The sequence below is a fragment of the Schistocerca nitens genome, chromosome 10, assembly GCF_023898315.1.
Source record: "Schistocerca nitens isolate TAMUIC-IGC-003100 chromosome 10, iqSchNite1.1, whole genome shotgun sequence".
Taxonomy (NCBI): domain Eukaryota; kingdom Metazoa; phylum Arthropoda; class Insecta; order Orthoptera; family Acrididae; genus Schistocerca; species Schistocerca nitens.
The window spans coordinates 198,929,748-199,073,926 of record NC_064623.1 but is presented as its reverse complement, the minus strand read 5'-3'; positions in this window follow the sequence as shown (position 1 = coordinate 199,073,926).

Here is a 144,179-nt window from a genome sequence, read left to right as displayed (position 1 = left end):
GTATGGTGCGGCGGTGGAATGTTGTGTGCTGCAGGGAATGGTAATCCTGGATTGACCAACTGGATTGTGAGGAAGGCAAACCTCTATAAAAACCCCTCAATCTTATGGTGTGTTCCACACCTGTAACATGCATGGCTGTTGGGCTGGAACAGTAGCAAGTGGGAAACGTCTGGGGCACCTGCCGCACCCCAGTTTTATAAGGCTTACTCAGGCACGCGGGGCTCTGTCTGAGTGGACCTTTAGTTCCCTAGCTGCTTGTGGGACTGCAATGGACCCCCTTGACCTCTACATTTCCCCCTACCAGTGGATTGGATGGGCCACTGGTAGGAAAACACACCCCATCAAAAAAGCGACTTAGTGCTACGAGTCCTCCAGCGCCTGGTGTGCTAGAGATTCATCAGACTGTCGTAACAGAGCACATGCTGATAATCAGAATGTGTTTTTGATTATTAAATGGAAGGAGGGTAGCTTTGAGAGGGTTTCTCTCTTTTACATCCACAAGGGTCTTGAGGGAATTGCAGGAACACTGAAATCTGTGAAGCGACTGTGCAGTGGGACTCTGTAAGTTGAGACTTCTAGTTTCTGTCAAGTCACTTCTCTTCGGAAAGCAACCGGTCTCGGAGAGTATGCTATCGAGACCGAGCTCCACTCCACTTTGAATTATAGTAAGGGTGTTATGACATGCGGGGACTTTGTGGATATTCCCACAGACGAGTTAAAATTTGAGTGGGCTGACGACGGTATTGTTGATGTGCAGCATATTATGAAAAGAGTCGATGGGGACCTCGTCAAATCCGACTTGTTTATTCTCACGTTCAGTTGCCCGAGACTCCCAGAGCATGTTAAAGTGGGGTTCTTACATTTGCCAGTACAACCATATTTCCCCAACCCAATGCGCTGTTTTAAATGTCAGTGCTTTGGGCATACTACGTTGGGGTGCAATGGGATAGCCACTTGTGGTAAATGTGGTCAGCCTGCCCATGAAGGAGCCGATTGTTCATCGCCTGTGAAGTGCATGAATTGCTCTGGGAGTCACCCTGTCTGGAGCTGGGTCTGCCCCATCTATCTTGAAGAGCAGAAGATACAGGAGATTAAAACATCTAAGCGCATCCCCTATGGTGAGGCCAAGAAGCTCTTTAAGGCCATGCAACCTCCTGTGTTTACAACATCTTTCGCTTCCGCTCTGAAAAAACCGGTACAAATGGCCACTGTTGCTATGCAAACAGAGTTTGCTAGTGTTAGTACTAATATGTGCATTTGCCAGTGCACTTGTGCTGCTGCGGTTGTTTTGAAACCTGTGGCTCTCCCCGCAATGTCGGACAAGGCCGTGGTTGCTGACATTGGGGTACTTCCTGCCTCTCCCATGTGGCGCCCTCTGCCCAGGCGAGTACAGCTCCAACTGTTGACATGGCTCTGCATTCTAAGCCCCCCAAGACAAAGATGCCGAAGGTGAAGGTTTTGTCACCTGAGGATACTAGTCAGGGTAGGTCTGATGACGAGGCCATCATACTGACTATCTCCCGTGGGTCGTCATCGGAGCTGATGGACATTGATCTCGACCGGGGGGTGATCTTCTCGCCCCAGGAATAAATCTCTGGCCAGTACGGGCTCTCCTCCAAAGCACAGAGGCAGGGTGAAAGTTCAGCGACCCTGATCACTGGCTCCAATATTACAGTGGAACCTGAATGGGTTCAGGACGCATGTGGCCGAATTACAACTCCTTGTACGAGAGTGCCCTTTGTGCTTATGTCTCCAAGAGACACATTTTCGGGCCACTGCTGCTCCTTTTTTACAGGGCTATACCGTATATCGAAAAGATGCTCTGACAACAAAGGGCAAAGGGTGGTGGTGTGGTTTTTGTCCGTGACATGCACCACTCATCTGAACTCCCTCTCATTACAGACTTGCAAACAGTTGCAGTTGATCTTCTTGTGGGTCGGAGGCTCACAGTCTGTTCAGTTTATTTACCGCCTCAGGATGCAATAGACTCGGATGCTCTCACTGACCTTATTAGCCAACTCCCCCGCCCATTTCTTCTTCTTCTTCTTCTTCTTCTGGGGGACTTCAATGCTCATAATGTCTTATGGGGATCTTCGACTACTTGCCCCAGGGGTCGCATTCTGGAAAGCCTCATGATGTCTGAAGAAATGTGCATCCTCAACTCTGGTGCTCCCACTCTTTTCTGTACTGTTTCCAGATCGTCATCAGCTATTGACCTTTCCTTTTGCTCTCCAGCACTCGTGGATTCTGCTCTGTGGGAGGTTGCTGCTGACCTCCATTCTAGTGACCACTTCCGCCTTTGGATTTGCCTCCTGGATGAGGCTGTGGCATTACCACTGCCACCCCAGTGGCACCTCTGCAGAGCTGACTGGACACTTTTCAGCCAACTGGCTGTTTTGGAACACCGTGCCAGTGTCCACGAATGGGTAGATCATGTTACAGCTGTGATCTCCCATGCTGCTGAATTGTCAATCCCACGCTCATCCGGTCATCCCAAGAGGCGTCCTGTCCCTTGGTGGACCACTGAGTGCCTCTCAGCCATCCGAGCCCGCCGTGCCACTCTGCGCTGCTTCAAGTGCCGTCCCTCAGCTGACAATCTTGTGACCTTTCGGGTGGCAAGGGCCAAAGCGCGCAAGTGATTAAAGAGAGCAAATGATGGTCATGGCAATCGTTCTTGAACTCCATCTCCCGCTCCACTAGTTCTACGAAAGTATGGGAATCCATCAGGAGGATTTCCGGGAAGCTCGGCCAGCTACCTGTCACGGCATTGCTGCATCAAAGATGTCTCCTCACGGCGCCAAGAGACATTGCCCAGACACTGGCCATGCGTTTTGCAGAATCTATTAACTGTGATCCAGATTTCTGCCGCTACTGCACTGCCATCAAGAGGGGTCACTTGGACTTGGCTCATGATACTGCGTCTGGTCATGATCAAATCCGGTACAGCATGCTGGAGCACTTGTTGCTGCCATCCAAGGAAGTTCTCCTGAATTGTTTTAATATGATTTGGTTATCCGGCACATACCCTGACTCGTGGAGGGAGGCGATTTTGATTCCCCTCCTCAAACCGGGGAAGGAACGAATGCATCCCAGTAATGATCAAAGTATTGCTTTGACGAGCTGTGTCAGGAAGATGTTGGAACACATGGTCAATCATCGCCTGGTTTGGCTGCTCGAGACCAGGCAGCTCCTTAGCCCCTCTCAGTGTGGCTTTCGGAGATGTCGTTCCACTATAGACAACTTGACACTGCTTGAGGCGGCCATACAGCAGGCCTTCCTGTGTAACCAGCATTGTCTAGGTGTATTCTTTGACATTAATAAGGTGTATGACACTACCTGGCGCCGCCTTATCCTCAATCAACGTCATCAGTGGGGCTTTCGTGGCCGTTTCCCCATCTTCATTCTTTCCTTTCTTTCCCACCGCCTCTTTCGATATCAGGTTGGCAATGTGCTATCTGATTTGTACGTGCAGGAGAATGGTGTTCCTCAAGGAAGTGTTTTAAGTGTCACCCTCTTTGCTGTTGCCCTTAACAGTATCACGTCCACTATCCGGAGTCCTGCCCAATGCTCCTTGTTTGTGGACGATTTTGCTGTTTTCTGTTCTTCCTCCAGTCTTGTCACTGCTAGTCAGCAGTTGCAGCTTACGATAAAGCGATTAGAGGCATGGACTGCGAAGATGGGTTTTACCTTTTCTGCAGACGTACGTGTGTGTGTGTGTGTGTGTGTGTGTGTGTGTGTGTGTGTGTGTGTGTGTGTGTGTGTGTGTGTGTGTGTGTGTTCATTTTAATCGTTCTCGACGTCTTTTTACCTCCCCTGAATTGTGTCTGAGGGCCACCATTCTTCCTTTTAGAGACACTGTGAAGTTCCTGGGCCTCACTTTTGATTCCAAGTTGTCATGGTTGCCTCACTTTAAAGACCTCAAGGTGCGGGCCCTGAAGGCACTGAATATTTTGAAGTGTCTGAGCCATCGGTTCTGGGGAACGGATCGGCCGCGTCTGCTGTAGTTTTATAGGGCTTTCGTCCTATCGTGTCTTGACTATGGTTGCACCATGTATGGGTCAGCAAGGCCTTCATATCTGAAGATCCTTGACGCAGTACACCATGAGGGTATCAGGCTGGCCACTGGTGCCTTCCGTACCAGTCCCATCCCCAGCCTGTATTCTGAGGCAGGGGAACCGCAGCTCGCCATCTGGCGGAAACTCCTCATGGTGTGACAGGTGTGTCAATTCCTTGCCTGTCTTACCTCCCCTGCGTACCCTACCATTGCCTGACCGCGTATGGAACGTCTCTTCTACAGTTGTCCCAGGGCAACGAGACCATTTGGGATTCGTGCCAAGCATTTGCTTGAGTACCTTGGTGTGGAGCGTGTGCCCCCCTCCCCCCCACTCCAGGTGGAACAAAAAGAGTGTGTGCATAAGAGAAGAAACTTGAGGATTATGTTATAGAAAGAGAGAAGAAAGGAGGTGAACATGATATGAGGGATATGCGGAAGCTAGAAGAATTTGACAAGGCACTGAAAGACCTAATTGGAAACAAAGTTCATGGAGTAGATGAGTCAACCCAAATAATTGAGACCCATAGGAGAGCTAGCTAGGTGCTTACAGATGTCAATAATACTGAACCATCACTCTAAGTCACAGTACAGAAGAATCAAAAGCTGATAGAACATTATCTCTGGGAGGGATCACTTTGTTACTGAATAAATGTCAGTGCTGGCCTTAAAACTTGCCCAAAAAGTAACTTGAAGGAAGACAAACCTACATTTTTATCATTAATAGATTTAGAGGAAGCTTTAAAAAAGTTGATGGCACTAGACTCCTTGAAATTTGGAAGGTATCAGGGATAAAATACAGCAAGCAAAAACTGATTTGCAACTTCAGAAACAAACTGTAGTTATGAGAGAAGGAGATAAAGAGGGGCATTGTACATCATAAGAGAGCCCACTCCCAATGTTGTTCAGTATACATCCACAGTTATTCTTTCTGCAAAAATCTGGGTAGTGCATGGTGGAAGGTACTTTCCATGATACCAGGTTTATGGCTTTTGCCTGTTCCATTCATGTATAGATCTTGGGAACAATGATTGCTTAAATCATATGCATCTATTTTAACTTGTCTAACTTTGTCTTCATGATTCCTATGGTAGTGATATGTAAGAGGTTGTAACATTTTTCTAGCAACATTTTAAGAGGGTTTTTATGAGGTAGTCCTTAAATGTCTTCAAGCATCAGCCAGTTCAATTCTTTCAGCATCTTTGTGACACTCTTCAGTGGGTTGAACAAACCTGTGATTATTTGTGCTACCCTTCTTCATATCCATTCAATATCTTACGGTAGTCATATTTACTGTTCATCCTATGCATTTGAGGAATAATCTAAGATGGGCTACATGAGTTTCCTGTATGCAGTCTCTTTCCTGCACTGATTTAATTTCCTCCGTTATTCTACCAATGAACTGCATTATGCCACATGCTTTACCTCTGACAGGTTCTGTTTCATATCCCTTCAGATTGTTTCACCCAGGTGTCTGGAAGAGTTGACAGATCCCAACTGAGTCATTGATATTACAGAATACCATGTTTTTCCTACTTGTTCAGTGCACAATTTTACATTACTGAACATTCAAAGTATGTACCAAAGGTTTCATGATTTTGAAAAGATTTCAGCATATGACTGAATACTTCTACAGCTTCTTTCAGACTACTTAACTATAGATAAATGCACAATCTGAGGTTAATACTGATAACACGTGACAGTTCATTAGAATACAACATTAACAGCGAGCTAACTTCCTGTGTTGTACCTACCATAAAATCCCTAAACCAGTCATAAATTTTGCTCAGTTCCTCACATGTTCATGCTTTGATATTAAGCTTAGATGTGGTATCGAGTCAATAACTTCTCAGAAATTCTGCATCTACCTGACTTTCTTGATCCTTGGCTTGCAGTATGTTGGTTGCATTAAGTGTGAGTTGGGTTTCATACGGTCACTGTTTCTGGAATCTGTGTTGATTTTCATGGAGGAGATAAGTCTATTAGAGATAATTTTTATGTAAGTCAGAACATGTTATAAGATTGACAAATGGCTGTACATTGAGCAAATTGTGAAGGAAACGAACAAGATATTTGAAGGAAAAAAAAAAAAAATTGAAGTTCAGAGACAAGAAATAAAAATTTGGAGGTTTGCATGTGACGCGGTCATTGTGTCGGAGATAGCAAAGAATTTAGAGATGATGTTGAATGGAATATTAAGGTCCTTGAAAAGAGATTGAAAGTTGAACATCCACAAAAGTTAAACAAGGGAAATGAGGTGATGTAGAGTGAGTGAGATTAGTGAATTTTTCCTAAACGTATGAATTTGTTTTGCTATTTTGACACAAAAATAAATGACCACAATAGAGAGGATATAAGATGCAGACTGGCAATAGCAAGATAAGCATTTGTGATCCCCCAGGGGTCCACAACTCTTTTGTGGACACGTGCGTAGCGAGCACGGACCCCGAGCTAATGTGGCCCTCCTTCCTTTCCGGGCTGCATACCTTCCCTTTCCTCATCCTTCCCCATCCCCCATCTTCGCCCCCCCCCCCCTCACCTCTGGCTCTTTCCTTCCCTTTCTCCCCCTCTGGGAGTATGGTTTGTGCCTACGTCCGGAGACGGACGCTCGAAACTGTTACAAATTGCTTGCTTTCAACACTTGCAAGTCTTCGTCCTTCCTCTGTACTTCTCTTTTCATTCCCTCTTCTCTTTGACCTTTTCACCGCTGCAGCGTTTGAGACCCCCTCTACTTTCCTTTCCCTCCCTGTGCGTGTCTGAAGGCCGACCCACGCACTTCCATGCGTAGCCGGTGACGGGGTAACGCGTAATTCCCCACCCCAGGTAGACAGGTAGGACACGTACATACCCCCTGGTAATGGCCAGGCCCAGGGGGGGGTGATTACCCGAGCTGATACCTTTTGAAAGTGCCGATTGGTCCCTCCGTCTGTTTGTCGGGAGGTGTGACCTGAGGTGTGAACAATCACCTAAGGCGGGAGTGCCCTCAGTGAGGGCCCCCACAAGGGAGGAGTGCGCCATCGGAGACGCCGATAAACATGGGGGATTCTTCCGCAATGGCTTCCTCACCTTCCACTATGTCTGCTCACAAACGTAAGTTCACTGAGTCTAAGCCACAGACAGTTCTTCCATCGTTGCCACAGTTCCTTGTTGTTTCTCGGTCTGACGAAGGTCATGACTTCTCCACGGTCAACCCTTTCATTATTCAGAAAGGTGTCGACGCAGTTGCAGGTCCTGTAAAGTCTTGCTCCAGATTACGGAATGGCACCCTGTTGTTAGAAACAGTCAGTGCCCTCCAGGCACAAAAATTGCTGCGTACTTCTCTGCTCCACACCTTCCCTGTCCGGGTGGAACCACACCGTACCTTAAATTCCTCGCGTGGAGTCATTTACACATGCTCCCTCGATGGATTGTCTGACAACGAAATTCAGCACTACCTGTCTGACCAGGGCGTAACGGCTGTTCATAGGGTTATGAAAAGGGTTGACACGAACATCATTCCAACCTGCACTGTCTTCTTGACATTTGACAAAGTTCAACTCCCATCGAAAATCAAAGCAGGCTATGAGATAATTTCCGTTCGCCCTTATGTCCCAAACCCTACGCGTTGCTATCGATGTCAGCGGTTCAATCACACCAGCCAGTCCTGTTCCAATCCCGCCAAATGTGTTACGTGTGGCAAGGATGCCCATGAGGGTGCTTGTCCACCTCCATCCACTCGCTGCATCAACTGTATGGGTGACCACGCTGTTTCCTCTCGAGATTGCCCCGTTTTTAAGGACGAAAAGCTCATCCAGGAAATAAGAATGAAGGAAAAGGTGTCGACCTTTGCTGCTCGAAAATTATTCGCCAGTCGACAGCCCACCGTGCCTCAGACAGGAAAAAACAGCACTGTCCTTGCTTCTCCTCGGACAACAAAGGAGGCGGCCACGCAGACTTGCGACCTCACCTTTAGTGCCACGGTCGGCAGATTGGCCAGCGCAAAGGTCGCCCGTTCCACCTCACCACTTTCGCCTGCCCACTCTATGGCTCACACTTCGTCGGGTTCTGCTAAATCTCGAGCACAAAAGTCAGACACCAAGACTTCCTAAAAAGAGCATACTCGTGAAGAGTTTTTACGTACCGCAGCTTCACAACCATCGGTTCCTCCTTCATCTAAACATCATACTTCCAAGAAGGTTACAAAGAAACCCAGTTCCTCTCCTTCTCCGCCAAGGCGTGTCCTATCTACAGCACCACCTGGCGGAAATCGCCCTCGGCCGTCTTCTGTGTCGCCGAGGCGCACTGCTGGTGGCCAGTCAACTAGCCGATCGCTGGTGGCAGGAGCTGCTTCTGACCAACCTATGGATCAGGATCTTCTGCCTTCGGCTGAATGCCATTCCATGCTGTCGGTCGCAAGCTCTGAGCAGTCGTTGAGTTGACAGCAACCTTGGTCACATTCCTCCATTTTCTGTTCACCCTATGTCCATTATCCACTGGAATATCCACGGCATTCGAGCCAATAGGGATGAATTGTCGATCCTCTTACGATCCTACTCGCTGGTCATCTTGTGTCTTCAGGAAACAAAGCTGCGTCCTTATGACCGCTTTGTTCTCCCTCATTTTCAGTCCGTCCAATATGATCTCCCCTCTGTTGAAGGCACTCCAGCACATGGAGGACTCATTATTCTTCTCCATGAAACTCTCCATCATTATGCAATCCATTTAAACACTTCTTCCAAGCTGTCGCCGTCCGTCTTTCCCTTTCCGGATACACGTTCTCTCTTTGTACTGTATACATTCCATCGTCCACACCAATGGCACGGGCTGATCTCCTTCATCTTCTTGGTCAGCTTCCACCCCCCTATTTGCTGGTTGGGGACTTCAATGCCCACCACCCGCTTTGGGGATCTCCACATCCTTGTCCACGTGGCTCACTATTACTAGACGTCTTCCACCAAGCGGATCTAGTTTGCCTCAACACTGGGGTCCCTACATTTTTATCTGCCTCCACGACAAATTTATCTTATTTTGACCTTGTGGTTGGTACTGTTCCGCTAGCTCGGCGCTTCGAATGGTTCGCCCTTGATGATACACACTCGAGTGACCACCTTCCATGTGTCCTTAGACTGCAGCCTCAACTGCCATACATGCGCCCGCGACGCTGGAAGTTTGCCCAAGCTGATTGGACACTTTCTTCGTCTCTAGCGACATTCGATGACCGTCACTTTCCCAGCGTCGACGATGACGTCACCCATATTATCGACGTTATTCTTACGGCTGCGGAACGTTCAATACCATGCACCTCCGAATTGCCCCGGCGCCCCCCACTTCCTTGGTGGAACGAGGCATGCCGTGATGAATACGTAAGCGGCGACGTGCTCTCCGCGTTTTCCGCCACCATCCTACTTTGGCCAACTGTATCCGCTATAAGCAGTTCCGTGCGCGATGCTGTCGCGTCATCCGCGATAGCAAGAAGGCAAGCTGGAAATTCTTTATTAGCTCATTTAACACCTTCACTCCCTCCTCGGAAGTTTGGAGTCGGCTTCGACGGTTCTCAGGCGCGCCTAGTTTCTCCCCAGTCTCTGGGCTCACTGTCGCGCATGATACATTCGTGGACCCCGTCGCAATTTCTAACTCGTTGGGTCAGCACTTTGCTGAGATTTCGAGCTCTTAAAATTACCCGCCTGCGTATCTCCCGAAGAAACGTGCAGCGGAAGTGCGACCTCTTGCTTTCTCCTCTCAAAATCGCGAAAGCTATAATACTGTTTTCTCCATGCGGGACCTCCAACATGCACTCTCTTCTTCTCGCTCCTCCGCCCCAGGACCGGATGGTATCCACGTTCAAATGTTGCTGCATTTATCAACCCATAGTCTGCATTACCTCCTTCGCCTTTATAATCGAATTTGGACCGACAGTACTTTTCCCAGACGATGGCGGGAAGCTATCGTCGTTCCTGTTCCAAAACTTGGAAAGGACAAACATCTCCCCTCTAGCTATCGCCCCATTTCTCTCACGAGTAGTGTCTGTAAGGTTTTGGAGCGTATGGTGAATCACCGTCTAGCGTGGTGGCTGGAATCCCGCAGTCTTTTAACACCTGCCCAATGCGGATTCTGAAAGAATCGTTCTGCAGTTGACCATCTTGTTGCTCTCTCCACTTACATCACGAACAATTTTTTCCGGAAACGCCAAACGGTAGCAATATTTTTTGATCTGGACAGAGCGTACGATACCTGTTGGAGGACAGGCATCCTCCGCACACTGTTCTCTTGGGGCTTTCGAGGTCGGCTACCCCTTTTTCTTCGCGAATTTATGGCAGAGCGCACATTTAGGGTGCGGGTGAACACTACTCTCTCCCGTACTTTCTCCCAAGAAAACGGGGTACCCCAGGGCTCCGTGCTGAGTGTTGTACTGTTTGCCATTGCCATAAATCCAATTATGGATTGTCTCCTTCCTGATGTCTCGGGCTCCCTCTTTGTGGACGATTTTGCGATCTACTACAGCTCTCAACGGACCAGCCTTCTTGAACGACGTCTTCAAGGATGTCTCGATCGCCTCCACTCTTAGAGCGTCGAAACCGGCTTCCGTTTCTCACCCAGTAAGACCGTTTGTGTTAATTTTTGGCGACGTAAGGAGTTTCTTCCGCCCTCCTTACATCTAGGTCCTGTCAACCTTCCGTTTTCAGACGTCGCTAAATTCTTGGGTCTTATGTTTGACAGAAAACTGTGCTGGTCCTCCCACTTTTCCTATCTTTCGGCTCGCTGTCTGCGATCCCTTAACACCCTCCATGTCCTGAATGGTACCTCCTGGAGAGCGGACCGAGTGGTCCTTCTCCGCCTCTATCGCGCCTTAGTGCGCTCGAAATTGGATTATGGAAGCTTAGTCTACTCCTCTGCTCGGCCGTCTATTCTTCGACGTCTCGACTCTATCCACCACCGTGGATTACGTTTAGTGTCTGGAGCTTTTTACACTAACCCTGTGGAAAGCCTTTATGCTGAGACTGCTGTACCTCCGCTGTCCAATCGGCGAGCACTCCTTCTGAGGCATTATGCTAGCCATCTGTCTTCCATGCCTGCTAATCCAGCCCATGACCTTTTTTTCGACGCCTCCTTTGATGTAGGGTATGCAGGTCGCTCCTCCTCCCTACTACCCCCGGGAGTCTGCTTCCATCAACTGTTCCATTCTCTTTCCTTCCAATTTCCTAAAACGTTCATGACAACTTGGGGTACAGCACCGCTTTGGCTCCGTACCTGGATCTGCCTGCTCCCGTGACCTTTGTCGATTTCCCAAGGATGGTAACCCTACACTTGTTTATCGTCAGGCATTTGCTGCTCTATGTGCACAAATGACGGACACCACATTTATTTACACCAACGGCTCGAAAACATCGTTAGGTGTAGGGAGTGCCTATATTGTTGGCGACACCCCAAATCACTTTCGGCTTCCCGACCAGTGTTCGGTTTATACTGCGGAGCTTTACGCTGTTCTCCATGCTGTCCACTACATCCGCCGCCATCAGCGGATACAGTACGTTATCTGCTCAGATTCTCTCAGCTCTCTCCTCAGTCTCCAAGCTCTTTATCCTGTGCACCTTCTGGTCCACCGGATTCAGGACTGTCTGCACTTGCTCCACCTGGGGGGCATCTCGGTGGCGTTCCTCTGGCTCCCGGGACACGTTGGTATCTGTGGAAATGAGGTGGCCGATATTGCAGCCAAGGCTGCAGTCTCTCTTCATCGGCCAGCTACTCCATCGATTCCTTTCGCCGATCTACGGAGCGTTTTATGTCGTCGTGTTGTTCATTTATGGCACGCGCATTGGTCAACACTTCCCCATAATAAATTGTGGGAAGTTAAAGCTCTTCCTTGTGCTTGGACCTCTTCCTCCAGAACGCGTCATCGGGAGGAGGTGATTTTATCTATACTCCGGATAGGGCACTGTCTTTTTAGTCATTGACATCTTTTAAGCGGCGATCCTCCCGCACTCTGTCCCCACTGCTCTCAGCTGTGGACGGTAAGACACCTTTTAATTGAGTGCCCCTATTTTAATCCGTTACGCTCCCGTCTACAGCTATCGCCTGATCTATCGTCGATTTTAGCAGATGACACGCGCTCAGCCGACCGCGTTCTCCAGTTTATTAGTGCCAGTGAAATGACGTCAGTCATTTGAAGCTTTTTTTGGGGACAACCAACCCCCTTTCTGTAGTGGATTTAATGCCTTCCTTCTGCTTTTAGTTTCTCCAATTTTATGACTTTGTTCCCATTGCTGCTGGTTTTCAATTTCGGTTTTTTACTGTTTCCTAAGTCACGGGCTGGGCGCTAATGACCATAGCAGTTTTGCGCCCTAAAACCAAAACAAAAAAAAGGCATTTGTGAAAAAGAGGACTTTATTCACATCTGATGTGAGCTTCACTGTTAGGGACTTCCATGCAGATATTATTCTGGAGTAAATGGAAATGAGGATGATAGGCAGTTAAGACAAGAAGTGAACAGAAGGTTGTTAAATGTGGTGCTACAAAAGCATGCTAAAAATTAGATGGATAGATCGAATAACAAATGAAGCATTGAATTGCATTGAGGAAATGAAACTTATGGTATAATTTGACTAAAACAGTTCAATGTTATCAAAACCGCTCTTTGGGAGACACTGATGCAAAGGAACCTATTCTAACAGAAAGAGAATGTGTCATATAATACTAACATTTAAATTTGCTAAAGAGCGAGATATCTTGAAAAGAGCTTATGAAGTTGGTCAATAATAAATATTTGCCAAAGTGTTGTAAGCATTGTAACAGTGGTTTGAGTTATACAGATACAGTGACAAGTTTGAAAATTATTTTTTATTCACTATTACTACAGTGATAGTGTCTTCTACTATTGACACTTTGTACAGTACCTACATTGAAACTAGTCTCTGTGATTACAAGGCAGTAGTACAAACAATGGTCAGCAAACTACAAAGGGCAACAAAAATAGGTAGAAAACTTTTTTCAGACAATGGTAATCCAGGACTGGGTAACAACTATGTTATGAAAAGGATGGGTTGCTACTCACCATGCAATTGAGGTGCTGAATCACAGATATGCACAAGAAAAAGACTACTAAACACACAAGCTTCAACCAGAAGGCCTTCTTGTGAAGTAGACCACATGCATAAGCATGCATGTATCTGTTTCTGCAAATGCTGGTCACACCCGTCTCTGGCTGCTGAACCATACTGCGAGTAACTGCTTGTGATTGGTGAATCAGTCTGGGTGGTGGGCATGAGGAGGAGGCTGGGGCAGGTAGGGCAAGAGGGAGAGCAGAGTACAGGTGTTGGATGGTAAAGTGCTATTTGTAGGAGCATACAAAACATACAAAAATAAGGTGATGAGGGGGTTGGGCAGTTAGGTGCAGTAGGAAGTTTAGCTGGTGGGTGGGAGGGGGTGCGGGGAAGGAGAGAAGGCAAGATACTTTGGGTGCTCTTGAGAAATAGAAGGTTGTGTGGAGATGGAGTGGGAACAGGGGAGCAGTTAAGTGTGTGAAGGACAACGACCAATGAATGAAGGTTGATTGCAGGAGAGTTACGGAAACATAGGCTATAGTGGAGGGAGGGTTCCCACATGTAAAATTCAAAAAACTGGTGTCGGTCTGGTGTCCTGGTCTAAAAGTTTGGACAGCCTTCCAGACGACAGTTGCGAGGCAGTGCCCTTACAAAGTGCAAGCTTGGCTGTAACCACCAAAGCACTGCATGCTGGCTGTACCTCCTGCACCAGCCTGTCTGCACTGTCCACTGATCGATGCTGTTCAACCACCACTGTTGAGTCAAACTCTTCAGCCTTCTTCTTGATGACGGTGTTGTGATTGGTCACTTTCAGGTGCATCAGTGACACCTGAGCGGCCAGTCTTGCCACGTCAGTGCAACCAGCAGGTCTGCCTTCTTGCACTTCCTGTTTTGTGTAGCACCAATGGGCAAGCTACCCTGATCATTCTGCACACTGAACACCTTATGGTAAGGATGGACATCACTGAACTGTTTGCCATTGGCCTTCAGATCCGACTAACCCTACTCCTAACTTGCAACACATTACAGTGCATGAGCTTTGGGCCATGGTTCACCAGGGATTTCCTTGCACCCCCAAGTTTCTTATTGATCTCAGGATTGCCTTTCAGGGCATTGATTTCAAAGTCTACATGGGTATTTATATGATCAATCTCACAATGTACTCATCTGGGCTACCAGGCTTTGCCCCTACCCTTTTGCAAGTTGGTTGTGTATGGTGACAGTTGTATGCCCCTCAGATGGTCAATTCATCACTACAGCCACAAATAAGATGGTTACATGGCTGCCAATGCTGTAAGTTGTCAAAGTTCATTCCAATGGCAACATTTTTAGCCTGGATGCTTTTTCAGTGTACAGGTTCTCCATCACAGATAAAGTACACATCATCTTTGACATTGTTCCCTTCCAGGAACTTAGTGACTTTTGTGCTGCTTTTGCACATGTTTGAGCCTGGTTTTGGGTGCGCCACACATTTCTTTACATCCAGATGCAGTGCCCTCATCCTGTCATGTCCATCCTCTTTGTCTCCTTATGGACGGCCGTTAAGCTAGAGCTTCATTGCCCTAAAGATGATGGGGTCATATAATTGGTCAAAACCAGTGCTTTGCCCACACATCTGGCTGTAGTCCAGTAACCAAATGGTTCCCTCTGCCTTTGTGGAGATTTTACGTTGGCAATCAATGCGCAAGCTCTCGTGGAAACCTGCACCATACTCCGTCAACAGAACATCTTCTCTCAGCTTGTTGGAGGTGAATGTTTTTCTACAATAAACCTCACTGATCCTTGCTTACATATTCAACTCGATGAGGAATTGCAATACATTGCCATCAATAAGCCTTTTGACTTATACAAGTGTTCACCTATTGGAATCTCTTCTGCTTGAGTGCTCTTTCAGAGATACCTGGTACAGTTAACTATGTCCATCCCAGCTTGTTAAAAATACCTGGATGACTTAACTGTTATGGGTGCTATGCACCAAGACCAACTCCATAGCCTCCATACCCTCTTTACTACACTGCGTGATGAAGAGCTAAAGTACCATTTGCACAAATTACAGTTTTTCCAGGACTACCTGGGACATTTTCTCACCAAAGAAAGGGTTCAGCCCACTGATGGTAATGTTTCTGCTGCTAATTATCTCCTGAATCCAAAAAACCTCCAGCAGTTGCAGGCTTTTTTGGGGAAAGTGAATTATTATTCAAAGTTCCTTCTACAAGCAGCACATATGAGGCACACTCTCGACCAGTTGTGGAAGAAAGGCATTCTGTTTCACTGTCAGCATCCTGTGAGCAGGCCTTCACACAGCTGAAGCATATGTTAAGTTCCACATCCTGCCTTTTTCTCTGTTGTGCCCCCTTGTTTTGGCTTTGTATGTTCCTCACTATGGCATTGGTGCGGTGCCGTTTTGATGATTGTATGGAGCAATCCATCACCTATGTATCCAAAACACTGATGCTTGTGTAACGCAATAATTGCCAGATAGAGAAAGAGGCACTGGCAATCAACTTAATTGTGAAGAAATTCCACGTGTGTGTATTTGTGTCCATGGTTACACTCATTGCAGACCATAATCCACTCTTAGCGCTCTCTGGGCCTTGCTCTTGGCTTCCCAAGTGGATGGCCCAGAGGCTTCAGTGTTGGGCTTTTTTCCTTGCCTCCTAAAACTAAACTATCAGCTACAAGCACACAGAACAACTTGCAAATGCAGATGCCCTCTACAATTGCCCTCAGGACGAGACCCGGCGTTTGACCAACTGGTACTCTCCTGTTTTCACATCAACATGGATCAACAACATAACTTGGGAGAGTTCCCCATTGCCACTACTCATGTGGTGGCAAATACATGCCACAACCCTATCTTGCAGTTTTTTGTACACTATGTCCTGCATGGGTAGCCAACTTATTTTTCAAAGTCTGCTGCTCACTAGCTCTGGGGAGGGCTCGCCTCTCTCACAGCTTTCCCATCTTCTCTGATGGCCTCCAGCTGGATGCAGGGACAGGTATCCCTCATGCTGTCATCCTGACTACCTTACATACTCACGTCTTCGACCTCCTCCATCGTGGACACTGGGGTATGTCCCAGATGAAAGCCTGTGCCAGGTGACATGACCACCGTCCTAGTCTGACAAAGGATGTGGAGGCTATGGTGAGCTACTGTTCTGTCTGTGCTAAGCATAGGCTGCTCCACTCCAGTCTTTAGCCTCTGGCTGAATCCCAGTGGCCCTTGGGATTGCATTAATTTAAATTTTGCTGGCCTCTTCCTTGGCGAGATGTGACTTATTGTTGTAGATGCTTATTGAAACTACCCTACACGGTCAGCACGGTGGCCACCACCACCACTGCGGCCACACTCAATGCCGTTCCACAGATTCTCACCATTGAAGGGCTTCCCTGCACCATCGTTGCAGACAATGGGCCCCAGTTTTACATCTACAGCATGGGAACAGTTCTGCACTGCTAATTGCATCAAACACCTGTGAAGCCCTCCATTTCACCCCTTCTCGAATGGCAAAGCAGAGTGGCTGACGCACACACTTACGCAACAAATGTTGAAGGCCATGGGTGCATATAACAAGGCAGCAGCTCTCACAATGTTCCCAAGCCACCTACAGGTCCACTCCTATCCATGACCACAGCGCAGCAGAACTCCTTCACAGTTGACAGATGTGTACACTCCTCCATCTCATAGCGCTCCAAATCGAGGAACCCCAAACCTGACATACTGGATGACATCCTCTTGGTTCATCTGCTAAGGCATGTTTGTATGGGACAAATACCTCATGGATGCCAGCTACTGTGGTGGTGACTCACGTGCAATGATTGATACCCCGAGAGGTTTGGTGAGTCGGCACATGGACCATCTTTGCCCTGCCTCCAGCCTACACCTTCAACAGAGGATAATTTTGAGTTGGTCTCCCTGCCCTCACACGTCCCTTCTCCTCATGAGTACTATTTGCACTCCAGAACAGTGTTAGCAGCTCCCGTAGGCATGAGTATGGAGGTTGAAACATCACCACTGCATCACTCTGCACCTCGGTCACCAACCACACTGCAACACCCCAGCTCAGTGCTTAATGTCTAGTGTTCCTTCTCCCAGCTGGTGGCTTCCACTGATGGGAGACCAACTGTTGACCTCCAAAAGTATTCACTGGGGCCGTTTGGGCCCTATGCACCCATTTTGAGAGGGGGGCCTATGGTGTCCTGTTTAGACAATTTGGACAGTCTGTCAGAAGGCAAGGACATAAATGATAGCCACTAGGGGCCACCTTCATAACCAGTGAGTGCTTCTGTCACCGCCACAATGCTGTGTGCGAGCCACGGCTTCCGTGCCGGCCTATTGGTACTTGCAGCGGCTCTGTAATGCTGGCAATGCAGTGGCTCTGTTAGTTGAGTTCTGACTGAGATCTCGTCTTGTATACCTTACGCACTGTTGTTTGTTCTCGAACCTCACCGTGTTTCGGTTATCGATCTGGTTTACTCTATAGACTTGTCTACTGCCATGTGCATTCATGGTGGTTGTTGTTATCATTTGCCATTTCTGTCTGTGGTTGCTGTCATTGTCCTGGTTGTCATCCATATCTATCTTAATATGGGTTTGTGGCACTCACTGTCTGCACCCTTGGCCAGTCAGCCTGTGGCTTCTGATATGATCGCCATTCCTAGAGTTGGTAGGAAGCACATGTCAAATGCTATGATGCAGTCCTTAAAATAAATAACACATTGTTGGGCAGCATGCTCAACAACTGTGTGATCCAGTTTTTTTTTGGCACAGTTGGTCATCCGTCAGACAGCTTGTTGGTTGTCATGCTCAAGTAGAACACAGCACATTTCTTGCAGTTTAGCTTGTATATCACAGTACTTGGTTCACAGGTCGCCTTGCCTGTGATGCTTCTGCCAGGACTGGAATAGGTGGTGGTGGGAAGATGTATGGCACACATCTAGCATCCAGTTACATTATAGGTATATGGGCCATTAGACAAGGGTTTGGGAGCAGGGGTTGCATAGGGATGGATGGAGGTATTTTGTAGGTTTGGTGGGCGGCAGAATACTGCTGTTAGAGGTCTGGGAAGAATAGTGGGTAGGACATAGCTCATTTCAAGCCATGGTGAAAGGTCATGTTGGAGGATGTGACTCAGTTGCTTTGGTCCTGTGTGGTACTGAGTAACAAGGGGAATGCTCCTGAGACTCAGAGGTGGTGGGTGACTGAAGAGATGTAGTAAAGATGTCTCCAGTCGCTCACCAGTTCCCAAACTCCCACTGTACAGCCACAGAGGAGCATTCCCCTCATGTCTCAGTACCACCGAGAACTGGAACGCCCCCCTGCAGGTTCAGGGTTAGAATAGGCCCGCATTATTCCTGCCTGTTGTAAGAGGTGACTAAAAGGAGACTCAAATGTTTTGGGCTATATGTGATGGTCCGCTCTCGGGTTTGACCCCCATTTTTCCAAGTACTTCCAAAGAGCGAGCCAATTGGCAAGGGGCACCTTTCATGATGCGTTGTGTCCATCGTGCATTGAGGCCTTTAGCCAGCTTTCTCGTCATCTCATTGTAGTCCCGCTCATTCACCATCTCTTGGGCAAGGATGCATTCCTGGATGCGATTTTCACCATGCGCTGTGCAGTGTTGCTTGCAGAGATGACGATCATGGACTCCCTAGCACCTAATATCCAGCATGGTAGCCAGTCAGTTGTGGTGGGACCACAATGTGCCCTGTTGGTTGTAGCCCACTGATAACACAGGGATTAATCTGCTGATGCTGGTGCTGTTAACTCCCAACATATGCCAAGGAGTAGATGCCTGTCTCCTTGGGGCATCCGGACACTTGGCAACGGCCATCCTGCCAGGTGGCCCTTGCTCAGGCTGGGTGGCACCCATGGGGAGGGCCCTTGTTCAGAGTGGGTTGCATCACGGCGGATGAACTGCAATGAAGGGTGGTATATCATCTCTTGCTGGTGGCCAGCTACCAGCAGTCTCTAAGCATCCTCGAGCTCAATTCAATGTTCAGAAATATGATCCCAAATCGTTCCCTTCTCTGACCACACCGTGGGAGGAGCGTAAGGCTCAGGATTGCAGTGACACTTATTCGCCCAGGCTCCTAGTTTGTACAAGAGCTGATGGGGAGTCTTTCATGTCAACAAAGCTTAAATTCTTCATAGAGCATTTAGAGGACAAGTTTGGGGAGGTGGAGGGCTTGTCCAAAATGCGCTCTTGATCAGTATTGATAAAAACAGCATCCTCTGCCCAGTCATGAAGGTTACTTAGTTGTGACAAGTTGGGGATGTTTGTTACCATCACAACCCATAAGAGTTTAAATATGGTGCAGGGTATTATTTTCCATAGGGACTTTCTTTTGCAGTCTGATGAAGAGATAAGAGACAGTTTAGAGCATCAGGGTGTTCCTTTCGTCGGACGCTTTCCTTGGGGTCCAAAGGATAATCAGATTGCTAGCAGTGCCTTCAGCTTGGCATTCAAGGGTGATACATTACCAGAGAAGGTCAAGGTGATAGTCTGCCACTGTGATGTCAAGCCCTATATCCCTCCTGTGATGCAGTGCTTGAAGTGCTGGAACTTCTGCCATATGTCTTCCTGCTGTACTTCCAGTCTCACATGTCGAGATTGCGGATGCCCATCACATCCCAATACTCCATGTGCCCTGCCTCCCATCTGTGTCAACTGCCAAGAACCTCATTCACCTTGCTCACCAGACTGCAGGATCTTACAGAAAGAGCAAAAAATCATGGAATATAAGACCCTGGACCGACTGACCAATGCTAAGGCTAAGGAGGGGACCGTTGGGTCCCTCCCTTGCCAAGTTCCACAAGTGGGTAGGATGATGCCCGGCAGTGTCATAAGAGCCCACAAGCATCTGGTCGTGGGTGCTTCACGATCCTCCTCTGTCTCAGACAGAATCGGTGAAGTCCTCCAAGCCAATGAAACCCAAGGAGCAGTGAGAAAAGACCAAGAATAAGACCTCTAAGGAAGGAATTTTCAGAGGCACCCACTCCACTGCAACATAAAAGCTCTGCATCTGAGGGCGAGGTAGGGATTCTGGCATCAGACGCAATGGCTGTCACTCACACAGATACTCAAACAGTGGCAGCAGGTGACCCAGCGGCGTAATCTGCTCCTCGGTCCTTCATGCCTTTCTCGGCCATGGACAATGTCATCCTCCAGTGGAACTGCAGCAATTTTTTCCGCCATCTTGCTGAGCTCCGACAACTTCTCAGCCTTCACCCTTTCCTCAGCATTGCTCTTCAGGAAACTTGGTTTCTGGTGACGTGAACCCCTGCCCTCCGTGGCTATCGGGATTATTACAGGAACGGGGCAACTTATGAGAGGGTAACTGGTGGCGTCTGCATCTGTTTCCATCACTCCCTTCACAGCAAGTCTGCCCCTCTACAACCACCTTTAGAGGCTGTCGGTGTTTGGGTGTGGATGACTCAGGCCGTTAGTGTCTGCAGTCTCTATCTTCCACCAGAAGGTGATGTCCCACAACATGTCCTAGATGCACTGATAGCCCAATTGTCACCACCTTTTAAGTTACTGGGCAACTTCAACGCCCATAACCCTATGTAGGGTGGGTCAGTGGCAACAGGCCAAGGCAGCATTGCTGACCAAGTATTGGCACAGCTAGACCTTTCTCTCTTAAATAATGGTGCTGTCACACATTTCAGTGGGGTGCATGGCACGTCCTCAGCCATCGAACTTCCGATCTGCAGCCCTAGCCTATTACTGCCTGTCCTATGGGGTGTGCATGATGACTTGTGTGGTAGTGACCACTTTCCTATCCTTCTGTCACTGCCACAGCATCACTCTTCTGGGCACCCCTGCAGATGGGCTATGAAAAAGGCTGACTGGGACTTGTTCACATCCATTGCCACTATTGAGCCTCTTTCCGATGATGCCATTAATGGGGTGGTTCACTCGGTCACCACCGGCATCGTTTCTGCCCCGCCCTACGGGTCGGGGGGTTAGAATAGGCCCGAGGTATTACTGCCTGTCGTAAGAGGTGACTAAAAGGAGTCCCTCCCCCTCAAGGGGGTAGTTTGCGCCTGCGTCTGGAGACGGACGGTTCCACGACTTATATTTGTGGTCATTTTGGTTTTTCACTTATTCTGGTTTCTACCTTCCTTTGTTTGGTTCCTTTCTTTGTCCTTCTCCCTCTCACTGTATTCCTTAATTTTTCCCTTGCCTTCTTCTCCTTGCCTTCTTCTCCTTGCCTTCTTATCCACCCTCTGGTCTCCGCCTCGGCGTTTGAGACAGTCTGTCCTTTCTCTCCATCTCTCCCTTCGTTTTTCCTCTTCTTCTTTCCTCCCTGTGCGTGCCTCACGGCCGACCCACATGTTGGCACGTGTAGCCGGTGATGGGGTAACGCGTAATTCCCTGCCCTGGGTGGACAAGTAAAACACGCACGTACCCCCTGGTAAAGGCCAGGCCCAGGGAGGGGTGATTGCCTGAGCTGATACCTTCTGAACATGCCGATTGGTCCCTCCGTCTGTTTCTCGGGAGGTGTGACCTGAGGTGTCAACATTCACCTAAGGCGGGAGTGCCCTCTGAGAGGGTCCTCACAAGGAAGGAGTGCGCCATCGGAGATGCTGTCAATCATGGGGGATTCCTCCGCAATGGATTTCTCTCCATCTCTCTCGACTTACGCCCAAAACCGAAACTTGACCAGCCACCAGTGACAAAAGTACTACCGCCTGCCCCACCGTTCCTCGTCGTTTCTCTATCTGAGGACGGAAAGGATTTCTCCTCTGTCAACCCTATCGTTATCCAGAAGGGCGTAGATGCCATAGCCGGATCTGTCAAGTCATGTACCAGGTTGCGTAACGGTACCTTGTTACTAGAAACTGAGAGCGCCTTTCAGGCACAGAAACTGCTTTGAGCCACACTCCTGTACACGTTCCCTGTCCGGGTGGAGGCTCACCACACTTTGAATTCGTCTCGTGGTGTGGTATATACTAGATCACTCGACGGATTGACTGACGAGGAGATTCAGTCTTTCCTCACTGAGCAGGGCGTGACGGCTGTCCATAGGGTCATGAAAAAGGTCAACAATGACCTTGTACCAACCCGGACACTTTTCTTGACCTTTGACAGTGTTCAGCTGCCGTCACGTATCAAAGTGGGCTACGAGGTTATTTCTGTTCGCCACTATGTCCCGACACCTACGCGCTGCTACCAGTGTCAGCATTTTAAACACACTCGCTAGTTTTGTTCCAATCCGGCTAAATGTGTCACTTGTGACAGGGATGCCCATGAGGGTGACTGTCCACCTCCGTCTCCTCATTGTGTGAACTGTCGGGGTGACCATGCAGCGTCCTCCCGTGACTGTCCCATCTACAAGGAAGAACGCTGTATCCAAGAAATTCGGCTCAAAGAGAAAGTGTCCATCTCGGCTGCTCGCAAGCTATTTGCTAGTAGAAAGCCTGCGCTGCTCCCAGCGGGAAAGTACAGTACTGTCCTCACCTCTCCTCGGACTACCAGGGAGGTGGCGACGCAGACATGCGATCTGACCTTCGGCACCACGGTCGTCCGTTCGGCCAGTGCTAAGATCGCGCGGTCGACGTCTCCTCTTCCTCCCGTCACCCCTCCAACACAAGCACCTTCATCAGCTTCTGCTAAGAAGAAGATCCAGAAATCAGATGCACAGGCCTTCAAGAAGGAACCGTCCCGTGAAGACTTCCTACGTACCTCACACTCCCAGCCGTCGACCAGTACTTCCACTAACAGACCTTCCAAGAGGGCTCATAGGAAGCACAGTTCTCCTTCTCCTCCATGGCGCATTTCTTCTCCTGTGCCACCCAGCGGTTGCCGTCCCAGGCTGTCATCCGTTTCGCCTGGCCGCACCGCTGGTAGCCGAACATTTGGCTGTCCATCGGCGGAGGAAGCTCCCCCTCCCGGCCATCTTCCCACGATGGCCGATGAACCTATAGACCCAATGGACGATGACTGTCCGCCTACTGATAGCGTCGGCAGTGCTCGCTCGAAGCCAGGCCCTCGGCGGCCTTTGAGGTGACCCCTTCTTTCATCTTCCTTTTTTTCTCACGATGGCACTTATTCACCGGAATATTCGCAGCATTCACTCCAACCGAGAGGACTTGAAGTTGCTGCTCCGCTTGCACCGTCCGCTCGTCGTAGCCCTCCAGGAAACAAAGCTCCGCCCATGCGATCACATTGCCTTGGCACACTACACCTCTGTGCATTTTGACCTACCCCCTGTGGTAGCTATTCTGGCTCATGGAGGGGTTATGTTGCTGGTCCGGGATGATATTTACTATGATCCCATCACATTGCACACCGGCCTGCAGGCAGTTGCCATCAGAATTACTCTTCCCACTTTTACATTTTCTATTTGTACCGTTTACACTCCATCGTCGTCTGCCGTTACCAGGGCAGACATGATTCAACTTATTGCTCAGCTGCCTGCACCATTTTTGTTAACTGGAGACTTCAATGCCCACCATCCCCTTTGGGGCTCTCCAGCATCCTGCCCAGGGGCTCCCTGTTAGCAGACCTTTTCAACCACCTCAATCTTGTCTGCCTCAATACTGGCACCCCTACTTTTCTTTCGGACACAACTCACACCTATTCCCATTTAGACCTCTCTATATGTACTACCCAAATTGCACGCCGGTTTGAGTGGTATGCCCTTTCTGATACATATTTGAGCGACCACTTCCCGTGTGTTATCCATCTCCTGCATCATACCCCCTCTCTGTGCTCAGCTAGTTGGAAAATCTCCAAAGCCGACTGGGGGCTCTTGTCTTCCGGGGCGACCTTTCAGGATCAAACCTTCACAAGCTGCGATAGTCAGGTCGCACACCTCACGGAAGTCATTCTCACTGCTGCTGAATATTTCATCCCTCACACCACTTCTTCTCCAAGTCACGTACCGGTCCCCTGGTGGACCGCAGCATGTAGAGACGGTTTACGTGCTCGTCGACGTGCTTTACGCACCTTTAAACGCCACCCTACAGTGGCGCATTGTATCACTTATAAACGATTACGTGCGCAGTGCCGTCGTATTATTAAAGAAAGTAAGAAAACCAGCTGGGCTGCTTTCACAAGCACCTTCAACAGTTTTACTCCTTCTGTTATCTGGGGTAGCCTGCGCCGTCTGTTACTAAGGTCCACTCACAAGTTTCTGGCTTGAGGATATCTCCAATGCCTTCGGCCGCTTTTTCGCAGAGGTTTCGAGCTCCACTCATTACCACACTGCCTTTCTCCCCCGAAAACAGTCAGAGGAGGCTAGGCCACCTAACTTCCGCTACTCGAATCGTGAAAGTTATAATGCCCCTTTCACCATGCGGGAACTCGAAAATGCACTTGCCCGGTCACGGTCTTCCACTCCAGGGTTTGATTCTATTCATATTCAGATGCTGAAGAACCTTTCTCCTGTGGGTAAAGGTTTCCTTCTTCGTACTTATAATCGCATCTGGATTGAGGGATATGTTCCCGCATGCTGGCGGGAATCTGTTGTTGTACCAATTCCTAAGCCGGGAAAGGAAAAGCACTTGCCTTCCAGTTATCGACCCATCTCGCTTACCAGCTGTGTCTGTAAGGTGATGGAGTGAATGGTTAACTCTCGTTTGGTTTGGCTGCTCGAATCTCGGCGCCTACTTACCAATGTACAATGTGGATTTCGTAGGTGCCGCTCTGCTGTTGACCATCTGGTTACCCTGTAAACCTTCATTATGAATAACTTCTTGCGGAAGCGCCTGACCGTGGCTGTGTTCTTTGATTTGGAGAAGGATTACGACACCTGTTGGAGGGCGGGCATTCTCCGCACCATGCATACATGGGGCCTTCGCGATCGCCTCCCTCTTTTTATTCGTTGCTTTTTAATGGATCGACAGTTCAGGGTACGTGTGGGTTCTGTCCTGTCTGACACCTTTCGCCAGAAGAATGGGGTGCCACAGGGCCAGTTTTGAGCGTCGCTCTCTTCACCATAGCAATCAATCCAATAATGGATTGCCTCTCAGCTGATGTATCAGGCTCCCTTTTCGTGGACGATTTTACCATCTATTGCAGTGCGCAGCGTACATGTTTCCTGGAGCGCTGTTTTCAGCGTTCTCTTGACCATCTTTACACCTGGAGTGTCGCCAATCGCTTCCGTTTTTCTGCCGAGAAGATGGTCTGTGTTAACTTTGGGTGCTACAAAGAGTTTCTCCCACCGTCCTTACGACTCAGTCCCATTGCTATCCCATTCGTGGAGACAACAAAATTTTTAGGTCTTACATTTGACAGGAAACTTAGCTGGTCTCCACATGTCATTTTTGGCTGCCCGTTGTACCCGTTCACTAAATGTCCTCCGTGTTCTCAGTGGTATGTCGTGGGGAGCGGATTGAACCATCCTACTTCACCTATATCGGTCGATCGTCCGCTCAAAGCTGGATTATGGGAGCTTTGTATACTCCTCTGCACGGCCGTCCATCTGACACTGCCTCAACTCCATACAACATTGGGGTTTACGTCTTGCGATCGGAGCATTTTATACTAGTCCCATCGAGAGTCTTCATGCTGAAGCCGGTGAATTGCCACTGCCCTACCGGCATGATATACTGCTTTGTCGGTATGCTTGTCGGCTACTGTCAATGCCTGACCACCCGTCATATCGTTCCTTTTGTGACGACTCCCTCGATCGTCAATACGGGTTGTATGTCTCTGCCCTGCTACCCCCTGGAGTTCGCTTCCGTCGTCTCCTTCAACACCTTAATTTTTCACTCCCTGCAACCCTTAGAGTGCGAGAGAGCCACATGCCACCTTGGCTCCAGGCTCAGGTTCGCATTCACCTTGACCTCAGCTCGCTCCCAAGGGAGGTTACCCCCGGTTCGGTATACCGCTCCCGTTTTGTCGAACTTCGTTCGAAGTTCATTAATATGACCTTCATTTATACAGATGGCTCTAAGACCAATGACGGGGTCGGTTGTTCTTTTATTGTCGGGGCACAAAGTTTCAAATACCGGCTCCATGGCCATTGTTCGGTCTTCACAGCTGAGCTCTTTGCCCTCTACCAGGCTGTTCTTTACATCTGCCGCCACCGACATTCTGCTTATGTCATCTGCTCTGATTCCCTGAGCGCCATCCAGAGCCTCAGTGATCCGTATCCAGTTCACCCTTTCGTGCACTGGATCCAACACTCTCTTCAGCAGCTGGTGGACGACGGTTCTCCGGTTAGTTTTATGTGGGTTCCTGGCCATGTCGGTATCCCTGGGAACGAAGCTGCAGATGCCGTGGCCAAGGCTGCGGTCCTCCAGCCTCAGACAGCGTTTTGTTGTGTCCCTTCATCAGATTGTAGCAGGGTCATTTGTCGGTGCATTTTATCGCTGTGGCATGCCGATTGGGCTGCACTTACGGACAACAAGCTTCGGGCCTTGAAACCTCTTCCCGCGGCTTGGACGTCCTCCTCACGTTCCTCTCGGCGGGAGGAGGTAGTTTTGGCCTGGTTACGAATTGGACACTGCTGGTTCAGCCATCGCCATCTGCTGACAGCTGCGCCAGCGCCGTTCTGCCCATGTGGGCACTTGCTGACAGTCCACCACATTTTAACGTCCTGTCCGGATTTTACTACACTGCGTCTTGACCTTGGCCTGCCATGTACTCTCGATGCCATTTTAGCAGATGACCCAGGAGCAGCTGCTCGTGTTCTTCGTTTTATCAAATTGACCAACCTGTCTAAGGACATTTAATTATGCTGCTTTTTTTTTTTTTAATCGTATGCCTGTTGATCTTTTATCGTGTTTTCCCTTTTAGTTGCTGTTTTAAACTTGTGCCTCGCGGTGCATACCTAATGTAGTCTGGGCGCTAATGACCATTGAAGTTGTGCGCCATAAAACCACAAAAAAAAAAAAAAAAAAAAAAAAAAGAAAAAACTGTCTTGATAGAAAGTGAAGAAACAGAAACAATTCCTGATAGTCACTGGTACATTAGATAGGCTAGAGTCATGGTTCCATTTAAATGGTCTGAAGCTTAACGTATCAAAAACAAACTTGATTCAATTCAGAACCAAACAGTTGAAATACCAGGAAATTAGTATAAATCATAAAAGTGAAGAGTTAACAGAAGTGCATTCCACCAAATTTCTAGGTCTACACCTCAATAAGAATTTAAACTGGAACACACACATTGAGTACCTGTGCAGCAAACTGGGTAGCTTTGCATGTGCCATGCATGTATTTTCAAGTGCTACTAACATGTCCACTCACAAAGTAGCATATCTAAGTTACTTTGAATCAGTAATAAGATATGGCATTATTTTCTGGGGGAGCTCCAATAATATATCTCATGTACTGAAGCTCTAGAAGAAAATTATCAGATATATGTGCACTGCACAGCAAAGAGGGTCATGTCGTCCATTATAACAGAAAGTAAAAATTTTGACTGTCCCCTCCCTATACATATACCAGCTAATGATATTTTTACACAACAAACCAGAATTGTTCTTTAAAAACCAATTTGATCATCCATACAGTACAAGGAATAAAGATATTTTATGCTTCCTGCCCATAGGTTGAAATTATATGCTCAGACCCCATGATATAAGGGCACGAAAGTCTACAACGAACTTAAAGGCAAAAACATTCTAAACATGGAACTAGGAATACTAAAAAATAAGTTACATGAAATTCTTTTACACAAATGATATTACTCATTAGAAGAATTCATGGAAGATGAACTGATAATTTGAGGAGAATCCAACCACAAATTAGCATTATATAGTGGGGAAAAAAAAACTGTCCATTATCAAGAAAGATATTTACCCAAGCTGGAAAATAAGAAAACATAGATACTGCTACATAGACTAAATATAGTTTTAAAAATTAATATTAGATTCTAGTTTGTTATTTTTGACATGTTTCCTGTACCATAATCACATGATTTGTAAGTGTATGTTATGAGACTAATAAATCGCAATTCACAATAGTTTGGTTTATGTTGTTCCATGTCTTGGGGACTGATGACCTCAGATATTAAGTCCCACAGTGGTCAGAGCCATTTGAACCATTTTTAAGGAAATAAGTTCTGGCTTACATGAAGGGAATGTGTTAGGATCCTCAGATTTTATGGTAATGAGGAGAGAAACAAAATTAATAGATATTGTCTTTTCACTGGTGAGTTATCTGTGATACTGCATAAATATTGTCAGGTGTTAGTAAACTTTTGAAGTGATGCAATGGTTGTCAAATTGCTTTGAATGTGACATAGTATAATATTAAGTAATTTTTGTAAGTTTTCAAATATTTTTCATATAACTTATATAGAACCAATTTGTTTCAGAGATACGAAATCCTCCTCCAGGATTGGTGCCCAGTTCTAATAGAGGGACAACTGCATTTGGAAGGAATCAGGTATAGTTAAAGGACACTACATCTGATAATGACCATTCTTCATTTATTATTTTTTTTAAATTTGTTTTTCCCCTTAGATTCAGATGTGTATTTAGAAATGCTTGCTGTTTTTCTTCTTACCTCCAGTCCATTTTGCTGATTAGATTCCATGTTCAAAAAGATCACAAATAACTGTGATGCTGTGTGGACAAAAATAAAATTGAGTTGATCAGAATCTTAATCTCTCTTCAAAAGGAGCCTCACACGTTGTTGGGGTTCCATGATGAATACTGATGCCACCTATTAAAAAAGTAATTCACATACCAAAATGAATATTTTTGAATAATTAGTTGTGGATATTCAGGTCAAAACATGGGAAAAAAAGGAAAAATATTTCTAATTTTCTGGAATATTGTGACTTTTCTAACACTTACTTACAGCAAGGAGAAGAGTCTGTTGATATGGAATTCCACTGTACCCATTTGTCTGTTTACATCCAAACTGATAATAAAAATACAGGTGTGATTTTACAGTGTTTGGCAATATCTTAGATTTTACAATAACTGCCAGTACTTGACTACAAAGGGAAATTATCATTTGTTCATCACTGAAATAGAACAAGGAGACCGATGGTGTGTATGCAAGTGTTAAGGTACGCATTGGATCTCTTGCATCTGGATCTTATCAAATATACCTTCTTTGTGTGTAATATCTTTGCCTATTAGTATAGTGCATACATATGAGGCACTCTCCATTTTGGAAGCTAACTCAGTAGTCCTTTGATTACTGAAGAACACGCTCTTGTAGCAGCAGTCTTCCTTTATCAACAGCCATGTGATAATATTTTTGGGATAGAGAAAGGAGTGAGCATGATCAGTATTAGTTCTTGTTTCTGTTAAGACCTACATTAGAAATTGACAAATCAGGGTAAAAAATCTACAATCAGGAACAAAAAGAAACCACTGCAGCAAAAACATTTCACCATTACATACTGCTTCTGGATGCTGTTCTTGCAATATGTGTTAAATTCACTGTACAGATATAATGGTATATAATTGATAATTTGTCAACATATATCATATCATAGCACACAATAATGTAAAAATTTAGCTATGTTAGATTCACTTGAATGGTATAGTTCCTAAATGAACCAGCTGGTAACTTTTATGTTATATTTTACTCAATCTTATTTTTTTGTGAAAAGCTTATTACATTGGATAAACACAAAGACTGGTTGTGGGTAATAGATGTGGTAGTGAATGAGAATTTCCAGGTTTAATTTAAGAATGATTTGTTCATGGCACAATTTCACAATGAAATTTTGTTTGGATAGCCAGTGAAAGATCATTCATGATCACTTGAGAGTGATACGAATCCTGAGGGAAGCCTCATCCTGAGTCACTGTTAGGTGAGGTGTCCACGGGGTGGGGCAGGGGGCAGTGGGCAGGGGTGCTGGAGCACACTGTGTGGTTTACTGTGAAGTAGTGTGGTGGTGGTGCAGTGTAAAATGGAGCATCCGGGCTGGTCGCTGGCAGTTGAGATTGATGGTTATGAGGCATAGCCTGTTCATGGCCTGGCACTGAGGAAACAACTGAATACTGTCACAGGAGCTTGCACTTCACCTTAAGTATCCATCAGGTGGAAGTGTGTACATTACAAAGTCACATGCAGAAGGTGTGTGCTTCCTCAATAGCAGTACCACCCGTTTCCTGAAGCCTGTGCTACTCGGAAACCTGACCGGTGCAACCAGGGAGCGCCTGTATCTACTAGCATATCAACAAACTGTTTGTACTGTATCATGTCCACAACATACGATGCCTTTGAGGTATTTATAAGTATTTACTGGTGGAGATATGCCTTTGGGGTGAGGGTAGGCAAACTGTTTTTGGGGAGACATAGTGCTGGAACCATAATGTAGTCAGCTTGCAGCTGATATACAATTGTTGTAAAGAAGGTGATGAGATATATGATTAAAAGTAATAAACATTGTCCAGTTTGGAACCACACAAAAATCTATACATATGATTGGTGAGGATGAAATTAAACATCACCAGAAATGAGAATCTATTGTGGCTTATAACACAACCTTTAGTGCACTCATAAATGAACACATGTTAAAATTACAGCTAACCCTATGCCCTACTTAAATGTCATTGAAAAGCACTGTACATTATTGTTCAAAGTCATCAGTCTTCAAAAAGAACTCGGGCTGAGCACTTCTGTGTAACGTATTTTCCATGTCAATCAATGATTTGACTCGAGTAGTGGCAAGTTGTACATAAACAAGTAGTATACCTTTGCTTCATTGGATGTGAAGGATTAAGACAAATGTGAAAACAGATTTGAGCAAGTCCAGTAATCAATACATAGTTATGAAATATATTTGATAGAAGATAAAGAGAAGTAATAACCAAATAGTTTTCTGTAAATCAAAGTAGTTAAAAGGAGTCTGTCCCCTCTAATGTGTCCACAGTATGCTGACCATTTACAGCCCTGTAGTACAGCATATGAACAATGACTCTAAAATACCTAACAAGCAGAAACTTGAGGTGTGTATCATGCCTTGTCAGTGATATTTTATTTCAAACTTGACAGGAGTAGCTGCTCCTAGTAAATGACATTCCACATACGGGCAGTTTTTTCTGCTTTTTAAACCCACCACTGGGGCACAATTTTTGTAGATTGCAACAGACCTCTAGTGACTTCTGTATTTTTCCTGCTGTATTTTCCATAGCGGTGTGGCAACTTCCATTATTAAAGAGCACGTGTGTGCGTGTGTGCGTGGGGGAGAGAAATAATGTAGAATCAATTTAACTGAAACAGATTTCATGTGCTGCTATGGTACATCCTACCGTTACAGATCAGCACCATTACTGCTATGAAAGGGGGATCAGTATGGCACCCCTCAGTGTCCAGAAGAGTCAGAAAGCACAGGATTGTATTCTGCACAGCAGAACAAAGCATGTTCTTAGGTATACTCGCTACCTGTCTCAATGTGCTGTGCTTCAGATCAGCACATGTGTAAACCCTGTCCTTCAGGTAGTCCCACAACCATAAATCACAGGGAGTGAGAGCAGCTGATCATGCCGACAAAGCATTTGGAAACAATTGGTGATAATTTGATCATTTCAAATGCGTTTTGTAGAAGCAGATGAACTTCATGAGGCATGTGCAGTGGGGCCACATCTTGTATTAAAACTGTTGATTTCAGTATGTCTCTCCTGCAGGACAGGTATGATGTTCTGGCAAAGCATACAGCATCTGGCAACGCAAGGATACAGCATGTAGGGTGCTAATGCGACTGGTTATAAAGTGCTGCTAGTGTTCAGGATCTGCACCAGGTCAAACTATAGGAAGTAACATCAAAGTAGTTTAGAGGCAGGCTGCCAGATATCTTACCAGTAGACTCAAACACATGCAAGTGTACGTGTTACAGACATGGTTTGGTAACCCAAATGAGAATTCCTGGAGGGAAGGACCATGAAGATAACATAACATATGAGAAACTAGGCATCCTATGAAGGCATATAGAGAGTAATTCTTCCCCCCCTCTAACTGTCTGTGAGTGGAACAGGAATCGAAACAACTAGTAGTGACACAGGGTACACTCTTCCATGCACAGTAGGGTGGCTTATGGAGTATGTTTGTTGATGTGGATGTAAATGTAGAACCTGTCTCACTCCCTGCTCAACCATTGATTTTGTAACTGCCATTTTGATTCTGCACAGATTTTAAATAAGCTTTTTGCTCTTTGTGGCCGGCCGAAGTGGCCGTGCGGTTAAAGGCGCTGCAGTCTGGAACCGCAAGACCGCTACGGTCGCAGGTTCGAATCCTGCCTCGGGCATGGATGTTTGTGATGTCCTTAGGTTAGTTAGGTTTAACTAGTTCTAAGTTCTAGGGGACTGATGACCTCAGCAGTTGAGTCCCATAGTGCTCAGAGCCATTTGAACCATTTTGCTCTTTGTGTTTTACCCCCTACTACCTTAAGAATTTCAAAGTATTCCAGTCAACATTGTAAAAAAAAAAAAAAACCCTTTTTCCAAGTCTAGAAATGCTGTAAATGTAGGTGTGCATTTCATTAACCTCTCTACCAGGAGAAGTTGTAGCGTCAGTATAGCCTTGCATGTCAGTGTATTCATCTGGAATCCAAACTGATGTTGTCCATGGATGGCTTCTACCAAGTTTTCCATTATTTCATAAATTGTTAGTTTAGTATTTAGTAACTAAACTGACAGTTCAGGAATACTCACAACTGTCAGCACCTGCTTTCATTGGGATTGAAAGTATTGCATTTTTCTTGAAGTCTGAGGGTATTTCACGAGTACCATAAATCCTGCACAACCGATGGAGTAGTTAAGTCGTAGATGGCTCTCCAAAGGCTATCAGCTCCTGAAAGTTTGTGGCCTCAATCTGTGATAATCTACTGTACTCAAACCTTCCATCCAACAGTTTCCATCTCCTCTATCATATTATTTCCTCGCAATTATCTCCCGCCCTCTCATGTGCTACTGTCTGCTAGTGCACCTGCTGTCTTTCGGCTTCCCTGCTCCACTCCATTCTTGCTCATTTCTGCCCCCTCCCTCCCTGCCCCACAAGCTAAAAGCTCCCAACACTGTGCCTGGTACCTGCACACTCTGCCAGACAGTGCTCTTGTCTCCTCACCCATGCACTACTTCTCCCTTCAACCCCACCCCCCACTTGTCCCCCCCCCTCCCACAACTGGCACGCCCCACCCCTGTCGGCAGCCCCACTCCCACCCCAGTATTACTTCTATGACATGGTCAGACATTGCTTTGTTATAATTAATGCCATCATACTGAGGACATGAGAGAATGCATCAAGCATAGGAATGTCATGTCCAGAGTGTGACTTCAGGCAACATGAATGCACACAAAACAGATAAACAGATGTGGGTGTATGCTGGCAAGATGAGGCATGTAATGTTGCTAGAAGTGTAATAGTGACTCCTACATGGCTAGTGGAATGGGAATACAGCTGGCAGTAAGAGAATGAAGTTTCACATGAGGGGAAATGTGGGTGATGGTAGCCACTGTGTGGTGCGGGTGGCACTGAGGGAGGTGACAGGGTGGAGAGGAAGTGGCCTGGACAAGTGCAAGGCACATGACTTGAAGCTATTAGTAATAACAGGAATTTGACTGTTGAATGAGGTCACAAAGTCAGTGTTCAACAGGCCTCAAAGTGAATAGGATAGTCATTTAGGAGCGAAGTTGCAATTAGCTATTGGGTTTGAAAATCACAATTGGTCTCCATAAACAAAGTGCCATCACACAAACAAGAGCAGGATTTTACAGTGCCTGCAATTGCATCAACACATTTCTGAATAATAAATGGATTAACTGTAGCATAGGACTGACCTCCTCCAGTATGTGATCCATTAGCAAATGAGGTGCATCTGGGAGATTCCAAGAATCTTAGCCTTATTCTGTTTACTTTTACAAGACGTAGACTGAGATGTAAACATTTTCCTTTTTCACTGTTGTATCTGTTGAAATGGTGACCAGACAGTCTCATTCTGAGAATGTCTGATGTACCTCAATGAACAGGCCATGCAAGAGATCTGGGTGAAGGGGGAAAGTGCCTTACCTCATCATTCGTGAGTTGTTGGTTAGTCAAAAACCATATGTTTTACCACCTGGGGCTAACCACCTTACCATTCTTTCTGTGCTCCCTGAAGGACATGGCCATGCAAACTTGTGACCTCAAATTCAGCACCACAGTTGTAAAATTGTATTGTATCGAAGTACCATCCCCGTCTCCTTTTCTTCCTCCTCCTCCTCTTCCTCCTCCTCCTCTTCCTCCTACTCCTACTCCTACTCCTGCTGTGCAACAAGCCACCAAATCCTCACTCAGCGGTAAAATGACCTGATACACAACTGAACAGCCAGAGAAGACATAAGGAATACCCCCTATGAAGACTTGTTTGTTGCTCGAGGCAACAAACACCTGAGTTTTTATCTGCCAACTACAAAGGCTCCAAGAAATCAAACAAACGGTCCACACCTTCCCCAACTTGGAGATCCTCTTCCACTGTATTGCCACATGACACCTTCACATGGACAACCTCAGTTTTGTCACATGATACCCTCATCCAGCCAAGCTCAATTTTGCTGGTGTGCATCGCCTACCAGTTCTGTCCTCAAATCCTCAGACTGGGCCAATGAGAATACTGACACCTCTGTAGATCTCATGGAGCAGGATCTCCCAGTAGCAATAAGTCTTTAAGGCAGCCGTCAAGGTGACTAGCCTTCCTTTGTTCCCTCTCCCCAATCCCCATTATGATTCTTCTAAAATGGAATGTTGTTGTTGTTGTTGTTGTTGTTGTCTTCAGTCCTGAGACTGGTTTGATACAGCTCTCCATGCTACTCTATCCTGTGCAAGCTTCTTCATCTCCCAGTACCTACTGCAACCTACATCCTTTTGAATCTGCTTAGTGTATTTATCTCTTGGTCTCCCTCTATGATTTTTACCCTCCACGCTGCCCTCCAATGTTCAATTGGTCATCCCTTGATGCCTCAGAACATGTCCAACCAACCAGTTCCTTCTTCTTGTCAATTTGTCCCACAAACTCCTCTTCTCCCCAATTCTATTCAATAGTTCCTCATTAGTTATGTGATCTACCCATCTAATCTTCAGCATTCTTCTGTAGCACCACATTTCTAAAGCTTCTATTCTCTTCTTGTCCAAACTATTTATTGTCCATGTTTCACTTCCATACATGGTTACACTCCATACAAATACTTTCAGAAACGACTTCCTGACACTTAAATCTATACTTGATGTTAACAAATTTCTCTTCTTCAGAAACACTTTCTTTGCCATTGCCAGTCTGCATTTTATATCCTCTCTACTTCGACCCTCATCAGTTATTTTACTCCCTAAATAGCATAACTCCTTTACTACTTTAAGTGTCTCATTTCCTAATCTAATTCCCTCAGCATCACTCGAGTTAATTCGACTACATTCCATTATCCTTGTTTTGGTTTTGTTGATGTTCATCTTATATCCTCCTTTCAAGACACTGTCCATTCCGTTCAACTGCTGTTCCAAGTCCTTTCTTGTCTCTGACAGAATTACAATGTCATCGGCAAACCTCAAAGTTTTTATTTCTTCTCCATGGATTTTAATACCTACTTCGAATTTTTCTTTAGTTTCCTTTCCTGCTTGCTCAATATACAGATTGAACAACATTGGGGAGAGCCTACAACCCTGTCTCACTTCCTTCCCAACCACTGCTTCCCTTTCATGCCCCCCTCGACTCTTATAGCTGCCATCTGGTTTCTGTACAAATTGTAAATAGCCTTTTTCTCACTGTATTTTACCTCTGCCACCTTTAGAATTTGAAAGAGAATATTCCAGTCAACATTGTCAAAAGCTTTCTCTAAGTTTACAAATGCTAAAAACGTAGGTTTGCCTTTCCTTAATCTTTCTTCTAAGATAAGTCGTAAGGTCAATATTGCCTCACGTGTTCCAACATTTCTATGGAATCCAAACTGATCTTCCCTAAGGTTGGCTTCTATCAGTTTTTCCATTCATCTGTAAATAATTCGCGTTAGTATTTTGCAGCTGTGACTTATGAAACTGACAGTTCGGTAATTTTCACATGTGTCAACACCTGCTTTCTTTGGGATTGGAATTATTATATTCTTGAAGTCTGAGGGTATTTCACCTGTCTCATACATCTTGCTCACCAGATGGTAGAGTTTTGTCAGGACTGGCTCTCCAAAGGCCGTCAGTAGTTCTAATGGAATGTTGTCTACTCCCGGGGCCTTGTTTCGACTCAGGAATGTATGCAGCATTAAATCCAAAAAGAAGGAATTAAGTCTGCCCTTGGAATTGCAGTGTCCACCTGTTCTTTACCTCCAAGATACAAAATTGTATCCTTGTGACCACTTCGGCTATGTGCCTCCATATGAAACGTGTTTTCTTGTACCTTATCTTTGTAGTCCTGACGTGAAATATATGTTGGCAGCAGTGGGATCATTCTGGAGTCAGTTTCAGATGCTGGTTCTGGAAACTTTCACAGTAGTGTTCTTTGAAATGAACGGCTTCTTCTCTAAAGGTATTCTCACTTGAGCTCTAAAAGCAGATCCATAACACTTGCATGCTGATTGAACCTATCAGTAACAAATCTAGCAGCGCCCATCTGAATTGCTTCACCTTCCAATCCAGCCTGGTGCAGATCCAGAACACTCAAGCAATACTCAAGAATAGGACACACAAGCATCCTATATGCAGTCTCCTTTACAGATGAACTATGCTTTTCTAAAATCCTCCCAGTAAACTGAAGTTGACCATTCGTCTCCCCTACCATATACCTCTCTCTCTCATGCTCATTCCATTTCATACTGGTTCACAACATTGTGCCCAGATATTCAGATGATGTGACTGTGTCAAACACAACACTATTAAATATAATAGAGGGAAACATTCCATGTGGGAAAAATATATCTAAAATAAAGATGATCTGACTTAGCAAACGAAAGCGCTGGCAGGTCGATAGACACACAAACACAAACATACACACAAAATTCAAGCTTTCACAACCAATGGTTGCTTCATCGGGAAAGAGGGAAGGAGAGGGAAAGCCGAAAGGATGTGGGTTTTAAGGGAGAGGGTAAGGAGTCATTCCAATCCCGGGAGCGGAAAGACTTACCTTAGGGGGGAAAAAGGGGAAAAAAGGGGGCACACACACACACACACACACACACACACACACACACACACACACACACAAGCAGACATTTGTAAAGGCAAAGAGTTTGGGCAGAGATGTCAGTCGAGGCGGAAGTACTGAGGCAAAGATGTTGTTGAAAAACAGGTTGTATTTCAACAACACCTTTGCCTCTGTACTTCCGCCTTGACTGACGTCTCTGCCCAAACTCTTTGCCTTTACAAATGTCTGCTTGTGTCTGTGTATGTGCGGATGGATATATGTGTGTTTGCGCGAGTGTATACCTGTCCTTTTTTCCTCCTAAGGTAAGTCTTTCCACTCCCGGGATTGGAATGACTCCTTACCCTCTCCCTTAAAACCCACATCCTTTCATCTTTCCCTCTCCTTCCCTCTTTCTTGATGAAGCAACCATTGGTTGCAAAAGCTTGAATTTTGTGTGTATGTTTGTGTGTCTATCGACCTGCCAGTGCTTTCGCTTGGCAGGTCAGAACAACACTATTAAAGTCATATATGAACATTATGGGTATGTTTTTCCTTCTCATCTGCATTAACTTATATTGTTCAACATTGGGAGCCAGCTGCTATTCATCACACCAGCTAGAAATTTTGTATAGGTCGTCCTGTATGAAGCTACAGTCACTTATCTTTGACACCTTCCCGTACATCACAGCATCATCAGTGAAAAATCACAGTTTGCTTCCAACCCTGTCTGCTGGATCATTGATGTATATAGAAAATAGCAACAGTTCTGTCACTGTTCCCTGCATCACTCCTATGTTACCACAGTCTCCGATCAGGACTTGCCATTGAGAAAATCTTACTCAGTGCTAGTACTTAAGAAACCTTTGAGCTACTCGTATATCTGGAAGCCTATTCCATATTCATGTACCTTTGTTAAGTCTGCAGTGGGGTACATGTCGAATGCTCTTTGGAAATGCAGAAATACAGAGTCTGCCTGTTGGTCTTCATCCATAATTTGCAGAATATCGTGCAAGGAAAGGGCAAGCTCAGTTCTGCACGAGCAATGCTTTCTAAACCCAAGCTGATTTGCAAATACGAACTTTACAGTCTCCAGGAAATTTATTATTTTTGAACACAGAATGTGCTCTAGAATTTTGCAGTAACTGATGTTAAGGTTATTGTTCTATAATTTTGTGGATCTGTTATTTTACCCTTCTTACATACAGGAGTCAACTGTGCTTCTTTGCTATCACTTGGCACTTTCCTCTAGTCAAGAGATTGGTGATAAATGTAGACTAAGGGGCCAATGACACAGAGTACTCTTGATAAAAACGAAGAGGGATTCCATCTGGACCTGGTGAATTATTTGTTTCCAACGCTTTTTGTAGTTTCTCTATGCCAGGGATGCTTACTACTGTCATCCATACAGGATTATGTGCAGTGGTCAAACAATAGTACATCTGTTAATATTATACTGTGTGAAAGATTTCTTAAATGTGGCATTTAAATCTTTTGGCTTCCTTTTGCTGTCTTCTAGTGTCAAACCAAACTGGTCAACAAGTGACTGAATGGAAACATCCACTTAGAGATTTTACGTATGAGCAGAATTTGTTCCCCACCAGATCTTTAGCCAAGGTATGATGGTGATACACTACGCGCATAGAGGTTTTCATAATGTACGTGTCCTAAGTGGTACTTCCTGGGGAGTGGATTGGACTACCCTCCTCCATTTGGACTTATCCATTGTCCGTTCAGAACTGGACTATGGTTGATTCTGCAGATCCCTCCATCTTATGCTGTCTTAATGTAGTCCACCATCATGGAATCCTTTTGGCCATTGTCACCTTTTAAACTAGCCTAGTTGAGTCTCCATGCAGAAACTGCTGAACTCCTGCTGTCGTACTGGTGTGACGACGTCCTCTGCGGGTGTGTGTGTGTGTGTGTGTGTGTGTGTGTGTGTGTGTGTGTGTGTGTGTGCCATTTACCTGCCATGCTTGGCTACCCATCCTATACCTTGTTCTTAAATGATTCCCCTGACCGCCAGTATGGGGGTGCGTCTTCCTCCTGTTACCTCTCGGTGATTGGTTTTGGCTATTGCTCTGGCAGCTTAACTTCATACTACCTGCCACTTTCCCAATGAAGTGAACCCTTCACCAGCTTGGCTTCATGCGGCAGCCTATGTACGTCTTGAAATTGATTCACTTCCTAAGGAAACTACTCTGCATTTGATCTATTGTTGTAAGTTTCTTAACCTTCACACAGAACTTAGTGATAGTACCTTCATGTATCCTGATGGCTCTAAGACGGACAATGGTGCTGGATGTCCCATCTTAATTGCCACCAATTTTTGGTATTGGACTCCAGAACATTGCTCAAAATTTATAGCAGAGCTCTTTGCCCTCTATCAGTCCACCCTGCACATCTGACGAGACAGGCTTTCTAATTGTCATATGCTTATATTATTTCAGTGCCTCTGTGCACTGTACACAGTGCATCCCTTACTGCAACAGGTCCAGGAAAACTTCCTTCGCCACCCTGATGTTTGTGGGTTCCTCATCAAGTCAGTCTGATGGGAAAAGGATGCTGGTGACAGAGCTGCCAGGTCTACTGTCCTCCTACCTCGGTTGTTGCCATCTGCTAGCAGGTGGTACACTTTGGCACCACCACTGGTCTTCTCTTCATGAAAACTAGCTCCAGGAATCAAACTCCACCCAGCAGCTAGGCTGACTTTATCTTGGCCATCTCATCATGAGGAGATCACTTTAGCTGAGCATTGTTGTTTTAGGGAATTGGAGATCACTTTAGCTGAGCATTATTGTTTTAGGGAATTGGAAAAAAATAGGCTACTTGACATGCAAAGTGCCTTTTCAACCATCTTAGATTTTGCTGAAATTTATATGTAGAGTACCACATGTCCCATACTAATGCTGGTGAAGTTCCTGATTCTCCAGTGGACAAATTTGAATAAGTTGCAGAAGTTTCCAATGTGCAGTACGAGTTTTCTTGGCATTGTGCCGCCATGTTTGTTCAGATGCGTACTATTTTGACTTCGGGTGTTCTGTGGAGTCTATTGTTGTATTTGGTGCATTCTGTGGTGATGGTTGACAACATTTCCTGAATCTATCACAAATTCTGAATGTACACATAGTACACAGATTTTCAGATTCACACTGGTATTAATTTTTTGATTCGCTTAAATCAAATTGGATGTAAGTGAAACAATTGATAATGATTATTCTATAGTCAAATGCAGTGTTGTTCACAAACTGTTGTCAAGATGCCACCATGTCTCAATTTATTCGAACAAAATTGGGCTCATTTCTGTAAGCAGCCTGTCAGAAAATAAAAAATTACTTACTATTTGTTGATCAGAAGTTTAGCTTCTGGACAATGACCAGATCTGCTTGCATCACCAAGGAAATCACTGCCAAAAATACAAAATGAGACAAAAGTCATGTAGCATTCCATTTGAAAAGCAGAATCCCATTGTTGAAGCTGGTTTGTTAAAAGTTACTTTACCCATATCCAAGTAATTGAATAAGGTGACCAAATGAATGTAAAGCCAGGTCAGAAAATTTAAATAAAGTGCAAAGCAAAATACATTTCTATGGCTGAGGCCCCATCAACTTTATCTTCAGATGATTTTGATCCAAATACTTTAGTTAGTTTGGATGAAAGGTTGGGTGTTTTAGACACTTATCCATTGATAATTCAAAGAGTAAGCAGCACAGACAAAACTGGTTACTTGAAACGAAAGGTTGAATGTGTGCATAATAGAATAGCAGAAAAAAGTCTCTCTCTGGAATGACTGAAAACAGTGCACAACGAATCACTGAGCTGAATGCAGTCTGTGTAATGATTACAGTGATCTTATTAAAGGAATGAGAGCAACAATTGAAATATCCAGTAGATCAACAGAAGTTCAATTACTATGGCCTTGAAATAAGGAAAGGAAATGCACATTTGGCATTTCTTAATGCAGGGTCAAAACAGCGTGGGAAGTTATGGCAGAAAAAGGTATTGGTGCATTACTTGATGCAAAGGTTGTCAAACCATTGCCAAACAAAGTCTCTGATAGATTCAACAATTTATGAGAAGCTGACAAATACAATGTGTATGTCCTGGCAAAAAGACAGTTTCCATTCAGTTTGGTGGTATTAAACTACAAAAACATACCTGCTGTGCAAACTAGAAGAGCTTTATGTTGCATATTACAAAAAATATGGAGCTGAAATTAGTTTCTCCAAATTCTTAGATCTCAAGCCAAAGTGGGGTGCAACTGTTGGTGTTTCAGGCATGCGTTGCATTTGTGCGTTCACCGTACATCAAAATGTTAAGCTCGTACCGCAAAGTGCTAATATGAAGGATGACTATAAGATGCTAATAGAAATGCAGTGTTTGATCTGTGTGCCAAGGACTGTATTCTGCATCATTATAAAAGCTACCCTGGTGAACATGTAGTTAAACTTTACTTACTGGGATGCAAAGGAATTAACTGAGTTCAAACAGTGGAGTCAGTGACTGTGAAGCACTAGAAACTAAAGTCTCAGCAGGGAGAACTTTATTGAAAAACTCGCAGGCATGTTTTGTAAGCTGACAGGCCAGCATTTTGCTGGAAAACACCAGAATGTGTACTTGAGTCACTGAAGATGACTTAAAAGAAACAGATTTGATTGTTCTGATGGACTTTGCCAAAAACAACTCATTTGTAGCCAAAGATGCTGCCCAGGGCTACTATTCGGATAATTCACAGGCACAGTACATACATTTGTTGCTTATGATGTCACTAACATTGGCACCTTGCAAGTTGTTAACTGTTGCATGGTTTCTGATAAACTGAATCACGATAGTGTACTACATGTGTTGAATAAATGTGTTGAATTTTGAATTTTTGGTGACTCGAACAAATGTTACCAAATTTCAGTGGTGGCTCAGCAGCACAATATAAAAGCTACAAGAATTTTGTGAATCTATGCAACCATAAAACTAATTTCAATATTGAGGCTGAATGGAACTTCTTTGGAAATCTGGAATTTGGAAACAGGAAATCTCCCTGTGATGGAGTTGGTGGTACAACTAAATGGTTGACTGCATGGAAAACTTCCAAAGACCTTCATCTACCGTATTTACTTGAATTTAAGCCGCACTTTTTTTCCAGTTTTTGTAATCTAAAAAACCGCCTGCGGCTTAGAATCGAGTGCAAAGCAAGCGGAAGTTCTGAAAAATGTTGATGAATGCCGCCACAACTAACTTCTGCGTCGAATATATGTATCGCTACACAGGCATGCTTTGTAGGCACTAAGATAAATACTGGCACCAAAACCTCTGCGTCAGTAAATAAATTTAAAGGTGAAAGACGAGCTTTTTTCTCCGCCCTGAATTTCGACCACTGCATTTTCATACATTATCCAACAAAGTAAATACAGGTTCCGTATTGTTCATCTTCGAATGTGGCAGTATTTCAATGTACTATGAAAATCTGACAGGCAAGACTGTTTGGGATGTTTGTCAATATGGCCAACTCTACGTTCTGAATTTTTTCCAACCTGTGAGAAGAGATGGTTGCTAATAGGAACTTTTATGAATTGTGAATCACATGCAGTATTCTCTTCACCATAAGAATAATACAAGTATCAACAATTTGCATTGTTTTGTTTCGTGTTTGCTGCTATCTCATTTAAATCATGCCTGCCTAATAAACTATGAAACTAGAGTGAGACAACAGCAAATGCGGAAGAATATACATATCATGTCATGTTTATATTCGTATTATTCTTATGCCTAATAGTGATACAGTCAGGAATGAAGCACGGAAATTGACTAGATTTTTAAATCTAAGATGACTCTAAATTCTGTGCAGAATGTAATGTACTAAAGAGGGGCCTGCAAAGATTTTCAAACGGAGAAAAATTTTCGCCAAACTCTCGCTCAGAACATCTTCTATCATACGCAGTCTATTATTTGGTTCTTGTTGATCATTATCAAAGAAAGCAGCAGTGTAAGTAACAACAAATAGCAGTCTCTTGCCATTGTTTCGCTAATGAGACGATTCCCCTTTTTTTTTTTTTTTTTAATTGTAAGCGGCGGTAGCACGCACAAAAGCAAGCCATGCCACTAGCGGTGACAGGCCGTAAACATGCACTATCAGAATGCGACAAACAATGCATGACACAGTACAGTAATGCAGTTTTAACTTAGAGTGACGTAAACACCTATAACAAAGAAAACGGCGCTTATCAGATCAAAGAAAAATAAGCAATCAATTCAAACCAGACGAAGCACGTGAAAAAGGAAGGGTACCCGTATAAATACGGACGGAGCGCCTGACTCATAGCAAGGGCTACCTGGTAAAGCTTAACTGCTAAGCTTACGATTCGAACTAAACTACTGTAGCTGTATCGGCATTCATTCGTTCTAAATTGTGTCTCATATTACAATGGACCAACTTTGTTTCGATTTGGAGATGCGGCCAAAAACTTTTATCTCCCCTTGAATTTCATGTCTCAAATTTCAGGTGCAGCTTAGATTCGGGAAAATTTTTTTTCCTTAATTTCGAGCCTCACTTTTCAGGTGCGGCTTAGATTTGAGTGCGGTTTAGATTCGAGTAAATACGGTTACCAAATATTAACCCCACAGGATCTCTTTGACTTTTTTGATCAAAATATAAATGGAATGAAATATAATTTTGCCACAAAAACTGAAATTGAAGAGAGCAGAAAGTTTCAAGAAGAAAGATGGTGAGAAAGCAACACAGTAGCTGATATGAGAGAGCATAACCAACTTGTGCCAGTAAACGCAAACTCAATTTGTGTCTGCAAAATTTCTGATACAATATATCTACTTGACAGAATTTCTGATACCACTATTATGTATTTGAAACTACCTGAGCTTCCCCTCGGTCGATACATTGCCTGTATTTGTGTCAATGAATGGATTGGCAGTGTTATTGAAGTTCCAGTTGAAGGAAATGATGCACTGATAAAATTTATCCATCCACCAGGTCCTGTTCATTTATTTATTGGCCATAAATGTAATACATACGTTGGATTCTGGAGCAACAGCTCTTTGTCACATTGTCTGGCCAGCAATTTCAGTATCCAAAAATTGTACTGAAGGAAGTAGCTTGTAAATGTAACAAAATGGGAAGATATATTACTGTCGATTAAAATCGGGCTGTGGACATCAGCGCAGGAACAATGAGAGATATAAAGTTTAGTATTGACAATGTAGGAGATGATGTTTAATCATTGGCTTTGGAAACAGGTAGACACTCACTGAAGGCCTTGGAATCTCCAGTAAGAAACCTAATTACAGGCTTGGGAACCTGGACTAAGAAATCCACCTGTGGCTGGTATCACACGGCTATTGGCCTAGGGGTTGACAGTTAAATTTCTTGAACTGGTAGCAATGATGTCAATATGGAACAACACAATAGAATACTGATAATTTCTCAATAAAAAGCTTTAAAAGAAGTATGAAGCAAAAAAGACAGAATTCGAAGATTAAAATAAAAGCTGTTATACTGAAATGCTCCTTACTTTGATCTTTCATTAGGGCACTGGATGCCAGTGTTCTTCAATCAAATCAACTCTTGTAGGAGATTCAGAAGTGCTCTACCTCATGAGAGTGGTTCTAGAATGTTTCTAGAAGATACGTTTTGCAACATGGGATTGGAAAAACCTATTTTTAACCTTTTTACAATAATTGTAAATGTTACTCTAAATTCTTAAAGTAACAATAAATTATATAAGAATAACTTCCTGAGATACTGTGCATAAAATTGGACATCTATTACTTAATTATTTAATTAGTTACATGCAACTTTGAACTTTCAAAATGTTAGAGTGACAATTTTATGGACGACTTTGATACAATTTATCTACTTCTGGTGAACGTTGAAATAATAATTACTATTATTACCATTAAATAGAGCACAGATGTTGTATGAACCAACTAAGTTTCAAAAAAAAAAAAAAAAAAAAAAGAAAATGAGATATTAGGTCTCAATGTTGGTGAAATCTGTGTCATACTGTATGTGGTCAGGGTACAGGGTCAAACAAAAAGCTGTATCTTGGCAAGTATTCCACTGGTGAATCAAAAACTTAATCAAAGTCAGTTTGAATCATGTGGTACTCTACATACAAAGTTTCAGCAAAATCAGAGATGGTTGAGCAGGGAGCCCTAGACCACTCGACACAGAACAATCCTTTATCCATTGCCTTTTGATAAGTCATTGTTGACAACCTCCAACAGTTTGCCATTTCGGGACTGAAGGCCCTTTTTTTTTTTTTTTTTTTTTAAACGCTTAAGTTACATGTAATTTTACCTTCAGAACTATCAGTCATTTTAGTGAACAGTGCATGGTCTGTTGACTGTGTTTTCCTTTTTATCCATCATAGCATTATGGAGAAGGACATTTAATCTTTTTTTTTTTTTTTTGGGACCTTTGCTGTCTGTACTGCATATTTTATGGACTTCTCTCCATGAAGCAGTCCCAATTAGTAGCTCACTTTCCTCCTTTCAATTGGACTTAACTTACTCATTTTAAGGTTCTTTCAGTTCTCAGTGATCTAAGGTTATATCATGGGTGCATGTGACATTAGTTTGTTTTGTGTCCTAAAACAAACAAAACAAACATTGTCATGCAAGAGTGTAATGCCTCTCGTCAACATCCCATGTGTTTCGCTCTGGATCACTGTCTTCAGATTTTTGTACATTTGACAATACAAGTCAGCATTTACAGTCTCCCCTCATGGTAAAAACTCCTACAGGAGGAAACCATGTCAATCCCAGAAGGCATTGAACACCTGTTTTTGACACTGTGTCTGCTTAAAATTGGGTTTTACATGTGAACCACTAAGCTGCCAATGTGTGGATTGTTGTATTGTTTGCGGTGTGCCATTAGACACACATTTCATCTGTAGTGACAATACGGTCAAGAAATTTGTCATCTCTTTCTGCATACCACTACATTGCCTCGGCACCCATCCTGCACTCACTATAAGAAAACCAAGCCACCAGGAGACAATTTCACATGATGATGAGCGAGACATTTTGGGAATTGGTGAGAGTCCTGAAACAGTGAAGCATCAGTTCCACAAAATTTCCTATCACACTTTCTACCTGTTCTTGTGTCACTGTGGATGGCTGACCACTACAGTCTCTACTATGAATATCAGTTCACCCTCCAGTGAACTGCCCATACCACCATCTGACTGTACTGTCACTATCTGACTGTACTGTCACTCATAATGTCCATAAATGTGGCACAGTCAGTAATTTCTGCCAGAGGCTTCTTCTGAGCATGCAAATATTGGATAACTACACAAACATCACAGCTGGCAGGAGGTAATGTTGAGCAGTCATTTTATCCTAGGGCTGTGCAGTAAACACTGCTGTCACAAGGCTGAAAATGCACTGCATTATTCCCCCATACTTCCTCTCTACTCCTGTGCATGTGCATTCCTATCAGACTGTTTGCACCATGTTTGGACATAATCGGAACATACTTTCTGGATGCACCTTGTTTGTTGTTAATCCTTATAATATTCAGCTTGAATATGTGTGGTTCTGACATTAATAATCACTTTCACCCCCATCATAACGTGCCAGGAAATACTCAAATATCCTTGGCTGCTCTCTGCAGATAACAGCCAAAATACATCTGCATTGACGTAGAAGCATCAGTGAAGGTAGGTCACTGGATTGTGTTTGTGCACTTCCTCGGCAAACTGAAGATGGAGCCAGTGATTCCCACTCGATCTACCCCACTATGTCACAAGAAGCAACTATGGGGCATTCCATGAAGTTATACTGACCCTCCCAATGCACCTTATGAATCTCTAGCATCACAGTGCACAAACATGTCTAAGGAATGTCTATTGCTCAAAAAATGTGTTGATACTACATTGATAGGGAGCTATCAGTTCCTAGTAATACTAACATAAGAAACACACACAGATACAATCTGTGTAAATATCTGCACAATGTTCTATAGTACTAGATCAGAAATTGAGTTTTAGCCATCCGTTATGGCAGCTCAGTGTTTTCTCCAGGAAGGCAACTTCCACCACTACAAGGGGGTGCTAAACTGGCAGTTCACAAACTACATCTCCTTGAATGAGTATTTATTCTACATCTGTATTTACATATGTACTCCGCAAGCCACCATATGGTGTGTGGCAAAGGTCTTACTTGTGCCCCTGTTCCACTAACAAATTGTGAAGAAAAAATGACCACCTGGATACCTGTGTATGACCCCTTACTTCACATACCTTCACAGTCCTTACACAAAATGTACATTGGTGGCAGTAGAATCTCTCTATAGTCAGCTTCAAATGCTGATTCCCTAAATTTTTTCAGTACCATTCCTTGAAAAGCATGTCCCTTCTCTCTAGGAATCCCCATTTGAGTTCCCAAAGCATCTCTGTAATACTTGTGTGCTGTTTGGATGTAATGGTAACAAATCTAGCAGTACACCTCTAAATTGCTTTGATGTTGTTCTTGAATCTGAACTCCAGCAAATCCCAAACACATAAGCAGTCTCAAAAGCAGTTTGCACTGGTGTCCTTTAGGCCTTTCATTTATAACTGAATCACATTTTCCTAAAATTCACCCAGTAAACTAAAGTCAGTCATTCAGTTTCCCTATTACAATCTTTCCATGCTCATTCCATTTCATATAACTTTGTAACATTACACCCAAATACTTAACCAACTTGACTGTGTCAAATAGCACACTATTACTATTGTATTTGAATAATACGAGGGACTTCTTCATACTCATCTGCATTGGTTTACATTTTCTACTTTTAGAGCCAGCTGACATTAATCACACCAGCACTTCATCTTGTGTTCTCCTACAGTCACCCAGTGATGACATTTTCCCATACCCCACAGCATAATCAGTGAACAGCCTGAGATTTGATAGGACCATTATAATTTTCTATATATGTAAATGACCTTTTGGACACGGTGAGCACCACTTCCACGGGCCACATTTCGCTACACTGTTGTCTCTAACGAACACTCACCATTGAGGACAATTAACTGGGTTCTGTTATTCAAGAAGTCTTCTAGCCACGCACATATATGGAAACCTACTCTGTATACTCCCATCTTCAACAGTCTGCAGTTGGCCACAGTGTCAAATACTTTTCAGAAATCTGGGAATAAGAAATCTATAACCCTTCATCCACTGTCCACAGGATATCGTGTGAGAAAAGGGCAAGCTTTGTTTCACATGAGTGAAGCTTTATACACTCCTGGAAATGGAAAAAAGAACACATTGACACCAGTGTGTCAGACCCACCATACTTGCTCCGGATACTGCGAGAGGGCTGTACAAGCAATGATCACACGCACGGCACAGCGGACGCACCAGGAACCGCGGTGTTGGCCGTCGAATGGCGCTAGCTGCGCAGCATTTGTGCACCGCCGCCGTCAGTGTCAGCCAGTTTGCCGTGGCATACGGAGCTCCATCGCAGTCTTTAACACTGGTAGCATGCCACGACAGCGTGGACGTGAACCGTATGTGCAGTTGACGGACTTTGAGCGAGGGCGTATAGTGGGCATGCAGGAGGCCGGGTGGACATACCGCCGAATTGCTCAACACATGGGGCATGAGGTCTCCACAGTACATCGATGTTGTCGCCAGTGGTCGGCAGAAGGTGCACGTGCCCGTCGACCTGGGACCGGACCGCAGCGACGCACAGATGCACGCCAAGACCGTAGGATCCTACGCAGTGCCTTAGGGGACCGCACCACCACTTCCCAGCAAATTAGGGACACTGTTGCTCCTGGGGTATCGGCGAGGACCATTCGCAACCATCTCCATGAAGCTGGGCTACGGTCCTGCACACCGTTAGGCTGTCTTCCGCTCACGCCCCAACATCGTGCAGCCCGCCTCCAGTGGTGTCGCGACAGGCGTGAATGGAGGGACGAATGGAGACGTGTCGTCTTCAGCGATGAGAGTCGCTTCTGCCTTGGTGCCAATGATGGTCGTATGCGTGTTTGGCGCCGTGCAGGTGAGCGCCACAATCAGGACTACATACGACCGAGGCACACAGGGCCAACACCCGGCATCATGGTGTGGGGAGCGATCTCCTACACTGGCCGTACACCACTGGTGATCGTCGAGGGGACACTGAATAGTGCACGGTACATCCAAACCGTCATCGAACCCATCGTTCTACCATTCCTAGACCGGCAAGGGAACTTGCTGTTCCAACAGGACAATGCACGTCCGCATGTATCCCGTGCCACCCAACGTGCTCTAGAAGGTGTAAGTCAACTACCCTGGCCAGCAAGATCTCCGGATCTGTCCCCCATTGAGCATGTTTGGGACTGGATGAAGCGTCGTCTCACGCGGTCTGCACGTCCAGCACGAACGCTGGTCCAACTGAGGTGCTAGGTGGAAATGGCATGGCAAGCCGTTCCACAGGACTACATCCAGCATCTCTACGATCGTCTCCATGGGAGAATAGCAGCCTGCATTGCTGCGAAAGGTGGATATACACTGTACTAGTGCCGACATTGTGCATGCTCTGTTGCCTGTGTCTATGTGCCTGTGGTTCTGTCAGTGTGATCATGTGATGTATCTGACCCCAGGAATGTGTCAATAAAGTTTCCCCTTCCTGGGACAATGAATTCACGGTGATCTTATTTCAATTTCCAGGAGTGTAATACAGTACTGATTTGTGAACAGAACTTTTTCCATCTTGAAGAAATTTGTGTTAATATTATGAAAAGGACAGTTGCTACTCACTGTATACTGGAGATACGGAGTTGCAGATAGGCACAACAAAAAGTTTCTTTCTTGTGCCTATCTGCAGTTCTGAATCTCCACTACATGGCTAGTACCAACCATCCTTTTCATTATATTTTCATTATTCCATCCTGGATTTTCCATTGTTCAAAGAGACTTATTATATTCGACTTGAAAATATATTCAAGAACTTTGTACCAAAGCAATGTTATGGACATTGACCTCTAACTTTGCAGCTCTGTTCTTCTACCCTCCTTCTATACAAGTGCCAACAGTGCATTTTTTCTGTTGGTTGGGAGTTTGTGGTGGGCAAGAGATTTGCTATAAATGCAAGCTCAGTAAGGGACCAATGTCGTAGAGTACTTCTTGTAAAACGAAATAGAGATTCGAGGCAGTTCTGGTGACATATTCCTTTTAAATTCTTTCCATTGTTTCTCTATGCCAGGATGCCTATTACTATGTGTTCATTGTGGGAGTCTGTGCGAAGGCCAAACAAAGTTACTGGTATGTTTAAACAATACTTAAGCATGAACAATTTCTTACATATGAAATTTAAAATGGTGTGGAGGTGGGGGCAGACAATTGTCCTCGTGATAATTCCTACTGCAAGTAGCATATTTGGCCATGTTTTGATAGGACGTGAGGGTGTGGTTGTAACACTGATGCTGGTAGCAAAGCATCTTGTTCGGAATGTATGGTCAAACCATGACGACTTGATAGCCTGCTTTGATCTTCAATGGAAGCACTACACGATCGAACATAATTTGGTCTAAGCATACACTTAGAAAATCACAATATTCACACGAATGTGTACCAAATGTGAATGGAATGAGACTAATGATACAAAGACCCTCCCAGCAGCACCACTGTTCATGGTTTCATGTATGAAGATGGTCAGTCCTTCACTATGTTAAATCCATTTGTTCTTCAGAAAGGTGTTCATGCAATGCCTCAGCTCATGAAATCCTGCACTTGTTTACATAATGGCACTTTGCTTTTGGAGGCTACTCCTGATTCTTGACCACAACTACCACTTGCAGCTTCACTCCTCCACAGTTACCCTGTTCCTGTCATGTCCCATAGAATGCTGAATTCTTCCTGTGGTGTTATTTACATTAAGCTGCTAGATGGTCTGACTGAGGAATAAACACAAAGGTACCTCTGGTCAGGGTGTATTTGAAATCCAACAGTACTGTGTATTCATGACTGCTTTCAGGCTTTGCATTTCTTCCCAGTCTGCCTTGACCTTCTCCCAGAGGACAGCATTCCATCTCATGAAGAAGTCCTCTGGGATGATGTCCACAGTCAACACACCTCCTGACTATCCAGCTTAAAGCTGTTGCACTCCACATTTTCCTTCCTCACTTTACCTTTTCCCTTTTGTTCTTTTCCCTTTGCACTGTTTACATCCCTCCATCATTCAGTGTCACCAGTGCACACTTCCCCAAGCTTACTGGGCAACTCTCTCACCCATTTCAGCTCCCTGATGACTTTAATGGCACCATCTACTTTGTGGCTTGCTCAGAACCTATCAGAAAGGTGCCCTGTTTGCTGACTTTCTCAATCAACTGAACCTCATCCACCTCACCATGGGAGCAACCATACTACTTTCAGCCACCACTCACACCTACTCTCATTTGGATCTCTCATTCTGCACTGCCCAGCTTTCCCATCATCTTGAGGGGTCCATTCTCTCTAACACATACTTGAGCAACAATTTCCTATGTGCTATTAGATTGCTAAGTCCTATCACACCTATGTGCACACCAAAATTTTAGCTTTCTAAGGCTGACTGGAGGCTTCTCTCCTCCCAGGCAACCGTAGACAAACATTTCACCAGTTTTGTTGACCAGATAGAATATCTTAAACATGTTACCCTTATCACCACAGAACGTTCCATTCCTCGTGCTTAATCTTTACTGTGCTGTTTTCCGGTCCCTTGGTAGACTGAGATGTGCCACGATGTAATTTGCATGTGAAGACATGCTTCCCACATTTTGAATCATCCTACAATGGCCAACTGCATTCATTACAAACAGTTGCTTGTACATTGTTGTCGTGTTCTTTGAGATAGCAAAAAAGATAGCTGCACATGCTTTACTAGTTCTTTCAACACTTTCATGCCATCTTTAGTTGTGTGGGCCAAGCTCTATGCCTCTCTGGGACCAAGGTCCATTCCTGACTTTCTGGCTTGACAGTAGCAGAATTTGTCATTGTGGACCCTACTGCTATCTCAAACACCTTGGACCTCTATTTGTTGAAGATTTTGAGCTCCACCCATTATCTACCTACCTGCCTTCCTACATTGGAAGCGCATGGAGGAGGTTCAGACAATACCCTTTTCTTCATAGAATCATGAAAGCTACAACACCGCCTTTACTGTGAAGGAGCTAGATCATGCTCTCACTTGATCCTGATCCTCCAACATGGGGCCAGATGTTTTCCACATTCAGATGTTGCAGAACCTTTCTCTTGTGAGCAAGCACTATCACCTTCATAGGTACAATCGCATCTGGGCAGAGGGCATGTTTCCCAGTCACTGAGGTGCTGCCAGTGTCATATACATACCTAGGCCCAGTAGGGACAAACTCCTTCCTTATAACTACTGCCCCATTTCTCTCACCAGCTGTGTTTGCAAGTTGATGAAACATATGCTTCATGCCCAGCTGGTACGGTGGCTTGAGTCTCACAATTTACTAACCACTGCACAGTGTTGATTTTGAGTGCACTGTTCTGAAGTTGACCAACTCATCACTTTGTCCACGCATGACATGAATGGTTGCCTGTGGAAATACCTGGCTGTGCCATGTTCTTAGATTTGGAGAAAACCTACGCTACCTACTGGAGGACAGGTATCCTCCATACTCTCTACGCATGCGGCTTCTGTGGCCACCTGTCCCATTTCCTTCAGGAGTTTTGTAAATATGTAGTTTCCAAGGTATGTGTGGGTTCTGCCTTGCAGACAGCTGTGTTCAGGAAAATGGTCTGCCTGAGGATCCCATTCTGAGTGTCATCCCGTTTGTTATCGCCATTAACCCTATTATAGCCTGCCTCTCACCGGCCATCTACAGCTCTATATTCGTTGACAATTTTACCATCTATTGCAGTTTTCCATGAACTTGTCTCCTTGAGTGGCATCTTAGATGATGTCTTGATCTTACTTACTCATGTATCATTGACAATAGCTTTCGCTTTTCCACTGACAAAACTGTTGTAAGACTTTCTGGTGGCTCTATGGGTTTCTTACACCGTCTTTACATCTTGGGCCTGTTGCTCTTCTGTTTGTTTGAAAATGCAAAATTCCTGATGCTCATGCATGATGGGAAACTTTCTTGGCACTCCCACATGTCTGACCTGGCTGTCCACCATCAGTGTCATACATACCAGAATGAGATTTTCACTCTGCAGCGGAGTGTACGCTGATATGAAACTTCCTGGCAGATTAAAACTGTGTGCCCGACAGAGACTCTAACTCGGGACCTTTGCCTTTCACGGGCAAGTGCTGTACCATCTGAGCTACCGAAGCAAGACTCATGTCCGGTCCTCACAGCTTTACTTGTGCCAGTATCTCATCTCCTACCTTCCACACTTTACAGAAGCTCTCCTGCGAACCATGCAGAACAAGCACTCCTGAAAGAAAGGATACTGTGGAGACATGGCTTAGCCACAGCCTGGTAGAGCACTTGCCTGCGAAAGGCAAAGGTCCCGAGTTCGAGTCTCGGTCAGGCACACAGTTTTAATCTGCCAGGACGTTTCAGTGTCATACATGTTCTCAGTGGTACTTCCTGGGAAGTGGACCAGACCACCCTACTAAATTTGTATCAGTCCCTTGTCCAATTACAACTAGCCTGTGTGTTTCGTTTGTGGATCTGCATGTTTGCCCCTCTTATACTGTCTGAATAGGGTCCACCATCATGGCATCTATCTGGTCATCGGCAACGTTCACACTAGCCTTGTTGAGTCTGTATGCACTGTCATACTACCACAACTTTATCCTCGGCTGATATGCATGCCACTCGTCTGCCATGCCTGGCCACCCATCCTAAGCCTCCTTCTTTGATGACTTTTTTGGTAGCCAGTATGGGACACGTCCCTCCTCTTTGTTACTTCCTGGATTCAACTTCTGGGTCTTGCTCCAGCAGCCCGAGGTTACCTGCTACTTCACTGACGGGCGTGAACCCTTCACCACCTTGGCTTCATGTGGCAGCCAGAGTTCACCTCGGCCTTCTTTCACTTCCTAAAGATACTACTCCAGCTTCACTCTATCACCATAAGTCACAAACTTCACAGGAACTTCTTGATAATACTTTTGTGTGCAATGTCTTTTGTGTCTGACTGTGATGTCAATGTGCCTGTATCATTGGCACTGATGATTTTTGGTATCAGCTTCCAGAACACTGCTCATTATTTATGGCAGAGCTATTTGCTCTGTATCAGGCCTCAGAGTACATCCAGTGACACAGGCTTTTCAATTAGGTCATCTGCTCCAACACTCTGTGCCCTTTGGAAGCTCAGTGTGCTTCACACTGTCCATCCACTGGTGCTGTGGGTACAGGAAGGATGTCACTTGCTCATTCTTGATGGAGTTACTGTGGTATTTATGAGGGTTTCTTCTCACCTCAGTGTGATGGGGAACCAATTCTCAAGACGCTGCTGTCAAGGCTGCAGTCCCCATACCTTGGCCCACTAGTTATTCCACTACCTCTGATGATCTCTGTGTTGCTGTCTGTCAGCAGGCGGCATCACATTGGTATAACCACTGGTCCTTTCTTCATAGGGATAAGCTCCATGTAATCAAGCCTCTCCCATAGGCTTGGATAACCACCTCTTGGTCCCTCTCCATGTGAGGAGATTATTTTTGCTAGGTTGCATATTGGGCATTTTCTTTTTAGCAATCACCATTTGTTAAGTGGTGCTCTCCCGCCACTATGTGCTCATTTCCCTCAACCTCTTACGGTTCATCATTTCCCAGCAAACAGGTTGGGAGTCATGCTTGGGTAGCTCAGTCAGTAGAGCACTTGCCCGGGAAAGGCAAAGGTCCGAAGTTCGAGTCTCGGTCTGGCACACAGTTTTAATCTGCCAGGAAGTTTCATATCAGTGCACACTCTACTGAAGAGTGAAAATCTCATTCTGCACACATTTTGCTAACTGTCTAAACCATGAATGCTAGGCAGATGTACAGTCTGAACCAATTGCAAATAATGAGTGTAATATCTGTTCTTCTACATACATGTCACAATCTGAAATGTTTCCCTAAGAAATTAGTGATGTCTAAGTTTTAAGAACAAAAAATACATAAACACTGGGTAAATACAGGTATTAGGATTTCCAGTGTAACCATGAGAAGACCAAATCAACTCTGATAACAAATCAACAACTATATGGGAAATTACATGAACTGAAACTGCTTTAATTTGAAAAAGGATGAAATGACACTCAAAATAATGAAAATCATAATACTAAAAAGAAGGAAATGATACTACAGTAATAACTACTTTTGAATAAATGGCATTCACTAAACTTAAAATTTATCTCATAGGGTTGCCTGCAACATAAACATTACTTCAAAAAATGGATAGGAAGTAATTAGGGTGACTAGGAGCTTACAACCAAAAATGTCATCAGGTGTATATGAAGTCCCATTTTAGTCATCATGAAGACTACAGTCAAGATCGCAATGCCTTTAGCAGACATTGCAATGCCACCCATTAGTAAAGATGTGCATCCAGAGCAGCTAAAGGTCTCAAAAGTCAGACCACTATTTAGAAATGGGGGCACACATAAAATAAACAAAAACTGTAGCATACCACTTCTTTCTCCTTCCTCCAAAATACAAGCAAAACTAATGAAATTTAGTCACTGTTTAGCTAGACAATAGTGAAATTAGAAATTCCAGTCAGCAAGGTTTTTGTAAAAAAAAAAAAAAAAAAACACTGCACAGAAATTGCAGTCTTACACTATGCCCAAGAAATATTTAAAATTTTCAAGACAAAGTAAAATGTAGTAGGCATCAGTTTAGATCTGTCTGAAGCTTTTGATTCCATCTTCTTCCTTGATTAGCAGGAATCAATTAGGTATGAGAGGAAGAGCTAAAATGTGGTTTGCCATATCTAAAGAAACAGATTTCAGGTTGTAGGTCTCACCATTGACAATCCAAATAAAACGAATGTCTGCTTCAAAAACAAAGAAGTTCTCTTAGGAGTATCCCAGTCCACCATCTTACGACCACTACTGTTTCCCATACATGTGTATGATTTGCTGCTATAATATAATACAATCAAAATTGTAAATAAACTTTTACTGAATTCAAGGAAAACAAATTTCATAGTGTTTCGTAAAATGTTTCAAGATGGAGAAATTAATCTAGAACTAGATGATATATATGAGTTGGCAAAACTGTTACAAATGTGTATGTGTATAGATAAAGGTATGAACTGGAAATGTCATGTCAGATTCCTTACACACCGTTAGCTCAGCCTGCTTTGTGCTTAAGATTTACCACAACTGTTTGTGCTTTAAAAGATATGAAAATGGCATGATTTGGATATTTTTGTTCTGTTGCCTCATGTGGAATGACATTGTGGAACAGCTCAAAATCAAATTAAAAAAAAAGGTAGAAATACAGGCTATTCAAATAATTACCCACAGCCCTAAACAAGCTCGCACGGACCTCTTTTTCCAGGAATTAGGAATACTTAAGCTGCCAAAGCTTTAGATTTGCTTTAGTTAAGAGTACACATTTAAATATATAAACAATTTCCACACAAATGCTTACTGCCCAACTATAACACTAGGAAAAGGAATGATCTCTACATAAAACAAATAAACAGAGCATGAACTTGGAAGCATGTAAGCTATATGGGTATTAAGCTCTACAATGTATTGCCTCAGTACATTAAAATGTTACTTGTCAGTACATAAATACATAAAAGATAACAAAAATGATGTTATAAACTAATCTGTGACAAAGGTAGTGCTGTTGTGTGATAAATCATGTGAGGCGGTACTATTTTTGTGTTTCAGTTCATGCTACACTTCTAGATTACTTCACTGTCTACACTACTATTTATTCTACATGTAGTTACTACTAAAAAACAAATTCTTTTACGTCTTTCACATGAAATTAAATTTTAAATTTACTTTTATGTTCTAGGAAAATTCATTCTGTACACTAAATATTTTTAATTTCTATATAAGACAAGTCCACTATAAGCAGGAAATCAGGGTGCGATTCTTGCCATTGGTAAAAATTTTCATTCACTGCTTCAATGTAGATACATAATATTATATCTTTATGATACCAGTAAGGTCCTGCCCCCCATGAACCATGGACCTTGCCGTTGGTGTGGAGGCTTGCGTGCCTCAGCGATACAGATGTGCGTACCGTAGGTGCAACCACAATGGAGGGGTATCTGTTGAGAGGCCAGACACATGTGGTTCCTGAAAAGGGGCAGCAGCCTTTCCAGAAGTTGCAGGGGCAACAGTCTGGATGATTGACTGATCTGGCTTTGTAACATAAAACCAAAACGGTCTTGCTGTGCTGGTACTGCGAACGGCTGAAAGCAAGGGGAAACTACAGTCATAATTATTTCCCAAGGGTGTGCAGCCTTACTGTGTGGATAAATGATGATGGCTTCCTCTTGGGTAAAATATTTCGAAGGTAAAATAGTCCCCAATCGGATCTCCGGGCAGAGACTAGTCAAGAGGACGACGTAATCAGGAGAAAGAAAACTGGCATTCTACGGATCGGAGTGTGGAATGTCAGAGCCCTTAATCAAGTTAGAAAATCTAGAAAGGGAAATGGGTAGGTTAAAGTTAGATATAGTGGGAATTAGTGAAATTCAGTGGCAGGAGGAACAAGACTTTTGGTCAGGTGAGTACCGGGTTGTAAGTACAAAATCAAATAGGGGTAATGCAGGAGTTGTTGTTGTTGTTGTTGTTGTTGTTGTTGTTGTTGTTGTTGTCTTCAGTCCTGAGACTGGTTTGGTACAGCTCTCCATGCTACTGTATCCTGTGCAAGCTTCTTCATCTCCCAGTACCTTCTGCAGCCTACATCCTTCTGAATCTGCTTAGTGTATTCATATCTTGGTCTCCCTCTACAATTTCTTACCCTCCACGCTGCCCTCCAGTACTAAAGCTTCTATTCTCTTCTTGTCCAAACTATTTGTTGTCCATGTTTCACTTCCATAGATGGCTACACTCCATACAAATACTTTCAGAAACAACTTCCTGACACTTAAATCTATACTCGATGTTAACAAATTTCTCTTCTTCAGAAACACTTTCCTTGCCATTTCCAGTCTACGTTTTATATCCTCTCCACTTCAACCATCATCAGTTATTTTGCTCCCCAAATAGCAAAACTCCTTTACTACTTTAAGTGTCTCATTTCCTAATCTAATTCCCTCAGCATCACACGACGTAATTCGACTACATTCCATTATCCTCGTTTTGCTTTTGTTGATGTTCATCTTATACTCTCCTTTCAAGACACTGTCCATTCTGTTCAACTGCTCTTCCAAGTCCTTTCCTGTCTCTGACAGAATTACAATGTCATCAGCAAACCTCAAAGTTTTAATTTCTTCTCCATGGATTTCAATACCTACTCAGAACTTTTCTTTTGTTTCTTTTACTGCTTGCTTAATATACAGATTGAGTAACATCGGGGAGAGGCTACAATCCTGTCTCACTCCCTTCCCAACCACTGCTTCCCTTTCATGCCCCTTGACTCTTATAACTGCCATCTGATTTCTTTACAAATTGTAAATAGCCTTTTGCTCCCTGTATTTTACCTCTGCCACCTTTAGAATTTGAAAGAGAATATTCCAGTCAACATTGTCAAAAGCTTTCTCTAAGTTTACAAATGCTAAAAACGTAGGTTTGCCTTTCCTTAATCTTTCTTCCAAGATAAGTCATAGGGTCAGTATTGCCTCATGTGTTCCAATATTTCTACGGAATCCAAACTGATCTTCCCCGAGGTCGACTTCTACCAGTTTTTCCATTCGTCTGTAAAGAATACTCTTTAGTATTTTGCAGCTGTGACTTATTAAACTGATTGTTCAGTAATTCTCACATCTGTCAACACCTGCTTTCTTTGCGATTGGAAGTATTATATTCTTCTTGAAGTCTGATGGTATTTCACCTGTCTCATACATCTTGCTCACCAGATGGTAGAGTTTTGTCAGGACTGGCTCTCCCAAGGCTGCCAGTAGTTCTAATGGAATGTTGTCTACTCCCGGGGCCTTGCTTCGACTTAGGTCTTTCAGTGCTCTGTCAAACTCTTCCCGCAGTATCATATCTCCTATTTCATCTTCATCTACATTCCTTCCATTTCCACAATATTGTCCTGAAGTACGTTGCCCTTGTATAGACCCTCTATGTACTCCTTCCACCTTTCTGCCTTCCCTTCTTTGCTTAGAACTGGGTTTCCATCTGAGCGCTTGATATTCATGCAAGTGGTTCTCTTTTCTCCAAATGTCTCTTTAATTTTCCTGTAGGCAGTATCTGTCTTACCCCTCATGAGATAAGCCCCTACATCCTGACATTTGTCCTCTAGCCATCCCTGCTTAGCCATTTTGCACTTCTTGTCGAGCTCATTTTTGAGAGGTAGATGAAGATGAAATAGGAGATATGATACAGCATGAACAGTTTGACAGAGCACTGAAAGACTTAAGTTGAAACAAGGCCCCGGGAGTAGACAACATTCCATTAGAATTACTGATAGCCTTGGGAGAGCCAGTCCTGACAAAACTCTACCATCTTGTGACCAAGATGTATGAGACAGGCGAAATACCCTCAGACTTCAAGAAGAAAATAATATTTCCAATCCCAAAGAAAGCAGGTGTTGACAGATATGTAAATTAGTGAACTATCAGTTTAATAAGCCATGGTGGTGTCTGGTGGTGACACCACATCTTCCATTCATTGAGATAATTTTGTGGAAGTGTGAATCATCTGTAAAAGAGACTTCTTGGGGGTGTTCAAAAAGTCTTCCCCACAGTGCCTTATGATTGTTAACCATGCGTACCGTATGTCTCGGTGAATATACTGAAATGAAACTTGGTGAAATATAAGTTATTAATTTATTGAATATTCATTATTTTTTACTTTCAACATCTAATGTGAAAATTTGTAAGTGTCCCCCACTTGAAGGGAAGTAACCCAGGCAGGTGAACAATCAAATGGCATGTGCAGCTGACAATCACACGGCACTGCGGAGAGACTTTTTGAATACCCTGTAGAACACTACTGTGATCCATTCTTGAGTACTGATTAAGTGTTTGGGTTCCCCATCAAGTCAGATTAAAGGACAATCTGAAGCATTTGTTACCTGGCTGTTCAGTCAACACACAAGTAATACAGAGATCGTTCATGAACACAAATTGGAATACCTGGAGGGAAGACAATTTTTATTTCATAAAACACTATGAAGAAAGTCTAGAAGCAGAGTTTGAATCTGACTGCAGAACAATTCTGCTGCTGTCAACATAAATATCATTTAAGGACCACAAAGATAGAAATAAGCCCTTGTATGAAGGTATATAGATCATCGCTTTCCCCTCACTCTATTTGCATGGGGCCCACAAAATAATAAACTGGCTGTGGTAGAAGGTACCCCCTGCCACACACTGTTTGTTGGCTTCAGGAGCATGGATGTAGACATAGACTTTAATGACAGTGAACTATGGGTTAAAGCTAACCAGTTTTATTTTTTTCAGAGTTGTATCAACAGGACTTCTGGTAGTGAATGAAATTTACTTTAATAATCAATACAGGTTTCTGGGTCAGTTATGAGCATAGTTCATTTTCAACATAGGAAGCAGTATATTACCTGCTGTCGCCTTGAAAGATGCCTTAAGAGGACTGCCACTCCCTTCATCTTACAGATCTATTTATGTAAATGAATAGGTAAAGAATCTACTCAGAAAGTGGCAGAAGGGGAACAGGAACACAGAAAGGTTTAACTTTTACAAGCTTCCAGAGGCAGTGGCTGCTTCTTCTAGCAGAAGAATTTAAGGGGAAGGAAGAGGGGTGAAGGAAAAGGGCTGGAGAGGTTTGCGGAAAGGGGTACAGTTCAGATAAGTCACCCAGAGCCCCAGGTCAGGGGACACTTAACGGATAGGATGAGAAGGAAAGAAAGACTGTTAATGACTGTGCTGGATGAGATTTGAAAACTTGAGAGCTTGAAGGTGGAAGAGGGTAAAATAAAAGACAGAACTTACTACTAAAAGAGCATGCACAATTTAATAAGTGTGGAAAGCTCAGTACACTGTGTATGACAAAGGTGGGAAGGGGAACAGTAATAAATAGCAATAGACAGCTCATAAAAAGAAAGATGTAGAAAACGAACAGGGTGAAGAAAGTAGTAGTTACTGTGTAGAAATGCTGAGACAGAAGGAATTAATGCACATAAATGCCATGAGGGTGGCAAGAAACAAGGACATGTTGTAGTACTTGTTCCCACCTGCAGAGTTCTGAGAAACTGATGTCTGGGGGAGAATCCAGTTGATGTGTGTGGTTAAACAGGCATCAAGATCAGACTGTCAAGTTGTACAGCTTGCTCTGCAACATGATATTGTGTTTTGCCTGTATTCATCCTCTGGCTATGTCCATTCACCCTAACTGATAATATGGTAGTAGTCGTGCCAATGTAAAAGGCCAAAGAGTGTTCAAGTAGAGGCCGGTATATAACATGTATTGTCTCACATATGGCTCTCCCTTTGATAGTACATGTTTTGCCAGTTACAGGGCTGGAATAGGTGATGGCAGAATAGTGCATAGTGCTAGGACGGTCACTGGGATAGGAGCCATAGGGCAGGCAGATGGGTGCAGAATGAGCATAGAGTCTGATAAGGATATTGTGGAGATCAGGAGTGTAATGAAAAGCTATTGTAAGTGTGGTGGGCAAAATTTAAGACTGAATGGATCTTACTTCAGCCCGTGTTCAGTATTTTTACACTGGCACTCAGTTATGTCAGGATGAATGGGCATAGACAGAGGGTGGATGTGGGCAACACACAATATCCTGTTGCAGAGCATGCTGTACAACTTGTCATGAGCTCAGTGCCCGTTTCACCACACACTCTGCATTGGTTGTTCTCCCAGGCACCAGTTTCTCAGAACTCTGCAGGTGGGAACTAGTACACAACATGTCCTTGGTTCTTGCCACCAACATGGTGTTAATTCCTTCTGTCTCAGCATTTCTTCACTCCATTTTAGTTTTCTGCCTCTCTCATTTTCTGCCCTGTCTATTTCTTGCTGACCTCCCTCCCACCTTCATTACATACACAACTGGCCATTAAAATTGCTACAACTAGAAATGCAGTTGACAAACGGGTATTCATTGGACAAATATAATATACTAGAACTGACATGTGATTACATTTTCACGCAGTTTGGGTGCATAGATCCTGAGAAATCAGTACCCAGAACAACCACCTCTGGCCATAATAATGATCTTGATACATCTGGGCATTGAGTCAAACAGAGCTTGGCTGGCGTGTACAGGTTCAGCTGCCCATGCAACTTCAACACGATACCACAGTTCATCAACTGGCATATTGTGACAAGCCAGTTGCTCGGCCACCATATGCAGATGTTTTCAATTGGTGAGAGATCTTGAGAATGAGCTGGCCAGGGCAGCAGTCGAACATTTTCTGTGTCCAGAATGGCCCGTACAGGACCTGCAACATGCAGTCATGCATTATCCTGCTGAAATGTAGGGTTTTGCAGGGATGGAATGAAGGATAGAGCCACGGGTCGTAACACATCTGAAATGTAATGTCAACTGTTCAAAGTGCTGTCAGTGTGAAAAAGAGGTGACCAAGACATGTAACCAACGGCACCCCATACCATCACGCCGGGTAATACGCCAGTGTGTCGATGATGAACACACACTTCCAATGTGCGTTCACCGCGATGTTGCCAAACATGGATGCGACCATCATGATGCTGTAAACAGAAACTGGATTCATCCGAAAAAATGATGTTTTGTAATTCGTGCACCCAGGTTCGTCGTTGGTACACCATCGCAGGCGCTCCTCTCTGTGATGCGGCATCAAGGGTAACCTCAGCCATGGTCTCCGAGCTGATAGTCCATGCTGCTGCAAATGTCATCGAACTGCTTGTGCAGATGGTTGTTGTCCTGCAAACATCCCCATCTGCTGACTCAGGGATTGAGACGTGGCTGCACGATCCATTACAGCCATGTGGATAAGATGACTGTCATCTCAATTGCTGGTAATACGAGGCCATTGGGATCCAGCACGGTGTTCCATATTACCCTCCTGGACCCATGAATTCCATATTCGGCTAACAGTCATTGGATCTCAATCAACATGAGCAGCAATGTCGTGATACGATAAACTGCAATCATGATAGGCTACAATTTGACCATTATCAAAGTCAGAAACTTGATGGTACACATTTCTCCTCCTTACATGAGGCATCATGACATCGTTTCACCAGGCAATGCCGATCAACTGCTGTTTGTATATGGGAAATCGGTTGGAAACTTTCCTCATGTCAGCACATTGTAGGTGTCGCCACCGGCGCCAACCTCGTTTGAATACTCCGAAAAGCTAATCATTTGCATGTGCCAGCATCTTCTTCCTGTCAGTTAAAGTTTGCATCTGTAGCAAATCATCTTCATGGTGTAGTAATTTTAATGCTCAGTCGTATAAAATGCACTTAGCTTTTCACTCATATTAAATCATGCACAATATTTTAGTAATAATCTCTGTTTCGCATATTGCCCTGTTTTCCACCTTGAAGCTCTTAGGTTTCCAAATCTCATCTGGTGCAGTCACTAAAAATCAGTCATTTGTTCTCATCCCATCCATTAAGTTTCCCCTTGCCCAGGGTTCTGGGCGACCTCCTGGAACTGTACCTCTTTTCCTAAACCACTCCAGTTAATTTCCCTTAATCCTTATTCGTTCCCCTTCAAATATTCTGCCAGGAGGAGGAGCCACTGGCTCCAGAAGCTTGTAAAAGTTAAACCCTTTTGTGTACTTGTACCATTTCCACCACTTCGTGAGTAGATATTTTATTTATCCATTTACATTATATTGCCAATAATTGATTATTTTCATTGACATAGATAAATTTGTGTGTAAATCACCACAGGTCATATACATTGAAATTATTTACAGGCCCAAGGCACAAACATGCAGATTTACTGCTCATCACTCATGGCAATAAGCAGCATTACTCTGGGATAAAGTACATTTCTTGGCCTATTTCATCCCAATTAAGTAAACACCATGGTGGGCAACATTTGTTGTAGATGCTTGAATAAATTTTACATGTAAATATGTGATTCACATGGCAAACTGTGGCATGCAATTAGAAGTGAATGCATAAAATCGGCAGTCCATATAATTATATTAACCCTTTTTTTATATAAAAATTTGCTTTTCCACTAGTTAGTATAGTTTTTAGTATTTGCTGACTGCTGACCCACAAGAATTGGGGACGCTTGATAAATATGTTACTTGTAACCCACGTTACATTGCACCCTCGTGATGACAATTCTACTCCCACTCCACACTTGGCACACTAGTGAGTAACAAGGATGTCACTGTGTAAGATGTATTCAAGTATCTACTTTAACCCAGAGTAATCCTGCTTAACACCACGAGTGACAAGCAGTAATTCTGCATGTTTCTGCCTTGGATCCGCAAATAATTTGCAGAAGTGAATAGGAGCTATAATTTAATGTGCTGTTATTTTATCACTCATGTTCTGTGCAAAATAAATCTATATACATTAAAAAACAAAGATGCTGTGACTTAACAAACGAGAAAGTGCTGGTAGATACACAATAAAAAACACACACACAAATTTCAGGCAACCCATGGTTGCTTCATCAGGAAAGAGGGAAGGAGAGGGAAAGACGAAAGGATGTTGGTTTCAAGGGAGAGGGTAAGGAGTCATTCCAACCCGGGAGCGGAAAGACTTACCTTAGGGGGAAAAAGGTACACGCACACGCACATGCACACGCAAATGCACATATACAGTCACAGGCACACATACGTAAAGGCAAAGAGTTTGGGCAGAGATGTCAGTCGAGGCGGAAGTACAGAGGCAAAAATGTTGCTGAGTGACAGGTGACATATGAGGGGTGGCAATTTGAGATTAGCGGAGGTTGAGGCCTGGTGGGTAATGGGAAAAGAGTATATATTGATGGGCAAGTTCCCATCTCCAGAGTTCTGACAGGTTGGTATCAATGGGAAGTATCCAGATAACCCAGACGGTGTAACATTGTGCCAAGATGTGCTGACCGTGCACCAAGGCATGTTTAGCCACAGGTTGATCCTCATTTCCAACAAACACTGTCTGCCTGTGTCCTATGTGGGAATGACCAGCAACAAACTGTCCATTCACATGAATGAAACCTTCACAGTGTAGGCAGGTCAGTTGGTAAATCACGTGGGTGCTTTCACACATGGCTCTGCCTTTGATCGTGTACACCTTCCGGGTTACAGGACTGGAGTAGGTGGGGGTGGGAGGGTGCATGGGACAGGTTTTACACCAGGAGCGGTTACAGGGGTAGGAGCCAGAGGGTAGGGAAGGTGGTTTGGGGATTTCATAGGGATGAAGCAAGAGGTTATGAATATATAATATGTATGTATGTATGTATGTATGTACGTACGTATGTATATGTGTGTGTGTATATATATGTGTGTGTTTGTGTTTTTAAACACTGAAACATTGTTTGTGTGATATTTCTCATGGCACTTTGCATGTTCCTTGAAATTATTCTTGCGTGATTTAAGAGACTCTGTTCAGGAAAATTTATATTCATTTTGAACGTTAATAACGGAATGTTTTAATGCAACACCTCTCAGGAATTTGCTATGTGGAGATCCTCCACTACGAGGATTGGAGATGTATGTGAACATGTGAAAGTGCAGCATTTAACTTAATATTTAAGTTGACTCTCTCACCTCAAACTCTGTTAACCTCAACTGTAAACAGTTATAAATAAATTTCTTGTACCAACAAGTGAGTGAAGTGGTTGGAAATATGACATTGTTTCTACTCCATAAATGTATGACAGTTAGGTCACTAGCAGCACACATTCTTGTATTTGCAAACTTGCTGCCCAGCATTACTTTAAATTTAATGGAGGGCTATTGAGGATTCCCTCATTCACTCATTACAAAACATACATTTACAAATATAAGAGTATCACACTAACTGGCCTTATTCCCCCCCCAGGGGGTCTTTTGTGGATACGTGTGTAGCGAGCACGGGACCCCGAGCTAATGTGGCCTTCCTTCCTTTCCGGGCTGCATACCTTCCCATTCCGCATCGTTCCCCATCCCCCACCTTCGCACCCCCCCCCCCTCCCCCACCTCTGGCTCTTTCCTTCCCTTTCTCCCCCTCTGGGAGTATGGTTTGTGCCTACGTCAGGAGACGGACGCTCGTAAATGTACCGCATTCTTTGCCTTCCTTGCTTGTATGTCTTCATCCTTCCTTTGTCCTTCTCTTTTCCTTACCACTTCTCTTTACCCTTTTCTCTGCTGTGGCGTTTGAAACCTCTCTTCTTCCCTTTCCCTTTCTCTTTCTTCTTCCCTGTGCATGTCTGAAGGCCGACCCACGCCTTTTTGTGCGTAGCCGGTGACGGGGTAACGCGTAATTCCCTGCCCCGGGTAGACATGTAGGGCACGTACGTACCTCCTGGTAACGGACAGGCCCAGGGAGGGGTGATTACCCGAGCTGATACCTTCCGAAAGTGCCGATTGGTCCCTCCGCCTGTTTGTCGGGAGGTGTGACCTGAGGTGTGAACAATCACCTAAGGCGGGAGTGCCCTCAGAGAGGGCCCCCAAAAGGGCTGAGCGCGCCATCGGAGACGCCGGTAATCATGGGGGATTCTTCCGCAATGGTTTCCTCACCTTCCACTATGTCTGCTCACAAACGTAAGTTCACTGAGTCTCAGCCACAGTCAGTTCTTCCATCGTTGCCACAGTTCCTTGTTGTTTCTCGGTCTGACAAAGGTCACGACTTCTCCACGGTCAACCCTTTCATTATTCAGAAAGGTGTCGACGCAATTGCAGGTCCTGTAAAGTCTTGTTCCAGATTACGGAATGGCACCTTGTTGTTAGAAACAGTCAGTGCCCTCCAGGCACAAAAATTGCTGCGTACTTCACTGCTCCACACCTTCCCAGTCCGGGTTGAAGCGCACCGCACTATAAATTCCTCGCGTGGAGTCGTTTATACACGATCTCTCAATGGATTGTCCTTATGAAAAAATTCAGCACTACCTGTCTGACCAGGGCTTAACGGCTGTTCATAGAGTTACGAAAAGGGTTGACACGAACATCATTCCAACCCGCACTGTCTTCTTGACATTTGACAAAGTTCAACTGCCGTCGAAAATCAAAGCCGGCTATGAGATAATTTCCGTTCGCCCTTACGTCCCGAACCCCATGCGTTGCTATTGGTGTCTGCGGGTCGATCACACTAGCCAGTCCTGTTCCAATTCGGCCAAATGAGTTGTGTGTGGCAAGGATGCCCATGAGGGTGCTTGTCCACCTCCATCCCCTTGCTGCATCAACTGTATGGGTTACCACGCTGCTTCCTCTCGAGATTGCCTTGTTTTTAAGGACGAAAAGCTCATCCAGGAAATCAGAGTGAAGGAAAAGGTGTCGACCTTTGCTGCTCGAAAATTAATCGCCAGTCGACAGCCCACTGTGCCTCAGACAGGAAAATACAGCACTGTCCTTGCCTCTCCTCTGCCAACAAAGGAGGCGGCCACGCAGACTTGTGACCTCACCTTTAGTACCATGGTCGTCAGATTGGCCAGCGCGAAGATCGCCCGTTCAACATCACCACTTTCGCCTGCCCAGTCTATGGCTCACCCTTCATTGGGTTCTGCTAAATCTCGAGCCCAAAAGTTAGACACCAAGACTTCGAAAAAAGAGCACACTCGTGAAGATTTTTTACGTACCCCAATTTCACAACCATCAGTTCCTCCTTCTTCTAAACATCATAATTCCAAGAAGGCTACAAAGAAACCCAGTTCATCTCCTTCTCTGCCAAGGCGTGTCCCATCTACAGCACCTCCTGGCGGAAATCACCCTCGGCCGTCTTCTATGTCGCCGAGGTGCACTGCTGGCGGCCGATCAACCGGCCGATCGCTGGTGGCAGGAGCTGCTCCTGAACAACCTATGGATCAGGATCTTCTGCCTTCGTCTGAATGCCACTCCATGCTGTCGGTCGCAAGCTCTGAGCAATCGTTGAGTTGACAGAAACTTTGGTCACATTCCTCCATTTTCTGTTCACCCTATGTCCATTATCCACTGGAATATCGGCAGCATTCGAGCCAATCGGGATGAATTGTTGATGCTCTTACGATCCTACTCGCCGGTCATCTTCTGTCTTCAGGAAACAAAGCTGCGTCCCCATGACCACTTTGTTCTCCCTCATTTTAGTCCGTCCGATATGATCTCCCCTCTGTTGAAGGCACTCCAGCCCATGGAGGACTCACGATTCTTCTCCATGATACTCTCCATTATCACCCAATCCATTTAAACACTTCCTTCCAAGCTGTCACCGTCCGTCTTTCCCTTTCTGGATACACGTTCTCTCTTTGTACTGTATGCATTCCATCGTCCACACCAATGGCACGAGCTGATCTCCTTCATCATCTTGGTCAGCTTCCACCACTCTATTTGCTGGTTGGGGACTTCAATGCCCACCACCCGCTTTGGGGATCTCCACATCCTTGTCCACGTGGCTCACTATTGCTAGACGTCTTCCACCAAGCGGAACTAGTTTGCCTCAACACTGGGGTCCCCACATTTTTGTCTGCCTCCACGACAAATTTATCTCATTTGGACTTTGCGGTCGGTACTGTTCCGCTAGCTCGGCGCTTCGAATGGTTTGCCCTTGATGATACACACTCGAGTGACCACTTTCCATGTGTCCTTAGACTGCAGCCTCAACTTCCATATATGCGTTCGCAACACTGGAAGTTTGCCCAAGCCGATTGGACACTTTTTTCGTCTCTAGCGACATTTGATGACAGTCGCTTTCCCAGCGCCGATGATGAGGTCACACATCTTACCAACGTTATTCTTACAACTGCGGAATGTTCAATACCACGCACCTCCGAATTGCAAGGGGGCACCCCAGTTCCTTGGTGGAACGAGGCATGCCGTGACGCAATACATGAGCGGCGACGTGCTCTTCGCATTTTCCGCCACCATCCTACTTTGGCCAACTGTATCCGCTATAAGCAGTTCTGTGCGCAGTGTCGTTGCGTCATCCGCGATAGCAACAAGGCAATCTTGAAATTCTATATTAGCTCATTTAACACCTTCACTCCCTCCTCGGAAGTTTGGAGTCGGCTTCGACGGTTCTCATGCGCGCCTAGTTTCTCCCCGGTCTCTGGGCTCACTGTAGCGCATGACACATTAGTGGACCCCGTCGCAATTTCTAACGCATTGGGTCAACACTTTGCTGAGACTTTGAGCTCTTCAAATTACTCACCAGCGTTTCTCCCGAAGAAACGTGCAGCGGAAGTGCGACCTCTTGCTTTCTCCTCTCAAAATCGTGAAAGCTACAATACTGTTTTCTCCATGCGGGAACTCCAACATGCACTCTCTTCTTCTCGCTCCTCTGCCCTAGGACTGGATGGTATCCACATCCAAATGTTGCTGCATTTATCATACCATAGTCTGCGTTACCTTCTTTGCCTTTATAATCGAATTTGGTCTGACAGTACTTCTACCAGACGATGGCGGGAAGCTATCGTCGTTCCTGTTCCGAAACCTGGAAAGGGCAAACATCTCCCCTCTGGCGATCGCCCCATTTCTCTCACGAGTAGTGTATGTAAGGTTTTGGAGTGTATGGTGAATTGCTGTTTAGCTTGGTGGCTGGAGTCCCGCAGTCTTCAAACACCTGCCCAATGCGGTTTCCGAAAGCATCTTTCTGCAGTTGCTCTCTCCACTTACATCATGAAGAATTTTCTCCAGAAACGCCAAACAGTACCAATATTTTTTGATCTGGAGAGATCATACGATACCTGTTGGAGGACAGGCATCCTCCACACACTGTTCTCTTGGGGCTTTCACGGTCAGTTGCCCCTTTTTCTTCGCGAAATTATGGCAGAGCGCACATTTAAAGTGCGGGTGAACACTACTCTCTCCCAACTTTCTCCCAAGAAAACGGGGAACCCCAGCACTCTGTGCTAAGTGTTGTACTGTTTGCCATTGCCATAAATCCAATTATGGATTGTTTCCTTCCTGATGTCTCGGGCTTCCTCTTTGTGGACGATTTTGCAATCTACTACAGCTCTCAATGGACCAGCCTTCTTGAACGACGTCTTCAAGGATGTCTCGTTCACCTCCACTCTTCGAGCATCGAAACAGGCTTCCATTTTTGTCATAGTAAGACCATTTGTGTTTATTTTTGGTATCGTATGGAGTTTCTTCCACTCTCCTTACATCTAGGACCTATCAACCTTCAGTTTTCGGACGTCGCAAAATTCTTGGGTCTTATGTTTGACAGAAAACTGTGCTGGTCCTCCCACGTATCCTATCTTTCGGCTCGCTGTCTGCGATCCCTCAACACCCTCCATGTCCTGAATGGCACCTCCAGGGGAGCGGACAGAGTGGTCCTTCTCCGTCTCTATCGCGCCTTAGTGCACTCGAAATTGGACTATGGAAGCATAGTCTACTCCTCTGCTCGGACGTCTATTCTTCGGCGTCTCAATCCACCACCGTGGATTATGTTTAGTGTCTGGAGCTTTTTACACCAGCCCTGTGGAAAGCCTCTATGCTGAGACTGCTGAACCCTCGCTGTCCAATCGGCGAGCTGTCCTTCTGAGTCATTATGCTAGCCATCTGTCTTCCATGCCTGCTAATCTGGCCCATGACATTTTTCTTGACGCCTCCTTGGATTTAGGGTATGCAGGCCACACTTCCTCCCTACTACCACCGGGAATTCGCTTCCATCAACTGCTCCATTCTCTTTCCTTCCGCTTTCCTAAAACTTTCTTGACAACTTTGGGTACAGCACCGCCTTGGCTCCATCCCCAGGACCTGCCTGCTCAGTTACCTTTGTCAGTTTCCCAAGGATGGTACCCCTTCACTTGTTTATCGTTGGGCATTTTCTGCTCTATGTGCACAAATGAAGGAAGCTACATTTATTTACACTGACGGCTCAAAAACATCGTTTGTTGTAGGGAGTGCCTATATTGTTGGCGACACCCCAAATCCATTTCGGCTTCCCGACCAGTGTTCGGTTTATACTGCGGAGCTTCACGCTGTTTTCCAGGCTGTCTAATACATCCATCGCCATCAGCGGATACAGTACGTTATCTGCTCAGATTCTCTCAGCTCTATACTCAGCCTCCAAGCTCTCTACCCTGTCCACCCTCTGGTCCACCAGATTCAGGACTGCCTCCACTTGCTCCACTTGGGGGGCGTCTCGGAGACGTTACTCTGGATCATAGGACACGTCGGTATCTGTGGAAATGAGGCAGCCGATATAGTGGCCTAGGCTGCAGTTTCTCTTCTTTGGTCTGCTATTCGCACGATTCCCTTCACCGATCTACAGAGTGTTTTATGTCATAGTGTTGTTCTTTTATGGCACGCGCATTGGTCGACACTTCCCCATAATAAATTGCGATGTGTGAAAGCTCTTCCCTGTGCTTGGACCTCTTCCTCCCGAACGCGTCATCTGGAGGAGGTAATTTTAACTAGACTCTGGATAGGGCACTGTCTTTTTGCCATTGACATCTTTTATGCGGCGATCCTCCCCCACTTTGTCCCCACTGCTCTCAGCTGTGGACGGTAAGACACCTTTTACTTGAAAGCCCCTATTTTACTCCGTTATGCGCCCATCTACAGCTGTGGCCTGAAATATTGTACATTTCAGCAGATGACACGCACTCAGCAGATCACGTTCTCGAGTTTATTAGTGCCAGTGAGATGACGTCAGTCATTTGAAGCTCTTTTTGGGGACAACCAACCCCTTTCTGTAGTGGTTTTTTAAGCTTTCCATCTGCTTCTAGTTTCTCCAATTTTTTGAGTTTCGTTCCCATTGCTGCTAGTTTCCATTTTCGTTTTTTACCTTTTCACAAGTCCCAAACCGTGTGCTAAGACCATAGAAGTTTTGCGCCCTAAAACCAAAACAAAAAACATCCAGAATCAGTGCAGAGTGGCTCCAGGAACACTATTCAGAGTTTAAACACTTGGACATCATTGAGCATATCTGTGATACCTTGCAACACGCTGTTCAGAAGAAATCTCCACCCTCTCATACTGTTATGGATTTATGGACAGCTCTGCAGGGTTCATGGTGTCGAATCCCTCCAGCACTACTTCAGACATTGGTAGAGTCCATGCCACATCATGTTGCAGCACTTCTCCATGCTCGTGGGGGGAGGACTTACACAATATGGGGCAGGTATACTGGTTTCTTTGGCTGTTCAGTGTAGATTAAGCTTTGTAGCTTGACATGTCTATAAATCAAGAGCATGAATAAATAAATAATGATCATGAATATGACAGTGAGTCGAGGGATTTGCCTTCATTGTCACTTCATGACGGGAAATGGTAACATCACTGCCATTGGGTAGTCTTCTGCACTTATCATTGCAGGCCAAAAAAATTCCAGCTATGGAGAGGGAGGAAATCCCTTGCAAGAAGTTCTGTAAAAAAAAAAAAAAAAGTAGTATACAGATATCTGAGTATATGTACTGTACTTAGAAGAACCTAATGTGTGTGTAGAATTACTTGTGATCTACATTCATTGCAGAGTTTATGTCCTTTTTTTTTCTTGCAATTAGCATTTGATGCTGCAGCAGTGGTGAGTATTAACACAAGCTATTCAACTTTGAATAACTCGCATACAAAGTGCCAATGTTCCACAATAATATTTATTGGTTTGTTAGGAATCAGCTTTCAGATTCTTAGACCATTGTCAGATATTTTAACATTAAATGGAAAGTCCACACAACTTCAGCAAGAATTTATAGCTGTACAAAGTCATGTGGTAATTTGAGTGTATCAATAGAGAATGACAAGTATGTTGCAACTACTAAAGAGACTGAACAAATAAACCCTACATTACAGAATATTCACATATTAAAACAGTGTGAATGTTATTGTTGTTGTTGTGGTCGTCTTCAGTCCTGAGACTGGTTTGATGCAGCTCTCCATGCTACTCTATCCTGTGCAGGCTTCTTCATCTCCCAGTACCTACTGCAACCTACATCCTTCTGAATCTGCTTAGTGTATTCATCTCTTGGTCTCACTCTACGATTTTTACCCTCCACGCTGCCCTCCAATGCTAAATTTGTGATCTCCTGATGCATCAGAATGTGTCCTGCTAACTGATCCCTCCTTCTAGTCAAGCTGTGCCACAAACTCCTCTTCTCCCCAATTCTGTTCAATACCTTCTCATTAGTTATGTGATCTACCCATCTAATCTTCAGCATTCTTCTGTAGCACCACATTTTGAAAGCTTCTATTCTCTTCTTGTCCAAACCATTTATAATCCATGTTTCACTTCCATACATGGCTACACTCCATACATATACTTTCAGAAAGGACTTCCTGACAGTTAAATCTATACCCGATGTTAACAAATTTCTCTTCTTCAGAAACGCTTTCCTTGCCATTGCCAGTCTACATTTTATATCCTCTCTACTTCGACCATAATTAGTTATTTTGCTCCCCAAATAGCAAAACTCCTTTACTGCTTTAAGTGTCTCACTTCCTAATCTAATTCCCTCAGCATCACCCGACTTAATTCAACTACATTCCATTACTCTCGTTTTGCTTTTATTGATGTTCATCTTATATCCTCCATTCAAGACAATGTCCATTCCATTCAACTGCTCTTCCAAGTCCTTTGCTCTGACACAATTACAATGTCATTGGCGAACCTCAGAGTTTTTATTTCTTCTCCATGGATTTTAATACCTACTCCGAATTTTTCTTTTGTTCCCTTTACTGCTGGCACAATATACAGATTTAATAGCATCAGGGATAGGCTACAACCCTGTCTCACTCCCTTCCCAACCAATGCTTCCCTTTCATGCCCCCTCGACTCTTATAACTGCCGTCTGACTTATGTACAGTTTGTAAATAGCCTTTTGCTCCCTGTATTTTACCTCTGCCACCTTTAGAATGTGAAAGAGAGTATTCCAGTCAACATTGTCAAAAGCTTGCTCTAAGTCTACAAATGCTAGAAATGTAGGTTTGCCTTTTCTTAATCTAGCTTCTAAAATAAGTCGTAGGGTCAGTATTGCCTCACGTGTCCCCATATTTCTATGGAATCCAAACTGATCTTCCCCAAGGTCAGCTTCTACCAGTTTTTCCATTCATCTGTAAAGAATTTGCGTTAGTATTTTGCAGCCGTGACTTATTAAACTGATAGTTCGGTAATTTTCACATCTGTCAACACCTGCATTCTTTGGGATTGGAATTATTGTATTCTTCTTGATGTCTGAGGGTATTTCGCCTGCCTCATACATTTTTCTCACCAGATGGTAGAGTTTTGTCAGGACTGGCTCTCCCAAGGCTGTCAGTAGTTCTAAAAGAATGTTGTCTACTCCCGGGGCTTTGTTTCAACTCAGGTCTTTCAGTGCTCTGTCAAACTCTCCACGCAGTATCGTATCTCCCATTTCATCTTCATCTACATCCTCTTCCATTTCTATAATATTGGCCTCAAGTACATCGCCCTTGTATAGACCCTCTATATACTCTTTCCACCTTTCTGCTTTCCCTTCTTTGCTTAGTACTGGGTTTCCATCTGAGCTCTTGATATTCATACAAGTTGTTCTCTTTTCTCCAAAGGTCTCTTTAATTTTCCTGTAGGCAGTATCTATCTTACCTCTAGTGAGATAAGCCTCTACAACCTTAAATTTGTCCTCTAGCTATTCCTGTTTAGCCATTTTGCACTTCCTGTCGATCTCATTTGTGAGGCATTTGAATTCCTTTTTGCCTGCTTCATTTACTGCATTTTTATATTTTCTCCTTTTGTCAATTAAATTCAATATTTCTTCTGTCACCCTAGGATTTATATTAGCCCTCGTCTTTTTACCTACTTGATCCTCTGCTGCCTTCACTACTTCATCCCTCAAAGCTACCCATTCTTCTTCTACTGTATTTCTTTCCCTCATTCTTGTCAATTGTTCCCTTATGCCCTCCCTGAAACTCTGTACAACCTCTGGTTTAGTCAGTTTATCCAGGTCCCATCTCCTTAAATTCCCACCTTTTTGCAGTTTCTTCAGTTTTAATCTACAGTTCATAACCAATAGATTGTGGTTAGGATCCACTTCTGCCTCTGGAAATGTCTTACAATTTAAAACCTGGTTCCTTAATCTCTGTTTTACCTTTATATAATCTGTCTGATACCTTTTAGTATCTCCAGGGTTCTTCCATGTATACAACCTTCTTTGATGATTCTTGAATCAAGTGTTAGCTATGATTCAGTTATGCTCTGTGCAAAATTCTACCAGGTGGCTTCCTCTTTCAGTTCTTACTTCCAATCCGTATTCACCTACTACGTTTCCTTCTCTCCCTTTTCCTGCTACCAAACTCCAGTTGCACATGAGTATTAAATTTTCGTCTCCCTTCACTATCTGAATAGTTCCTTTTATCTAATCATACATTTTTTCAATTTCTTCGTCATCTGCAGAGCTAGTTGGCGTATAGACTTGTACTACTGTCGTAGGCGTGGGCTTCGTGTCTATCTTGGCCACAACAATGCGTTCACTGTGTTGTTTGTAGTAGCTTACCCGCATTCCTATTGTTTTATTCATTATTAAACCTACTCCTGCATTACCCCTATTTGATTTTGTATTTATAACCCTGTATTCACCTGACCAAAAGTCTTGTTTCTCCTGCCACTGAAATTCACTAATTCCCACTGTATCCTACTTTAACCTATCCATTTCCCTTTTTAAATTTTCTAACCTACCTGCGCGATTAAGGGATCTGACATTCCACGCTCCGATCCATAGAACGCCAGTTTTCTTTCTCCTGATAACGACGTCCTCCTGAGTAGTCCCCGCCCGGAGTTCCGAATGGGGGACTATTTTACCTCCAGAATATTTTACCCAAGAGGACACCATCATTTATTCATACAGTAAAGCTGCATGCCCTCGGGAAAAATTACAGCCATAGTTTCCCCTCTCTTTCAGCTGTTCGCAGTACCAGCACAGCAAGGCCGTTTTGGTTAGTGTTACAAGGCCAGATCAGTCAATCATCCAGACTGTTGCCCCTGCAACTACTGAAAATGCTGCTGCCCCTCTTCAGGAACCACACGTTTGTCTGGCCTTTCAACAGATACCCATCCATTGTGGTTGCACCTACGGTATGTCTATCTGTATCGCTGAGGCACACAAGCCTCCCCACCGATGACAAGGTCTATGGTGCATGAGGGGATGGGGGGAATGTGACTGTACAACACAGAAATGAGGAGTGGCAGAAGCCACCCTGTCATATGGACAAACTGATGAATGTGATAGAGAGACCAAATAAAGGGAGGTGGAGAAAGAATTTTGTGGTATATGGATGTGGAACAAATATAACACTTTTATTATCTAATGGTAAGAGGAGTAACAAGTGGCTGCTACCTTGATAAGAGTGAGTGATGCAACTGTTTTAGGTAATTAAGGACCAGGTCAAGATTCTTTGATTGGTGTTTATTAATGACTGGAATTTCAAGTAATGTAGTAAATTAGATAATAAGATTGTTACAACTATTCCTTTCCCACATTCCATGGATGTCTTTCTCCCCGTCCCTTTATTTTCTCTGTTGATCACATTCACCAGTTTGTCAGTATGACGTGGTGGCCTGTGCCGCTGCTCACTTGTCAAACATTTCTGTGTTGTACATTCACATAGTATTATTATTTGAATATACTGTAATGTAGGGATTATTTGTTCAGTCTCTCTAGGTGCTGCATCATGGTTGTGTTTTGTGTCAATATACTCATAAATTACCACATCTTTCTACAGCTATGAGTTTTTGCACAACTTACGTGGACTATCTGTTTAGTGTTAAATTAAAAATCTGGAGATGACGTGAGAAGCTGAAAGCTGGCTCATAACAAACTATTAAATATTATTGGGGGACATTAGTACCCTGTATTAAAGTTATTAATGTGTCTACATTCCTCCAAGAACAGACTGAATATTACAGAAGAGTTAAATTTTTTAAAAACTTTCTTGCTGTTCTGGAAAAGCATTCACAGTTGCTTCAGAAAAGGTTTAAGCCTTGTTAAGTGTACTGGGAGCGAAAAGTGGGTCACATTTTTCCAGTCACTTGCTTACAGGCTTGAACAGCCTGTATGAGCATGTTGTGTAAAACAGTTTTAAACAAAAAAAAAATTTTTTTTCTGGTCATTTTAGCAGTGTTGTACATTACTATATGCATTCTTAAATTTCACTTAAAGATGTCAAACTGTGTAGTGTCAAACATCCTTCATCTTTTATGTCGCACACTTCAGCTCACTGAAACATAGTAGCCCATGACCAACAAGCTTTTTGCCTCCTTTTACACAGAAAATACTATTTGAATGATCATAGGTTTTGAACATGGATACCATTGGTGTCCCATTCAAGTCTATGGAAATTGTCTGCGTGTCAGTGAGCTGTGTGTCATCTGTTTGCACACTTGATTACACTAAATGGTATTCATCTGTTAAGACTGTGTTGTATGTTGGGATAATACATCTCTCCTCTCCAAGCTCCATGAAAGAAACACTTCTAAGGCTAAAACCTCACATTTTCACTAACGGAACTTTGTACTAATGTATTTAGCTAGTGCTAACTGAATAAACACTCAAGTATAATTAAAGCTTATATTGATGTTTTTGAAGAAAAGTGTTTATTAGCTTCAAACAAAATTATTACTTCAGTAACATAGTTTTTAAAGATTTGTTCTGTTTGGAGCAATCAAATACAACACTAGGTGCTGCATTCCTTAACCCTCTAATGTTTGACATTGTAATCTTACTCTCCCACACATCACCATTTAATTCTTCTTAGTGTCTTCATTAGTTTCAAAAGCTTTGAGAGGTTTAAGACATACAAAAGAGAAACTTTTTACTTACCTTCATTTTCTCTTCTTGTTGGATGCAGTACTCACATCTAGGGGTACATTCTTGAGGCTATAATTTTTTTGTAACATTATGCGGTCCTGTTGAACTGAACAGTTGATGAAATTCTTTCTGTTGCTATGACTATTTTACCCCATCCTTCTATGTCACACTGACCCCACAATTCCCATTTAAAAAAAATCAAAGATTACATTGTTGTTCACAAAAATGAAAAATAAATGCATTTCCATCAGAGGCATGCCCACTACTACTCACTCATTCTGAGGTACTTACAGTACTCAAGACAGTTTACAAGTTTACAAAGCAAAAGAATTTACAAAATTTCTTGACAAAAGTAGTATTTCACAAAGTTAAATCATTATTTTATAAATGGTTCCAGAAATAAACTTAGTAATTAGTGTTAGAATGAGCAATGAATAATATGAATTTTAAGTATGCCAGACATTCCGTAGTTTCAAATATTTCTAAAAGGAGTAATTTTAACTGTACATATTTATTCTAACAATTAATTTCTTTTTATACATTTTAGCCTGAAATATAATACATCATACAAAAATTGTATGAAATTCTTTTAGTGAAACAGCTGAGATAATTGTAACCTATGTAAGATTTACAATACCTTTTGGTATCACCTATTTATACAAAGATGGTTGTTAGAAAATAGTGTCCTTTTAGAACACACATCAACCATCTTTAGCACTTTCATAATACAAATTAGGAAATTTTGCATACATGTTGTATATCTGAGTGTAAATGTCTCTCTATAATCATGTTGAAGGTTAACAGATGGTTAGAAAGCATTGTTCGAAAACATCTTTGCATCCATTCACTTGCAGTGATCAAATTTACCAGAATTATTTGCGGGATTCATTTTGCAGCTTGTCTGATATATCAAGGTGATATATGAGTATGATATATCAAGGTGATTAAAACTGCAACACTGCTTTTAAAGTCCATACATAATTTGAAGAAGGCAGTAGTGGTACATGTTTGAGCAAATCCCATGAAATAAAGGTTAATGGTAATGCAACCCATCTGTTGATAATGTTTAATAATTTCAGACATTCTTGATCATTTACAGAAATGGGTGGGACCTTCCATATTGATTTGTGAGTTAAAAGATTGTGTGTTTCATCAGTGCCTTGGATGTAAAAGTTACTCCCTGTAGCATTTTCTGTGAGAATTAATTCTTGTTTCATGTTAAGAGGAACTTTCTGCATACCTTCAAAGTATCCCATTAAAATTTCAGCACATTAAAGTCATATGTGGATGCTGAAACGTAGGTCTTGGGAGTTGACGTCACAACCACAGGAAAAAAAAAAAAATCGATCTATCTCCACCATGTTTGGTTCCTTCAAAAAGAAATACAAAAGTATTATGTATTAGATCCGATGTTTTTGTATCAGATCCATCCATGTGTATGATTTCCTTTTGATCTATAAATAGAATAGAATATTCATGCTAGATTGTTATTCTTATCCTATCAAAATTACTAAACATTCTTGATGTATAAGGTTCGTGTGAAACATACTCGTACCACATAACTAACTCATTCATCATATTCTGTGGGCAGTGCCATAGAAAATAATACATTTTTCAGACTTAATGATTTAAGGTACCACTTGTAGTTTACCTGTGCTAATACAATCTGTGTACATCTACATCCATACTTAGCAAGCCACCTGACAGTGTGTGGCAGAGTGTACCTTGAGTATCAGTTCTCCCCTCTATTCCAGTCTCGTATTGTGCGTGGAAAGGAGGATTGTCGGTATGCTTCTGTGTGGGCTCTAATCTCTGATTTTATCCTCATGGTCTCTTTGCGAGATATACGTAGGAGGGAGCAATATACTGCTTGACTCCTTGGTGAAGGTATGTTCTCGAAACTTCAACAAAAGCCCGTACCGAGCTACTGAGTCTCTCTCCTGCAGAGTCTTCCACTGGAGTTTATCTATCATCTCTGTAACGCTTTTGTGATTACTAAATGATCCTGTAATGGAGCGCGCTGCTCTCCGTTGGATCTTCTCTATATCTTCTATCAAACCTATCTGGTACGGGTCCCACACTGCTGAGCAGTATTCAAGCAGTGGACAAACAAACGTGCTGTAACCTACTTCCTTTGTTTTCGGATTGCATTTCCTTAGGATTCTTCCAATGAATCTGTCTGGCATCTGCTTTACCAACGGTCAACTTTATATGATCATCCCATTTTAAATCACTCCTAATGCGTACTCCCAGATAATTTATGGAATTAACTGCTTCCAGTTGCTGACCTGCTATTTTGTAGCTAAATGATAAGGGATCTTTCTTTCTATGTATTCGCAGCAAATTACACTTGTCTACATTGAGATTCAATTGCCATTCCCTGCACCATGTGTCAATTCGCTGCAGATCCTCGTGCATTTCAGTCCAATTTTCCATTGTTACAACCTCTCAATATAACACAACATCATCCGCAAAAAGCCTCAGTGAACTTCCAATGTCATCCACAAGGTCATTTATGTATATTGTGAATAGCAATGGTCCTATGACACTCCCCTGCGGCACACCTGAAATCACTCTTACTTCGGAAGACTTCTCTCCATTGAGAATGACATGCTGCATTCTGTTATCTAGGAACTCTTCAATCCAATCACACAATTGGTCTGATAGTCCATATGCTCTTACTTTGTTCATTAAATGGCTATGGGGAACTGTATCGAATGCCTTGCGGAAGTCAAGAAACACGGCATCTACCTGTGAACCCATGTCTATGGCTCTCTGAGTCTCGTGGATGAATAGCGCAAGCTGGGTTTCACACGACCGTCTTTATCGAAACCCATGCTGATTCCTACAGAGTAGATTTCTAGACTCCAGAAAAGTCGTTATACTCTAACATAATACGCGTTCCAAACTTCTACAACTGATAGACGTTAGAGATATAGGTCTATAGTTCTGCACATCTGTTCGACATCCCTTCTTGAAAACGGGGATGACCTGTGTCCTTTTCCAATCCTTTGGATCGCTACGCCCTTCTAGAGACCTACAGTACACCGCTGCAAGAAGGGGGGCAAGTTCCTTTGTGTACTTTGAGTAAAATTGAACTAGTATCCCGTCAGGTCCAGTGGCCTTTCCTCTTTTGAGCGATTTTAATTGTTTCTCTATCCCTCTGTCATTTATTTCGATATCTACCATTTTGTCCTCTGTGAAACTATCTCGAAAAGGAACTACAGTGCAGTCTTCCTCTGTGAAACAGCTTTGAAAAAAGACATTTAGTATTTTGGCCTTTAGTCTGTCATCCTCTGTTTCAGTACCATTTTGATTAGTGTGTCTGGACATTTTGTTTTGATCCACCTACCACTTTGACATAAGACCAAAATTTCTTAGGATTTTCTGCCAAGTCAGTCCACAGAACTTTACTTTCAAATTCATTGAGCACCTATCACATAGCCCTCCTCACACTACATTTCGCTTTGTGTAATTTTTGTTTGTCTGCAAGGCTTTGGCTATGTTTATGTTCACTGTGAAGTTCCCTTTGCTTCCGCAACAGTTTCCTAACTCTGTAGTTGTACCACGGTGGCTCTTTTCCATCTCTTATGATCTTGCTTGGCACATACTCACCTATTGCATATTGTACAATGGTTTTTGAACTTTGTCCACTGATCCTCAACACTATCTGTACTCGAGACAAAACTTTTGTGTTGAGCCGTCAGGTACTCTGTAATCTGCTTTTTGTCAATTTTGCTAAACAGAAAAATCTTCCTACCTTTTTTAATATTTCTATTTATGGCTGAAATCGTCAATGCAGTAACCACTTTTTGATTGCTGATTCCCTGTTCTGTGTTAGCTGTTTCAGATAGTTCTGGTCTGTTTGTCACCAGAAGGTCTAATATGTTATTGCCACGAGTTGGTTCTATGTTTAACTGCTCAAGGTAATTTTCAGATAAAGCACTTTAAAAAATTTCACAGGATTCTTTGTCCCTGCCACCCGTACAAATGTTTGAGACTCCCAGTCTATATCCGGCAAATTAAAATCTCCACCCAGAACTATAACATGGTGGGGAAATCTACTCGAAATATTTTCCAAATTATCTTTCAGGTGCTCAGCCACAACAGCTGCTGAGCCAGGGGGCCTATAGAGACATCCAATTACCATGTCTTAGCCTGCTTTAACCATGACCTTCACCCAACACAGAAGTGTTGCCCTGTTGGGTCCATATACTGCCTTTGTCGTACCCTCATTCTCTCTCTCTCTCTCTCTCTCTCTCTCTCTCTCTCTCTCTCTTAAAAAAAGGAAGTAATCATACAGTTATTCCTGTAATCGTACAGTTGGCCATCAACAACATTCAGCTCAAGTTTATCCTATGCTACTGCAGGATGGAAAGAAACGTAAATTGTATTTAACATCATTTGTGTTTGTGTGTTTGTGTGTTTGTGTGTTTGTGTGTTTGTGTGTTTGTGTGTTTGTGTGTTTGTGTGTTTGTGTGTTTGTGTGTTTGTGTGTTTGTGTGTTTGTGTGTTTGTGTGTTTGTGTGTTTGTGTGTTTGTGTGTTTGTGTGTTTGTGTGTTTGTGTGTTTGTGTGTTTGTGTGTTTGTGTGTTTGTGTGTTTGTGTGTTTGTGTGTTTGTGTGTTTGTGTGTTTGTGTGTTTGTGTGTTTGTGTGTTTGTGTGTTTGTGTGTTTGTGTGTTTGTGTGTTTGTGTGTTTGTGTGTTTGTGTGTTTGTGTGTTTGTGTGTTTGTGTGTTTGTGTGTTTGTGTGTTTGTGTGTTTGTGTGTTTGTGTGTTTGTGTGTTTGTGTGTTTGTGTGTTTGTGTGTTTGTGTGTTTGTGTGTTTGTGTGTTTGTGTGTTTGTGTGTTTGTGTGTTTGTGTGTTTGTGTGTTTGTGTGTTTGTGTGTTTGTGTGTTTGTGTGTTTGTGTGTTTGTGTGTTTGTGTGTTTGTGTGTTTGTGTGTTTGTGTGTTTGTGTGTTTGTGTGTTTGTGTGTTTGTGTGTTTGTGTGTTTGTGTGTTTGTGTGTTTGTGTGTTTGTGTGTTTGTGTGTTTGTGTGTTTGTGTGTTTGTGTGTTTGTGTGTTTGTGTGTTTGTGTGTTTGTGTGTTTGTGTGTTTGTGTGTTTGTGTGTTTGTGTGTTTGTGTGTTTGTGTGTTTGTGTGTTTGTGTGTTTGTGTGTTTGTTAGTAATATATGTATAGGCAGTTCAACTCATTCACCTTCTCAGCACTCACTGCTAGATAACCTATTGAACCTTCCTTTGTAAAGTCAGTACCTTGTACAGCTGCTCATATCTCTGCTTTAAATGTATTGGTGTTAGGACATAATTTGAAGACTTATATTTTCTGTTTTGAGTATGTGTTTAAATCATCATCATCATACATAACACATGGAATTTGAACATCACCACTTGTTAAATGTAGTTTACAGTTTGATGATGTGATATTTGGAATAGTTATATGCTTCAAAAGTTCTCGATACAGTATTAAATATTTCTTCGCTCAGGTCTAATGGAGAATGAACTTCCTTTTAATATTCATTCATTTCAATCCAGTTATCATGTGATGATGGGAATCTGAACCACTGAACCAGTTTTCCATTTCATACTCACCTAACAACTCTTTCAATGAGAAACACACCTATTTCATTTATTTCCTGTGTTTACTCCATGTAGAAACTTCTCCACTATTTCAGGACATTTTCTGTCTATCAGATTAGAAGTCTGGGGGTTTCTTCACTGTACTTTCAAAACTGTAAATATCTCAGTCAATGAGTGTGGTAAATATGATTCATCAAATGGTGTCCTTAATGAGGACATTCAGATGAAATTGCTGACATTAAATCTCTGATTGTGTAAATCAGCCATTATAATATGACTGTATACTGTATTTAGAAGTGTATTAGCATGAGTATGAAATGATTTCACACACCCATATGATGTATGGTGAGGTTAAGCTGTAGAGATAAGTGAGGAGGTATATTAGTCCATTTCTACTATCAATGTAAATTTAGTTGTTGCCACATAATGGCATTTTATAGTTCTATTCAATTGCTCCATGGGGGATACTTTCTGTGTGAAAACATTGAATTGTAGGATATTCCATAGTATTTCATCACAGTTGCAAAGCAGTGATTGTAAAATCCTCCACTGTGATCTTTCTGAAGATCTTTGGAACTATATTGGTTCCAGTGTGCTATAGTTGTTCCATTATCCATGCAGCTAAATTTCTTGTCTTTCTTTTTACAAGTACAGCCCATGTAAATTTAAAGTATGTTTCAATGATCATAAGAATATATTTGAAACAGCTTTTTTTAAATTTGTTTCCTATGTACAAGATCTGCCTGCCATAAATTGTCCAATTGCTGTATTACAGGACTTCATGAAAAGTTTTTCAATGCCAGTCGGTGAAGTTTGTTAGTTATAATGTCCATATTTATTCAATAATGTTTAGTTCTCATAGTTTGGAAATATCTTAAATGTTGTACGAACTTATTGGGCTTGTAGTAATATATGAACTGTGCAGGGAAAGTATTCAGTTTCTTATGCTGAGTGTCAATAACTGTACCACCACCACCACCACCAAGACCAACATACTGTTCAATGCAGGATTAATAACGTTTTTATATTTGTTGCTACACTTACTTTTTATTTCATTCTTGTCTTCCCATGTACTTTTTCCATGTGTAGTATTCTGGCAAACATTTTTACCTATTCTAGTGTGTAGCTATTGAGTTCTGATAACTTCTTTAAGAGTATCAGGATAAGTAAACCAGGTTTAGATACAAACTCGGTCTCCATTATATATTGATTTCCTGCCTAATTTTATTGGACATTTGTCATGTCTGTCTGGTCTTTCAATGCCTGCACTATATGTGCAAATTAAATCTGCAGCTCTATGCTGTTTATTATATTGACTGATCATTTCACCATCCTCATGATTAGTTGTTATTAAGTGACATGTTCAGTGCTTTCGGTTACAGGTTTAAATTTTTCTTTGAGGTACTCATCTCCAGTCTGCTGTTCATGTGTTAACAACCATGATTTTTTTTGTATGATATGTGACAAGAATTTTCTATTATGTTGACATGCTGACACATACTAAATTATTACAGCATGTCATCAATTGTTTAGGTATTTTGAATGTCTCAGAATACAAAATACAGCTGTCTCTCAAAGTGGGAATAATTTTTAATCTGATTATGTTTCTTGCGTGGAACATAGTTACACACAGACTGAGTTTGGTTCCACCTTATCAGGTAGTGGTGCTGCTGTGTTATCATGTTATAATTCAAATGTTGCTACTTTACTTCCTGTCCCAATTTCTTTTAATAGCTGATACTAGGTCTGTAAAAAATATTCTGGAACTTTGTCCACAATTTTTTTTCTACACTTACCCTTTAGTTATAGTGCATGGACACCCTTGATGTACTCTCCTCCACGGTTGATACACCACTCCCAATGCTGTTAACACTTCCAGAACCAGTCTCGGTGCACCTCTTGATGGATCACATGAAGTGCCATCTGGAAACTTTTTTATCTCATCTATTGTTGCAAAGCTTTATCCTTTCATAGAGGTGTTCTTGTACCAAGATGTGTAACGGTACCTTGTTGTTAGAAACTGAGAGAGCCTTTCAGGCACAAAAACAGCTTCGAGCCACACTCCTATACACATTCCCTGTCTGGGTGGAGGCTCACCGCACTTTGAATTCGTCGCGTGGTGTGGTATATATTAGATCCCTCGACGGATTGACTGACGAGGAGATTCAGTCTTTCCTGGCTGAGCAGGACGAGACGGTTGTCCATAGTGTCATGAAAAAGGTCAACAATGACCTTGTACCCAACCGGACACATTTCTTGACCTTTGACAGTGTTCAGCTGCCGTCACGCATCAAAGCTGGCTACGAGATTATTTCTGTTTGCCCCTGTGTCCCGACACCTACGCACTACTGACAGAGTCAGCATTTTAATCACACTCGCCAGTCTTGTTCTAATGCGGCTAAATGAGTCACTTGCGGCAGGTTACGCCCATGAGGGTGACTGTCCACCTCCATCTCCTCGTGTGAACTGTCAGGGTGACCACGCAGCATCCTCCCGCGACTGTCCCATCTAAAAGGATGAATGCAGTATACAGGAAATTTGGGTCAAAGAGAAAGTGTCCATCTCGGCTGCTCACAAGCTATTTGCTAGTAGGAAGCCCATTCGGCTCCCAGCGGGGAAATAAAGAACTGTCCTTGCCTCTCCTCGCACTACCAGGGAGGTGGCGACGCAGACGTGCGATCTGACCTTAAGCACTACAGTCGTCAGTTCGGCCAGTGCTAAGATCGCCCGGTCAACATCTCCTCTTCCTCCCGTCACCCCCAAGACACTAGCACCTTCATCATCTTCTGCCAAGACGAAGATCCAGAAGTCAGATGCACGGGCCTTCAAGGAGAAACCGTCCCGTACAGACTTCCTACGCACCTCGAACTCCCAGACATCGACCAGTACTTCCACTAAATGATGTTCCAAGAAGGCTAATAGGAAGCACAGTTCTCCTTCTCCGCCACGGCGCATTTCTTCTCCTGTGCCACCCAGTGGTTGCCGCCCCAGTCCGTCATCCGTTTTGCCTGGCCGCACCACTGGTAGGCGAACATCTGGCCGTTCACTGGCAGAGGAAGCTCCCCCTCCCGGCCATCTTAACAAGATGGCCGACGAACCTATTGAACCAATTAATGATGACTCTCCACCTGTTGATAGCAGTGGCAGTGCTCGCTTGAAGCCAGGCCCTCAGTGGCCTTCGAGGTGGCCCCTTCTTGCTTCTCCTTCTCCGTTTTCTTTTTCTTCTCATGATGGCACTTCTTCATTGGAATATTCATGACATTTGCTCCAACCAAGAGGACTTAAAGTTGCTGCTATGCTTGCACTGTCTACCCATCACAACTCTCCAGGAAACGAAGCTACGCCCATGTGATCAAATTGACTTGGCACACTATGCCTCTGTGCGTTTTGACCTACCCCCTGTGGCAGGTGTTCTGGCTCATGGAGGGGTTATGTTGCTGGTCCAGGATGATTTTTATTATGATCCCATCACATTGCACACTGGTCCACAGGCAGTTGCCATCCGATTTACTCTCCCCACTTTTACATTTTCCATTTGTACTGTTTATACTCCATCGTCGCCTGCCGTCACAAGGGCAGACATGATGCAACTTATTGCTCAGCTACCTGCACGATTTTAGTTTACTGGAGACTTCAATGCCCACCATCCCCTTTGGGGCGCTCCAGCATCCTGTCCAAGAGGCTCCCTGTTAGCAGACCTTTTCAACCACCTCAATCTTGTCTGCCTCAATACTGGAACCCCTACTTTTCTTTCGGACACAACTCGCACCTATTCCTATTCAGACCTCTCTATATGTGCTACCCAACTTGCACGTCAGTTTGAGAGGTACACTCTTTCTGATACGTATTAGAGTGACCACTTCCCTTGTGTTATCCATCTCCTGCATAATACCCACTCTCTGTGCTCAACTAGTTGGAACATCTCCAAAGCAGACTGGGGGCTCTTCTCTTCCAGGGCGACCTTTCAGGATCAAACCTTCGCCAGATGCGATAGGTCGCACACCTCACAGAAGTCATTCTCACTGTTGCTGAATATTCCATCCCTCACACTACTTCTTCTCCACATTACGTACCAATCCCCTGGTGGATCACGGCATGTAGAGACACTTCATGTGTTCGTCAAAATGCTTTATGCACCTTTAAACACCACCCTTCGATGGCGAATTGTATCAATTATAAACGATTATGTGTGCAGTGTCGTCGTGTTATTAAAGAAAGCAAGAAAGCCTGCTGGGCTGCTTTCACAAGCACCTTCAACAGTTTTACTTCTTCTGTTGTCTGGGGTAGCCTGCGCCAGTTATCTGGCACTAAGGTCCACTCACCAGTTTCTGGCTTGACGGTCGCGAATGATGTCCTTGTGGCCCCTGAGGATGTCTCCAATGCCTTCGGCCGCTTTTTCGCAGAGGTTTCGAGCTCCATTCATTACCACCCTGCCTTCCTCCCCCGAAAACAGTCAGAAGAGGCTAGGCCACCTAACTTCCGCTCCTCAAATCGTGAAAGTTATAATGCCCCATTCACCATGGGGGAACTTGAAAATGCACTTGCCCGGTCACGGTCTGCCACTCCAGGGCCTGATTCTATTCATATTCAGATGCCTGAAGAACCTTTCTCCTGTGGGTATAGGTTTCCTTCTTCGTACTTATAATCGCATCTGGATTGAGGGGCATGTTCCCGCATGCTGGCGTGAGTCTATTGTTGTCCCGATTCCTAAGCCGGGGAAGGACAAGCACTTGCCTTCCAGTTATCAACCCATCTCGCTTACCAGCTGTGTCTGTAAGGTGATGGAGCGAATGGTTAACTCTCGTTTGGTTTGGCTGCTCGAATCTCGGCGCATACTTACCAATGTACAATGTGGATTTCGTAGGCGCCGCTCTGCTGTTGACCATCTGGTTACCTTGTCGACCTTCATTATGAATAACTTCTTGCAGAAGCACTCGACCGCGGCTGTATTCTTTGATTTGGAGAAGGCTTAAGACAACTGTTGGAGGGCGGACATTCTCCGCACCATGCATACATGGGGCCTTCGCGGTCGCCTCCCTCTTTTTATTCTTGCCTTTTTAATGGATCGACAGTTCAGAGTACGTGTGGGTTCTGTCCTGTCCAATGCCTTTTGCCAGGAGAATGGGGTGCCACAGGGCTCACTTTTGAGGGTCGCTCTTTTCGCCATAGCGATCAATCCAATAATGGATTGCCTCCCAGTTGATGTATCAGGCTCCCTTTCGTGGACGATTTTACCATCTATTGTAGTGCACAGCGTACATGTTTCCTGGAGCACTGTCTTCAGCTTTGTCCTGACCATCTTTACTCCTGGAGTGTCGCCAATGGCTTCCGTTTTTCTGCCGAGTAGACGGTCTATATTAACTTCTGGCCTACAAAGAGTTTCTCCCACCATCCTTATGACTCGGTCCCATTGCTCTCCCATTCATGGAGACAACAAAATTTTTAGGTCTTACATTTGACAGGAAACTTAGCTGGTCTCCACATGTCATATTTCGCTGCCCGTTGTACCTCTTCTCTAAATTTCCTCCGTGTTCTCAGCGGTACGTCGTGGGGAGCGGATAGAACCATCCTACTTCACCTATATCGGTCGATCATCCGCTCAAAGCTGGATTATGGGATCTTCATATACTCCTCTGCATGGCCGTCCATTTTACACCGCCTCAACTCTATACAATATCGGGGTTTACGTCTTGCGATCGGAGCATTCTATACTAGTCCCATCGAGAGTCTTCATGCTGAAGCCAGTGAATTGCCACTAACCTACCGGCGCAATATACTGCTTTGTCGGTTTGCCTGTCGGCTATTGTCAATGCCCGAACACCCGTCTTACCGTTCCTTTTTTGACGACTCTCTCGACTGTCAATACGGGTTGTATGTCTCTGTCCTGCTACCCCCTGGAGTTCGCTTTTGTCGCCTCCTTCGGCACCTTGATTTTTTACTCCCTGCAACCTTTAGAGTCGGCGAGAGCCAAACGCCACCTTGGTTCCAGGCTCAGGTTCGCATTCACCTTGACCTCAGCTTGCTCCCAAAGGAGGGTACCCCAGCTTCGGTATACTACTCCCATTTTGTTGAACATCATTCAAAGTTCATTAATATGATCTTAATTTATACAGATGGCTCTAAGACCAATGACGGTGTCAGGTGTTCTTTTATTGTCGGGACACACAGTTTCAAATACCGGCTCCATGGCCATTGTTCGGTCTTCACAGCTGAGCTATTTGCCCTCTACCAGGCTGTTCGTTACATCTGCCACCACTGACATTCTACTTACGTCATCTGCTCAGATTCCCTGAGTGCCATCCAGAGCCTCAGTGGTTCGTATCCAGTCCACCTTTTTGTTCACCGGATCCAACGCTCACTTCAGTAGCTGGTGGATGATGGTTCTCCAGTTACCTTTATGTGGGTTTCTGGCCATGTCGGTATCCCTGGGAACGAAGCTGCAGATGCCGCGGCCAAGGCTGTGGTCCTCCAGCCTCAGACAGCTTCTTGTTGTGTCCCTTCATCAGATTGTAGGAGGGTCATTTGTCAGTGCATTTTATCGCTGTGGCATGCTGATTGGGCTACACTTACGGACAACAAGCTTTGGGCCTTAAAACGTCTTCCCATGGCTTGGACAACCTCTTCACACCCTTCTGGGTGGGAGGAGGTCGTTTTGGCCTGGTTACGAATTGGACACTGCCAGTTCAGCCATCGCCATCTGCTGACGGCTGCGTCAGAGTCGTTCTGCCCATGTGGGCAATTGCAGACGGTATGCCACGTTTTAACGTCCTGTCTGAATTTTAATACACTGCGCATTGATCTTGGCCTGCCATGTACTCTGGATGCCACTTTAGCAGACGACACAGGAGCAGCTGCTCGCGTTCTTCGTTTTATACACTTGACAAACCTGTCTAAGGACATTTGATTATGGTGTTCTTTTAATCCTTTGCCTGTTAATGTCTTTCATAGTGTTGCCTCTTTTAGTTGCTGTTTTAACCTTGTACCTCGTGGTGCATTCCTCACTTAGTCTGGGCGCTAATGACCATTGTAGTTGTGTGCCCTAAAACCACAACAAAAAAAAGTAGAGGTGTTCAGCTTTGAAAATAAAGTATTCTGCAGGGACTAGTTCTGGAGAGTATGGAGAATGATGCAGCACAGGGACTTTGTCTTTTGTGTAATAGTCACACACCGATGGGAATGAGTGTACATGTGAGGTATCGTGATGCAAGAGTCGGGAATTATCTGACCACATTTCAGCCTGTTTCCTTGTCACATTTTCTCACGGTCATTGCAATGTGCCCCAGTAGCATAGTTGATTAATAGTTTATTCCTGTGGCACAAATTCATTATGAACTAATCCTTCAAAGACAAAGAAATCTCTTTCCTGACCCATTGTGAAGATTGAACCTTGGTCTCAACATCATTACAGTAGAGCCACATGTCATCACCACTTACACTTCTCTTAAGGAATGTCTCGTTCTCATTTGCACAATCCAAAAGCTCTTCACTGATGGTGAGGTGACGGTCTTTCTGTTCTTGACTCGTGAGCCATGGGATGAAATTGAAAGTGACAAAATTATGCATTCCAAGATGCTGCTGAAATGTTACTCTTTGGCAGTCTCTTGGACAGCCAGTCTTTAGTTGGCACACAAATTTTTATTGATGTTCCTGACACAGGCACCATCAGTGGGTGTCAAAGGGCGTAATGAATGAGGCTCATCTTTAACTTCCAGCAGGTCATTTTTAAACTGTGTGAACTATTTGTAATGCCAAGTATGGTCTAAGCACTTACCACTGCAAGCTTTCTCCACCCTTTTGTGTAGCTCTGTAAAGATTTTCTTGAGTTCCATGCAAAATTTAATGCAGATATGTTGCTCCTCTAACTCTGACATGTTAGCATTCTCAAACTGTGTGACAGTGCTCTCCTCAATAGAGCACTGAACAGCAACAATCAGACATACGACAATGAAACTTGTGGCAGTTACAGGCATGTGCAGGAATGCTGACCACATCTCATTTCAACACACCATTGCTGCAAAATTGCAAATGTTCTGGAATTTTTTGAACAGGCCTCTCATGAAGATGTGGAAAAGTTTTTTAAAGAAAATATATATGTATGTTCAAAACAAAGTTGATATGAGTGAGTTGATAATGTCAGGACATTTTCTTTGCTATAGTCAGCCAGGCCTAATATGACTGAGCATATATTATTAGGTAGAAAGGGATCATTTCTATTCAAATTCTTTTCCCCAGTACTGACCAGTCAGTTACAATAAGTTTTTATTTTCTTTTGTGAGTTTATGTAGAAGACACTGCAATTTCTGTAAAAATTAGTCACATCACTGCATGCAATCGTGTATACCGAGACAATAATAATATTACGTTGTTGTAGCTATACACAGCAATTTATTTATATATTTATTTATTTATTTATTCATTCATTCCATGTGATCTGATGGTACACAGTGTGTTGCAGATGTCGGAAAATATCAGTTAACATTGTTGACATATATTGACATAAAGTATCCTAATGTATTATATTGCAAAGATTGGTTAAGTTTACTTCACTCAAATTGTGCAATTTCTTCAATATAACACAGATCGCAAGATTGCTGTTTTAAGTATTCATTTATAGAGTAAAAACAGTGACACAACAAATGTGACATCACAGCTTTGCTAAATTTTATGTTGTCTTCAGTGGACTCAATACTAGTGGGAAGATTGTTGAAGAGTTCGAAGCCCATATGGAAAGATCCCTTCTTTCACAGTTGAGTGTTTCTCATTAAAACATGCAGATTTGTGTTTTTCATGGTGTTGTGGTTATGTATTTCATTATTCTTTGACTCTGGAGTCAGTTGGCACTATGTGGTTTCTGAAAAATTTGAGAGTCTCAAGAATGTGTAGGAAAGGCAGTGAGAGTATTTCCAACTTTTTGAAGATGGATTTGCAGGAGTCACTGGGTTTGCTCCCAGTAATAATCCTCATTGCTCTCTTCTGGATTTTGAATGTGCTCGGAGCAGTTGAAGAATTTCCCCAGAATATCAAATCGTATTTTAGATGGGCATGTATGTAAGCATAGTACGCACTGGGTAATGTTTTCAGGCTAGCACACGATTTCAGTACACTCAATGCATAACAGCCAGTACTAATTCTGGTATTTACCTTTCTTGTATGTGTGTTCCATTTCAGGTTATCTTGACCCACAGATCCAGGAATTTGAAAACAGTGTCAGTATCTTTTGGCTGGTTATTTACAGTGATAAGTGGCTGAGAGGAATTAGCATTTTGTGTTGTGTGAAAGTTCATGGAAGCTGTCTTTTTGGTGTTGATAGTTAATCTGTTGATTTTAGCCCAGTTGCTGAGTTGTTCAGGGGCCAAGTTCACTGCTTTTTGCACAGCCTCTGTATTATCCCCTTTGGAGAGTACAGTTGTGTAATCAGCAAATATTATTGTTATGTGTGCATCTTCATTCAGGCTCAAGTCATTGATATACAGGAGGAAAAGTAGGGGTCCCAATACTGAGCCTTGTGGTATACCTTGCCTTACAGTTTTATTACTTGATAGGATTTCGGGTATTGAGTTGGTTTTTTCTATTAGTGTATTTCATGCTGACTCTCTGCATCCAATTGGTTAGGAATGAAGCAATCCAATTGTTTGCAATTCTTCTGATACCATATTGTTCTATTTCTTCCAGCAATATTTTGTGGTCAACAGTGTCAAACACCTTGGACAGATCCAGAAATATGCCTGTTAAGGGTTGTTTTCTATCTAACAAATCTAATAGCATATTAATGCAATCATATACTGCAGTTTCAATAGATTTTTTGCTTCTGAACCCATGTTGAGCTAAACTTAGTAAATCTTTTTTTTTTTTATAATGAAGTCCATTAGTTTGTTTGTATATTATTCTTTCAAAAACTTCAGAAAAGCAGGATGAGATTGAGATAGGCCTGTAGTTATTCATATCATTATTATCACCTTTTTTGAAGATAGGAATTACTTTAGAAAGCTTCAGAGCTTCAGGGAAAGTACCTGCCAGGAAAGAACAGTCACAGAGGTTAGTTAATGGTTCAGCAATTGTGTGTACACAATTTTTGATTACAGTTGCTGGGATACCATCAGTTCCAGCTGAATATGAATTTCTTAACTCTCTCAGGGCTTTGGCAACATAATTTTCAGTGACTTTGGTAATGAAAATTGACTTTGCACGTGTGATATTTTTGGTCTGCTGGTTGGTAGTTTGTGTTAGGATTATTTTTGACCAATTTTTCAGCTATGCTCATAAAGAAATTGTTGAAAGAGTTCACCACAACTTCCAGATTAGATACAGATTCATGGTTGAGTTTGATTTCTATGTTTGTGTGTGTAGCTTTAATTTCCCCTCTTTCCCTTTTTATGATATTCCACGTTGCTTTTACTTTATTGCTGGATTTGTCAATGTACACATCATTTTGCATTCTTTTGGCTTGTCTTACCACTCTTCTTAGGACACATGTGTAGTTTTTATAGTATTCTGTTAGTTGGGGGGTCATTACTTTGTTTACATAACATGTGGAGTATTCTTTTATGTTTGTAAGAGATTTTTATAGCTGATGTAATCCAAGTCTTGTTTCTCTTATTATTATTTATTCTTACTGGTTTTTGTGGAAAAGCCTCTTCCATGTGGTGAATTATTTTGTCAAGAAATATGTTGAATTTCATGTTGACAGCATTGGCTGTGTACATCTCTGCCCACTTTTCTTTACTGAGGAGCTTTTTCAAGTTATGTTGAGTGAAAAACCTTCATAAGGTTTTAGGTGGCACTGGGTTTGAGGTATCTTTGTGAACATCAACCTTTAGAATGACAGCTTGTTGGTCACTGAATCCTGCATTGTATACTTCAAGAGTTGGGTTAAGTTTATTTCTATTTGCAAAAATTTGATCTAGAGCTGTCTTGGATGTGGGTGTTATTCTAGTGGGCTCGTTTACAAGGCCATGCAGATTATAAGTTTTTGCAATGTTAATCAATGTCTCCCTGTTTCGTTTGTGGATGGGAGAGTCTATATTAAAGTCACCATATATTATCACATCCTGTTTGCACTGACTTACTTTGGGTAGAAACAAGTCCATTTGTAACAGAAAATTGTTAATACTACTGGAGAGGGAGGGTAAATTGTAGCTACAATTAGATTTCGATCTGTAAGCTTTATGGCTGCACATTAAATGAAGTAGTCTGTTGTTGTTTCCTTTAAGATAGGAAGTGGTCTATATTCTATGTGTTCTTTTAAGAAGATGGCAACCCCACCATGTCCATCATTTGATCTGGAGTAGTGTTCACACAATTTGAAATTTAGTAGTGAGGTTAACTTAACTAAGTGCAGAGCCAGTGCTCTGCTAGCCATACTACTGAGATACCACTGAATCACTGGTCAGCAAAATGCTTAAGTCATCAGTTTTGTTGCTCAAGGACATTGTGATAACAGATTTGCAGGTCTGAGTGGGGTTTACTCAGGGGGCTCAAAGCCATATTTACTGTGGCACTGACCTTGAGTTTAAATTGTGCTGTATATGAGGTATGTTGAAATCTTGTCATGAACTGATGGACTGTTTATGCAGCTTATCTCAGATAGTAGTTCATTATAGATAACTGTCGTCTGGAAAAAATCTGATTTTACTATTAATACTGTCTGCAAGGTATTTAATATACAACATGAATGGCAGGAGTCCCAAAACAGTTCTCTGGGGCACACCTGAAGTTGCTTCTTCGACTGATGATGACTTTCCATCCAGGGCAACATTCTGTGTCCTCACTACCAAAAAGTTCTCAGTCCACTCACAAATGCCACTTGATACGACATAGGATTGTACATGTGTGGTACTGAGACAAATGCTTCTTTGAAATCAAGAAACACTGCATCCACCTCGTTGTCTTTACCCAAAGCTTTCAGTACATCATGTGCGAAAAGTGCGAATTGGGTTTCACCTGATCAATATTTTCAAAAACTGTGCTGGTTTTTACTGGGGAGGTCATTGTGTTAAAGATACCTCATTATGTTTGACCCATAGTATGTTCGAATTTTCAACAATAAATCAATGTGAAGGATATGTGACAGTAGCTTCTTTGTGGGTGACTTTTACTACCCTTCTTGTAGATGGGTGTGACTGGTGCCTTTTTCCAAGAACTGGGCACTATTTTTTTGTTCAAAGGATCTATGATAGACTATAGTGAAAACAAGTCCTAACTCAATCACAAAGTCAGTATAGAATCTTGCAGGAATTCCATTGGAGCTTTGTTCAGTTGTAATGGTGTCAGCTGTTCCTCAACCCCACTGACATGAATAATTATTTCATTCTTGTTTTCAGTGGTATGATGATTAAATTGGACAGTTCTCATTGGTTTTCCTTTGTAAAGGAACAGTTGAAAATGTAGTTCAGCATTTCAGCTTCTGCTTTGCTAACCTGAATTTCAGTTCTTGGCTCATTTGCTAGATACTGGACACTAGCTTTGATACTAGCAACTGCCTTTACATACGACCAGAATTATTTTGGGCATTTTGTGACATATCATTTGATAATATTCTTATATGGAAGTCATCGAAGACATATTGCATTGCTATCTTGACTGTCAAATGTCCATTCATCATCTCTCTACCTATAGTCCATTGCTTTGTTTTACTTCTATTATGCGGTCATCTCTGTTTCTTTCGAAGTTTCTTTGCAGTGGACTGTATGCCATGGAAGCTCTCTCCCATTATGCACTGTTCTATTAGGTACATACCCATCTAGTGTGTGGCCAACAATTCTTTCAAACTTGAGCAATAGTTTATCTACATCTTCCTGACCTGTGCTGAAAGTTAAAGTTCCTCATTTAGCTGAAACATTACTGATTTTTTTTTCCAATTTACTTAACATATGTATCTTTCTGTTAGTTAGAGTGGTCCTTTGTACTTTCGTAATAATTGTAGTCACAACTGCATCATGCTCACTGATATCAGTTCTGATGTGACCATTCTCAAAGAGGAAGCATCTCATAGATGAAATATGTGTGTGAGATTACAGCTCTCAGCAACCTTTGGAACATGAACTATAAACTGCCGGAGATCTCCTTTACACACAAACTGTTAGCCTCTATTTTCTTGCCAAAACTGAATGCTTTGGGAGAAAATTAAACTATTTGTGCATGGTGACATAGCTTTATGGTCAAACACTATGGGTCTATGGGCCCCCAAGTAGGCAACACATACCCCAAATGGGGATAAATATATCACAGTGTTTTACACATGAAAGAGACAATTAAAATGTTTTTACTTGATACCAAATTTTTGTATTAATTAATTAATTAATTAATCAAGTAACACAAAAGAAATGCAAATTTTTGATTAAATTACATGATAATTAAGATAAGACCACATGCTGGAGCTCAAACCTGGAACGTTGAGGCTCAAGAGCTTAGAATTAGTTTGTGGTATTATATGCACTTGAGCACTTGAACTATAAGATTGCATAACATTTCTTATGACTGTGCGGGTCAGTTGCATGGATATGAAAGTAGGTCAGGCCAGATGTGGAGGCAAATTGCCCAGATGTGACAGCAGTTCAGGCCAAAATGTCCTGTCAAACTCCTAGTGATATGTGCATCTCATTCCATTCACACACATCATGAATCCCAGTAAACCAGATAGTGGACCAATGAGATTCATCTGACTCTCATTATGTTAATAGCTTGTTTATTGTGAAGCAGATAAACATGTACTGTCTAAGTTGTGTATGCTTTTTCAGCCATACATGATGAATAGCAGTCATCATAGAACAGTCATAAGCTATTAATTCATAAATTCCAGAAGGTTTCATAAATGTGCAAAATTGCATGAGAATTTCAAATGGAATAAAGATGCACTTGAAAAGTCAAGTAATTTGGTAAACATTGTGACAAACCAAATGAAAAGTGTAGATAACTCATAAATCAGCATCTTGTGAAATTATTACACACTAATCAAATGATTCTTGCATTTTGTTTTGTATGTTAAATCACTTGCCTTTACCAGGAAAAACATACTGAAATGCTATTTTTGATGACTGATCACAGTTTAGAGGAAGGGCAAATATTTCCAGAATTTTCTAAGCCATTTTGCTGTTATCGAATTCACTGTGTGTATTTCAGTCTTATGAAATTACAAAAATTACTCCACAGAAGTAAGAGTGCTCGAAATGTGAAAAACTGTTCCAAAGTGTCTTGTGTTGATGTACATGTGAAGAAATGTCCTATTCAAATTTAAGTGTTGTAATTGAGAAATCTTGTTAATAATGTATTTGATAGTCTGTTTTACATTAATAATCTACTACACACCAATAATAAGTAAGAGATGCCATTTTAGGAAGTAGCATTATCAAAAATTAGTTAAAAGTAAAAGATACTGTGAAACAGAAGCTTTTGGCAACTAACACAGATTTCCATTTTCTAGGCAGGAAAAATTTTTAGACATGAAAGAAACTGTTTGTTTGCAAATATTGCTACAGTAAAAGTCCGCCTTCTGTGTCGAGGTAAAAGACGGCATGCAGCTGATGATGTGTGGGCAGACAAGTCTGCCTGCTATGTAATATATTTTAAAAACTTATTAATTATATTCACCGCAGGCCTCTGTAGCTGAAGAATGAAAAATTTCTTCCAAATACCTATGAAACATTATACATCACTTAAATATGTAGAACTCATAATATTTACAAAATTTGTACTCATGTCGGAAAGCAACAAAACTAGTTAAAATGGCAGGATCAGCTTATGGCAGATTCTACTGCACATCCATTTGTGTGATTTTAAAATCACTTGCAAGACTGAAACACTGACCAGACCAGAAAACATTAGTTACTAGGTATAATATACTCCAGATACAACTCTGTCTTCAGCAATTGGGTAATGAAATCTTATAGAACCATTTTGAGAGCTGCTCTAAATATGTCAAATGTATTTCTAAATGAACCCAAATAGAATAACATTCTGAAACCAACTATAGAGTTTTGTTATGCATTAACCTACTGGTTGAGCATGAGCAAGAAGAGAATTTGATTTCCATGTAAATCAACATGCAAATTGATGTTGAAACTGGTGGTAGTGGTTGAAAAGTGCAAAAATTGTAATGTTATGAAAGAGAGAGAACTGGGGTTATTATGGGACCAATAGGAAATAATGTAGATGTTTGGAAAATCTGGGAATCTAAAAACAATTTACACTGATGTCATACTTTCAGCTTGTTTATATTTATGATCTTAACCAGGTACTAAAAGAGATTTGTAGGAACCAATGGAGAAAAGATGCATGTCCTAAAATTTCTAATATTTTGTGGTTACTGAGGTGAAATTGCACCTCCAATATTCAATGCCACAATTGTGGGGAAAGCATTTGTACTGGAGAAACAACAAGAGCTCTGGAGCCAGTGGATAGTATGCTCTTCTCTTATGTGTTTCTGGGTACCATGCACTACAGATAAAGTGCTGAAATTGTAGATACATTTTTATAATGAACCCATACCCAAGGTGTTACCATTTGGACATAAAATGAGTTCCTAGACTGAACCACTTTCAAATCTCTGACTACATGGTACACACAAACTGAGAAGAGCATGTCATTGTCAGTCCCTGTCATAATTATGACACCACATACCATTTTCATATGCCAAAAACAGTGGCTGTGAGAATGTGGTATATTTACAGCTAGGAGGATAATTGGTGTTCTGTGGACATCCTTCACTATTGAGTTGAAAGAGTACCTCCTTCATCACTCAGAAGGGAACCCAGTGAAAAATACCCAAAACATTGTCCACACGTTGGGCTCCTGTTTGGCCCACAGAGCAGAGGTACTCATTTCTGTTATTTATGTACCCTGAAGCAGGAGATTTGAAAGTGCTGCAGTTCTCAACCCAAGTTTCATGATTATTAAGTTTCAGTGAAGTATTTTGTACTTAAATTTTCCTATTATTTTCTTTTCTTGCATGTCATTTACAGTAAAGTAATGTACACATCTAATTCTCTTTGTGATGTTCATTAGATACATTGGCAGAAACAAAACGAAATACCTGACTGCAGCTGTGACATCAAGAGTGGGTCAGAGCTGCAGTCAGGTCAGGCTCAGTGGTGGCAACACCTGCCAGCTGGTCGGCGAACTTCATGATGTTCGTAATTGTAAGTATTCCAATAATTACATATGTCATAAGCAGCTGTACTTTTTAGAAATGTTTGTATTTAGACCTTGCTGTCTTTCTCCTGTTCAACTTTTTATTTGTTAATTTTTCTTAATCCTACAATTAATTTACTCATTTGTGTAATGATGTCTGAAAATTAAAAAAGTTTACAGATGGGATATTAGGAAATGCTGAATAATTAGGAAGATAACCAGGTATTTGTGTTTTCTTTAGCATCCTGCAAGTTGATCAGGATCAGAGCTGACTAATGTTAATTTGCATTTGTGTAGTTGGCTCTTCCAACTCATAGCATTGGTGTCTAAAATTACAAGCTGGAAGGTTTCCAGCTAGGGGACTTGCTGCAAAATGATAAGGAAATTTTGAACAAAATATCTAATGCCAGACAGCTGTGTATGATAAACTGGGATTAATCCAATGAGGTAATAACACAATGACATTGTATAAGGTGTGATCAAACAGTGGGAATTTCTTAATTTTGTAGGCTTTATACATCGTATTTTCATCTTTTATCTTGTTAATACACACAGTTCCTGATGTATTTTTGAATTTTCAGCTGTTTTGAATATTTAGTTTCTTGTTGACAGCTGAAAAAGTGATACATATTTTCTAGTAATCGACGAAAGATGGATAAATGAATTTGCATTAAAATTATTTTTAAAACAGAATGAAGTACAACAAAATGTTGCATGTGGGTTTTTGCAAATCTACTACCAAATAGGAAAGAATTTAAAAGTGATTTAAATGTTTCAAAGAGGGTTGAAGGTATTGAAGACAATGACCACCCTGGATGCCCAACCACACCAATAACTGATGACAGTGTGAAGGAAGCAAACAAAATGGTTCTGGAAAATCTGAGAGTTTGCTGATGATGTTGGCATATCCTTTGGCCCATTCCAAGCAAATTTTTTGAATGTTTTGGGCATGAAACCTGTAGGAACTAAGTTTTTCTGTGAAGTTGTTGAATTTTGACCAAAAAGAAATTGTGTAACACTGCTCAATAATTGTTGAATTGGTTCAGCAATGATCCAGAACTTCCAAAGAAAGGTATAATGGATAATGAAACTGAGGAACTGAGGCCCAGCAAAGAAAACTGCCTGAAGAGCCAAGACTGAAAGAAATTCTAAAAATTTAATCTCATGTAAGAGTTCCCCCACTCTTTTCTTAGATTAAAATGGGATATTGCATCAAGAGTTCCTGCTTCATGGTTGTACAGTCAGTAAGTAATACTACCCACAAGTTAAGCCCCATTTGTGTGAAGCAATACACAGAAAATGACCAGAACTGTGGCAAAACTAGTCACGGAAATTGCATCATGATAATTTTCCCACTTGCACGTCAATGCCTGTTAATGGTTTTGTTTTTTCTTGCCACAAAATTGTGGTGTTGACTCAGGTAGGGTATTTTCCAGTCATAGCCACTGCAGTGTTTTTCTATTCCTGAGGCTGAGGAGAACTGTGTAAGGATGTTGTTTTGCCACTATGAGGTAAAAACAGAATTGCTGAAGGAGCTGAACGACACAACAGAAAGTGAATTCCATAAGATGTTTGCAGATTGGATAAACTGCTGGTACAAGTGTTTTATAGTTGAGGGCAATTACTACCAAAGGTACAAATTTGAAATTGATGAATAAATAAATATTCTGTGATAAAATCAAGAATTCCCATTACTTAAACATCTTCAATATTGTACAATCCTGTTTCTACCCTGTGCATCTAAGTGCTGTGAGAAAGTAAGCCCCACTCCTGAAGCAGAGCATAGCAGTTCCTGTGTCCAAGGCAAGCAGTCATTTGAATACCTCACAATGCATGTTGCAGTGTTTATATTGGCTCCCAAATGTGACACCTATGGATTGCATGCTGCATATATCACCTGATCTTCTTCCATCCCAGCTTCACTATTTATTGCCATGTAGTCTTCCTGTCCTTAGCCAAAGAACAGTTTCTCAGCAACCTGGTTGACATAAAGTTTCACTTCTTCATGTACACATTATGCCATATTATTCTTTGAAACTACTCAAGGTACCTAATGTAAATCATTTGCAATACTTGCCCCTTGAGTGAAAGTCTTGTAGTCTGTTCTTAGACTCCAAAAATATTTCTGTCAGTTTTATGTAGGACACACACACACACACACACACACACACACACACACACTTTTATCTTCATTACATAATTAATTTTTAATTGCTCTATAAATCCTTTAATATACGGATTAACCTCTCTATACATTTAATTCATCTCTTTCCAGTAACCCTAAATCTTTCACCATATAAATTTACCAGTATGCATAATGAATTCATCTTTTTCAGTTAATCATAGTCATTCAATACATTAACATACTATAAAATGCAATCTTTTATCTTGAACATAAAAATAATTGTTTAATCTGATTTGCATGTAATCATCTTCAATACATAAATCTACAAACATTTATCATTCTCTTATCATGAATAACACACAGTACCCATATACAGTACAGGATTATTGTGATTACAATATGAATACATTCAAGTCTTTTAAAACCACTTATTTTCATCTCTTGCCTATTCTTGACATAAACATCGGTGGTTCACTTCTCTATACATCCCCTAAATATTGCCTTCACACATTGTTTATTTCAGATGTTACATCACTACTACATACTTCATATCTAATGGGTGTTCTTCCAAACACTTCTTCCCTATTCTCTCTGAAATGTCTTCAGCAGGTTTATATTTGATCATTTCTCTTTTAGGACAGTGATTCACTATTGTACCTCCACACATTTATAGCCTGCAACTCTAAACGGAAATGAAAAACCCCCTCAGGGGGCTTGCCACTCCTTGGCGGGTTCGTGCATGGATAGCATGGGGCCCCAACCTTTGCAATACTTTTCCCTTCTATGCTGTATATCTATCCTCTTCCTGTTCTTCTTCTCGTCCATTGGGGAACATGTCTGGGGTAGTACTGGGAACATTCTGCATTCTGTCGCTGACCTTTGAATGCTCTTGACTTTATTTTAAACTCCCTTTTATTTGTTCCCTTCCCCCTCTAGTTCCTCCACTTCAGCATTAGAGGATCCTTTTCTTCTTCTTCTTCCTCCCTGTGCACTTCTGAAGGCTGGCCCAAGTGTCTGACACACAAAAGGTGACTGGGTAATGCATAATTCCCAGCCTCGGGTCCACAGGTAGGTTTTGCACATACCCCCAGGTACAGGCAAGGCCCAGGGAGGGGACTGCCTGAGCTGTAACCTTCCTGACTTGCAATTGGTCCCTCCATCAGTTGTTCAGTAGGTGTGACCTGATGTGTGAACAATCACCTAAGGTAGGTGAGCCCCCTTGTGAATGGGTCCCCCAGTTGGAAGGAGCAGGCCATTGGAGATACTGGAAATCATCTGGGATATCCTCATGATGAGTCAATCATCCACTCAATTGACATTGAGGAAACGTAAACTTATTGAGGCTGCTGATCTACAGATCCTTCAGACTGCACTGCGGTTCATTGTCATATCACATACTGAAGACAGTTGGTCCTTCGCCCCAGTCAATCCGTTTATTATTCAGAAAGGTGTTAATGCCATTGCTGGCTCTCTGAAATCCTGCTCTCATTTATGAAATAGCACTTTGCTTTTGGAGACAGCTTCTGATTTTCAAGCACAACAACTGCTTGCTGCCTCGCTTCTCCATGGCTACCCTGTTCGTGTCAAGGCACATAGAACTTTGAATTCTTCCCATGGTGTCATTTACACCAAGCTGCTTGACGGTCTAACCGAGGCTGACTTACTTCTCTGATCAGGGTGTCATTGCTGTCCATAGCGTAATGAAAGAGGTAGATTCCTCTGTGCTGACCACCCACACTATTTTACTCACCTTTGATAGGGTGGTGCTGCAGTCCTAGATTAAAGCAGGCTCTGAAATTATCACAGTCCGGCTGTACATTGCGAATCCAATGCACTGCTATCAGTGACATTGTTTAAACATACTCAAACATCTTGTCAAGACCAAGCCAAAGGTATAACATGTGGCATGGATGCACACAAGGGCAAATGTCTGCCTCATCCTCCCCACTGTGTGCTAAGGTGGCCATGCCGCCTCGTCCTGGGATTGTCCCATTTATCTATACGAGTGGGCTGTTCAGGAGATATGGGTAAAGGAAAAAGTGCCTTACCCACTAGCTCGCAAGTTACTGGCTAGTTGCAAACCCTGTGTTCTCCTGTCTGGCATCTATTGTTCCATTGTTGTTACCCCCCTCGCTCCATGAAGGACGTGGTCACGCAGACATGCAACCCCAAATTTGGCTCTGATATTGTGAAGCCACTCAATGTCAAGGTAGCATCACATTCCCCCCCCCCCCCCCCAACCCACTGAGCAACTAACCATTAAACTCTCACCTAAAGGGGCAAAGCTACTCACCATTCAACTGGCAGGCAGAAAAGGACAGGTGGAGTACTCCCAAGAAGGCTAACTTTCTCCCTCCAGCCAAACAACACCCAAGTCTTCCTTTGACCAGAAGGGCTTGAATAAGTGCATTAAGGGCAAACAGTCTTCTCCTTCACCCACTCAAAGGTCCTGCTTCACAGTGTCGCCACGTGATCACGTAGCCTGGAAGGCCTATGTCTCTCTGGTGCACACCACTGACCGTTTTTCGGCACTGGACTCCACAGACTGACCTCACAAGCATTCCAATGCTTCTGTGGAACATGTGGAGCAGGATACTTCTGCTTCTGTGCCCTGTAGTAACACCTCCACACCAGCTGTCCCTCGGCAGCCGCCGAGTTGACACCCCTACGTCCTTTGACCTCATGACTGTCCTCCAATGGAAAGTTTGCAGCCTTCAGTCCCACAGAGAGGATTTATGGCTCTTCTGGCATCAGAGCATCCCCTTGAACTCTGCCTTTAGGAAACAAAATTTCACCCTCAAGATGGCTTTGAGCTTCCACATTACTTATCGATCCATTTTGATCTTCCCCCTGACATTAGCATCCCATCTAATGGGGGTGTCATGCTGCTCATACGGGATTACCTACGCAGCCATCCTGTCTCCCTGACTACCCATCTTCAAGCTGTTGCCATTTGCCTTTTCCTTCCACACCTGACTTTCTCCCTCTGTACCATTTATGTACCTCCGTCCTTCGATGTCACCAGGGCAGACTTCCTTCAGCTTATTGGGCAGGTACCTCACCAATTTCTGCTTCTTGTGGGCATTAATGGGCAGCACCCCTTTTGGGGTCCTCACAGAACCCATCCAACAGGTGCCCTCTTGGCTGATCTTCTTCATCAACTAAACCTCTTCTTCCTGTCAATACAATTTGTGCATGGAGATGTGCCACTCTACCCTGGAAAACTGTATTTATTGTAAATAGTTGTGTGCAAAGTATCGAGTTTTTCAGGATAGCAAACTAGCTAGCAGGATATCATTCACTAGTTTCTTTAACAGTTCCACACATTCCCCTGTAGTGTAGGCCAGCTTCTGATGGCTCTCTGGAACCAAGATACGTTCCCCCATTACTGGTCTGACAGTAGGTGCCAATGTCATCGTAGGCTCAGGCAATACCCTTCCCTTCTCCAAATCATGAGTGCTATAATGACGCATTCACTATTAGGGAGCTGGATCATGCTCTCAGTTCATCTCAGTCCTCCGCCCCAGGGCCAGACTCTATCCACATTCAGATGTTGCGGCACCTCTCTCTTGCAGGCAAGTGCTTTCTGCTTAACACATACAACCGCATCTGGGCTGAGGGCACATTTCCAGGATGCTGTCATGAAGCCACCATCATACCCAAGCCCGGTAAGGACAGAAACCTTCATTCTAGCTACCACCCCATCTCCCTTACCAGCTGCATTTGCAAGGTAATAGAACATATGATTCATGCCCAGCTGGTGTGGTGGCTAGAGCCTCGCCATGTACCCACAGATGCACAGTGTGGATTTCGTGTTTTCTTTGCGCATTTTTAAAACGCTGAGTTTTCAAGTTGCATGAGTGTTGTGCGTTGTTGGACACCAATATTCAGGAAAATGGTGTTCCTCAGGGTTCCGTCCTGAGTGTCATCCTCTTTACTATCGCCATTAATGCTATAATAGCCTGTCTCCCACCAGGCATCTCCTACTCCCTTTCTGTTAATGATTTTGTGATCTTTCGCAGTTCTCCATGGACCTGTCTAACTGAGCAACGTCTTCAGTGCTGTCTTTATCATCTTCACTCCTGAACATCACCAATGGCTTTCACTTTTCCACTGACAAAACCCATCTGTATGAATTTCTGGTTGCACAAATGGTTTCTCCCACCATCTCTACATCTTGGGCCTGTTACCCTTCCATTCATTGACACTAAGAAATTCCTGAGGCTCATGCACATTAGGAAACACTCTTGGTCCTCCCATGCCTCTTATCTGGCAGCCCGCTGTATGCTGTTCCTCAATGTCCTCCATGCCCTCAATGGTACTTCTTGGGTTACCAATTGAACCACCCTCCTCTGTTTATACCAGCTCCCTCCAGCGTCTTTGTGCACTGTACGCTGCTCATTCCTTAGTGCGGAGGGTACACTTGCTCACTCTTGGTGGAGCCAATGTGTCTTTTCTGTGAGTCCCTGGTGATGTTGGTCTGCCAGGCTGCAGTGCTCAGACCCCCCCGCCCCCCGTCCACGCCGCACACGCTGTGGGTCGAGAGGCTAGAATAGCCTGAGGTATTCATGCCTGTTATACGAAGTGACTAAAAGGGATTTCACACATTTCGGCATTTATGTGATGGTCCCCTGTAGGGTTTGACCTCCATTCTTCAAAATTTTTCTGAAGAGTTAGCCAATTCCGGAAAGGCACCTTAAAAGGTGCATTGTGTCCATTGTGCATTGAGATCTTTAGCCAACTTTCTCATTGTCACATTGCAGTCCTGCCCACTCTTAGTCTCTTGGGTGAGGACACTTTCCTGGGTGTGTTTTCCACCATGCACTACGCAGTGTCGATTTCTGCGTCAATAATAACCATGGAGGTATTTGCACCTGATATCCAGAACGGTAGCCAGTCCATTGTGGTGGCACCACCGTGTACCCTGTTAATTGCACCCCCCTGACCACACAGGGATCACTCTGCTGATGCCTGCGCTGTTAACTCCCCACATAGGCCAAGGGGTATATTCCCACTCCCTAGGGCATTGCATTGGGACTGCCAGCAATGGCCATCCTGCCAGGTAGCATTTGCTGCAGCTAGGTGGCGCCCATGTGGAGGGCCTCTCGTCGCATTGGGTGGCATCATGGCGGATGGTGTGCGATGAAGCATAGTCCATCATCTCTTGCTGGTGGTCAAACACCAGCAGTCTCCAAGTGATCATGAACTTAATTCAGTGCACAGAAGTACAAATCATTCCCCTCCCTGGCCACACCATGGGAGAAACGTCAGGCTAAGGATGGCAACAGATCTCATTCACCCCGGTACCTTGTATGTTTGAGAGCTGATGGGGAATCTTTCATGACGGTGGAGCTTCAGTTTTTTGTCGAGCATTTAGAGGACAAGTTCGGCAAGGTGGAGGGCTTGTCCAAAATGAGATCTGGGTTAGTCTTCATCAAAACAGCATCCTCTGCCCAGTCATGGCAGTTAATCACTTGTGACAATCTGGGGGAAGTTTCTGTAACCATCACACCCCCTAAGACCTTAAATATGGTCCAGGGTATCATATTTCACAGAGACATTCTTTTGCAGTCTGACTATGAGCTGCACACCAATTTAGAGGGGTGAGGTGTACATTTCATCCAGTGTGTCCACTGGGGTCTTAAGGGTTGTCAGGTTGCCACCGGTACCTTCATCTTGGCCTTTGAGGGTGATATATTGCCTGAGATGGTCAAGGTGATGGTGTACCGGTGTGATGTAAAGCCCTATATCACTCTCCCAGTGTGGTGCTTTAAGTGCTAAAAGTTCAGCCATATGTCTTCCCGCTGTATTTCCAACATCACATGCTGAGACTGCGGACACCCATCACTTCCCAATACTCAATGTGCCCTGCCTCCCATCTGTGACAGCTGTGGAGAGCACCATTCGACTTGCTCGCCTGATGGCAGGATTATCAAGAAAGAAAGGAAAATCATGGAGTACAAGACTCTGGATAAACTCACCTACACTGAGGCTAAGACAAAATTTGAGCCTCTGCGTATGACATCGTCTTTCGCCGCCGCAACAACATCTCTGGCACCATCAGCTCCGCCAAACCAGGTCACCTCTCAGAGCTGGAAGACTACATTTTCCCCCTTGATGGTGGGGGAATTTCCCTCCCTGTTGCTCCTGCATCATCTACTTCGGGAGCAATAACCGCACCTCCGCCCCCCCCCCCCCCCCACCACCACCCCCACCCACCCACAAACCATCAGGGACGTCCGACCCCACTTGTGAGCTGGAGAATCGTAAGTAGTCTTCGGCTTCTCTCACTAGGAAAGGGACCTTTGTGTCACTCCCTTCCCAGGTTTCTCCTAGTGGGAAAGATGTCACCTGCCAGAGGCTGAAGAGCCCAAAAGCAACTGGTCGTAGTGCTTCACACTCATTCTCAGTCCTGGAGGCTGAGCCAGTGAAGTACTCCCAGCCAGAGGAAACCAAGAAGCAGCAAGAGAAATCAAAAATAAAATCCCAAAGACCGAGGAAATTGCTATCTACAAGCCCTGCGGCTGAGAATGGGGTGGAGATTTTGGTGTCCGCTGAGGACCTAGATCTCATAACACCCTCAGACACAATGGATATAGACTGCTCAGGCAATAAATCAGTGGCAGCAGGTGACTCTGAGGTGTAAACTGCCTCATTGAATGTTCCATGCCTTCCCACTCTCACTATGACGACATCCTCCAGTGGAATTGCGGCACTTTTTCCACCACCTGGCTGGGCTACAGCAACTGTCAAGCTTTACACCTGCGATCTGCATTGTCCTCCAGGAAACCTCATTCCCAGCAATGTGGACCCCTGCCCTTCATGGCTATAACGGATATTACAGGAACCATAGTGACTATAATGGTGTGTCTGGTGGAGTTTGCATTTATGTCCTAAACTCGGTCTGTAGTGAACACTTGCCCCTTCAAATCCCTCTTGAAGCTGTGGCTGTCAGAATAAGGACGACACAGGAAATAACTGTCTGCAATGTATATCTTCCCCCAGATGGTGCAGTACCCTTAAATGTATTAGCTGCAGTGATTGATCAACTCCCTAAAGCTTTCCTACTTCTGGGAGATTTTAATGCCTATAAGCCCTTGTGGGGTGGTACCGTGCTTACTGGCCAAGGCAGAGACGTCAAAACTTTACTGTCGCAATTTGACCTGTGCCTCTCAAATACTGGGGCCGCCACACAGTCCATTATGGCTCATGATAGTTACTCGGCCATTGATTTATCAATTTGCAGCCCAGGACTTCTCCCATCTATCCACTGGAGAGCACATGACGACCTGTGTGGTAGTGATCCTTTCCCATTTTTTTATCACTGCCCCAGCATCAGGCACATGGACGCCTGCCCAGATGGGCTTCGGCAAACTGGAGAACTTTCATCTCTGCTGTCACCACTGAAACTCTCCCCCCACGGCAACATCGATATGATGGTTGAGCAGGTGACTAGCACAATTGTTTCTGCGGCAGACAACTAGATCTCTCACTTTTTAGAGTGCCTGCAGTATAAGGCAGTCCCTTGGTGGTCGCCAGAAGTCGCTGAAGCAATTAAGGAGTGTTAGTGAGCTCTACAGTGGCATAAGCGGCACCCTTCCCTGCAGCACCTCACAGCCTTTAAACGTCTTTGTGTCAAAGTTTGCCAACTTACCAGATGATGGATTCAGGAGTGTTGGGAGAGATATGTCCGCACCATTGGGTGCCACATGGCACCTTTCCAAGTCCGGGCAAAGGTCAAACATCTTTTCAGGTACCAGGCCCCAACAGCTCTCCCTGGTGTTACCACAAATGGCGAGTTATGTACCGATGCAGACACGATTCCTGAGCACTTTGCTCGAGCCTCTGCGTCAGAGAATTACCCCCCAGCCTTTCGCACACTCAAACGGTGGCTGGAACGGAACGTCCTCTCATTCACTACACGCTGCATTGATTCCTAGAATGCCCCATTTACAGAGTGCGAGCTCCTCAGTGCTCTTGCACATTGCCCCAACACAGCTCCTGGGCCTGATCGTATCCACCACAAGATGATTAAACATCTCTCATCAGACTACAAATGACATATTCTGTTCAGTTTCAACTGGATCTGGTGCGATGGCATCTTTCCATCGCAGTGCAGGAGAGCAGCTTGATGTGGATAGCTATTGGCCCATCAGCCTCACCAACGTTCTTCGTAAGCTGCTGGAATGTATGGTATGTCGGCGGTTGGGTTGGGTCCTGGAGTCACGTGGCTTGCTATCTCCATGTCAGGGCGGCTACCGCCAGGGTCGCTCTACCGCTGATAATCTTGTGTCCATTGAGTCTGCCGTCCGAACAGCCTTTTCCAGATGGCAACACGTGATTGCCATCTTTTTTGACTTATGTAAAGGTTACTACACGACTTGGCGACATCATATCCTTACCACATTTTATGAGTGGGGTCTCTGGAGACCACTTCCAATTTTTATCCAAAACTTCTTGTCTCTCCATACTTTCCATGTCCATGTTGGTGAGTCCCAGAGTTCCATCCATATCCAGGAGAATGGAGTCCCGCGGAGATCTGTATTGTCTCTCTATTTTTAGTGACCATTAATGGTCTAGCAGCAGCTGTCGGGCCCTCCGTCTCACCTTCTCTGTATGAAGACGACTTCTGCTTTTCGTACTGCTGCTCCAGTACTATTGTTGCTGAGCAGCGCCTCCAGGGAACCATCCACAAGGTGCAGTCATGGGTACTAGCCCACGGATTCCAGTTATCAGTTGCAAAGTCGTGTGTCATGCACTTGGCATTGTACCATTCATCCAGAAACTGCATTTTACCTTACTGATGATCCACTCACTGTAGTGGAGACATATCAATTCCTAGGGATGGTTTTCAATGCTTGATTGACTTGGCTCTCTCATCTCCGGCAGCTTAAGCAGAAGTGCTGGCAATACCTCAATGCCTTCTGTCGCCTGAGCAACACCAATAGGGGTGCAGATTGCTGTACGCTGCTACAGCTCTACACAGCCCTTGTCCAATCCCGATTTGACTATGGGGGTGTGGTTTATGGTTCAGCAGTGCCTTCAGCATTGCATTTACTCAGTCCTGTGCACTACTGTGGGGTTTGATTAGCAACAGGAGCTTTTAGGACCAGTGCGGTGACGAGCGCACTGGTGGAGGCTGCTCGCCAGTTACGCAGCACACATTCGTAGTTCCTCTGAGCATCTGAATTACTGTCTCCTTTTCCTGCCCATGGTAGTCCATCTCCCACATCGGTGGCCCAGATCAGGGCTAATGATTGTGGTTCACGTACCGTCCCTTCTCTCCGTACTGCAGTCCTTCCCTTTACCATCTCTACATGAAGTCCGTTCAAGTACGCCTCCATGGTGTATGCCTTGGCTGCAGCTTTGCCTGGACCTTTTGCATGGCCCTAAGGACTCCGTTAACCCTGTGGCTCTCTGCTGTTACTTCCTCTCGATTCTTATTGAGATCGGGGGCCCTGAAGTGGTTTACACCAACAGCTCAATGGCTGATGGTCACGAAGGCTTCACATTTGTTCATGGAGGACATGTTGAGCAGCACTCCTTGTCAGTTGGCTGCAGTGTTTTCACTGCAGAGCTGGTGGCCTCATCTCATGCTCTTGTGCACATTCACTCATGCCCTTGCGAGTCATTTCTCCTGTGTACTGACTGAGCAGCCTACAAGCAATTGCCCAGTGTTACACTGACCACTCTCTGGTAGCGTGCATTCAGGAGTCCGTCGGTGCTGTGGAACAGTCCTGCCATTCTGTGGTGGTTGTGTGGATCTCAGGACATGTCAGAATCCCCGGCAACGAACTTGCCAACAGACTGGCCAAACAGGCAATGCAGAAACCGCTTCTGGAGATCCGCACTCTGAAGCCGACCTGCATTCTGTCTTACACTGCAGTGTTTTCTGGCTTTTGGAGATGGAATGTCATAACAGCACACATAATAAACTGCGTGTCACTAAGGATACTATGAATGTGTGGAAGTCTTCCATGGAGGCCTCTCGCAGGGAATCAGTTGTCCTCTGCCGGCTCCGCATTGGCTGTACGTGGCTAACGCATGGTTACCTACTCCATCGCGAGACCCACCTCAGTTTCACTGTGGCTCCAAAATGACAGTTGTCCACCTCTTGCTGAACTGCCTACTTTTAGCCACCCTGCAGTAGAATTTTAACTTTCCCAGCACCCTTCCTTTGGTATTGGGTGACAATGCCTCCACAGCTTTAGTTCTACGTTTTATCCATGGGAGTGGGTTTTATACCACTATGTAGGTTTCAGTGCATGTCCTTTGTTCCTCTGTCCCCTCCACCCTAATACTTTTAGGGTGGAGGTTTTAATGTATTGCAGAGTGGCTGGCTTTCCCTTTTTATTCTCGAGGTTGGCCAGCCACTGTAATCTGCTTTCATGTTTTACTCCCTTCTGTTTCTAGCTTCTGTTTTCTTGTCCTCTTTTGTACATTTTAGTATTTGTTGCCTTCCCTTTGTTCTTGTGGCTTTTCATTTCTTTCCGTTTTGTGTTATATGTTTCGTCCATTTTACTCTCACACTTGTGACATTTATTTTTTAGGACCAAGGGACCAATGACTACATGGTTTGGTCCTTCTCCCACCCCTAAACCAACCATCCAACCAAACTCGTACCTCAGCCCACGAGTACCTCTGTTCTCCCCAATGATCTGAGTTTCTGTCTGTCAGGAGGTGGTGCCCATTTGGCATCACCAGTGTTCCTCCTTCATGAGAATAACCTTAGGCTTATTAAGCATCTCCCAACACCTTGGACGACCTCCTCTCGGCCCTCTCACCGGGAGGAGAATATTTTAACTCGGCTGCGTATTGGGCACTGCCTTTTTAGTCATTGTCATTTGATCAGTGGTGCTGCCCCACCACTTTGTACACATTGCGCCCAAATTTTAACTGTCCACCACAACCTGTTGGAATGCCCTTTCCTTTTTTTACCAATAGACATTCCAGCGTGGATTTGCCATCTGATTTATCAGCCGTTTTAGCAAATGCCTTGTGGGTGGTCAACTGCATTTCACTTTTTGTCTACTGAAGCAATACGGCAAAGGCCATTTAATTTTTAGTTTTAGACCTCCACTTTTGTATACTGTTTTTTAGTCCTTTTTTCACATGCCTTTTTTAGCTGTCTTCTAATGTCCATTGAAACTGACGCAGTTGCTTCCTTCGTGAAGTCAGGGAAGCAGACAACTTTCAGAATGACTCTTGAGATTTTGAAGAGTTCCAGAAATCAGTTATTGCTTAATGAACTGTTTATTTCATCATAAAGGGATCCAGCAGTTTCTGTGGCCAGTTTTTTATTAAACAGTCAGACAAACCATCAGTACCACAAAAGCATGAGATATTTGATTCTCTGATAATTTTTATAACCTCTGCAGCTGGCGTTGATGTTAATAAGATTGACCTGTGTGATTTTTTTAGCATTATTTCAAAAAGGTTTTTTTGTTGTTTGGTCATTCCTGAAGAAGGAATACTCACATTATTTGTGGCATGTGCATTAAAAAATTTGCTTATTTCTTTATAATCTGATATTCTTTCCCATTCTCACTTAGAAAAGAAGGCAGTGGTTGTTTAGGCTTTGTTCTTGTAGTACCACTGACAACTTTCCACACAGCTTTATTTGTGTTGATAGAATTTTTAATGTACTGGTTGACTGAGAGCTTATCTGACTTGGATATCAGTTCCTGAAGAACTTTCTCATATTTTTTGAAATAATTAAGGAAACTGGGGTGTCTGTTACTTTTTCTTTCCTTGTACAGTCTTTGCTTAGTTGTGTAGGAGCTGAATATTCATTGTGTTATCAACCCTTCGTTTTCAGTTTCAGAGTGTCAACAAAATTCTTAGCCTTTTTATGAGTGAGTGTCTTCTTCCAGGTAAACATTTACCAAAGATTGTGTTTTACCAAATCCTTAAATAATTGCTAACTATCAGGATCATAAATGTACCTCCAGTGAATTATTTTGAGTGAGGTGGACATGGAATTTACTTCATATTGTAGGCTTACATCTAACAGGAGGCCTTTGCCATCAGAGAGACCATTTGACAAGTTCTCAAGTTTTATTACTGGGGCAGAGTAGGGATTTACAGTGATAGTGTCAATGGAAGAAAGAAAGTTGGAGTTAGTCTAGTAGGTTCTTTTAGAGTATTTTCCATTGAGAAAGTTGCTAGTTCTTTTCTTAAATCACTGGCTTCATATGACACCACTGCTAATTTCCATTAAAATAAAAGTACAGAACAACTTTTTTTCCTTTTTGAAATGTAATAAGTAATTGAGATTACAGACTTTTAGAAAGTGAACAATGTTTCCATCTGTTGATCTGTAGCTGCAAGTAATGACTGTTTGCTGTATTATTCAGTCAACAACCCTTTCAGGGGCTCTGCAATATCTAGTGCCATGAGATTATTTGGAAAATTAAAAATGAGAGCTCATTAGCCTTCATCCAGTGCTCAGAAAGGAATATAATACCTACAATGGGAAGATTGGACAAGCAATAAGTTTCAAATTCTAGGAAATTATCTCACGGTGCCTTAGGGTTCGGTGGGGTGTGCGGGGGGAGGGGGAGGGGGGATGGGAGGAGAAACAAATATTTGCTTGCATATGCTATTCTGATCACTTTTAAGTGATCATTACTTAATGTTGCTTGCTTCATTTTGTGTATTGACATTTGGCATCATGAATTAACATCATTTCCTTGCCTTGGGCTATATGAGTATAACAAGTTACTGTTTTGTTTGCGTCTACTTCAATAGGAAGGGACAAAATATTGTGAGGAATGAATATATAAAGATCAATTATTTTAGGCACCTGGGGTAACTGTTGTACCCTGCAAGTTCTATTAAGAATGATTTGTCTCAAATGTCATCCTTCACAAGTTTCCAATATTTAACTAATGGAACATGAGTATAAATGGGGGTTATAAAACATCCTATTGAGTATTTACAGTTAATGTAATTCGCGGGTAATAATTTATAGTTTAACAATGAAAGTAATCAATTTATAAGTTTAACGTGTGCGTGCGTGGGTGCTTGCGTGCGTGCGTGCGTGCGTGCGTGCGTGCGTGCGTGCGTGCGTGCGTGTGTGCATGCTTGGTGAGTAGATTTCAGTTATTAAATATACATCAGTGGTATCAATATAACAGCTCTTTGCGGCATTTGATAAATGATGTTTTTGAATTGTACTGTATGCAGACTGAGCCTTTTCAGTCCTTGACTAATAATTTGTTCACATCCTTCCATAAAACTTACAATATAATTGACATTTGTTAATGTGGCCGTTGCTATCATTATCTGTTGCCTGGTCAACCTCAACTGGAATACATATGACTGTGAGCCGTACCAGTGCTTCCCAAATGCATAAAAAGTGGTTTCTCCAGGGCTCTGACTTTGGGGTCTATTGGTGACAGAAAGTTAGGGTCAAGTGTTTTGCATAGCCCTTGGGCTAGGAAGCATTTGTGTAACTATAACTATCCTGCAGTACAGGGTCAGGTTTTTAAATATTACACAAGTTTTTCAGGTTTGGAAAATGGAGCAAATAGGTTGGTTGTTTTTGTGTTCAATGTGGTCTACAGTGTGCCTGAAGCAGCTCGTGGAGGCATCAGTTAGATCATTTGTGGTTCCTGCAAAGACCCAAAACAAAAACAAAAAAAGTTTCTTAGCATTTGTTTGTCAGCTCTGGATAAATTAAATAACTAACAAGATCAAACTGCTGAAGTTTTAAGGATATAATCTCTATGCATTTATCTAGAAATACCATCTTCCTGTTTTCAAATATCAGTGTCCATTATCATGAAATACCCCAAAAATGTGATTTTCGAGTATAAAATGCAAGCCACGGATTCCAAGACAGCTATGTACAGGAAATGGCTGTAATTTTTATGACACATTCTTAAGATTCCAGCCCTGAAAAAAGTTGAAAATTTATAGATATCTGTAACCATTTCCAAGATACTGTGTTTCAAAGTTAGCCTACCTGTGCTTGTAAAATATGCACATAAATGCAGTGTGAGGCAAAAAACATTGTTTACAAAGTGAATAAAGTGACTTAGTAATGGAGAAGTGAAGTGTCTGTTGTCATAAGAAGGGTTCTGGAACCTAAACTTGTAATATTTGAGCACATATGACATTTTTGTGCATGTAAATTCTGGACTGAGGTGTAAATTTACCTTTGACTTACTCTGTTTCACAGAAGCAAAATCTCAAAATGTTACTGACCCATGAAATACTTGTCATACAAGTGACATTCATTTCAATAGCAGGGAAAGAAGGGAAACAGCAGTTAAATGCTGGAAAAGTAATAAATAATGGATGATACTATACAATGGTTGTGGTATAGAAAGGGTGGAGTGAAATAGACAATGAGAGTTTGAGAGAAAGAGAGGAACAAAGTGGGAGTGGAACACACATGACAGTGACAGAAGAGTGCAAAGAAAATAGTAAAAGACTGTTCTGTTAGGAGAAAAATCCACAGAAGAAGAAATTAGTATGAGTGAGAACGAGTGATAATCAGAGACAGTCAACAACAATGGCAACAAAGAAGAGAGAAGATAACAGTAGTGAGAAGGCATTTGCAATTGAAAGGATATAATGAGACATTAGCAGTAAGAGGGAGTGGCAGTGAAAGGAGATAATAGCAGGAGGACAGAAGGAAGGGAACTATGACTATGACACAGGGGACAGTTACAGAGATAGAGAGAAAAACGACAATGATTGATGGGTATAAGTGACTTGGTGTGATGGCTAGTGAGTGTAAGCAAGTTACAGTTAGGGGAGCTTTTGGGAGTGAGAGGTGAGGTGCATGTGAAAAGATAAAGATTTCTTCAAATGCCAAAATTTTTGGGAACCTTTTTAAAAGTGGTGCGGAAGATAGAATGTGGTAGCTAGTTCAAAAATGGCTCTGAGCACTATGGGACTCAACTTCTGAGGTCATTAGTCCCCTAGAACTTATAACTAGTTAAACCTAACTAACCTAAGGACATCACACACATCCATGCCCGAGGCAGGATTCGAACCTGCGACCGTAGCGGTCACACGGTTCCAGACTGCAGCGCCTAGAACCACACAGGCACTTCGGCCGGCTGTGGCAGCTAGTACCCCACTTTTTAATCAGTTTATTAAACAGGAGCATATTTGCCTTTTTGTGCTCAGATAGGAGCATTTTTCTGTTGGCAAGTGGTTTTGTCGCCCTCGTATTACCCCGGTCTATGCTTCAAAATAAGATGCACCATTTTCATCTAGAACTCCAAATTGAGTTTACATATTACTCAGAGGGAATTCATTGCCCCCCGGTTTCTTAATTTTTCACATGTCTACCTGGTTGTCCAATTATATTTTGTGACTTTCTCTCTTTCCACCAGTGTCATTTTGAAGTCTGTTTTGCACCAGCACACTCAAAGGTACTCATGATAATGAAAATGATTCTCCTGACAAGAGTCTACTGCTCTCTTATGCAGGTACCCCCATGGTTTCAAATTAGTTCCTCAATTTCACCAATTTAAAATTACTTAGGACACTCTATGATAGGGGGTTATATCAATTTATTTTTCAATATGATACCAATGTACACTAATACATATGTGGGCACACTCAGATAACTTCTTCAAACCATTCAAATAAAAATTCTTGAATTTCAAATCCAACCAAGCATTCACTGCATCATCATTGTAAAATCATTGTTCTTTGAGGTCATTTTCAGGTTTGGAAAAAGAAAAGACTTATGGAGCCAAATCTGGTGAATGTGGCAGATAATGTAAAAATTCAAACCCACCGTCACAGTGTTGCAAGGGCTTTGTGTGCTGATGCATTGTCCTGATAGAAAAGAACTCCATGTGCCAATTTTCCACGCATTTTTCCTTTATCTCTTCTCTCAAATGGTGCAGGAGGGTACAATAGTATGATCCACTGATAGTTGCACACTTTCGCAAGTAATATGCCATGTTTACCCCTTCTGCATCCCAGAAGACCAATGCCAATAAGTTACTGGCTGATTTTTGCACCTGGAATCTTTTTGGGGTAGGGGATGAAAGATGTTTCCATTGTTGTGACTGCTGTTTTGTCTTGGAATCAAAGTGGTGAACCAACATTTTGTCCATTATCACATTCCTTGCAAGAAAGCTGTCTTCATCCACTTCAGATTGGTGGACAATTTCTTCATAATGCTGCACATGTTCCCACCTCTGATCTGCATTCAAGTCTTCCAGGACCAACTGAGATGAAACTTTGCATTCCCAAAATATGAACAACAATGTTGTTATCATGCCCATGAAAGATTCCAAATGTGGTTTCAGTGTGCTGCAATGTTGTTCGATGATCCTACAAAATCGTACCATGAATTGCAGTCACTGTTTCATCAGTGGTAATGGTGATAGGTCTTCCACTGCTTGTCATGTCTTCAACACTCGTTCTTCAATGTTTGAAGTTGGACACCCAGTTTCTCACTGTTTCATAAGACAGAGCACTGTCCTTACATATATTCCACATGTCCTCCACAATTTCCTTGGGTGTCACTCCCTTCAAATGAAGATACTCAATCACAGCACAGTTCCTTATTCTCTCAATATTCACCATTTTGCTTACACTAAGATATAAAACACATCCAAGTGGCAAAACTAACAAAGCTGGAGATGCGAAATTTGACTTGCATACCCAGAAAGGGTCACCATAAAAGTAGCTGGTGGTATTTGTGCAAGACAATATGGTAACTAACTTAGGCTATAAAATTTTTGACCACCCCTCATATATCTTGCTGTAAACACTGACTCCTCTACTGCTGTCGTAGTATGATCCTGGGGATGAACGGACTAAGATAACTTACAGATCTGGATGATACTCCACAATTGGACCAAAGTAATCCTGAATTCTGTTACAATTATTCTCACTTCCAGAATGTGCCTCTGCCATCCTCTGACCATAAGAAATCTTTTTAGGTCATTTGTTTGCCCTCCATAAGATATTTATTCTCTCATATTAGAATTACTACATTGGATCATTTAATGTGTTTCTCAGTATAAGGGCCTTACAATGGCTGATTTCCCTGACCACCTATGTCACACAGTTTCATCAAATAAAAGAACATTTGTGCATTTTGGATGCTGTGTAACGTAGCAAGTTGTGTTTCCACTGGCAACTCTCATTTGTGGCTGTTCTGAGGTACCAACTGTAACCTAAGACCTGACACTTTGGACGACATGACTACAGAACTCTCTTCAGATGCAGGGGCAACTGTATTGGGACAGGACAAGAGATTCCCAGTGAGCCTGGCCAAGGGCTTATGAAGGTTATGCGTAAAAGACATGAAAATCACAGAACTAATGGCAAAGATAAAAGCCTTCTGTCGTTTAAGCTCAGATTGAGATAGAAAAAATTTAGTTCTGTTGGAGGGGATAAAAAGAATCAAGGTAGAGTTAAAGACAGCAGTTTGGATAATTCCCTTATTTTTGAGCAAAAGAATGAATACAGCCTGTTACCTGGTTGAGGGCAGGAAACTGACTGAGCTCTAGAAGAAAGTAGGGTGCAGCATACTATTAAATTTTTATTATGATGCACATCAGAAATAAGGTGAGCAGGAAAAGCTAGATCTCACTGCTAGGTAGCAATCAATTGGGAGGTGTACATTTGTGTGCGTTTGAGAGAGAGAGAGAGAGAGAGAGAGAGAGAGAGAGAGAGAGAGAGAGAGAGAGAGAGAGAGAATAAAAGGTGTCTTGTGAACAGAGGTATATTGCAATTGCACCTTTGGTTAAAATCGCTGTATGCAAGGTAACATAGCTTAAACAATGTTCATACATCTGATCTGACATAACGTGAACCCAGTTTGACAGTTGAATGACAGTTCCAAAATTGACTGGCCTAACACACATCTTCAAGACAGGATGCTGTAGCACAGAATAATGTAATGCTCTGCAGGCACTGTGCTGTGAGTTGTCCTGAGGCTGCAAGTACTATTCTGTCTTGAACAAGTGTGGTGTCCATCCCTATCAGTTTACATACATGAAAAATAACAAAACTTCTGACCAGTCTACAAGCCTAATTCCATTAATAGGTATAAGTTGGGTAACACATAACATTACCAAAGTTACCTAAATATTTCATTCAAATACACCGCCTTGAGACAAGTCCAGATAAATGAATCATTATACACAAAAGAAACTTATTTGAGTAAGCTGTGATGCATCGGATTGTTACAGGCCCCAATAGTCAGTCCAGCATAAGGAAAGTACTTGTAGTTTGGAATGCTTTGGACAGTTAAAAAAAAAAAATCAGAATGATAGCTTTCAACAGAATAATAGCAACACACAGGCTTCTCTGTAAAGACATTCCAATGTTTGACTCATTTGATCTCGTGAGGTAGGTGGGTGAAGCAGCAGCACCCTGTGCACAGCATTTGTCCACAATCCAATCCAGCATTTTACCTGTGACCCTGCTTGCACCTACATCTGCATCTGACACATACATACCCCCCATTTCCCCCCCTCCCTCCACTCTATGTCTACCTCTACCTCTACCTCCCACACTTCGACCACCTTACACTCAAACCTCTACATGTACATTTCTTCCACAACTCCTCCTTTCCCTCTCTCCATCTCATCCTCCCTGCCGCTGCCTGCCCATGTACTGCCCCTCCAGCAGCCAAAGAATTGAATAAAGAGACTGATACTACACAGACATGACATGCCAGCTGTGCTATCTGCCCACATCTCAGCCTCAGTGTCAGTTAGGGGTTTCTAACACCCACACTGCAAATACCTGTGAAGCTTGTTGTTGGTGTGCCAAATGTGGTTGTAACTGATCCAGGGGTTTTGGACATCATGTAAGTTTGCAGCATGTTGCCTTATCTTTGACTGAGAATGTGTATTGGCGATATAAACCTAACTCAGTCTGCAGCCTAGTTAGTGGTCACATTTGAAGCCACCAAACTTGCCAATAAGTCAAGCTGTTGAGCTAGTTCAGTGGTAAATATAAGTACACACTTCTGACCTTGAAATGGTCATCTAAATCCAGTTGGTTCTCATACTGAAGTAGAATTTCAAGATAAGAAAGCTGACAATACGTGTAGATACATACAGAAACCCAGTTGATAAATTATTCAGTGGCACACATTAATCAGTCAAGTTGTATGTTCACAAGAAGCTAGTTACATTCACATTTTCCTAATTCTTTTCTTTTTTTTCTGGTTCGAGTCAGAGAACTATTATAAAGCAGAGAGATTTATTATATCTCCAATGAGATTGGAATAGACAGCTGAAACAACATTCTTTTCACAAAGTGACCATGTAAACTCCAGTTAGTGACAGACTTCTGCATGTGCCCTCTCATCACCATAGTGATATCGCGCATTTCAGGTGTGAAGTAGAGCAGACAGCCACCAAAACAACTGCACGCCAAAGTGCTGAACTGAAAGGCCAACAGGTTCTGTCTCTATTTCTATGATCATGATTAGGGACTAATGCATGTTTAAGAATATTCCTTGTACTGAAAATTGAAAAGCTCAATGGCCAGGTGTGATATGCTGTTTCGTAGAAACACCAGTGGTTACACTGTAAACATTACAAATAGATAAACTAATTTGTTTTTGATTACTATATGCTGTAAAACAATTTCTGATGAGGGTAATTTCATTGACTCTGTCCCAAAAATGAAGGAATGCAAATGAAAAGACAGCACATGACAGCAGACAGAATGCGATTTTCTGCAGAGAAATTTTTTAAGCCATGAAGAACACACACCTTCAAATCCAGAAAATGGACTGTGCAGGTCAACTGTGCATAATGACATAAAAGTTTGGTTCAAGAAGCCATTGAGAAATGAAACCAGTAAATTTGTGCAGTCCAGTTTCATGCCAGCATCTGTGATGATGAAAGAATGAGGGGGAGTTGCCATTAGAAAATGTAAAATGGATCACAGAACACTGACACAAACTTCTAGAATATGCCATTTGTAAGCAGAACTGCCATTCGCTCTATGGTATGGGGAAGTGGTTGTAAAATTCTAATTATTCCCTCAAAAACTATACTCTTCTTGGTTCTATATTTACCACATAGAGTCTGAAGAAGACACAATAGCTTTAGTGTCTTAATCAGCTCTACCAGTGTCATTCCTACTATTGTTGCTCATCTCTTTTGACTTATTGATCACTGAAAGTGCAAACGACATGTTCAGCATCTGAAGCAGCAGCATCTTACTTACTTGGAATCCATTCGTCTGCAGAATTTTCTTCTCCGACATCCGTAGTTTCAACAGTAGACAATTACTTTATGGTATAGTCTTCTTTGATTTGTCACTTAATCTGCTGTATTCGGATTCAGAGAATCCTTGTATACTGTCCACAAGAGTAGCCAGCAACAATTCGACTATGTTGTTGTAACGATTTTGTACATACACAATTGTGCATGTACAGTAACTTACTTGCGTTACAGTGCTGAACTGATTATAGAACAAGGCTTTTTTTTTTTTTTTTTTTTTTTTTTTGTGTTTAGGCAGAAAGGTTGATGCAACATATTTTTTTCGAATTACATATTCCTTGACAGATACCTCAGTTGTAGAAGTCTGCATTTTGATCGTTCAGAAAATGTTCCACCCTAAAAATGGACTCCGTTCCATTTGAAAAATCGCTGCCACCCTATGGTTTCTATGTCTGAGGAAAAAATCACTAAGTGGAGAATATGGGGATGAGGCAAAATTTGTTAGCTGAAAGAGACGACATGTCTGTTCTGTACAGAATGAGCTGATACATTGTCATTGAGCAAAAATATGACCTCATTAAGCTTCTTGTGACACCTCACCCTGACAGCCTCGCCTTACCTCATTTGGAGATTTCACCAGTATGTGGAGGTTTTCTCCTTGTCGTTATAATCTGACAGCAACACACAATGGCACTTTCAAAGAATACTCTGCATCAACTTACCTGATGATGTTTGCATCTTTGCTTGTTTTATTGGTCATGAATCCATGTTTACCCTGCTTTCTATGCTCCTTACTTTGGGGTAATGACTGGAAGTGGTGCAATGTGCCTTCACCTTGCACTGTGTGGTGGTGTGTGGATTATGTGCTTCAGTTTGGTGGGCTTTTTCAGTAAGTGTTCTTCACACTATAGCAGCCTGTGTGTGTGTGTGTGTGTGTGTGTGTGTGTGTGTGTGTGTGTGTGTGTGTGTGTGTGTGTGTGTGTGTGTGTATATGTGTGTGTGTGCGCGCGCGCGCTATGTGGCCTAATATAATGTGTTCTAATACAATTTCTCAGGTCCTGAAATGAGATCCATTGTATGTAAAATTTTGTTCTCCACATCTAGAACAGCATTTTGCCACCCTCCCAATATCTGCAATATTCTTGTCAGACCCTGTGCTCCTTTTGCACCCATCTCCCTACCCAATGGCTCCTACCCTTCAACTGCCCCAATGCAAGATGTACCAAGCCACATGCACCCTCCTACCATCAACTGTTCCAGCCAACACATGTCATACACAAACTGTTACGTAAATACTGTTCGGCCTTTTATCAACAAATTATCAATTAGGATGAATGGGAGTAGGTAGAGGGTGTATACTGACAACACACAATATAGTGTTGCAGAGCATGTGCTACATCATCACAGTTGTGACCTCGGTGCCTGTTTCACCACATGTACTGTTCGGAATCTTCCCCCAAGCAACAGTTTCTCAGATTTATGGATGGGGAAACTAAGCCAAAACATGTCCTTGCTTCTTACCACCCACCTGGCATTAATTTACGTTAATTTCTTCTGTCTTGGCATTTCTTCACAGTAAGTTCTCCTTCTGTCACTCAGTTTTAGTTTTCTACATCTTTCATTGTCTTACCTGTCTATTTTTCACTGCACCATCTGACCTCTGTTACATACAATCCACTTATCTTTTCACTCTTATTAACTCATGTGTGATGTTTAATCAGTAATCTGCATCTTGCATATTATCCAGTCTTCCACCTTTCAGCTCCAAAATTCTTAAATCTCATACAATGCAGTCCCCAGCAATCAGTCTTTCCTTTTCACCCTGTGTGGTAAGTCTCTCCTGACCCACAGTTCCAGCTGACCTTCCCAAAATCTACCTTTTTTCTAGACCTCTCCTCCCCTGCGGGTTCGGGGGTTAGAATAGGCCCGCGGTATTCCTGCCTGTCATAAGAGGCGACTAAAAGGAGTCTCAACTGTTTCAGCCTTTAATGTGATGGTCCCTATTGGGGTTTGACCTCCTTTTTTCCATATTCAACAGAAGTACGAGCCTTTTGGGGAAGGACACCTTACGTGGTGCACCATGCGTCCTCTGTGCCCTAAGACCTTGGCACTCATTATCGTCTTGGCGTCATAACTGCACCCTCCATCCCTCATTTTGGGCTTACACAGCTGATGGATAGTGTAAGTTACGCCCTTAGTGCGTCACCATCTGCACCCACGATCACTATGGACTACCCATGGCACCCAAAATCCAGCACGGTAGCCAGCTCATTGTGGTGGGGTTTTCATGTACCCTCTAGGTTGTAGCCCCCTGACAACACAGGGATCGTACTGCCGATGCCTGAGCTGACACCTCCCCACGTAAGCCAAGGAGTAGATGCCCGTCTGTCTGGGGTATCAGGACTCCCAGCAACGGCCATCCTGCCAGGTGGTCTTTGCTGTGGCTGGGTGGCGCCCATGGGGAGAGCCCCTCGTCGGAGTGGGTGGCATCGGGGCGGATACCCCGCAATGAAGCAGGTAAAGTCTCAATCCGGTGGTCGCATGACCAGCAACGTCTCTAAGCGTGGTAAAGTCGACTTGAACGCTGTGGTATATGACCCCAAATCATTCCCTTCCCTAACCACGCCCTGGGAGGGACGCAGGGCTGCGGACAGACAGGAGCCATATTCACCGCGATACCTTGTGCGCAGCAGAACTGATGGGGATTCATTTTTGGGGACGAAGCCTCTGTTCTTTGTGACCCATCTTGAAGATAAGTTTGGGGAAGTGGCTTCTCTTTCCAAAATGCGGAGCGAGGCCATTTTGATACAAGCAGCTTCCTCTGCACAGTCAGGGCGTTACTCGCCTGTGTGAAGCTTGGTGACATACCCGTCACCGTCACTCCCCATAAGTCACTAAATTTGGTCCAGGGGATTATCTTTCATAAAGATCTTCTGCTACAGTCTGATGACGAGCTACGGGAGAACCTGGCACGACGAGGTGTACACTTCGTTCGTCGTGTCTTTAGGGGACCCAAGGATAATAGGATCGCTACCGGTGCTTTCATCCTGGCCTTTGAGGGCGACTGCTTGCCTGAGAAGGTCAAGGTCATGATCTACCGGTCTGATGTCAAGCCCTATGTCCCGCCCCCCTATGCGATGCTTCCAGTGCTGGAAATTCGGATGCACTGCCAGCCCCACGTGTCGAGATTGTGGACGACCTTCTCATCCCAATGCTCCGTGTGCTCCGCCTCCCATCTGCGTTAACTGTGGGGAGCATCATTCTCCCTGCTCACCGGACTGTGCAGTCTACCAACGAGAGCGGAAGATACAAGAAATTAAGACCCTGGACCGTTTAACTTACCAAGAGGCGAGGAAGAAATTAGAACGGCTCAACCCCACACCTATGTTGAGGAGTTATGCTGCTGTAACACTGCCGCCACCAGTTCCTGCAAAGATTCCTCTCACAGTTGGTCCACCGAACAGTCACGTTATGCCTGCCCCACCACAGGTGGGGGCCACTCTCTCTTCCACTGCTCCCAACACACACAGTTTGGGAGCAGTGCGCCCCGAACAACTGGGGACGTCAGTCCCCACCTCTCAGCCGGGGAGGCGACAGCCCTCTCTGGCTTCTCAGCCGGAGAGGCGACAGCCCTCTCTGGCTTCTCAGCCGGGGACGCACGGGCCTCCTCCAGCCTCACTTGTTCGGAAGGGATCCCTTGGGGGAGTCCCTTCCAAGGACTTCCCCAGTGTCTCACAAGACACTAGCCAGTGGCTGAAGAAGCCACCAGCTGCTGGTCGAAGGGCTTCACGCTCTTCGTCTGTTCCTGATAATGCGTCAGGAAAGCCCTCCCAGCATGTAAACCCTCCTCCAAAAGACAAGAGAGAGAAGAGGAAGCTCTCTAAGAAGCCTAAGGACCCAGTTGTTCCAGCGCCACTGCTTCCTGTCAGCTCAGCCTCTGAGGATGAGGTCGAGCTCTTTGCGTCCCCTGATGACCTAGATCTCGCCGTCTCCTCAGAAACGATGGACGTAGCGACGTCCGTCTCGCAGTCGATGGCAGCATGTGACCCTGCGAAGTAATTTGATTTTTCAGTGCCTGCATGCCCCTACAGGACACACTTTGTACAATCCTCCAGTGGAATTGTGGCGGTTATTTTAGCCATCTACCTGAGTTACGTCAGCTTCTAAGCATAACACCTGCTTTCTGCATTGCCCTCCAGGAAACCTGGTTCCCGGCAATGCGGACCCCTGTCCTTCGTGGATACAGGGGTTATTACTGCAACCGTAGCACTTACAATTGTGTGTCAGGTGGAGACTGCGTGTATGTCCTTACCTCTGTATATAGTGCTCCTGTGCCCCTTCAAACATCATTGGAAGCTGTGGCTGTCCGCGTAAGGACTACCCAGGACATAACCGTCTGCAGTGTCTATCTCCATCCAGGTGGTACAGTCTCCCTGACCGAATTGGCTGCACTTGTCACCCAACTTCCCACGCCTTTTCTTCTCCTGGGGGATTTTAACGCCCACAATCCCCTGTGGGGTGGAACGAAGATTACTGGCCGAGGCAGAGATGTCGAGAATCTCATCTCCCAACTCGACCTCTGCCTTTTAAACACTGGCGCCGCCACACATTTCAGTGTGGCGCATGGCACGTTCTCGGCCATAGATCTGTCGCTTTGCAGCACAGGGCTTGTACCATCGGTCCACATGACGACTTGTGTGGTAGTGACCATTTTCCAATCTTCCTTTCACTACCCCAGCGTCGCTCCCATGAACACTTGCCTAGATGGGCATTTAGCAAGGCAAACTGGGAAACGTTCTCCTCTGCTGCCACTGTTGACTCTCTCCCCCACGGTACCATCGATGTGGCGGTTGAGACACTGACTGCAGCGATTGTTTCCACTGCGGAACGTACCATTCCTCGTTCGTTAGGGTGACCCCGGCGAAAGTCAGTGCCTTGGTGGTCTCCAGAGGTCGCTGAAGCCATTAAAGAACGTTAGTGGGCTCTTCAGCGACATAAGGGGCACCCGTCTTTGGAGAACCTCATTTTTTTCAAACGTCTCCGTGCTCAGGCACGGCGGCTCATCAAAAGGCGGAAACAGGAGTGCTGGGAGAGGTACGTTTCCACTATTGGCTCCCGTACTTCACCCTCCCAGGTGTGGATGAAGATTCGGCGCATCTTTGGATTGCAGCACTCTACAGGTGTAGCAGGGCTTACCCTCAACGGGGCGATATCCACCGATGCTGATGCAATCGCCGAGCATTTCGCACAGCACTATGTTCGGGCCTCTGTGTCGGGGAATTACCCGCCTGCATTTCGTGCGCTCAAACGCCGGAAGGAAGGCACACTGCTTTCTTTTGCTTCTCGCCACCCTGAGGCGTATAATGTGCCATTCAGTTTGTGGGAACTCCAGAGCGCCCTGGCACAGTGCCCCGATACAGCCTGTGGGCCAGATGGCATCCACAATCAGATGCTCAAACACCTGTCCCCGGACAATCAGCGGTGTGTTCTTGCCATCTTCAACCGCATATGGGGCGATGGTGTCTTTCCGTTGCAGTGGCGGGAGAGTACAGTCATTCCGGTGCTGAAGCCTGGTAAGGACCCGCTTAATGTGGATAGCTATCAGCCCATCAGCTTGGCAAATACTCTGTGCAAGCTATTGGAACGCATGGTAAGTCGACAGTTGTGTTGGCTGCTCGAGTCTCGGGGTCTTCTGGCTCCGTGCCAGAGCGGCTTCCGTCAGGGCCGTTCCACCGCCGATACTTTGGTCTTTCTTGAGTCTGCAATCTGCACTGCTTTTTCCAGGCGCCAACACCTAGTCTCAGTCTTTTTCGATCTCTCCAGAGCATATGACACGACGTGGCGGCACCATATTCTCGCCACGTTGCACGGGTGGGGTCTCCGGGGCTCTCTCCCCATTTTTATTCAGAATTTTTTATCTATTAGGACATTCCGCGTTTTAATTGGCACATCCCATAGTTCACTTCATATCCAGGAGAACGGCATTCCACAGGGCTCTGTATTGAGCGTGCCCCTTTTCCTTGTGGCCATTAATGGCCTTGCAGCAGCAGTAGGGTCGTCTGTCTCACCCACGTTATATGCTGACGATTTCTGCATCTTTTTCAGCTCGTCCACCATTAGTGTTGCAGAACGTCGGTTGCAGGGAGCCATACGCAAGGCGCAGGCGTGGGCCCTAGCCCATGGGTTTCAATTTTCTCCTGCGAAGACTTGTGTTATGCACTTTTGTTGGCGTCGCACTGTCCATCCCCACCCTGAGCTCTATCTTCAGGATGCCATGCTCAGGGTTGTTGACACTTACGTTTTCTGGGATTGCTGTTCGATGCCCAGCTTACTTGGCTTCCACATATTCGTCAGCTCAAGCGTCAGTGCTGGTGGCATCTGAATGCCCTCCGCTGTCTCAGCAACACAACATGGATTGCAGATCGTAATACGCTGCTGCAGCTCTACAATGCCCTCGTGCTGTCTCGACTGGATTATGGGAGTGTGGCGTATGGCTCAGCGTCGCCCACAGCGTTGCAGCTGCTGGACCCAGTTCACCACTGTGGGATTCGACAGGAGACAGGAGCATTCCCCACCAGCCCTGTTAATAGCCTCCTTGCTGAGGCTGGGGTTCCTCCACTTCGTATTTGGCGTCAACAGCTGTTAGCCAACTATGCTGCCCACGTCCGTTGTTCGCCCCGTCACCCTAACTATCGTCTCCTTTTCGCTAATGCGGCAGTCCATACCCCACACCGGCGGCCATGATCAGGCCATACGATTGGGATCAGTGTTTGGTGGCTCCTTAATGAACTCGAGTGTTTGCCTCTTCCATCTGCTTTCCAGGTCCGCCCACATACACCACCTTGGTGTATTCGTCGGCCGCAGCTTCTGCTGGAACTTTTCCGATGGCCAAAAGATTCAGTTCCTCCTGCAGTCTTGCGCTGCCAATTCCTTGCTCTCATAGGTGCATACCATGCCTCAGAGGTTATCTATACCTATGGCTCGATGGTTGATGGCCGTGTGGGGTACGCTTACGCTCATGCGGACTATGTCGACCAGCGCTCCTTGCCGGAAGGCTGCAGTGTTTACACCGCAGAAGTGACAGCCATTTTTCGTGCCCTTGAGCATGTTCGTACCAGCACTGGAGAGCCTTTTGTCATTTGCAGTGACTCGCTCAGTGGTCTGCAGGCTCTTGACTAGTGCTACCCACGCCATCCCATTGTTGGTGCCATCCAGGGGTCCATTCACACTCTTGAACAGCGTGGTCGTTCGGTGGTGTTCATATGGACCCTGGGACACGTTGGGATCGCGGGAAACGTACTCGCCGACAAGTTAGCCAAAGAGGCTACCCGCAAACTGCCGTTGGAGATCAGCCTCCCGTCAACTGATCTCCGAACGGTTTTGCACCGTCAGGTCTTTGGGTTGTGGGGAGACGAATGGCGCACTCTGTCTGCACCCAACAAGCTGCGGCAGGTAAAGGAGACCACGACTGTGTGGGGTTCCTCCATGTGGGCCTCTCGCAGGGATTCTGTTGTTCTGTGTAGGCTCCGCATTGGCCACTCTTGGCTGACGCATGGTCATCTGCTGCGTCGAGAGGACCCCCCTCATTGTCGTTGTGATGCGAATATGACGGTGGTCCATATATTGTTGGACTGTCCTCTTTTAACCGCCCTCAGGCGAACTTTTAATCTCCAGGGTGATTTATCATATCTTTTGGGTGACAATGTCTCTATGGATGTCTCTATGGCAGATCGTGTTTTAAGTTTTATTCGAGCAAGTGGCTTTTATAGGTCCCTCTAATTTTACTGCATCACCCTCTTTTGAGCTGTATATTTTACTTAGTTTTGTGTTGTCATCTGACTCCACCCTAAACTTTCAGTCTGGGGGTTTTAACGTGTTGCAGTGTGGCTGGCTCATCCTATTATTTTCGTGATCAGCCAGCCTCATTCCTCTGCTGTACAGTTTTACTTCCTTCTGCCTTTCTTCTCTGTGTTGTTTTTGTTGCTATGCTCCGTTTTCCATGTTTCTTTATTATTGACCTTGGGGATTTTCTTCCCCTGGAATTTTTATCTTGTGCTTCGAATGACTAATGGATGGTTTCCCTGTGCTCTGTGTGTTTATGAAACAAGGGACTGATGACCTCTGCAGTTTGGTCCCTTTAATCCTCAAACCAACCAACCAACTTTCTAGACCTCTCTAGTCCTTTCCCTTAAGCCATCTTCCTTCCCCTTCAACTGTTCTGCCTGAAGGAGGAGCTACTGGCTTCAAAAGCTTGCCTAATTACAACTTTCTTTTATGTGCATTTTCTGCCACCACTTGATTAGTAGATTTATATCTATGTAATTAGATCATTGTCATTTTCATACTGTGTGAAAGTTATTTGTTGCTAGCCAACCTTTCAGGTCATGGATTACACCTGTTTCTTATAGAATCAATTTTTATTGTAGGTTTTAATGGGACTCCATATCTGGCAGTACAGATTCCTTGACATACTGGTATTATAGTGGTCAAAAGTCTTTAGCCAGTAGACTGTCACCTAGGTAGCATACAATAGTGTTTTCTGATTTACACAGTAACATTTGGCAACTGCCTCTTAAGTCTCCTTCCTATTCATCAGGGCATTGTGCAAATTCCTCCTCAGGGTGGAGAATGCTTACATAAAACAAATGAAGAAGGATGAAAACACAGTCTTAATACTTCAAGAACATACACATCTCTGGGGATAACATATTTTATGGGATTGACAGTGAGTGCTGGATCTTCCTATAATAGTTGTATAAATCATTTAACTCCAGTGAGTACATGTTTCATTGTAGTTTCACCTTATATTTGGAAATATTTATTTTCTACATGGTTGTTTTTTCACTGAAGATGCAGCTGGAAGTGTTCTGAAACTGATAGTGTCTAAGAATAAAAGGGTTTCACAGCTTAAGCAGTTTCATTTCTCAACATGGTTTGTCAAGGCTATGTTCTACATCTACATCCACATCCATACTCCGCAAGCCACCTGACGGTGTGTGGCGGAGGGTACCCTGAGTACCTCTATCGGTTTTCCCTTCTATTCCAGTCTCGTATTGTTCGTGGAAAGGAGGATTGTCGGTATGCTTCTGTGTGGGCTCTAATCTCTCTGATCTTACCCTCATGGTCTCTTCGCGAGATATACGTAGGAGGGAGCAATATACTGCTTGACTCCTTGGTGAAGGTATGTTCTCGAAACTTCAACAAAAGCCCGTACCGAGCTACTGAGCGTCTCTCCTGCAGAGTCTTCCACTGGAGTTTATCTATCATCTCCGTAACGCTTTCGCGATTACTAAATGATCCTGTAACGAAGCGCGCTGCTCTCAGTTGGATCTTCTCTAGCTCTTCTATCAACCCTATCTGGTACGGATCCCACACTGCTGAGCAGTATTCAAGCAGTGGACAAACAAGCGTATTGCAACCTACTTCCTTTGTTTTCGGATTGCATTTCCTTAGGATTCTTCCAATGAGTCTCAGTCTGGCATCTGCTTTACCGACGATCAACTTTATATGCTCATTCCATTTTAAATCACTCCTAATGCGTACTCCCAGATAATTTATGGAATTAACTGCTTCCAGTTGCTGACCTGCTATTTTGTAGCTAAATGATAAGGGTTCTTTCTTTCTATGTATTCGCAGCACATTACACTTGTCTACATTGAGATTTAATTGCCATTCCCTGCACCATGCGTCAATTCGCTGCAGATCCTCCTGCATTTCAGTAAAATTTTCCAGTGTTACAACGTCTCGATAAACCACAGCATCATCTGCAAAAAGCCTCCGTGAACTTCAGATGTCATCCAGATTGTAAAGTTTTTAAACAAAAAAACTCAGAAAGTGTCTGTGGCATCTGATAATTGCATCCTGTGATGACACAATGTCATACACTTCCACTAAATTTTGGGTTGTAGCAACATTGTCCTCCTTTAAATGCAGAAAATGCTACACAATTTATCAGGCCTGCAGAGATTTGTCTGGAAACAATCAGACAGTTATTATGTAATTTTATTTTTTCAAGGTGGTGATTAAAATGTCATGACGGCCTCTTCTGTGCTGGTGTCAGATACTGCTCCCTAACAAATCTGTACTAATGTACCTATGGCAGCTGACATATTAGGGTTCAGTTTCTACTGTTACCTCATCCAATGTGCACTTTTCTGACAACATAATGCACTACTAAAACTGATAATAGTGCCATACTTGGCAAAAAGAAAAAGAAGAAAAGAACCTTTATTTATTCTTCCTTGGAGTAGGAAATATTGGTTAGTGAAGGTTGAGGAAAATGGGGCATCTCACTCAGATCACAGACTGAGTGGACTGTGCTGTGAGGAGAAAGTATCACAAAGTTTGGTTTGGTTCCATTTTTTACATGTTCTGTGGATAACTTTTGTGAGAGCTTGTCATGCTTGTGTTGGTTCAAGGTGATGGTGGTAGTGTTTGGAATTTAATGCAGGACTTTCACACAAATAAGTCTGCAAGACCTTCATGCCTCCACCTCTTCTCTCCTCGCCGGCCAAATACTAACATTGAAGTTCTTCTCCACCACCAGGATTCAAACCAGCAAACCTTAGCATTGAGCGCCTACACAGATATGCATTAGCTTTCTTGTCTACAGAGGTAAATAAATCGGATAATATTCTTACTACACATGTCTGTGAAATACATTGTGTATTGCATAGAACTGACCCAAAAAATTATTTCATTTGACACCAGTGAATGGAAGTAGGTGACGAAAGCTTCACAAAATTAGCTTACTTCGCAAAAGTTTGAAATGATGCAGAGAGCAAAGTTTCTGAAACTGAGGGTTACTGAACATCTATAACATGTGATTTCCAGTTAAAATTAAAAGGGCACTGAGGAATTTTCAACAGTTGGTTGTGCAGGTTATCTTGCCTGATGTCCCATATTCTTGATTGCTATGATGTTCTTAACTTGTACATAACTGAATGAATTGTACCTTTTAAAAGCTATGTGATATACTTTTACTAAAAATCAGTTAGTGATACCTTTTAACATTTAATTTATGGGGCATGGTGTAGCTTGGATTATGACTTTTGCATCATACAAAAACAGTAGTCTTTCTGCTTTACCAGTGTAAAGTGGGAGATCAGTTACATGAAACGAGAACAGGAGTGGTTATGCAGTTGAATCCTACAGGACAACAGTAGCAATTTGTCCCCTCTCCACTCAAGATGCTATCATGATGAATCTTCTATCTGACACAGTACTTTGCATCCTTTTGGTTAAGTAAGAAGTGGACCACTTACTCATTGTACCTCAAAAGCATCTCAGTTCCTCATGTTCTTGTTGTTGATTTCATTGTTCTTCTTATTGTTCTTGTTCTTGTCTTGAGTCCGAAGACTGGTTTGTTACAGCTCTCAATGTTAATGCAACCTACATCCTTCTGAATTTGCTTGTATTCATCACTTGATTCTTGGTTCCCTTCCCAGATTATTACCAGTCCCCTCCCCCTGCTTCCCTCCCAGCCATACTGGAGACACCTTGATGACCCCAAATGTGTCCTATCAACTCATCCCTTCTTTTGGTCCAGTTGAGCCCCAAATTTGTCTCCCCAAATATGTTCAGTACCACCTTATTAGTTACATCATCCACCCACCTAGTCTTAAACATTTTCTGTAGGACCACATTTCATAAGCTTCTATTCTCTTTTTTTCCCAACTGTTGATGGTCAATGTTTCACTTCCATACATGGCTGCACTCCAGACAAATAGTTCCAGGAAAGACTTCCTCACACTTTAAGCTATGTTCAATGTTAACAAATTTCTCTGAAATGCTCTTCTTGCCATTGCCAGTCTACATTTCATGTATTTTGCATCCTCTCTACTTTGGCCACCATTAGTTACTTTGCTATCAAAGTGGAAAACTCATGGAGTACTATAGGTGCCTCATATTCTAATCTGATTCCCTTAGCATCACCTGATTTAATTCAACTACCGTATTTACTCAAATCTAAGCTGCACTCGAATCTAAGCCACACCTGAAAAATGAGACTCGAAATCAAGGAAAAAAAGCTTTCCCGAATCTAAGCTGCACCTGATATTTGAGACTCTAAATTCAAGGGGAGAGAAAAGTTTTAAGCCACACCTCGAAATCAATACAAAGTTGGTCCATTGAAATATGAGACAATTTAGGACGAATGAATGACGATACAGCTATAGTAGTTTGGTTCGAGTTGTAAGCTTAACAGTTAAGCTTTACCAGGTAGCCATTGCTTTGCGTCAGGCATTCCGTCCGTATTTATATGGGTACCTTTCCTTTTTCACATGCTTCGTCTGGTTTGAATTGATTGCTTATTTTTCTTTGATCTGATTAGTGCCGTTCTCTTCGTTATATGTGTTTACTTCACTTTAAGCTGAAAATGCATTACTGTACTTTGTCATGCATTGTTTGTCGCTTCTGATAAGAGTATTTACGGCCTGTCGCCGCTCGCGGCATGGCTTGCTATTGCGCACGCTACAGCCGCTTACAATAAAAACAAGAAAGAGAGAGAGAGGAATCATCTCATTAGCGAAACAATGGCAAGAGACTGCTATTTGTTGCTACTTAACACTGCTGCCTTCTTTGATAATGATCAACAAGAACCAAATAATAGACTGCGTATGATACAAGATGTTCTGCACGAGAGTTTAGCTAAAAATTTTTCGCCGTTTCAAAATCTTTGCAGATGCCCCTTTAGTACATTGCATTCTGCACAGAAATTAGTGGCATCTTAGATTTAAAATCTATTCAATTGCTGTGCTTCATTTCTAACTGTATCACTATTAGGCATAAGAAGAATAAGAGTTTCATGACATGATATATATATACTTTCACGTTTGCTGTTGTCTCACTCTAGTTTCGTAGTTTATTAGACAGACAGGATTTAAATGAGATAGCAGCAAACATGAAAGAATATGTGACAAAATGTTTATATTTGTATTATTCTTATGGTGAAGAGAATACTGCATGTGATTCACAATTCACGGAAGTTCGTATTAGCAACCATCTCTTCTCACAGGTAGGAAAAAATTCAGAACATAAGAGTTAGCCATATTGACAAACATCCCAAACAGTCTTGCCAGTCGGATTTTCGTAGTACATTGAAATGCTGCTACATTCGAAGATGAACAATACAGAATTTGTATCTATTTCATTGGATAATGTATGAAAATGCAGTGGTCGCAACTCGGGGTGGAGAAAAAAGCTCGTCTTCCACCGTTTTATTTTTTAATTTTTTTTTTAAATTTATTTACTGACGCAGAAATTTGTGCCTGCAAAGCGTGCCTGAGTAGTGCTACATATATTCGATGCAGAAGTTAGTTGTAGCGATACCTACCAATATTTTTCCGAATCTCTGCTTACTTTGCACTCAATTCTAAGCCGCAGCTGGTGTTTAGGATTACAAAAACCAGAAAAAAGGTGCAGCTTCGATTAGAGTAAATACACTACATCCCATTGTCCTTGTTTTGCTATTGTTGTGTTCATCTCATATCTTCCTTTCAAGACAGTGTCCATTCTGTTCAGCTGCTCTCCCAAGTTCTTTGCTGTCTGACCCAATTATAATGTCATTGGCAAACCTCAGATTTACTCTCCTTGAACCTTAATTCATACTCCAAATATTTCTTTGATTTCCTTTACTGGTCATTCAATATACACACTGTATAACATCAGTGATTGGCTAAGATTCTGCCTCATTCCTTCTCAGCTACTCCTTGTCTTTCATGCTCCTTGACTATAGCTTTTCACTCCTTGTACTTTACCCCTGATGTTGGAATTCCAACGAGAGTTTCCCAGTCAATATTGTCGAAAGCTTTGTCTTAGGTTATAAATGCTATGAACATAGATTTGCCTTTTCTTAATCCATCTTCTCAGGTAAGTCATAGGGTCAGTATTGCCTCATGTGTCCCTACAGTTCTCCAGAATCCAAACTCATCTTCCACGAGGTCAGCTACTACTAGATTTTCCATTCTTCGGGAAATAATTCATGCCTCATCCAGATAACAATAAAAATAAAAATAGTGCAAATGAATTTCTCATTCAGGCATTATAATACATAGTCGGTGAAATTGGTATTGTATATGGCACTTTCAGTGGGGACTACATCCTAAAAGAAAAAAGGCAACCAAAATAGAAACTTCTGTTTGCAGTTTTATGTAATCTTCAAACTGCTGTTAAGTGCATGGCACAGGATACTTAGCACTGTAATATATTAAGTTTTCTTGCCATTCAAATCATATCTGAAGTTTAGGTAGACTGACTACTTAAATGGCTCTGGAGTTTAATTAAACTAATCTTGCTTTTGCAATCCCTACTGGTGTGGTACATAGAGGGATCAGGAATATCCCCATATTCTTCACTTAATTCTGGACCTGAAAACTTCATAATTAGGCAGTTATGGGGTGAATCTAGCAATTTGTGTGACGCTATCCAGTAAGTCAAACTAACCTGAAAAAATACCTGCTATTATCTTTGTATACATTCCATATCCCATGTTAATCCTATTTGGTAAGAGTCCCACACAAATGAGCAGTATTCGGACTTGATATGGACTCATCAATCGTACAGTGTCTCTTTTGCAGATGGACTCCATATTCCTAGTACCCACTCAATGAAGTGACATGTACCATGTGCCTTACTTATTATTAAGCCTAATGCCCATTCCACTTGATACCCCCAATGAACTGCTACACTCAGATATTTTGTCTGAGTAAACTGAAGGCTGTTTTCTGTAGTGAATGTCACAGTCATAGGATACAACATTTTGTTTTGTGCAGGACACTGTTTTATATTTCTGGACCTTCATTACAAGTTACCTGTTGTTGCAATGCTCTGAAATCTTGCCAAGATATTTCTGGATATTTGTGCAGCTTTCTCCAGACAGTACTTATAGATAACTGCACCATCAGGTTACTAGTTCTAATGTCTTCCATGTCATCCATACACAATACAAGCAGCAACAGACCCAACACACTTCCCTGGGGAAAGCCTGAGGTTCCTTATAATTCTGTTGATGTGACTCTCCATTCTACATAACATGCTCCTTCTTTCCTACCTACATATCATCAATGCGGAAACAAGTTTTGTTTAATAACACCCACTGTCACACTTTCATTAATAAACATTCATGGTGTAGAGAGTCAGATGCTTTTCAGAACTAGAGATACACTGCATCTACATCTACATTTACATCTACATGGTTACTCTGTAATTCACACTTAAGTGCCTGGCAGAAGGTTCATCGAACCATTTTCATACTACTTCTCTGCCATTCCACTCTCGAATGGCGCGTGGGAAAAAGGAACATATAAATCTTTCCATTAGAGCTCTGATTTCTCTTATTTTATTATGATGATTGTTTCTCCCTATGTAGGTGGGTGTCAACAAAATATTTACACAATTCGGAAGAGAAAGTTGGTAATTGAAATTTTGTAAACAGATCTCGCCATGAAGAAAACCGCCCATGTTTCAGTGACTGCCACCCCAACTCGCATAGCATATCGGTGACACTGTCATCACTATTGCATGATAACTCAAAACGAGCTGCCCTTCTTCGTGTTTTTTTGATGTCTTTAATCAATCCTACATGGTAAGGATCCCATACTGCTCGGCAATATTCTAGCAGAGGATGGACAAGTGTAATGTAGGTGTGTTGCATGTCCTAAGTGTTCTGCCAGCAAAGCACATCTTTGTTTAACCTTCCCCACAATATTATCTATTTGGTATTTCCAATTTAAGTTGCTTGTAATTGCCATAGTCCCTGGTTTTCAGGACACAATGTAACAAAAGGAGAAATTGATGTACACCCCATCAACCAGTGTCCATATAATGATGGTGCTGAGTTCATGCTCTTTGAACTCAAACATGACATATCTCAGTGTTCTACAACAGATGGGTATTAGTAGATTGGATATAAGTTTTGTAGGTCGCATATGCTACCCTTCTCAAGACAAATTTTACCTGTGCTTTCTTTCACTAGCTGATTACATGTTTTTTGTTCAAGGGATCTACAGTATATAACAACTAAAACAGGAGCTTACTCAGTTGTGAATTTTGTACCAAATCTTACAAGGATTCCACTGAGTTCTGGAGTTTTGTTTGGTTTACTACCCATTTCCCATTCCTTTCATGCATAAGTCTCTGGATACTAATGTTGGTGCTACTAACAGTGTTCATGTATGAACAGAATTAACATTGGTTTTGTGGCAAGTCTTTCAATAAAGTTTGACTGTGGTAGTTTTTGATGGCAGCATGTCTCTGTTTATAGCTCTAAGCTTTGTTCTACATGTTTTTATGCAGTAATCTGTTAGTTTTGAAGTTTTCCCACAGCGACGCCATACCATCAAGTCCTCCCTGCGGGTCCGGGGGTTAGAATAGGCCCGAGGTATTCCTGCCTGTTGTAAGAGGCGACTAAAAGGAGTCCATCCCCCTCAAGGGGGTAGTTAGCGCCTGCGTCCGGATACGGACAGTTCCACGACCTATATTTGTGGTCTTTTTGGTTTTTCACTTCCCGTTTCTTCCTTCCTTTGGTTGGTTCCTTTCTTTGTTCTTCTCCATCTGACTGTCTTCCTTACTCTTTCCCTTGCCTCCTTCTCCTTGCCTCCTTCTCCTTGCCTCCTTCTCCTTGCCTCCTTCTCCTTGCCTCCTTCTCCTTGCCTCCTTCTCCTTGCCTCCTTCTCCTTGCCTCCTTCTGCTTGCCTCCTTCTCCTTGCCTCCTTCTCCTTGCCTCCTTCTCCTTGCCTCCTTCTCCTTGCCTCCTTCTCCTTGCCTCCTTCTCCTCCTTGCCTCCTTCTCCTCCTTGCCTCCTTCTCCTCCTTGCCTCCTTCTCCTCCTTGCCTCCTTCTCCTCCTTGCCTCCTTCTCCTCCTTGCCTCCTTCTCCTCCTTGCCTCCTTCTCCTCCTTGCCTCCTTCTCCTCCTTGCCTCCTTCTCCTCCTTGCCTCCTTCTCCTCCTTGCCTCCTTCTCCTCCTTGCCTCCTTCTCCTCCTTGCCTCCTTCTCCTCCTTGCCTCCTTCTCCTCCTTGCCTCCTTCTCCTCCTTGCCTCCTTCTCCTCCTTGCCTCCTTCTCCTCCTTGCCTCCTTGCCTCCTTCTCCTCCTTGCCTCCTTCTCCTTGCCTCCTTCTCCTTGCCTCCTCCTCCTTGCCTTCTCTGGTCTCCGCCTCGGCGTTTGAGACAGTCTGTCCTCTCTCTCTTCCTTTTCCTCTTCTTCCTTCCTCCCTGTGCACGCCTGAAGGCCGACCCACGCGTTCGCACGCGTAGCCGGTGACGGGGTAACGCGTAATTCCCCGCCCTGGGTAGACAAGTAAGGCACGCACGTACCCCCTGGTAAAAGCCAGGCCCGGGGAGGGGTGATTGCCTGAGCTGATATCTTCTGACCATGCCGATTGGGCCCTCCGTCTGTTTCTCGGGAGGTGTGACCTGAGGTGTAAACATTCACCTAAGGTGGGAGTGCCCTTTGAGAGTGTCCCCATAAGGAAGGAGCGCGCCCTCGGAGACACTGGCAATCATGGGGGATTCCTCTGCAATGGATTTCTCTTCTTCTCTCTCGACTTCTGCCCACAAACGGAAACTTGACCAGCCACCAGTGACAAAAGTAATACCGCCTGCCCCACAGTTCCTCGGCGTTTCTCGATCTGAGGACGGAAAGGATTTCTCCTCTGTCAACCCTTTCGTTATCCAGAAGGGCATAGATGCCATAGCCGGATGTGTCAAGTCGTGTACCAGGTTGCGTAATGGTACCTTGTTATTAGAAACTGAGAGCGCCTTTCAGGCACAGAAACTGCTTCAAGCCACACTCCTGTACACGTTCCCTGTCCGGGTGGAGGCTCACCGAACTTTGAATTCGTCTCGTGGTGTGGTCTATACTAGATCCCTCGACGGATTGACTGACGAGGAGATTCAATCTTTCCTCGCTGAGCAGGGCATGACGGCTGTCCATAGGGTCATGAAAAAGGTCAACAATGACCTTGTACCGACCCAGACACTTTCCTTGACTTTTGATAGTGTTCAGCTGCCATCACGCATCAAAGCGGGCTACGAGGTTATTTCTGTTCGCCCCAATGTCCCGACACCTACGCGCTGCTACCAGTGTCAGTGTTTTAATCACACTCGCCCATCTTGTCCCAATGCGGCTCAATGTGTCACTTGTGGCAGGGATGCCCATGAGGGTGACTGTCCATCTCCTCGTTGTGTGAACAGTCAGGGTTACCATTCAGCGTCCTCCCGCGACTGTCCCATCTATGAGGAAGAATGCTGCATCCAAGAAATTCGGGTCAAAGAGAAAGTGACCACCTCGGCTGCTCGCAAGCTGTTTGCTAGTAGGAAGCCGACGCTGCTCCCAGTGGGGAAATACAGTACTGTCCTCGCCTCTCCTCGGACTACCAGGGAGGTGGCAACCCAGACATGCGATCTGACCTTCAGCACCACGGTCGTCCGTTCGGCCAGTGCTAAGATCGCGCGGTCGACGTCCCCTCTTCCTCCCATCACCCCACAGACACAAGCCCCTTCATCAGCTTCAGCTAAGACGAAGACCCAGAAGTCAGATGCACGGGCCTTCAAGAAGGAACTGTCCTGTGCAGACTTCCTACGTACCTCGACCTCCCAGCCATCGACCAGTACTTCCACCAAACGACCTTCCAAGAAGGCTCATAGGAAGCACAGTTCTCCTTCTCCGCCATGGTGCATTTCTTCCCCTGCGACACCCAGCGGTTGCCGCCCCAAGCCGTCATCCGTTTCGCCTGGCCACACCGCTGGTAACCGAACATCTGGCCGTTCACCGGCAGAGGAAGCTCCCCCTCCCGGCCATCTTACCAAGATGGCCGATGAACCTATAGAACCAATGGACGATGACTGTCCGCCTACTGATAGCGGCGGCAGTGCTCGCTCGAAGCCAGGCCCTCAGCGGCCTTCGAGGTGACCCCTTCTTTCATCTTCCTTTTCTTCTCATGATGGCACTTATTCACTGGAATATTCGCAGCATTCGCTCCAACTGAGAGGACTTAAAGTTGCTGCTCCGCTTGCACCGTCCGCTCGTCGTAGCCCTCCAGGAAACGAAGCTACGCCCATGCGATCAAATTGCCTTGGCACACTACACCTTTGTGCGTTTTGACCTACCCCCTGTGGTAGGTATTGCGGTTCATGGAGGGGTTATGTTGCTGGTCCGGGATGATATTTACTACGATCCCATCACATTGCACACCGGCCTGCAGGCAGTTGCCATCCGAATTACTCTCCCCACTTTTACATTTTCCATTTGTACCATTTACAATCCTTCGTCGTCTGCCGTTACCAGGGCAGACATGATGCAACTTATTGCTCAGCTACCTGCACCATTTTTGTTAACTGGAGACTTCAATGCCCACCATCCCCTTTGGGGCTCCCTGTTAGCAGACATTTTCAATCAGCTCAATCTTGTCTGCCTCAATACTGGCGCCCCTACTTTTCTTTCGGACACATCTCACACCTATTCCCATTTAGACCTCTCTATATGTACTACGCAACTTGCACACCGGTTTGAGTGGTATGCACTTTTTGATACATATTCGAGCGACCACTTCCCGTGTGTTATCCATCTCCTGCAGCATACCCCCTCTCCGTGCTCATCTAGTTGGACCGTCTCCAAAGCAGACTGGGGGCTCTTCTCTTCCAGGGCGACCTTTCAGGATCAAACCTTCACAAGCTGCGATCGTCAGGTCGCACACCTCATGGAAGTCATTCTCACTGCTGCTGAATATTCCATCCCTCACCCTACTTCTTCTCCACGTCGCGTACCGGTCCCCTGGTGGACCGCAGCATGTAGAGATGCTTTACGTGCTCGTCGATGTGCTTTACGCACCTTTAAACGCCACCCTACAGTGGCAAATTGTATCACTTATAAACGATTACGTGCACAGTGTCGTCGTATTCTTAAAGAAAGCAAGAAAGCCAGCTGGGCTGCTTTCACAAGCACCTTCAACAGTTTTACTCCTTCTTCTGTTGTCTGGGGTAGCCTGCGCCGGCTGTCTGGCACTAAGGTCCACTCACCAGTTTCTGGCTTGACGGTCGCGAATGACGTCCTTGTGGCCCCTGAGGATGTCTCCAATGCCTTCGGCCGATTTTTCGCAGAGGTTTCGAGCTCCGCTCATTACCACCCTGCCTTCCTCCACCGCAAACAGGCAGAGGTGGCTAGGCCACCTAACTTCCGCTCGTCGAATCGTGAAAGTTATAATGCCCCATTCACCATGAGGGAACTCGAAAACGCACTTGTCCGGTCACGGTCCTCCACTCCAGGGCCTGATTCTATTCATATCCAGATGCTGAAGAACCTTTCTCCTGCGGGTAAAGGTTTTCTTCTTCGTACTTACAATCGCATCTGGATTGAGGGACATGTTCCCGCATGCTGGCGCGAGTCTATTGTTGTCCCGATTCCTAAGCCGGGGAAGGACAAGCACTTGCCTTCCAGTTATCGACCCATCTCGCTTACCAGCTGTGTCTGTAAAGTGATGGAGCGAATGGTTAACTCTCGTTTGGTTTGGCGGCTCGAGTCTCGATGCCTACTTACCAATGTACAATGTGGATTTCATAGTCGCTGCTCTGCTGTTGACCATCTGGTTACCTTGTCAACCTTCATTATGAATAACTTCTTGCGGAAGCGCCCGACCGCGGCTGTATTCTTTGATTTGGAGAAGGCTTAAGACAACTGTTGGAGGGCGGACATTCTCCGCGCCATGCATACATGGGGCCTTCGCGGTCGCCTCCCTCATTTTATTCGTTCCTTTTTAATGGATCGACAGTTCAGAGTACGTGTGGGTTCTGTCCTGTCCAATGCCTTTTGCCAGGAGAATGGCGTGCCACAGGGCTCACTTTTGAGGGTCGCTCTTTTCGCCATAGCGATCAATCCAATAATGGATTGCCTCCCAGTTGATGTATCAGGCTCCCTTTCGTGGACGATTTTACCATCTATTGTAGTGCACAGCGTACATGTTTCCTGGAGCACTGTCTTCAGCTTTGTCCTGACCGTCTTTACTCCTGGAGTGTCGCCAATGGATTCCGTTTTTCTGCCGAGAAGACGGTCTGTATTAACTTCTGGCGCTACAAAGAGTTTATCCCACCGTCCTTATGACTCGGACCCATTGCTCTCCCATTCGTGGAGACAACAAAATTTTTAGGTCTTACATTTGACAGGTAACTTAGCTGGTCTCCACATGTCATATTTGGCTGCCCAGTGCACCCATTCACTAAATGTCCTCCGTGTTCTCAGTGGTATGTCGTGGGGAGTGAATCGAACCATCCAACTTCGTCTATATCGGTCGATCGTCTGCTCCAAGCTGGATTATGGGAGCTTCGTATACTCTTTTGCACGACCATCCATCTTACGCTGCCTCAACTCCATACAACATTGGGGTTTACGACTTGCGATCGGAGCGTTTTATACTAGTCCCGTCGAGATTCTTCATGCTGACGCTGGTGAATTGCCACTCACCTACCGGCGCAATATACTGCTTTGTCGGTATGCCTGTCGGCTACTGTCAATGCCCGACCACCTGTCTTATCATTCCTTTTTTGATGACTCTCTCGACCGTCAATACTGGTTGTATGTCTCTGCCCTGCTACCCCCTGGAGTTCGCTTTCGTTGCCTCCTTCAACACCTTAATTTTTCACTCCCTGCAAACTTTCGAGTGGGCGTGAGCCACACGCCACCTTGGCTCCAGGCTCAGGTTCGCGTTCACCTTGTCCTCAGCTCGCTCCCAAAGGAGGTTACCCCCGGTTCGGTCTACCACTCCCGTTTTGTCGAATTTCATTCGAAGTTCATTAATATGACCTTCATTTATACAGATGGCTCAAAGACCAATGACGGGGTCGGGTGTTCCTTCATTGTCGGGGCACAAAGTTTCAAATACCGGCTCCATGGCCAATGTTCGGTCTTCACAGCTGAGCTCTTTGCCCTCTACCAGTCTGTTCTTTACATCTGCCGCCACCGACATTCTGCTTATGTCATCTGCTCCGATTCCCTGAGCGCCATCCAGAGCCTCAGTGATCCGTATCCGGTTCACCCTTTCGTGCACCGTATCCAACGCTCTCTTCAGCAGCTGGTGGACGACGGTTCTCCGGTTAGTTTTATGTGGGTTCCTGGCCATGTCGGTATCCCTGGGAACGAAGCTGCAGATGCCGTGGCCAAGGCTGCGGTCCTCCAGCCTCGGACAGCTTCTTGTTGTGTCCCTTCATCAGACTGTAGCAGGTTAATTTGTCGGCGCATTTTATCGCTGTGGCATGCCGATTGGGCTGCACTTACGGACAACAAGCTTCGGGCCTTGAAACCTC